This window comes from Prionailurus bengalensis, chromosome B2 (genome assembly GCF_016509475.1).
Source record: "Prionailurus bengalensis isolate Pbe53 chromosome B2, Fcat_Pben_1.1_paternal_pri, whole genome shotgun sequence".
NCBI classification, from domain to species: domain Eukaryota; kingdom Metazoa; phylum Chordata; class Mammalia; order Carnivora; family Felidae; genus Prionailurus; species Prionailurus bengalensis.
In genome coordinates, this window is record NC_057349.1 from 50017785 (window position 1) to 50161963 (window position 144179).

The 144179-nt window shown below is 40.9% G+C and overlaps 2 protein-coding genes and 1 long non-coding RNA gene across 4 annotated transcripts; 2 read left to right on the forward strand and 1 right to left on the reverse strand.

Annotated features, from left to right (window-relative positions):
• Positions 1-6128: 6128 nt before the first annotated feature.
• Positions 6129-65774, reverse strand: CILK1 (ciliogenesis associated kinase 1). 2 transcript variants are annotated; one of them, XM_043591655.1, is made up of 14 exons: positions 65523-65774; positions 42819-43091; positions 39106-39160; positions 34134-34255; positions 33051-33130; positions 23433-23565; positions 22153-22324; positions 19996-20163; positions 17430-17750; positions 15556-15746; positions 15290-15438; positions 13227-13355; positions 10881-11003; positions 6129-9708 (listed from the first exon to the last, which is right to left on the reverse strand). In XM_043591655.1, the coding sequence occupies exons 2-14, from the start codon at positions 42917-42919 to the stop codon at positions 9554-9556; spliced, it is 1899 nt and encodes a 632-aa protein (XP_043447590.1). In that variant the 5' UTR covers positions 42920-43091; positions 65523-65774; the 3' UTR covers positions 6129-9553. The 2 variants fall into 2 exon arrangements, with proteins under 2 accessions (XP_043447590.1, XP_043447591.1); XM_043591656.1 differs by lacking the exons at positions 39106-39160; positions 65523-65774 and having other exon boundaries at positions 42819-42929.
• Positions 34269-60308, forward strand: LOC122489630. The gene is made up of 3 exons (XR_006298954.1): positions 34269-34982; positions 58718-58934; positions 59084-60308. It is a non-coding gene; the product is annotated as an uncharacterized LOC122489630 (long non-coding RNA).
• A 3022-nt stretch (positions 65775-68796) lies between the features above and the next one.
• On the forward strand, positions 68797-113450 carry FBXO9 (F-box protein 9). Its single transcript, XM_043591657.1, has 13 exons — positions 68797-69158; positions 72984-73067; positions 86561-86716; positions 90152-90209; positions 91576-91675; positions 94838-94968; positions 95710-95824; positions 98489-98607; positions 98818-98908; positions 100006-100101; positions 100423-100516; positions 102500-102651; positions 112837-113450. The coding sequence occupies exons 1-13, from the start codon at positions 69156-69158 to the stop codon at positions 112943-112945; spliced, it is 1308 nt and encodes a 435-aa protein (XP_043447592.1). The 5' UTR covers positions 68797-69155; the 3' UTR covers positions 112946-113450.
• The last annotated feature ends 30729 nt before the right edge of the window (positions 113451-144179 follow it).

The window sequence follows — 144179 nt, forward strand, 5'->3', positions numbered from 1 at the left end:
CAACTTCATAAGTCCAACCTAATACAATAGAGATAACAGTATCCTAACAGTCTTATTTGCCTGAATGAGAAACTAAAGCAGTATCATAAGACTCTATGATGACACAGGCTGGTGGAGAAATAAAGAGTCCTGTTATAGTAATTCTGCCACTCTACGACAGGTGACTTTAAGTCATTTTATTACTTGGAAGCCTCTGAAATTGTTCTATTCTTAGAGACCCTTGGAGTCGCTCTCATTCTGGGATAGTCTAAAACATAGTAGATAGTGTGGTGGTACATAGTAGAATCTACCTACCTGATTTGTTTTCAGTGCCCAGAGAAATCCTCAGCCCTCAACCTTTGCCCACCCACTCAGTTGTAGGTTAAAAAAAGTGCCTCAACAAAAATCCCTGAGCTTTAAAATAATAGAGCTTTAAGTCTCAGTTTAAGAGAAGGTTTATATGTAAAACACTCCAAGAGGAGGGAAACAATTGGCTTACATTCAGCCTTAGTTGTAAATGACTGATACCAAGACCCAGTCCTGACAGCAAGGTAGTTTGTCAATTTTGTTCATCTTTTCAAACAACCAACTCCTAGTTTGGTTAATATTTTCTATCGTTTTTTATTTTATTTCATTTATTTCTGCCCTACTCTTTATTATCTCCTTTCTTCTGCTAACTTTGGGCTCAGTTTGCTTTTGCTCTTCTTTTTCTAGTTCCTGATGGCATAAAGTTAAGTTGTTAGGGATTTTCTTGCATCTTAATATGGGCATTAATTGCTGTGAACTCCTCTCTTAGAACCGTTAATACTGCATCCCACAGGTTCTAATATGCTGGTTTTCATTTGCATTTGTCTCAAGAATCTTTTTTATCTCTCCTTTAATTTCTCCTTTGATCCATTAGTTGTTCAGGAGAGTGTTGTTTATTTTTCATGTGTTCTTGAATTTTCCAGTTTTGCTCTTGTTGTCGGTTTCTAGTTTCATGTCACTGTGGTCAGAGAAGATACTTGGTGTGATTTCAGTCTGCTTAAATTTGCTAAGACTTCTTGTTTGGTGGCCTCACATATGGTCTATCCTAGAAAATGTTCCATGTGCACTTGAGAAGAATGTGTATTCTGCTGTTGTTGGATAGAACATTCTGTATATGACTATTTGGTCTATAGTAGTATTCAAATCCACTGTTTCCTTATTGATTCTCTGTCTGGATAATCTACTCATTGTTGAGAGTGGTGTATTAAAGTCCCCAACTATTATTGTATACTGTTTATTTCTCTTTTTATCTTTGTTAGTGATAGGAAAAGATAGGATAAAATAGGCAGAGAGGGAAAGGATAGGGCCTGAGGTCCCTGGGTGGGGAAAAAAACCTATTTTGGAACAATGTTGGGAGTGTCTGACCACAGCAAACCCCCTCAGATATAAGGTTCCTCTTTTTTTTTTTTTTTTAAATTTTTTTTTCAACGTTTATTTATTTTTTGGGACAGAGAGAGACAGAGCATGAACGGGCGAGGGGCAGAGAGAGAGGGAGACACAGAATCAGAAACAGGCTCCAGGCTCTGAGCCATCAGCCCAGAGCCCGACGTGGGGCTCGAACTCACGGACCGCGAGATCGTGACCTGGCTGAAGTCGGACGCTTAACCGACTGCGCCACCCAGGTGCCCCATAAGGTTCCTCTTTTGAATGTAACAGACCCCACCTACTTCCCCTCAGGTTTCCCTCAGGAATTTGACAAAAGACCTAAGTATGGCATAGACCACCAATGGAAATGAGCCAATCAGGAATGGACAACCCAGCACCTAGAACTATAAGGTCAATAAGGGTGGAACCTGAGAAGGAACAAGGGGGAGGCATGGGGGGGTGGGGCACGACCAGAACCTTATAAAACAAGGACCCTAGCTTATTGTCAACAGGCATTCACTTTCTAGTGTCCCCTCTCTGTAAAGAGAACTTTCCTACTATTCTTACTTTCTAATTTATACTTTAGTAAACTTTTGCCTGCTGCTCATTTTGTGTCCACCTCTTCATTCTTTGAAGTGGCAAGACAATGAATCCAGGGTATTGTGGTAAAGAATCCTGCAACATTAGTTTTTGCCTTATATATTTAGGTGTTCCTATGCTGGGTGCATAAATATTTACATTTGTTATATCTTCTTGATGTATTGACCCCTTTAGTATTATATAATGACCTTTTTTCTCTGTTTACCATTTTTAGTTCAAGGTCCATTTTGTCTGATACAAGTGTAGCTACCTCTGATTTTTGTCGTTTATTGTTGTTACCATTCACTTGGAATGTCTTTTTCCATCCCTTCACTCTCAGCCTCTGTGTGTCTTTAAGGCTGAAGTAAGTCTATTGCAGGCAGCGTATTATTGAATTGGGGTGTGTGTGTGTGTGTGTGTGTGTACCCATTCAGTCATGCTATGTCTCCTTTAACTGGAGAATTTATCCCCTCTACAGTAAAGTAGCTATTGATAGTTAAGGACTTACTAATTGCCATTTTGTTCATTGTTTTCAGATTGTTTTATAGATCCATTATTCCTTGTTTCTTATCCTGCTGTCTGTTTTTGTGCTTTGATGTCTTTGGTATCAGTATGTTTTGACTTCTTTATCTTTTCCTTTTGTGGAATGACAGCAGGATTTTCCCTTGTGGTTGGTTACCAGGAAGCTTACACAAACTGGTAACTTACATATCTTAAGCTGATAACATCTAACCAACAGAATTCTTTTTTTCCTGAGTTTATTTATTTATTTGGAGAGAGAAAGAGGAGAGAGAATCCCAAGCCAATTCTGTGAGGTCAGCCCAGAGCCTGACGCAGAGCTCAACCTCACAGTTCGAACTGTGAGATCATAACCTTAGCTGAAATCAAGAGTTGGGTGTTTATCTGACTGAGCTACCCCATGACCAATAGAATCTTTAAGCTTTACACTAGTACTTTTCTCCCCCCTTCACATTTTAGGTTATTGTTGTTACAATTTACATGTTTTTTATATTGTGCGACTAATAGCAGATTATTGTAGTTACGGTTATTTTGATTACATTTATTTTTGTTTTTAACTTTTAAACTAGAGATTTATGTGAATTATGCATCACTATGATTATATAGCAGAATCTAACTATGACTACATATTTATCATTACCAGTGAGATTTATGCTATCTTTTCATGTTTTTATGATGTTAATTAGGGTTCTTTTACTTTCACTCAAAGAAATCTTAGCTTCCTTCATAAGGCAGGTCTGATGATAATGAATCCCTCTGCTTTACTTTGTTCGGCGAAGTCTTTATCCCCTCCTTCATTTCCAAAGGACAGCTTCTCTAAGTAGAGAATTTGGGGCTGACAGTTATTTTCTTCCAATATTTTGGATATGTCATCTCATTCTCTCCTAGCCTGAAGAATTTCTATTGAGAAATCCACCAGTAGTCTTATCAGGGTTCTCTCATATGTAACCTCTCTTTAATTCTTTCTTTGTCTTTAACTTTTGACAATTTAATTATAATGTGTCTTGGTGTAGCCCTTTTTGGGTTTAACCTATTTAGAGTCTTTTGGTCCTAATGGATCTGGATGTCTACTTCTCTCCCCAGGTTTGGGAAGTTTCCAGCATTATTGCTTTAAATATACTTTCTGTCCCTTTCTCTTTCTCTTCTCCTTCTAGAATTCCCATAGTATGAATACTGTTTCATAGTGTGTCCCATAACTCATGATGTCCCATAATCCTGGTAGGCTTTCTTCACTCTTTCATTCTTTTTTTCCTTTTGCTCCTCTGACTGGGTTATTTCCAGCATTTCATCCTCCAGGTTGCTGATTCTTCTACATGGTCAAGTCTACTTTTGAAACTGATGAATTCTTCGGTTCAGTTATTGTATTTTTTGACTCTAGGATTTCTAGGGTTTGGTGGGGTTTTTTTGTGGGTTTTCTTTTCTTTTCTTTTTTTTTTTTTTTTTGATGGTTGCTATTTCCTTGTTGAACTTCTCATTATTTTTCATGTATTGTTTTCCTAATTTCGTTTAGTTGCCTGTGTTTTCTTAGAGTTCACTAAAATTTCTTAAGAGTATTATTCTGAATTCTTCATCAGACAGTTCATAGTTTTCCATTTCCTTAGGGTCAGTACTCGAAGCTTTATTAGTTTCCTTTGGTGGTTTCATATTTACTTGACTTTTTTGGGACCCTTGATTCCTTACATTGGTATCTGTGTATTTGAGTAATGGGGCTCCTCTTCCAGACTTTACAGATTTTCCTTGGGAGAGATAGTTCTTCAACCAGTCAGCTCAGTTTGGGTTTCTGGGTGTGTCTGCTGGTAATGTCTTTGGACAGAAGAGGCCTACTATTATGGTCTATTTTTGGGTGAGGCAACTGTTCAAGCTCTGAGGATGGGGATGGGAGAATGTGCCACTGGCTGCGAACAGTTGGCTAGGACTGCTGGCTTGGTTCCCTCCCTAAGTGAGGCTGTTGGATGGGCTCCGCAGTTGCCTGACTTCTCTGGTGAGGCTTGCTAGACGGTCAGGACTGGGGGCTATATTCAGTAATAGATGTTTCTATGAATTAACTTCCTTGCCTTAGCAGGATAGCAGGACAGAACCAGGATCTATATCTCATTTTTTGCGGACCCAAATCAAGCCAGAATGTGCCCTGAATTTTGTGGTTAAGTAAGGCCATTGGTTTTGTTCTGCAGATGCAGAAAGTCATGGGCTGTGCTCTGTGCTCAAGTGTCACCATACGTGGGACTGTTGAATGGGCAACACAGTTCTCCATGTGTGCTCTGGTTAGGTTCCCTCAATGGATACCCTGAAGCCTGTATTCAGTGATGAGCAGAACTACGAATCAGATTCCCTGCCCGGGTACAGCAAGGAGAAGCACATCTAAAGCTGGTAAAGCTCTTTTTTGTCGTCTTAATTCAAGCCCACCCACACCCCAGTTCCCTGACCAAACAGGTCCACTGGCTTTGCTCTGCAAACTGTAGGCTCTGTCTGCTTCTAGGCTTGTGTACTGCTGGCCTACATAGCTTCCAGGTGTTTTTGCCAGCCCTTATGGTCAGATGGGGCCAGAAGACACTCTCTACAGCTAGTGGGGCCAGGTCTCAGCTCTCTTGCCTGGGTGGGAGGGGGAGGGACTGCTCCAGGCTACAATTTCCCCAAACTGGCTCTCAGGTTAGGAGGAGCCAGGAGCTACCCTCAGCCTTGGCTGTGAGTCAATCCCCCTGCCTGTGCTAGCATAATACTCTACACCTGATACTGGCTTTGCTCTTGTAGGGGATCAGCTCTATTCAGCCACCTCTTAACTTGGATGCTGCTGGGCCACACAGCCTCCAAGAGTCATTGCCAGCCCTCCTGGGCAGATGGCACTGGGAGATGGTCCACAGCAGATAGGGCTGTGATTCAGCTTCTTGCCTGGGCATGGACCAGCTGAGCTCAGTGTCAGTTGAGCTCCACTGGTGAGCAGTGTTCTGATGGGAGGGGCACGCTTTGGGATTCAGCAGTTCATGTTTTGTAAACCACGTTCTTAAAAAATTCTTTCAAGGATTCAAAGAGTGTTCGGGAAATGAATTCCCAGTGGAATCTGGTACGTAATTCACAAAGTGATGAGTTTCTTTGGAAGGTTTATATTGTACATAGGAGTATGCTGTGAAAAGCTAAAATCATACAAGGTAAATATTAATCATGATGAATGATAAAATCGGCAACAAGAAATTGTTTCCACCTTTTTTAAAATATATATTCCTACTCACCTAACTTGCTAAATGCTAAATTTAAAAAAAGCCTCCAAAAAAATAAATACAAAAATGAAAGTCTCCAGATTGCAGGATAACTCTGCACACTGCTGCTCTAAACGTATGCTTCCAATTCCATGGCAGGAACACTGCGCTAAGCATTAAGGAGAAGTTCTAAAATGTCAAAATTCCACATTAGGAAACACTTATCTTTTTTTTTTTTTTTTCAATTTTAGAAGCAGGGGAGGGGTAGAGAGAGAGTAAGAGAGAGAATCCCAAGCAGGCTCCAAGCTCCGTGCAGAGCCCGATTTGGGGCTCAATCTCCTGACCCTAGGATCATGACCTGAGCCAAAATCAAGAGTGGGACGCTCAAATGACTGAGCCACCCAGGCGCCCCCTAATGTTATCCTTTGATGGAAGAATAACGAAAATAAAAACAGAACATTCAATCATTTTTTTTTCTTAAACTGTAACTTTATTTGGAGAATTTTCCTTACATAAAGTTAACATTTTTAACCACTTTAGGACAAACTATTCAAAAAGCAACATTTTATTTCAGAAGGGGCTTGTTTCAGTGGTTTTCTGTCCTTCTATCTTCTCATCATTATGAATATTTGCTTTATAAATAAATATATTCTCAGTGATTCCCTTGTAATCAAATTAGGTGACTAAACTGCTATCAGTACTAAGATATCTGAGATCAGAAGACTGTTTGGGTGATCTCAAATTCACATTAGCACAGTGTCCATAAGAAACTGATAATACAGATTAATGCGATGCTTGCCTCCAGTTTGTCTTCTGAATGGTTTCCATGAGAAGGTCCTCACAATAAGTTATATAAAATACAGTACTTTGGTTGGATATTGTAAAAATCTTTCTAAAAATTAACCACATATATTAAACAAACAATTTGCTACAGTATGCTTTAAATGATATAAAATAATTAGCATGTCAAACATTTTCTTATAAACATATTGCTTTTGGTCATACACTGAGCTGGAACATACAGGCTGCACTCTTTTTCTCTCCTAAATGGCACAAAACAATGGCTTGATGGTAGGGAAATGCTACTTCATGAGAAAAGGTGGTGCCCATGAACTCTAGTGGTACTGGTGCTTGTACTTAGGTATTACCTTGATTTTATTCAATTTTTGATAACGTCGGAAGATGACACAGTGTTAATTTGTTAGAAGTATATAGTCCTTTAGGCTTTATATATGAGATGTGTCTAAAAAACTGTTTGAAAATCAATTTTCTTCCTACTTAAACCCTATCATACATAAGCTGGGTGAGTGCTTAGTAATTAATGGAATTTTATTGTCAGATGAACAATCATACCAAGAGTAGTTTTTATGCCCAGGAAGCTTGCCTTGCAGTTTACACATGTACCCCTTGGCATACCACCATCACTGGACCTTTGGGCTTGGAGTGAGAGCTGTCCTTGTACCATTTCCTAACATCCCAAAAAGCTTTCTGACTGGAAATGAGGTATAGTCACGAATAGGTACAGTGAAAAAAATAGATGTACCAGGTAGCATGTGATTTTCACTTACCAAAAAATGGTCACTATTCCCTTTTATAGTAAACAGCTTGTATACACATGTGCCCTTTATCCATTTCAGGGGGAAAAAAAGAGAACTTCCTAGGATTTTGCTAGTTCTTTAGAATTCACATTGCTTTTTCAGTCTTCTGTTTTTCTAAACCGCACATCTGCTGCTCAACTTTCGCGTGGATAAACATGTTCAGCTTCCTAAGGGGAGTTGTTTACTCACAAATAAAGGAAAACATAAGAGGATGAAAACGGAGATATTTTCTGAGTTTGGGCCCACAAAAGTATTAGAAAAACAAGTTTATAATGTATAACAACCAGGTAACTAGGTTTTTTAATTTAAAAAATGTAATGACCTTAACATAAGCTAGAGGGCCACACATATGATATTCACAATCCATTAGCTTCTCTAAGAGGTATGTACAATTTAAAACCAGCTTTCCAGCAAGCTGGGTAAGGTTACAGATTCACTTACTTTTTATACATAATACAGAAAGGGAAAATAAATATTAATCGCAGTAAAGGACTCATCTCTGAAAACACACTTTCTGTTGTTTTAGATAATGAGTTGAGCATATAATACAGAAGTGAATTCAGCTTCAAGTTGTGCTTACATATACATATTTGTTTTCTGAAGCTTTGCTGCCAGTTTGTTAACAGAAAATATTACCCACCAAATCCACATCTATCATGTGCTTTTCTTGTGCCCCTAGGGATCATAGTGCTTGGTCAAGTACATTTTTGAGCCAGATTCTCCAAAGCAAAAATTACTCCGTGATTTAGATTAGGGCTCTTAGGGAGCCATGGCAATTTGTTCAGGCTGCAACATGTTACTAATACGTCAAAGCAGTCATTTACCAACTTATTGGGTTGAATCAAATCAAAGTGCCAATATTCACTGCAATGTATCTTTTTAACCTACAGAAATGACAACTTCATGTGGCTCAATTTGCTATACGTTGGAACCTGGAACCAAATAAGAGTAGCTTGGCAGAATGTGAGTCAATGTGCTATTGAGTTTGTATCTTGTTCACCGGCGGAGACCTTCCCTCCTGCCTTTCAGGTAACCATGGGTGGAGGCACAATGCCCTACAGAGATGGATGAAGAGTGGACCTTTTGTCTTTTTCTGTCTCCAAACTAGCTTTGTCGTTTTCAAAATTGCTGTAAACATTCCTCTCAATGGAACAGCCTCTGCCCAACAAATAGAGTTCCCACTGTGTGAAGAAGCTACACAAGGGTTAAGAGTTCAAATGTGGCACGCTATGGACACTAACATCATGGTAACCGTGACTTCCCAGGTAAGTTCCTGCTCCCCAACGTGCCCTGAGAGTTTAGCTAGGACAGAAGATTATTCATTGTTTGTTCCTAGCCAGGCCTGGAGAACTAAGCTGAATGCAAAATCTGATCACTTATTATAATAAAAAACCCTTCTGCTGCTTTGAAACTTAGCTTTTTGGTCATGCATCCTGGCAGGGATCTAAGTTTAACTGACTGTGTTAACCTTTATGTTAAAAACCTGTTGGCCTGAAAAGCTTCCCTTCTGTAGGAACTTACACAGTTTGATTTCAAAAATAGAAGAAAAATAGAATATGACGGCCTAGCGTGGTAAAGCTCGGTTTCATTCGCTTATCTCCAACCACCATAAAGCGTTGTTGTAAACATTTCAAAAAATATTTACTTAAGAGTTCTTTCATTTGGGAAACAAAATGAAATGAACTGCATAATGGTACTTTCAGAACAGCACAGTGGTATCAAAAAAGTCAAACGAATAACATGATATTGAGAAAAGCAGAAGATCATTTCTCTAGGGCTGACACTGGTCCAAGAGAGCCTGAAGTGCCAATGTGCCACATTTAAAATTTAACCACTTCACAAATATCTGCACGCATTGAGTAAATAACCCTCTATCATGTAGCCTTAAATTGCACCCCTGTTGCAATACTGCATCAATATTATTAAATTTTTAAAAATCTGTATAAAATATTATCTGGAACCCCAAAGGAAAGTCAATTAATTTTTAAAAAGTTCATTACAAAGTTGACTGTATAAAATGCTAAAACATAATCCATATATACAAAATGCCGCTGTTTAAGAAAATAATGGGACCCAGTTTTAGAATAAAATAATTTTGTACAAAAAAAGGGTACTGCGTTCAAATCAATATTTAAAAAAAATTTTTTTAAAGAATATTGAAATGTCTTCGTTCAGAAGAACAACTATAAAGTGTTGGTTTGCTTTTACACCATCCGCAAGCTTCTTGCCAGCAGAACACCAGTTGGTGGAGGGACCGTGTCCTGCTTTCCTGCACCCCCAGAAGCTTCAGCACAGTCATCGCCGAGATGCGTACTTAGAAGCCCAGTCCGTCCGGCCATGCACTGGCTGGGCAGCCGGAGGCCGGGGCATCAACCCGGGAGTGCTTCTAGGCTGGGTGTGGAAAAAAGGTCGCCCAGGATGAGGTCTCACGGCTTTCAGGGAAGAATAGCCTGCAATTAGAGAGGAAGGCAGGTCTGACTCATGTGGGGACTCATGCAAACAAAGCAAGTAAGTGCATCTTGGCGACAAAATATCGGAAATATCAGTCAAGGACGACAACACTCTATAGTTGTCAGGCCAAAAATACTGGTGTCAATCCTGACCCCTCCCTTTTTTTCACATCCCACTTGTCACTGGTCAGCAAATGCTCCTGGCTCTACCTTCCATATGTACTCCGAGCCAGACCAGCTCAGCTCCTAGCACTCTGGCCCATCATTCCTTGCCTGGATCACGGCAGCAGCCGGTTTGCTTCCCTGCTTCCAACCTTGTTTCCCACTTTCAGTCTAGTGACAGCCAGCACTGCAGTGAGGCTGGAAGATGGAAGTCCGATCACCCCATGCCTCTGCTCGAGACCCTCCAGTGGCTCTCCCATGTCATTCACGGTGAATGACAGAACGCTTACGGTAGCCTGCAGGGCTTCATACCACCCGGTCTCCTGTCACCCCTCTCTCTTGCCCACTCCCCTCCATCATTCACGTCATCCCTGTCCTCTGCCTCCTTGCTCTTGCTTGAACAGGCCTGGGCTCTCCTGCCTCCAGGCCCGTGCACTAGGAACCCCGTGCTGGGGACAGTCTCACCCTCACTGACTGGGTGGCTCACTCACCTCTTTCACACCTTCACTCAACATCTCCTTTGCGGTGAGGTCTTCTTTGGGCTACACTCTTTAAAAAGTACAGACTCCAGAGGTGCCAGGGTGGCTCAGCTGGTTGAGAGTCTGACTCTTGATTTTGCCTCGGGTCCTGATCCCAGGGTTGTGGGATTGAGCCCCTGAGTATGGAGTCTGCTTAAGATTCTCTCTCTCTCCTTCTCTGTCTCTGTCTCTCTCCCCGCCTCTGCCCCTCTCCCCGGCTCATGTTCTCTCTCAAAAAAAAAAAAAAAAAAAAAATGCATACTCCAACCTCCACATTCCCTATACCCTGCCTAACTTTATTTTTCTCCCTAGCATTGGTGAGCATCTGATTCGGTTGTCTGTAGAGTACAAGTTCATGGGACAGGGCATCCTGTCTGTCTCCTTCACTGGTGGATCCTGGCACCATGGCAGCAGACACTGGGCCTGGCACAAAGCAGCTACTCCATAACCACCTGCTGCATTCATTCATGAATGATCTGAAATAGAACTTACCAGGGGAAGGGTCTGGGATAGGTGCCAAGTGTACCCTCTGCATAGCAGAACCAACTTCTTTTTTTAGAAAGGAGGGGATATAGTTTCCAGTCAGTCCACTAGAACTTGTAGAGCCGGAACCAACTGATACACAAAAGCAAAAGCTCATTACTACACAAAGACACGTGCATGTAACATCAACAGAGTTAAACAGGTGTGGAACAATACAGAACTGGGACCTTACTTTTATAGGGGAAGTATGATAAGAACAGTGAATTCCGAGCAGAGCACTCCTCCACAGCACACTGTTGGAAAGACTGGGGAGAGGGACAGCAAAGATAGTGCCTCTCCTATAGCCTGCACCCACACCAAGTCCAGTTGGTTGGCTGGTCGGTTAAAAAAAGGAAATGCGCAGTTTTCTTTCTTTTTTGGGATAATAGGTTTAGCCTGTTCTGAAATCTGTGTTTTTTTCATTCCATAACACAGAACAGTTATCCTTCCTCAGTATATACAAATTCTAGAATACAGCTAAGCGATAATTAATTTAGCCAGCCTCTAACTGATCGGCACACAGATTGTCTTAATTATTTAGCAATTACAAGTAATTCTACACTAAACGTTATTGTCTGTAATCAGAAAAGTTAATGATTATTACATTATATTAAATATATTCACTTCTTATGGTGCTTTTCTATTGAGACTGCTTTAAGGGCTGGAACTGTATGCTACTCATCTTATTTATTCTAGGAGCTCAACAGGATGCTTTATAGATAGCCAGTAATCAATACACATCAGATGGATGAATGGATATCTAGAAGCCTTATCACTAAGACTTAAGGTACACACAGAACAATGACAAATGTTATTATGGGCCATTATACAAATGGGAGTTACAGCCAGTAGGAAAAGAGGGAATTTGTGGTAGAGTTGCCGTGTGTCTTCACAACTCAGTGTTCCTAGCAACTGCTTAGTTAAGGCAGAGTGGCAATGCAGGTGTGAGGAGTTGTACTATGCTAGAGCACATTTTGCATTTTTGGTGAATAGATATGGAAAAAAAAAAAAAGTGGGAAGAGAATTTGAACAGGTCCCAAAAGGGAAAAAGCGTATAGCCAATAAACACAAGAGAAGATGCTCAACCTCATTAGTACACGAGGCATGCAAGTTTACGCCACAATAAGATGCCATTTCACGCCCATCACATCAGCACACATTTTGCAATCTTGACAGTACCAAGTGGCATCAAGGATACAGCACAACTCCCAGACCCTGCTGGAGAGCAATTTGGCAACATCTGTAAAGTCAAAGATGAGCACACCCTTTAACTGAACATGTTTACATTTATACCCAGAGGAACCTTCACACAGGTGCACAACAATGGGGTCTAACAAGGTTCCTTCGGTGCTCTAATAGCAAAGATTGTTCACAGTTTACACATTCATCAAGAAGAAAAGAGTAAATAAATTATGATCCAGTAAAGGTAATAAAATTATGGTGTGGCATAGTTATATATATTATATATGTTATACAGTATATAATGTGATGTATCTTACATATATGTGTGATTGCTACATCACAATATACATCCAGAATTATGTTCACATTAATTTTTGAACATGCAAAAACATACTATGTATTTCATGTATCTTTTAAAAATGCATAGAAACAATTAACACCCAAATCAGGAGAGGGGAAGAGAGAAAGGGTAAGGCCTAGAGAGTGGGCTTCGTGTGTATTTGCCAACTTTGATTCCTTGAGTTGGAGGGGAGTATGTGGAGGTTGATGCATCATTTTGTTCTTTTTTGGGTTTCTCAAAATAAATGAACACATAACGGATAAAGCCAGGAGAAGTGATGCCAGATGTTTACCTGACAATGTGGAAAGGGAAGCAGCATGTGGCAGGGTTGCCTGAGTGAGAGAAAATGAGATGGTGGACTGGTCTGCTGGGAACGGGGTTAGCCAGCCTGGAAGGCTTATGAAATTCACTTACTCATTTAAAAAAAAGTAACGATGGCCTTCTGAGCTGTCCACCTTCCAACCAGAAGGGGTTGGGGGGCTCTGGGTCATCAGAGGGAGGGGATGAGCTGGAGCAAGGTGGATGGGGCTGAGGTGGATGGCCCGCAGGGCAGGGCCTCGAGAAGTCAGGCGAGCCCCACCCCCCACCCCCCCTCCTGAAGGCAGACCCTGAAGCAGCTGGCTGGGTCCCCAGAGCCTGCTGCCAAGAAAGAGACAGGATTAAAGGCCTGGAAAAGGGGCCCTGGGTTTCCACACCAGAAAACTTTCGTTTCCACAGCTTGTCTCTCTGTACCCGCCCTGCCACATTCAGAGAATTTGCCTCTTGTCATTTAGGAAGTAATAATCACTACTCACCTGAATTTATTTTGCTGATTACCGATACTGTCCCTGAAGATTTTCCAGACAAACCAGAACTAGACCATGGGTTAGATGGAATGAAATCCTTGCCTGGATTTGGAAGTATGCCATTTCTTATATTTATTCCTAGTGGGGAAGAAATGATTTTCAAATGCAAAAAAAGTACATCTTAAATCTTGCACCAGATTTTGTGACGAAGTTCTCATAGAACCTAATTTGTCCAAATTTCCTGTGGTTCAACAATTGGAGCAAGAACCGACCAGGCTGTTTTCTGATAGATGGCAGAGGAAAGATGCCATCCTTGGGTTTAGCATCCTGTCTCACTGGTGGGCAGCCTGAGAGAGGTCTCCTAAGCTTCTCCCGACAGGTATGTCTCATGTCTCCTGTCCTGGCTCGTCTCGTGCTGTCCTGACATCCCTACCTGTACCCCTTCAAGGGCCACTGCCTTTCTGTCACCTTCCCAAGGTTTTTTTTCCACCCCCTTCCACCCCACCAGCTTTGCAGCCCCTGCTGTCCTCTCTGCATCCAGTCCCCCAGATCCATCTTCTCCCCTGACCTGGACCATTAGCGCCATCAAGTGCTGGTGACTCGGGTCTGCACCGGTGACCTTCACTCACTCCCTCGTTCCCAAGGCTGCCTTGACCTTAATCAATCACCTCAACTTTAAGCCAAACCACCCACTAGACTGCCCACTTTCCCATTTATGTCAAGCACTGCAGCTATTTTTCAGAACTGAAAGACTGAATTCATCTTTTATCCTCTTTCTTCTCCTAGAGCCAAAAAGAAATAACTCTCTAATTCCCTCCCTGCTCCCTTGGGCCTGCGGTCACTGTAGCTTGAGTCTTTGCACCTGACACCTGGACCACTGCTGGACCCTGCCACCTGCTCTCTCTTCTTCCAGGTCATCCTGGGAGGCCAATCAAGAATGAGGAGTCAACACATCAGCAGGGCCTGCCGTTCCCACCTCTTGTCCCTGGGACCCACAGCCCCAGCTCTGAGTCACCATGCCCCTCACCTGCATGAGAGCTATGGCCTGCCCTCATCCACTCAGCACACAGATAGACATAAACCCAGCATGCTCCCCAACTAAAACCCTTCGACAGCTTCTTGCTGCTTATGAAATAAATTCCAAGTGTCTTGCAAGACTCCCAAAGATGCCTCATGCCTCACACTATCACCCCCTTACAATGCTCTGGCCACACTGGCCTCTCTGTCCTTCCCCTCACAAGCCACACCCTTTCTTGCCTCCCCGGCCTTTGCACTTGCTGCTTCCTCTGCCTGGATTGTTCTGCTCATTTTTTCTTCCCCCTTCTTTGGGGCCCAATTGCTCAGAGAAGCCCTTCCTGAGCCCTCTATCTACAGTTGTGCCTCCTCCCTGCCTTATATCACTCTTAATGTGACTTATCACCACCTGAACTACTGGTTGTCTACTTGTTTAGGGTCTGTCTCCCTCCCACTAGGATACAACCTACATGGGGGCGAAAGTATTGTCTGCAGGGCTGCTGTACGCAGTTACTGCATGGACTGTGACACCACTGCAGACTGCGGTCCCCGTAATTTCCTGAGTGCCTAGCACACATCAGGTGCTCAGCACATATTTACTGACAGAATGAACTTATGAATGAACAGTAGGATGTAAGCTTGGAATCTAGAGAATCTGGAGAGGCTTGGGCACCCATCAAACTATAGCATTTATGCTTACCCCCTGTAATACCACCAGAGAGTGTGACTGAGCTCTTACTCTGGTCTCCTGAGAGCACACAGGGCTGCTAATGTTTCCTAAACCTGGTCTGCTGCTGGGGCCTCGGGCATGCCGCCTGGCTCTCGCCAGTTCCTTGCTCCCAGGGGCTGGACCCAGTTTCCACTACATTTTTCTATCTTAGGCGACTCTAGAACATAAAAACGTGAGGCCTCAGCAAGTATTTTTATGATGTTCCCACCAGTTCTGACGTTCTAGAAGCCCCTAAGCACTTGCCTTCCAAAACAGAATCTTTGTGAATATGACTCCAGGGAAATGGTTTCTTATCAATGACAAGAGCAAAGGCAAGTATTTCCGTTACCGGGCAAGTATCGGGAGTGCTTCAAGTAGTGCTGCTTGGCCGCGGACCTCAGGGTCGGGGTGTCTCGCCTCTGATAAGAGGTCTGGGTGGGGGCGCTATTTCCTGTACCGATGGGCTCAGAGGGCTTCAGGTCCAAAACACTCTCAAATCTGAAGCAAGGGAAGGTGACTTAGGTCAGCATGAGATCGACAGCATCATCAGAAAGGCACAGATCATTTCACAAGTCCCAGATCTGATCTGTTTACAGACGTCAGGTGTACACTTGCCTGCAGAGGGTCTCTTCGCTCTGTCTCTTCTTGTTTTTCAGGTCCATCCTGCTGAGGGATGGACTGAAATCCAAGTCATCCAAGTCAGCCCAGTCATCGGAATCCTTTGTGGACCGGGACACAAGACCCCACCTTCTCCTACTCTTTGGCTTGATCTCCCCATTTTTGTGTTCCAGGCCAGCCAGCATTTTCTGCGTATCCAAGCATTGGGGGGACAAAGTAATACTTGGCATTAATGGAGCTCACCCATAAGGAATGCCTATTCCAAACTTCTTCGCTTATGAAAAGGAGGATCCGGGGGGCATATCATTCCCAACATGCACTGCTTATCTGAAAAGGTAACCACAGAAAGCATGTTCCCAGACCTCTGTCTCTCACATATCCTGCACAGGTCACATCAGTTTGCATCCTATGGGGACAACTGTTGTACAAGATAAGGATTTTAGAAAAGAATATAAGGTACTCCTCACACACGGGGAAGATGGCTGGGTTGTCATCTGGGCCTCATCCCTGAAAGCATTAACATGCTTTAGTCTGTCCTAGAGATGCAGAAGAATTACAGCTCAGCTCAGACGTCAGTCATCCTGCTCTTTAACAGAAAACACTGCAAATAGGCCTTCTTTGCCTTTTAGTAGACCTGGATACTATTTAATCACAGAATTAGCTACAACAAGAAATTTCTAAATACATGCTGCTTCCAAAGTTGTGGGCTGGGGTAAAGCGAACAGTCTCACACAGTATCTCACAGCGTTGGTTGGGAGCCAGCACTCAGTGAATGAACACTAGTTAACAGAAAAAAATACTACTTTTGCATAAAGGGTTAGAAAATTAGACTCGCAGGGGTGCCTGGGGAGCCCAGTCAGTTAAGTGTCTGACTTCGGCCCAGGTCATGATCTCACAGTTTGTGAGTTTGAGCCCCGAGTCAGGCTCTGTGCTGACAGCTCGGAGCCTGGAGCCTGCTTCGGATTCTGTGTCTCCCTCTCTCTCTGTCCCTCTCCTGCTCATGCTCTGTCTCTCATTCTCAAAAATAAATACACATTAAAAAAAAAAAAAAGAAAGAAAGAAAGAAAGAAAGAAAATCAGACTGGCAGACAGCATTATAAAGCTAACCAGTCACCTGATGCCCTGGGTTATTATTGAATCTAACCCAAACTGTTTTCTTTTGAGCACCAGCCCAAGAGGAGATGAAAGACCTGGGCTCAATTAACAGCCCAGCATTAACAGCATTACTTGATGGCATTAATAGGAATAATAGTATACAAATTTTATTATAGCACTTTGTGGTTTTTCAAAACATCTTCACAAGCAGCAGGACCTTTGATCCTCATGCCTGGTCTGGTGGGCAAGATAGGCATGATGACCTTCCTTTTCCAGACGAGGAAACTGAGTCCTCAGGGATTAATAATAACAGTGACTAACATTTATCAAGTTCTAACAAAGTGCTAGCTACGATTTTAAATTCTTTCAAGTATTAACTCATTTAGTCCCCAAAAGAATTGTTATCAGGTAGACAGCAATTGTTATCTTTGTTTCACAGGCAAGGAACTGAGGAGCAGGAAGGCCAAGGAAACTGCGCAGGGTCACAGAGCTAGGAAACAGCAGAGCGGAGACTGGAGCCTCTGGCAGTGTGAGTGCTGTGCGGCTCTCAACCCCGACACCACGGTTGCCTACCACGCGCACTGCTATTGACAGGCACAGCCAGAACCTGAATTTAGAACTTCAACTCCAAGGCCAAAGCTCTTTTCACTATCCCATGGTATTACAAAGATACATTTATTATAATTAGACTCTATGCTGAAAAAGAAAACCTTCCACACAATAAATGGGGTCAGAGGAGGAACAGGCCAGACAAGGCTCACTAGCAAATCGCTCACCGACTGAGGATTCTTGGTATGGAGGGACGGGAAGAGCAACGGGCTTGGCTTGTCCTCTGGAAGATGGTTCAGGTGGTCTGTCCTGGAAGCCTCTGTTTTGTAGGGGTACATGAGATGCTGAGGGGGCTGGCTGGCCTGATGCTGTCTCGAAGAAATCCGTGTGTGTGGCTTGGTTGGGGGCTGGGCAGGTGGGATCGGCTTAATGTGAGGAGGTGGGCCCGCCTTTTCCAGGACATCCTTCTGTGGTTTTCCTGAATCCTGAAGGCTCTGCGTGGTGCTGCCCAGCGGATGCCCAATCTGGAAGTAAGGATATCGAAGCGCCTGGAATAACACATAGGGCTGCTTTAGGAGGAAAGTCTAGCCAGGAGGACTGACAGCATCAGGCTCACTGAGCTACATTTCATGGGACCATTTTACTACAGTTTCTTAGCCTAACCCAACCAGAAAACAGCATCTCGAATGTGTGACATTCTTTATGATTTTCCTTATCTAAAATATAAAATGTATACACTTAAAATTATTTGGATAAAGCAGCCAGTTATACTGCCGTTACCTTTGCTACTTCTGAAAAGTATTCTTGCTCAACACAGATACTGGCTTGGTAACTTATTTACTATGTGCCTTAAATATAATGTTTCACCTTTCTGAGCCAATTTGCTCAGCTCACAAAAAGAAAAAAATAATATAAAACAGAGAGAGCCAATAATCCTGGAAGACTGAAGAATCAAGTGTAAAATAAGCAGGTACATTACCCCAGGAATGCCAAAAATGTAATACAGATATAGTTAAAACTTGCCTCTCAAGAATCACGGACAAACCTTGTTCTTCTGAACAATCCAGTTTTCTAGATAGTCAAGGGATAAATCTTAAAGTGCTGGGGTTGATAATTCTTTCTGAAACATTCCCTGTATGCCCTAGTGTTTTTGAATGGAAATCACTGAACATAACATAACCCTTCTTGATGACTCTGGGACATAGTTATAAACATTTGCAACTATTATATGTAAGTGTAGATACAGAGGCCAATAATACAGATACTCTGGTACTGATCTTAAACCCTGGCATCTAACTTGAAAACAAGCTCAACCAACTGAGCCACCCAGGTGCCAATGACACTATTCTTAAAAGTACACATTGTTCTCTTGGTTCCTTGTTACAGAATTTCTTCTTTTCTTTTTTCTTTTAAGGTTATTTATTTTGAGAGAAAGAGAGAGAGAGAGTGAGCACAAGCGACCTGGAAAGAGAAGGGGCGGGGGGGGGAGAGAATCCCAAAAAGGCTCTGCTCTGTTAGCGCAGAGAGCCTGATGTGGGGCTGGATCTCACGAACCATGAGATCATGACCTCAGCTGAAATCAAGGGTCAGATTCTTAACAAATGAGCCACCCAGGCACTCCAGAATTTTTTGATCTCTTGGATACAACTTTAAAAAACTGGGTTCATCAGAAAGCTTTTCTTCTGCCCTCAGAATATTTGTGAATTTTATCCCCTGAAGTACACTTCTGAGAGCTTTCCAACCCCAGCCACCCAAAGTTTTATGGTACCAAATTATGCCTCTTTCTTTTCTGAGCCTTTGGAAACGTGCTTTTCTATAATTCTTTAACCCCCAACTATCATCTCTCCAGTGAATTCTACTGTCACATTGGTCCTATCTTCACATGTCCCTGTCACTTTTGTTTGGCCAAATCATCCTCTCTGTTAGAACTGGTCACCTTCGTCCTTCTGAGCAATGTAACTCGCCAATGAGACAATTAGCAAACTTAAGCCTTGCAAGAGGCACGGGAGTGGTTGAAGCCACAGCATTACCATGCCCCTCTGGATGCATTGTACAATCTAAGACAAAGTGGCCTGGGGGAAGGCAGATTGAGAAAACAGGAGGTATGAGGCCAAGACCTACCATCTGCATGAAGGAACTGCAGTTGGTTGTACTATCTGTACTAGTTACTGGATGAGTGACTAGGGCAAACTGCTTATACTTTCTGAGACTCAGTTTTCTCACTTACACAGTGAAAACAATAACACTTATTTCATGGAATCTTCATAGGGTTAGAATCACGTAAAAATTGAGGCATCCACAAACTCTAAAGTGCTATAAAACGCTCATGGTGGTTATCATTCCAGCTCTATCTCATCTGTTGTTCTGTGTCATCTGTAAAAGGAGCAAGTTGGATTTTACAAGATATTTTCAAATTCCCTTTCAACGACCAGTACTGCCTTAGAAGCAAAGCGCTACATAATCTTAACTGAGAGAGAATATATTTGAAAACATTCTCCAAAGAAAGGTAAATATATCTGTTTGTTTTCATTTCCATGTATGTGGTGAAAATGAATGTATGTGGCATAGAGCTATGCCAATTTTCAAGGCCACTATATTGCTTAAACCATTAACTATATACAGTGAGTTTCAAACTGTTTTATGTTTTTATGTATTATACACCATTAATGACATTCAATATTATTTTTCACCCATAATACCAAATAAAATACTTCCTATGAGATTGATAAGAATTATTCAGAGTCAGATACGAACTTAATACGAAATGCATCAAACAAGGAAATGGAAGAAAACCTGACTAGCTGTTGGCCGTTTCTTGGGATCCCACTGAAGCATGTCTCTCAGGAGTTGAATGGCTTCGCTGCTAGCATTTGGAATCAGGGTCTTTAAGTTATTGGGTACGCACTGGGGCCAGCGGAAGTTCATTGCACTTGAAAGTTGGTAGCCTTCAGGCCAGTCAGTCTGAAACAAGGAAGAGAAAGAAAATGTTGCTTAGCTGATGTGTTGTGATAGTTTACATTCCGGTACACGTAGCCATGATGGAAAAGCAATCATATCATTATCATGTTCATACAGTGCGGCACTGTGTGTGATGAAACTCAGGGGGATGCTAATGGAGAGACTACAAAGAACATGAAGTCTGGGCAACAGTGGAGAAGACACTGAATTTGCCACCAACTTGTTTTATAACCTTAACACGAGATGGTTCAAATTAGTATTTTCCTAATTGTGTTCCATGAAACAGAGGTTTTAGAAACTGCTAATGAGAAATTTTGCAAGGGGGGGGGATAATAAAACAAAACACCTTGTCTCCAATTAAATAAATTTGTGATACCCTACATATTACAATATCCCCATCTTGAGGATCCAATATAAATATGCTAAGAAGTCCAACAGTAAAAAAAGCTGTTTCACCCAGTCTAAAGGTCTCCACTGCATCATGCATAATTCCCATGGGACACTAAATTTTGGAGGATATGACAGAAAGTGATGAACAAATAATCTTCAAGGTCCCTTCTAGTTCAAACACTCTACTATTTTAGAAAACACATTCTGGTATAATTGCTTTTATTTTTTGTAAGGTAAAGTGGCACTAAGGCTAGATTATATGATTTATTCACTTAGATAGTTACTGGGTGCTTACTACATGCTTAGCCCTTGTTGGGTATCCAAAAATAATCCAATATAAATCCTGCCCTTAAGGATGCCACTGTCCAAAAAGAGAAAATGAAACATTTATTTAAAAACACAATAATTCAGAGAAAAAAGTGATCATGGTCACAAGCGAGGTACAGGCATCCAGAAAAGGGAGAGATTCTAGCAGGAGACTCTGGAAATCTTGAAGACGTGGCACTGAAGATTCATTCAAACGATCAAAAAATTTTTGAGGGTCTGGTTTGTACCAGTAATGGTGCTAGGACCTGGGAAAATAAACACAAGGCAAAGCCTAGCCCTGGGTAAGCCTATGGTCCAGGGCACAGAGATGTACACAGACAATGATATTACAACATGGAATACAGCTGAAATGGAGAGGAGACTACAGCAGGACGTAAGCAGTAACTTACAGGACGTAAGTTACTGAGGAGCCTGGAAAAAAGAGTGAAATTAGGTCAGGTGAGACATTCACGCCCGTGTGCAGAGCGCGCCTGCGCAGAGCTCGGAAGTGGGGCGCCACAAGAGCAGAGCCCGGAGGGCGCAGGTACCACATGGGAGAGAGGCCATAAGAGTGAAGAAGGCTGTGAGGTGGGGACTCAGCAGATATTTTTAGCAGGGAGGCCGGGACCAGAGCTGACGTTTAGCTAGGGGAATCTAGCTGCAAGATAAACTGGGGGCAGGGCTTGCAGCGAAGATGCCCCAAACACAGGCCGTGGGGCAGTCACGGCTGGCCTGCGCTGGCAGTAGTGGGGCTCCCAGGTGAGAGCTGGGCATGATGCGGCGGCTGCTTGCATGAGGGGAAGAGGAGTGTAAGAGAGAGAGAGAGAGAAACTCAGACCGAAGGCCGGGGTGCTGGGATTACGTGGGACCGCGGGCACAAACGGGCAACGGGGGAAGGAAGATAGCCGGGAGTAGGCAAAACACAATCTGTGTCCGATGTGTTGAGTCCAAGGTGACGGCGAAGGCGGGAGGAAATCTCACAGTCAGGTAAATACGTGAATGCAGTTAAAAGGAGGGATTTCACTCAGGAGACTTCAGAACAGATGCAGGAGTCGTAGCCATGATGATAAGAGATGGCGGAGAGAAGAGCAGAGGGAACCATAACACATACACTGAAGAGCAGAAGGGAGGGAGGCAGCTGCTTCTGCAAACAAGGGCAGGGAAGGATCACTGAGGTGGAGGGAAAGACTGCAAGACCAGCAGGTGATCCACGGGGCCAGAGCTCTCCCGGGTGCAGGAGAAGGAGCAGGAAAAGCTGCTGGCTTTAGCCAACAGGCCTTTGATCCCTAGCATTACCTTTTTTGGTGTCCCCAACAGTTGGCAAATTTTGAAGATGGTGTCAATTTCACTGGCCCCAGGGAAGAGTGGCCTGAGGGTGTACACTTCTGCCATGATGCAGCCCACTGCCCAGATGTCAATGGGGGAGCTGTAGTTGGTAGACCTCAGGAGCACTTCTGGAGCCCTGTACCTGGAGGGACAAAGGAACTGCTGGTTATTGCTTCTCCAGGTCAGAAGTTCGATGACACACTACAATCAATTCTCAGTGAAAAGCATTCTATATTTCCTTTTTTAAGTCTTTATTTATTTATTTTGAGAGAGACAGTGCAAGCAGGGGAGGGGCGGAGAAAGATGAGAGAGCGAGAATTCCAAGCAGGCTCTGCATTCTCAGTGCAGAGCCCGATGTGGGGCTCCAACTCAGGAACCAAGCGATCATGACCTGAACTGAAGTTGGACACTTAACAGACTGAGCCACCCAGGCGCCCCGACCTTGTTTCTAATTTCTGTCTAGCTCAGTGTGGTAGGTGGACTCAGGAAGACTTGGTGGCTGCTGTGGATGCTGTCATATACTAGGGCTTCTCTGTTTCATGGTATTTTCACTGAGCATTTCTCTCCATGACTCTTCTGTACAGCATCCTTGAGAAACAGTAAGAGTGAGGAAGAGAGAAGAGATAACATAAAACTTGTTGTCTGTAGGCCACTTCTTGGTCATGGCCAGCTGCTTAAATTCTTGGGGTCTGAAAGTTTTAGCAATAGCAATTAGCTGCTTTTTTCGGACAGGTCTTTGGAGAATCTTCTACACAACTCTTCTAGGAAATAGTCTTTCGCGAGGGCTATATATAAAATATTATTTATATCAGGGGGAATTATTTACAGCACAAGCTTTTAAACCTGGTACAACACCAATATACCTACAAATATGTGTTTCAAATTGTACTGTTTTTGTTAGTGAAGATTTAATATTTGTGACATTCAAATTATCCTCAGCATAATAGTATATATTTTTTAAATTTTTAAAAAATGTTTTATTTTTTATTTTTGAGAGGGGGGGGGGAGAGGGAGAGAGAGAGAATGAGCAGGGGAGGGGCAGAGAGAGAGGGAGACACGGAATCTGAGGCAGGCTCCAGGCTCTGAGCTGTCACTGCAAAGCCTGACATGGGGCTTAAACTCACAAACTGTGAAATCATGACCTGAGCCAAACAAGGTCTGATGCTTAACCAAATGAGCCACCCAGGTGCCCTATAATGGTATATTTTTAAAGAAGTGCAATTAAATAATTTTGAGGAAAGAGTATTTACCATCTGGTGGATACATAGTCTGTGTATGGGGGTCTTGATCGGATCTCTCGGGCCAACCCGAAGTCTGCAATTTTCACAAGTTCTGGGCCCATGCAGAGGAGGTTCTCAGGCTTTAAGTCCCTATGAAAGAAGCCTGTGGAGACAGTGGAGAAGGAATCCAAATGCACGTTTGCTCCCACATTGCTCTTTGCAGCTGTATTTCTCTTTTTGTAATAGCTGTAACTTGAAAAGTAGCCTGGAATGACACTGAAGGCTCTATGCACAGGACTTCTTTCATTTCCCACTGATGAATTCAAAATGTAAAACAGTTCAAAAGCTGATCTTCATAATTTCTTTTTTTTTTTTTTCCAAGAGAGAAAACAGCTTTTAAGTGATCAAAACTCAGTTGTGGGCTGAGAGAACTTTGCAAAAAGAAATTGTCACTCAAGGAAAAAAAAAAATCATGCCTACCCTGGCCAAGTCAGCCAGAAAGAATTTGAGATTAAAACCGTTTCAAAAGACAAAAGTCTTACGAGTTCTGAGAGTTTATGTCACAAGAAAACCACAAATGCAATTTTTGATTAAGGAACAAGAGATCTGAGAATATGACCTACTCATATCTGAGATTCTGGTGTGTTGCAACAAATGTTTAAGTGTTAAATGCTTATTATTTGCCTAACGAAGGAGAAAAGGTGTATCTGCAGCATACATTGTGAAAGGCAAAGACAGCTCATCAAATGGGAATCCTGTCTCAGTTGCAGCAGAGTTTTGGGGGTGTGTGCAGGTCATTCAACACGCGAACCTCCAACTGTTGCACTCCAACACCCACTGATCGGTGATAAATGCCTCTGAATAAATGCCTCTGAAAGCCTAAAACCTTCCACTTGTACAGAGCATCCATTGACAGAGACATCATTCTATGTGACTCTAAATCTCACTGGAACACAAAAACTGGAAATACAACTCTGTGAATGCTGCTGATGGTGTTATTTGTCCTGTGCTGTCATTATCAATGTTGTGAAAGGTGGATCCCAACTAGCACTTTATGGGAGTAATCACCAGCCAGCACAGAAGAGCCACACTATTCCTTGACAACCTCTATGCTAAAAACACTCAGATCTACATCTCTGATGTGCCTTTCCTACCCTTCTCTGGACCTGCGTCTCCAACAGGATATGTCACTGTCTCCCCCCATTAACCTGTTCCAAACCACTTTTCTCCTCTCCCAAATCATCTCTCCTTCCCAAACCTTTCGATAAGATATCCCAGTTTCTTGTAGTTATATTGGATCCTTTCCAAACAGCCATGGAAATATGTTCTGTTTCTCACCCAAATATCTCCATCTGACCCCTCCTGCCCTTTTATACTCCTTCCTCCTAAATCTTTGCTTTCCTCATCCATCCCTACACTGCCACTTTCTGGTAGGCCTTTCTCACCCCAGCTTCTCTGGATTACTACACTTCCTGATAATTTAAACACTGTCTTTCCCTTGTCACTGACACACACACACACACACACAAGCATCCATGACTCCTTTAAGTTATTTAAGAAGCTTCAACTCCTTTCAGTCTACCTACAGAGATAGACTTCTTTTCTAATACTTATCACCAGTATGTGTAAAGTTCCAATCACATAAAATCCCTCATTTCCTTCAGGTTCACTGCGTCTATTCCCATTAACAATGTTGTACCCTTGTTCCTTTTTATCTGTGTCAATCCCAATCTTTGCCATCCTTTGAGACCTGTTTTGAGTTTCCCTTCTTCCAGGAAGCCATTCAAACTATGCTAGCCTTCTTCATTCATTCATCCTACCAATAAATATTCACTGAGGGCCCACTCCAGCCCAGGTACTATGTGAGGCTCTGTGGATTCAGAAGCAACTTCAATGGGCATAGTTCTTGCCCTGGTGGACATGACAGGCTCTCCCTTCTGAGCTTGAGCAGACTCTACCATTTTCAAGTATATTGACTATCTCTCTATAATTAGATGGAGCACTTTAAGGGTAGAGGCTACAGATCTATTTCTTCTGAATGCCTAGCACTGTGGCAGGAGCATGATGGTTTCATAAGGTAGTCTTATTGACAGAACAAAGGACTTCAGTAGGTTTGTAGGGAACACGAAAGAGCTTAACGGAGACAAATCTATCTTGGTCAAGTAGACAGGGACAACAGAGGGAAGACTAGGAGGCAGGAAGTCTCACAAGATAGCAACTGAGAACTGAGAAGAGCAGTGACCCTGAAGTAGTGTGGGAGACATTGAGGGCTCAGAGCAGGAAGTCCTCAGCATGGGGGGAGTTCCAGCAGGACTAAATCTACGAGTCAAGGCTATTTCCCCAAAACCCTCTCTGCTCTAGAGGAAGGGGAGGGTAACTGTGATGTAGTCATACTTGAACATGCACTAGATGTCATGCACTATGGAAAGCAACAGTGTTTTTTAATCAAAAGACACTCCTCTCTGTTCACCTGGTGAAGACACCAGAGCTTGGTATCAGGTCACACTCCAAATGGATGGTATTATGGCATAATGATGCATCTGCAGGCAAATGGCTAAGATGCACAAAATAAATATAAGTACAGAGCACACAGAAGAGGCTGAAAGTGCAGAAGGGATCATATATATTCAAGAGGGCCACAAGTGAGAAGAGGAAGTACCTCTTTTGTACCAAACGACTGCTTCTGTTTTCCATTATCCAAGGCATAGAGAAGATCAAAGGAGTCCTACCTGGGTTAGACCAGAGATAGGCACAGGGAGTTGGCTATTTGCATATGTGTATGCATATGCATATGTGCCTTGTTTGTATGGGAAGAAAAAAAATACATGTATATATTCCATTGCTTCATTCTTTATCCCGCCATTATACCAATGTATGCCTTATGGCCTTCTTCACACCAATTCCTTAAGTGTCCTAACCAAAGTAATAGTAAATTAAACCTAATTTATAGTAAGAACCAAACTTGAGGCTATCAGTATATTCAAAGGGTAATGCAGTATTTGTCAAGGATGGCCTTTAAAATGGAAGAAAACAATTTTTTTAAATGTTTATTTATTTTTGAGAGAGAGAGAGTGCAAGCAGGGGAGGGGCAGAAAGAAAGAGAGACACAGAATCTGAAGAAGGCTCCAGGCTCTGAGCTGGCGGCACAGAGCCTGATGCGGGGCTCAAACCCACGAACTGTGAGGTCATGACCTGAGCCGAAGTCAGATGCTTAACTGAGTCACCCAGACGCCCCAAAAACAATTTTTGATGTGGATAAGTTTGGATGGCTTATTATCAGGCAAATTAAAATAAAGATTGTTAACGCACACTAGAGTGGGCAGTTTCTAAGACTCAGCATAACTGAGTCATCGTGTTCGGACCCTCTGTTCTTCAGAGCACGCTCCAGCTCCCAGAAGGCCTGATTGTATGCTCCCATCTTGGAACCGGGTTAAGAATGTGCAAAGGCACAAGCAGTTATCAGAGAGTGACCTTTCGTCAGTGCACGCAGGAAGACTTATGTCACCCTGAAAATATATGAACTGTGGGTCCTCTCTTCCTAAACACTCAGAGCCTTAAAAACACACCAGTGAAAAAAAGAAATAACAAACATCATTTTCTTACTGAACAGATGGGAAAAGTGAGTCACCGGAGCTGGTGAAGGTGGGGCGGTGGTTAATTATTCACAATCTTATAAGAATGTACTAGAGCTAATGTACTACTCTGCTCTACTCTGTCCCTCTCAATCCACACAGTTAAATCTTGGTTTGTGGTTCTAGTCCTTTCAAGTCCAGATGCACGCGGTTTCTCTTCTTAGACTCCCTGTTTCTCCTCTATTTGGGTGAAATTATTATTTCCAAACTTATGTGGCATTTCCCTTATAGTGAGTCATTTGTCCTCCAGCCTCCAAGCCCCATGGCAAGCTCCCTCTGCACCCACGTGTAACACCCACCTCAACAAAGTTGCACCTTATCCTTGCTCAGTTCATCCCATTACATCAACTTGTACCGGGATACACCTAACCTCTTGCACTCTGGACCTTGTACCTTGCTTCCACTCTATAGGTCATGCTCCTGTGAGCACTAACTACCTCCTCCCATCAGTCAAGCTTTATCTGGTCCCTCACTGCTAACTGCTCTTTAATCCTACTAGAACAGATGCACTAATAAAATGAGGAGCATGAAGATTCTGGTCCCCCATGTATCTGTCTAAGCAGCTTCACGTTCTGTAGATCATACTTCAGGCCTGAAACAATCAGAGGAACAACGGCTAGGAAAAAAATTAACTGCAAACAGACTTTTAAAAATGACTAACGAAATTGTATTTGTCAGCTGACATATGCTGTTTGTTAGACTGTATTTGAGTATAAGCCTTTTATAACTAGAAAGCATTTGTGAATATATCTGTAGAAGACCTAGCCTCCTGTTCTTTCCATTACTAAATTAGCTATTATTAGCCTTATACCGATGAGTTCTATTCCTTGGTAACTAAAATTGTAAGACCCTCGTGTCATGTACATTTATTATTCATCTCTATTTTGACAAAACATTATAATTTCCATATGAGAGGCAATACAGCATAGTGGTTAAGTGTGGAGACCAATCGGGTTGCCCAGTTTCAAATCCCAATTCTGTTCACTGTCTGGCAGATCATTTAGGCTCTCTGTGCCTCATTTTCCTAATCTGTAAAATAGGAAAAAATAGCCTCTACCTTAAGGGCTTGTTTTGCAGGACCAAATTCGTTAATTTTGCAAAGCTCATAGAGCTGTGCTTGGCATGCTGGCACCTTGCAAGACCTTGTCATTATTAGTAGTATGAATCCTTTCATTTTACCCCCCAACAGGGGGGTGGGCAGACACAGCTGCATTTTTTGCACAGAAGAATGAAGGCTTATGAAGCTAGTCATGCACTTCACCTGTGAGGAGCTAGTGCTAAGCTCTGATCCAGTTCTTAGCCAGGTACGTGTTCTGCTGATGTGTGCACTGGAGCTTGCAACAATAAGCCCACTTCTTCCTCTGGGCTTCTGATTCACAATGGAAATGCTTACAGCTGGGTCATTCAGACATCATGCAAAGGCCAAGTGCTATCAAGATAAGAATCTTCCTGTTCAAAACTGCTTGGCTTCCAGAAGACAGGAACAGACCTTCGATTTAATTTCAGGGTACCCCATGCCAGTCAAATAAAAGAGGGATTTTTCCCTTTCATCCTGGCAGAAACTGTGTTGTGCTTACTTTTCATTAACAACCCTTGGGCAAGGGAAAACATCCAGCCACAATGAAGGCTTTCTCTCCTCTGCCACATTCTGTTAATGATGAACCTGATATGAATATATGGAAATAACCAGTGAATACCTAAGCAATCTGAATTTATGCAGTGCGCCTTCCTGCTGTGGAAGCTGTAGCTTCACAGATATTACTGATTTACACCTACAATGTTTTCCTCAAGAAGGCCATTAGGACAGCAACACACAGAAAGGCCAAGGGCTGACTCAAGGTCATGCAATGCAAGGCAGCAGTGAAACACAGAAGCAGAGAACCACTTCTTAGGGCAAAACACTGTCGTCCAAGCCAGCTAAGGCATTCTTGATTGCTTGCACAGGTAAGTGTGAGCTGGATATTTGTAAGGGCAGGTCAAGGATGAAGCAAGGCTTGCATTAATTATTTAATTCTGACAAAGTACATATGCTTTGGCATTGCTCAATCAGTACCAAGTGGAGTCATGTTTTCATTCCCTGGGGCGGGGTGTGGGGGAGAAGTACTCAGTGACATGAACTATGGCCATAGCAACTACCTGCAGTGCTCTTCTCCCCTCTCAAAGGAGTCTACTCTCTAGGGGCAGAATGCACCTTCTCACAGTGAGAGAACAAGCTAACAAGACAAATCTTACAGCTGATTTAGATGATTTTTTTTTCCCATTACTGGAGGAAAGGGATAGATACTACGGAGTTACATGTGCACTTAACCAGAGTCAAGTCAATACCACATAAAAACCATTATACAGTTTCTGAAAATCATGTATCAATAAAAATGAAATAAGACCTGTAAAATTAGTATCCATCCCACCTACAATTATTATTGCTATTTTTTTTCACCTCTTATTCCTTTGTTTTCCTTGAGAGAAGATGGGTTTTTCTAGTGAAGCATGGCAAATAGGCACAGATATCTGAGCTAATCTCCTCCCTGCTTTGTTGCAGTGGAGTCTTTGACAGGGCTTCAAACCTCTCTGAACCTCAGTTTCTTCTTCTTTGGAAGGAATAGCTACCATCTGTCCTTTCTAACTAGGAAGTTGGCAAGGAAATAAGAAAGGTGACAGATGAAATGTTATTAAGCTCAAACTAGAACTGGGCACTCAACAGCTGGGGAGAAGTGTCCATAAGAATATTTGGTAGCAGCAGTGGTGCTAAGAGCAAAGGTATTCTGACTTGCTGCATGAACTGAGCCTTCCCTTGCACTGTCTTCATACGCAATCCAAGTGTCCAAGGAGTGTGAGAGAAACTGAGAGTGCAGAGCTTCAAAGAGCTGTTGTGTCACAATAGTATCTGGATGCTAAATTACAGGATACAAATATGTATTGCATGTGCACACATTCATGGGCATTTGTGGGTATGGATGTGTGCATGTGTGAGTGTGTGTGTGTGTGTTCATTTGATGGGATTAGATAGAGACCCAGGTAGAAGGCTACAAGTTCTTTCTGGCAACAAATACCTGAATCTCATGAAAAGCAACCAAAAGGGAAAGAAGGGAAAGCCAATGAATATTAACTTTCTTTTAGGTCCACTTCTCAGTTTCCAGTACTGAGCAAACAGCCCAGTAACTCAGATGCTATGACTGTCCCTGTGTGAAAACATTCTGGTTGACCTTTCTCTTTTGAGAATCTAATTTATAGTAAGAACCAAAGTAAGAACTTTGATCTCTCATCATATCTTTTTCCCAGGCTCTTAAACCTAGTAAGTTAGCCTTCTCCCCCTATCTGTCCCTCAGACACCATACCAGAAGTTTTTCATGTTTTGCAAATTCATGCCATCCTTCATGAATCCTGGTAACTGAAGGTTCTATCAATGCCAGCAGATCAGGCTGAACTTCCCCCCCGCCACACACACATAATTATTTCTCTATTGTAGTAAGAATATTTAAGGTTTACTCTCTTAGCAACTTTCAAGTATATACCACAGTAATATTAGTTATAATCACAACACCATACACTATATCCTTATTCATCTTCTAACTGAAAGTTTGTACTTTTTGACCAACATCTCCCTACTCTCCCTACCCCCCAGCCCCTGTTAACTACCATTCTATTCTCTGTCTCTGCAAATTTGGCTTTTTTAGATTTCACACATAAGTGATATCATGCTGTATTTGTCTTTCTCTGACTTGTTTCATTTGAACATGATGTCCTTGGGTCCATCCAAGTATTATCAATTATAATTAACCTATAACATTGTGTGGGAAATTCTCAGTCATTATTGTTTCAAATATTTGTTCCGTTCTTTTCTCTCTTCTCCTTCTGGTATTCCCATTACATGTATGTTTCACCTATGTAGTTGCCCCACAGGTCTTGAGTATTCTGTTCTGGGTTTTTTTTCCCCCATATTTTTTCTCCTTGTTTTTCAGTTTTGGAGGTGTTTACTGAGATAGCCTCAAGCTCAGAGATTCTTTTCCTCATCTGTATCCTGTCTACCAAAAAGCCCATCAATGACATTCTTCATATCTATTACAATGTGTTAGATCTCTAGCATTTTTTAAATCCTTTCTAAGAATTTCCATCTCTCTGCTCAAATTGCCTGTGTGTTCTTGCATGCTGTCTACTCTATCCATTAGAGCCCTGAGTATTTTAATCATAGGTGTTTTAAATTCCTGGTCTGACAGTTTCAACAACACTGTCATACTGAGACTGGTTCTGATGCTTGCCTGTCTCTTCAACCTTAATTTTTTGCCTTTTAGTATGCCTTCTGTTTTTTTCTTCAGAGCCAGACATGTTGTGCTGGGTAGATGGAAGTGCTCTAAATGGGCCTTTATTAATGTGTTGGTGAGGTTTGAGGAGAATGAAGAAGCTCTGGGGTCCTATGATTAGGTCTCAGTCTTTTGGTGAGCCTGTGGAGGCTGACCTTTTACTAAAAACTTTTTACTGGAATTGGTTCTCAAGTGGACTCAGTCTTGCATATTACTCGATTATTCAGTATGTGCCGAGGCTGACATGGATTTGCACAGATAGCCTCTCTGTGTGTTTCATTTAGTCTCTAACCAAAGGACTACTTAGAGGGGAAGAGGGAGGCTGGGAAGGATCCCAGGTGACCTATGCCACCAGCTGTGACACAATGTCTTTTCTACTCACTGCCAATTTGTGTCAAATCTGTACCGACTGTATTATCAAAGGGCTTCCACCCAGGTTCCTTATTGGGTAATGAAACTCATCTGCTGGCGCAATATTTGCAATGGCAACAATATCCTTAGGCTGGGGGTGAATGGCTTTCTGCCTACGCAAGATCAAACGCTTGGCGCATCTGTCTATAAAGTTAAAGTGACTTCAGATGACCCCCTACAGAACTCTTGGCTACAACAATGGACACGTCCATCCCATGGCTCTGTGTTTATAAGAAGGTGGGTCTGCATCCAGTTAGTGGCAGAGATGTAGTAATACCCCAGGTATTTGCTAGAAAATATAGCTTCAAAGTCATTGCTACTCAATACCTTTCAAAAGCTCAACCAAGAACAATAGTATTTATTGGAGAATTTCCTGAAGGGTATGTGGCCATCCATTCCTCTAGATATTCTAAATCTCTCCTTAAACTATCCAGACCATCCCAACAATGAATCATACTGGGCCTCATTAGAACTGTTTTTTCTGATCAGGTGATGTAACTGGCCTAGAAAGAGGGATACAACATGAAATGCTCTATGTAACTCTTCACTTCATTTTTGCCATGAAGTCACATTACATACTGTCACGTCTATAAGGATCCACGAGAGAAACCTCTCTGGTCTTAGTTCTAAGAACAGTTCCACTTCTCTTGGGCAACTGGACTGTTTTTACCGGATTGGGGCGGGGGGAATGGGTAACTATGTTGGATGCAGTTGGTCATGTTTCCCATTTTGCTCAGAATGCTCAGAACTAAATCTGTAGCCTGCTTCTTTTACTAATCAGAACTTGCTGACATGCATTTTGCTGATTAACTCCCCCGCTCCCCCCAGCTATATCTATACCTTGTTTTGTCTTTGTCTTTCTTTGCTCATTTTTAATTGATTTTATTTTCCTGTGTGAATAAATTTTGTTAGACCATTTTTTAATGCTTTTGAACAAACTGAAATATATTAGGAAAATGAGAAGCCACAGCAAAGCAGCAGATTAAACATAACATGTGAAATTTCTCTGAATTCTAATCTTAGGTTTCTCATTAATACACCAGATAATGAGCAGGAATAAATTTTAGATCTATGACAAGCTTAATGTTAAAGCCTAAAGAATAAGAACACACAGACATGATAAATAATGAGAGAAATTCAGAAATCAAGTTATGAAAGATAATGTATTCCAAAACCCACTGTCAGCCTCTCAACTCTTTCAGTCTTTTCTGGGAGTCCATTACAAAAGGCCCTGATGCTTCCTGTATCTTCTACCTGATGACAACATTTCACTGCTATTAAAAAACACAGTACTCCAAATCACTTACCGTGTTTGTGAATAAATGCAAGTCCTTGTAATATCTGATACATGATATTCCTTATAGCAGATTCAGGAAACAACTTATTTCTGTATGGGGCAGAGGAGGAAAAAAGTCGTAAGTCTAGATTTACATATGAATCTGAATACCCTGTGTTCATGTTCTTTTGGTTATATAGTAAGATTTTAAGAAAACATTTGTTCAGACACTAATCTGACCAGATCCTCTGATAATAAAGACCAAAGAGAAACAACCATTTGTCCACACAAGATGGCTGCCTTGTAAACACTGGTGTATTGGTATATTGGTAATTAGTATATTCAGTTATGTTACAAAGAAGATTAAAAATCATAGTAACCACCCCCCCCCCAAATCCCTCCAATCTATCATATAAAAATCTTCTCTCTTCATAATATAAAACAAAACTTCAAAAATTTTAATGGGGACAATCTGAGGTCTTCCAGATAAAGTCCTTATGAAACATAGTGGATCCTGCCATATTCCCTTGGTTGGGCAAACCTTACAGCTTCAGTGTTGCTAGTGACAATGAGGATGGCATTTGTTCACCGAATCCACGCAGAGAAGCTGTGAACGGCACTCACTTGCCACTAGAAAAATATACCCCCAGGGTTCTACATGGTTCACTTTCAGAGTTAAAAATGACCATAGCAGGTGAGTTTTTTATTAGTGTCCTCTTCCCAACACACAAGCCCCTGAGCACTATAGCAAGAAAGGAAGTGCAGTCAACCTACAAGTTTTCAGTGGAGGTCTCAAAATAAACAAAGCTGTCACACCCTGACCTGTAATTTTTCTGCCCATGTTTCCTTGTGGGAACGAGGGCTGCAGAGGACCTGTTCAATCTGAACTTCTCTGCGTGAATAACCCACCGAAACATGAAAACGGCTGCATTGAAAGTAGCTTCTGTGATACTATCATGAGGCCTCCAAAGCAGGAATGTGGGTTGGGCCCCTCATCTAACGGGCAGCTTTAAACAGTGAAGCCTAAGTAGCACGACTGCAACAAACAAAAACAAAAAGAAAACCCATCCACTTTGCAATATTTATTTCTAAAGTCATGATGACCAGACTGTACCTTTCTTTAATGAGCTGGTAAAGATTTTCCTTCATGTACTCGAAGATAAAATAAAGATGATCATTTTCCCTGATAACTTCTTTTAATTTTACAACATTGGCGTGGTTGAGCTTCTTTAAAGACTGAAAGGCAAGGGGGAAAACACAAAAAATTGGAGGAAATCTGCTGTTGAGAAAGAAAAGTAATCCCACATATACTTAGGAAGAAACATCTAATTCCAGAACCTCAGAAATGCCGCAATTCCTATTTTATTGACAATTTAACAAATGGTATTTCTCTGAAGTCAATAACAACTTTATGTAGAAAACTGTTTTGATCAGCTGACTAGAAAGTAAGCACTTGATTATTACTGGTATTTCTGGCTGCATCCTGCACCAGGCAAGGGGCCAGAACTATTTTAGGTGCAGTCCCTCCAGATGATGGAATTCATGCCATGAAAATGGCCAGAAGGGAACCAACTGGAAGCTGAAGCTTTGGTTGTTCATATTAGAGAAGGCAGCTGCTCTGGGCTGAGATGACCAGCCAACAGTCTGCAGACCCTTTGGACAGGAAATTGTTCAAATAGACAAGAGGCTCATAGCCCAAGGCTCTTAATTTCCCTCTGACTCATGTGTGTCCATGAGGCACACAGCACTCCTTACGATGTGAGTTTTAAAGGAGAAAGGAGGAGGAGAAATCTCACTGCAAAGACCCTGAAGTGAGATGGGAGAAATAGCTCTGCTTCTAAGAACAGCAAAGGCGAAAACGTCAGGCAGGGGATGAGAAGCAAGAGGGTGGCTCAGAAAACGGGGCGTGACCTGATTCTTCATCTTGGCGCACATGCAGTTTTCCTGTTCCTGGCACATCCATGTGAGTACAGCCACGCGTAAACTATTTTCTGTTTGCATTATTAATTTTGTTGATGGGGAAAGAGTACACTTTTGTATTTGTGAGCAGCAATCCTGTTCATGTATGACAGCTAGAGAAACTGCTGGTTTGCTCACCAGATGGTCAGAACCTGATTGACAGTCTCCTTCAAGGGAGCCTCAAAGGGCTGCTGGACAGTGGGATGAGCTGTTCAATTCCAAAAGGCTTTTCCTCACAGAAGTGACTCCAATAAGAATACACTGTAAAGCCCTCCTTATGTTTGACATAGCATGAATAGGGGTCCAGCAGAGAGAGAGGGAGACACAGAATCTGATGCAGGCTCCAGGCTCTGAGCTGTCAGCACAGAGCCCGATGGGGGGCTCAAACTCACAAATCACGAGATCATGACCAGAGCCAAAGTTGGACGCTCAACCAACTGAGTCACCCAGGTGCCCCTGCGAATATCCAAATCTAGAAAGACAGTAATAACGCACCCAAAGAATCAGAGCTTGGGAGTGCTATAATATGATAGAGTAACTTCAAGCAGCTGGGAAGGGAGAGGAAATGTGGCCAGTGAATGAGAACAAAATAAAACTCTTCAGGAGGTTCTTCCCTGAAAGACAAGCTCCCACCAAGGAGCCCCTCTGGCAGGAAATCCTCAACCAAAGGACAGATCCTTCTAGAATCACCCAACGTGGCTGATTACCTGTTTCAGTTAAGTTGGCTTCCAGGTTCTCCAAAAGTAACAAGCACAAACATTGCTTGGCTTGTAAGTATTCACCCTGTGGCCTTCTTTTCTACCTATTTGCTTAAAACGCATCACTGCAATGGCTGAGATGCCCAGTGGATAAGCAGAATGAATGGGGCAAATTAATTCAGGGGAAAATGAAGTAGGTTTTTAAGCTTTTCGAGAAGGGGATTCTAGGCAAGGAGTAGGGTACCTTCCAGGCTTGGCCTGATGTATGTTTTGAGCACAAATTGCTGGCTAAGAAGTCTAAGAAGGGCTAGCAGTTCTTGTTTGTTTGTTTGTTTGTTTGTTTCTTCTTCTTCTTCTTTTAATGTTTATTTTGAGAGAGAAAGAGAGCTTGATAGGTCGAGTGGAGGAGGGGCAGAGAGAGAGGGAGAATGAGAGAATCCTGAGCAGGCTCCATGCTGTCAGCATAGAGCCCAATGCAGGGTTCAAGCCCACGAACTGTGAGATTATGACCTGAGCCGAAACCAAGAGTCAGACACTTAACCGACTGAGCCACCCCCGTGCCCCTTGCAGTTTTTTTCTGAGCAAGGATCACGGGCAAGTTAAAGTCTACATTAGTTTAATATAAAAGGGATTAATTGTGTGGGGGGAATTTCATGTGACTCATTTTACAGATAGAAGGCATCTTATTTTGGCCCAGGAAGAGTTTATAAGGAGAGGAAAAAGCAGGACAATTAGAGCAGAGAAGCAGAAATAGCAAATTAAACCCAGGTCAGCAGTCCTAATAGAGATTATTTATCCCCATTTGGGTGACGGTTCTTAACTATTAACAAAACTGCAATGTATTGCTCCCCAAAGGTACCCTGGGGCAGAAGACACATTCCTTGCCTAGATGAGGCAAACAGCCTAATAGGGAAGAGAGGACACAAATACAAAATCCATAAAACAGAATAAGGGAGATCTTCTTAGGGTCAAGAGAATGAGAGAGACAAGGAACATCAGAAACATTTCAAGAAGGAGTAATCAGCAAACCCTGAGTGGTCAGTGAGTATGTCATCTGAAATGTGACTTGAAGGAAGAGTAGCATCCAGATAAAGAAGTCAGTGGAAGGGAAAGAGTGAGTCCTGAAAGAAGCCCTTCTTAGGTATGGGCGTGGGAGTGGAGGGGAAGTCGGCTATGCCTGAGGGATGAGAACTACCCCAGTTAGGTTCTGAAGGAGGCTCGCCCAGAAGACTTCAACTGGGGAAGTGGGCAGGGAAGGCACTGTTTGGATGCCAGGTATACACCCACTGAAGCTAACAAACGTGGGTTTGAAACAAAGCTCTGTGGCTTAGAGTTGTATTTACCTCAAGCCAAGTTACTGAGTCTCTGGGCCTGAGCTATTCTCAGCAGCAAACTCAAGATACTAAAATTTTCCTCATGGGGTAGTTGTGACGATAAAATAAGACAGTGCATGTAAAGCACCTAAGGTGCTTCCTGGCTCATAATAGCTTCTCAGTAAACGGTACGTAGTGTGTGAACAGCTGAATGTAATGGAGATCTTTCTGGGAGCAGCACACAGGAGGGGTGAGATATGGAGGGAGTGAGGTCACACAGGCACCTGCAATGAGCTGCAGTTTGTGGGTGAAGGAGTAAATGATAATTAACAGAAGAGGGGAAAAACAGGATGACTGGGGAAGCAGACATTCTAGAAAATTTAGGCACTGATGTCCACTAAGCAGCTGGATATATGGGCCTGAAACAGGTGTCAGCAAGCTTTTCTTAAAGGGACTGAGAATAAATATTTTAGGCTTTCGAGGCTATGTAGTCCCTGCTGCAACTACTCAACCTTGCCATCAAAGCGTGAAATCAGCCATAGGCACTACAGAAACAAGTGGGCATGGCTGTGTTCCAATAAAATTGTATTTACAGGAACAGGACGTGGCCACTCATCAACCCCTGGTCTAATGCATACACAGGATAAGAGATTTGGTGAGACCACTGAAGCAAGGCAAAGATATGAAATTACTCAGGAGGAGGTTCAGAGCAAAGAAGAAAATTGCTAAGGATGGAATGTAAGAAATCATCACTATTTAAAGGGTGAACCACGGAGCACTTGCTGAGGCAAGAAAGAGGTGGGACAGCTGGACAAAAGGAGAGTTACACAGTCCTGGGAGAGGACAGCATCCAACACCACAGGCATAAAAATGTCTGAAAAAATGAACTGGATTTGGCAACAGGTGACTTTTAGGACAGCAGCTTCAGTAGAGGTACAGGGGCAGATGCCTGATTCAATTACATGGAAAGTCCATGGCAGGTGGGGAAATGATGGCAAAGGGAGAAGTCTGGAAGACTAAACAAGGAAAGGGAAGGGGTGGAAGCTCCCGGAGAGAGAAGGCTGAGGCTGATTAGGGAGAATGGCAGGCACGTATATTTATTTATAGGCTGAAGAGAAGGAGCCAGTGGAAAGGAAGAGCTTAAAGAAATGGGAAGGTCCAGGGGCGCTTGGGTGGCTCAGTCGGTTAGGCAGCAGGCTCTTGATTTCAGCTCATGTCATGATCTCATGGTCGTGGGATTGAGTCCGATGTCAGGATCCGTGCTGAGTTTGGAGTCTGCTTGAGATTCTCTCTCTCTCTCTCTCTCTCTCTCTCTCTCTCTCTCTTTCTCAAAACAGACAAACTTAAAAAAAATAAAAGAAATGGGATGATTCACAATAGCCAGAAGGTGGGGAGCAACCCAAGTGTCCACCAACGGATGAATGGATAAACAAAATGTGGTCTGTACCTACAGTGGAATATGATTCTGCCTTAAAAAGGAAGGAAATTCTGACACACACTAAGACACGAACCTTGAAGAATCTTGAAGACTTTATGCTAAGTGAAATAAGCCAGTCACAAAAAGACAAATGTTGTAATGATTCCACTTACATGAGGTACCCAGAGTGGTCAAAGTCATAGAGACAGAGAGTAGAACGGCAGTTGCCAAGGGTTGGGGGATTGGTCACGAGGAGTTACTGTTTTGTAGGTAGAGTTTCAGGTTTACAAGATGAAGGGAGTTTTAGAGGTGCCTGGAGGTGAAGGCTGCATAGCAGTATGAACGTATGTGATACCAGCAAATGTACACTTACAAACTGGTAATAGGGTACATTTTACATATGTGTGTTTCATCACAATTTGAAAGAAAAAGGACATTAGTGGGAAACTAGTGAGATCAAAATAAATCCGTGGTTTATCTAATACCAAAGTTTAAAAAAGTATATTCACCAATATAATGGCATGGCAACCTTCTCCCTTGAGCTATTAGCTGTATAATGTTGTCATTTGCCCCCTTTTGTTGGCATCAATGAAACAATTCAAACAGCATGACTCACTCCAATCAATCACAAATCTAAGCATGTATAAAGCTATTTTAATCAACCATACATAAATTATCCCCTGGTGTATTAATAAATACCTTAACCTCCCGAAGGTTCATGCATTCCTCCCAGGAATAAAACTTTCTTTTCATTCTAAAAGAGAACAAAGAAACAAATAGCATGCTTATTCCCAGTAACAGGCTAAACTTTCTTGTTCAAAAATGTTTCCATTCTAAACCCAGTGAATAGTGCTTAGAGTTGGTTTCAATTTCTACCAAATATTACACTATCCAAAACAGCATTCTATTTGACAATCTGGCAGTGCGATTGATGCCACATCACAAAGCTGCCCCAAAGGGATGGTACAGTGCAGTCCAAGGAGGCTTTGCCTGCTGTCTTGTTCTATCACTAATTGGCTAACCTTGCCCTGGAGGCAAATCCCTCAGGCTTATTTGATCTATTCTAGAGCTCTCCAATAGAACTTTCTGTACTGATGGGAATGCTCTGTACTATCCAGTATGGTAGCCACTGGACTAGACACATATGGGTACTGTGTAGTGGAATATGGCTAGCACACTACAGGAACTTCATTTTTAATAAAATTTAAATTTAAATGCCATTTGGTTACTTGCCACCCTGTTGGACAACACAGTTCTAGACTCTCTGGTATAGGGGTTGGCAAATGATGGCCCATGAGCCAACTGCACCCCACCATCTGTTTTCATGCAGCCTGTGAGCTAAGAATGATTTATCGTATTTTTATTAAAAAAAATTTTTTTTATTAAAATTTATTTATTTTTTGAGAGCCAGAGAGAGACAGAGCATGAGCAGGGGAGGTGCAGAGAGAGGGAGACACAGAATCGGAAGCAGGCTCCAGGCTCTGAGCTGTCAGCAAAGAGCCCTCTGTGGGGCTCGAACCCACGAACCGTGAGATCGTGACCTGAGCCGAAGTCAGTTGCCCGACCAAATGAGCCACCCAGGTGCCTCAATTTATCATATTTTTAAATGGGAGGGGAAAAAAAATTAAAAGAAAAAGAAGATCTCATGATAGGTAATAATTTTATGAAATTCAAATTTCAGCTTCCATAAAGAGTTTTATTGGAATACGACCACACTCATTCATTTATACATAGCCTATGGCTGCTTTTACACGATAGCAGAACTGAGTTGTGATAGAGACCATATGGCCTACAAAGCCTGAAATATTTACTGCATAGCCGTGTACAGAAAAAGTTTGCCAACCTCGGCCTACAGCCTGAGGGGAGAGAGAGAGAACTCTATGGGCCAACCAGAAATCCAAGTTTCAAGGTTATATCTTTCATTGCACTACAATCACATGGTCTCCTTTGGCTCTTCCAGCAGCCCCAGGAAATAGATGGGGCAAGTGAGGAAACGAAGAAACAGAAAAGTCATGTCATTTTTCCCAAGGTCTCACTGTTGGCCAATAAGAGACCAACTTCCATCTCTCCACCTCACTCTCATACTCTGTCCCCAGCGTCATACCGTCTGCTAGCAGAGTAACCAGTCAGTTCCTTTGTTCATGCCCCAAATATTATTTAGCCCCCAACCACGTGGCAGGGGCTTTGTCTGCACTGGAGATACAATGAGAGGGGCATCCCTCATGGAACTGACATTGCAGTGGGAAGGCAGGCATTTAATCACTTTCTGTGCTGAGTGCTAGGAAGGAAAGGCACAGGGCATGGTGAGAGTGAACCCCAAAGTGGCCTAATTTAGCCTGGGGTATCAGGAAGCACTTGTGGAATGAGGTGATGTTTCAATTAAGACCTGAAGGATCAATTGGCCTATGAAGGTGGGAGGTAGGGAATATCATGTGAAGACTGGGGCAGAAAGATATTTGGTGAGTTCAAGAAGCTGAAAGGCCAGAGTGGCTAGAACAAAATCGACAGTGGGGTAGTGACAGGAGAGAAGGCTGAAGAAATCAGGCAGTGGCCAAGTGATACGGCAAGTTTTAGGTCCCATTAAAAACCGGGAGCTTGATCCTAAAATTGATAGGAAGATACTGCAAACTGCTGTAGTTTGGGTTCCTCTGAAAGCAGAGCCTGAGGCAAGGACTTGGGTGCAGGTAGTTTATTTGGGACGAGATTCCAGAAAGCCAGGGCAAGGAACAGAGAAACTGGGAACAGAGGGGTGGGAAACCCACTAAAGGGTGCGTTACTGAGCTGATACCAAGGTGGGCAACTGGGGCTCAGTCCTGCTGGGGACCTTCTAAAGACCTGTGTGGAAGGTGCCCTGGTTGAGAGTCTCTCAAGTGCACTTGGGGAGGGGGTGCTGGTAGTAGGCACAGAACTGTACACATAGCACGCTGAATTCAGGTAGGACAAGGCAACTTGACGGGGCAGAGGGGACACAGCGTTTGGCACAAATGGTTTTAGACAATTAGATTCATGTGTTTAAAGTAATTCTTTCAGACTGGAATAGAGAGGGGGTAGAATGGAAGCCAGGATCCCTACAGGGGAAATTCCTCTAGTGGCAGAGGTGGTAAATGATAATGGGTTGAATGGGAGGTTAGCAGGGAGAATACAGAGAAGTAGGTGGATCAGATAAATATATGGTAGTTGGAATCTATGGGTCTAGACGGCCAATGCTGGGCCTATGGAGGGAAGTCAGGAGGACATGCAGGTTTTGAGGGGATGGCAGTGTCATTTATCAAGATAGGAAACACTGACGGAGAAACAGGTTTGGGGCGAGAGAGGGAAAACGTCGGATATAAGCTCAGTTTGGGATATAACGAGTCTGATGTGTCTGCAGGTATCCAAAATGGAGATGTTGAGAAAGTGACTGGATATAGAGATGGGTGTAGCAGGAAGGCCTTAAAATGGTCCCCGAAGCCTCCCACCTCCTGGTATTCAGAGCCTTGCATAACACCTCTCCTTTACTGACTTGCTTCTAACCAATGGAATCAGCAATCTGTGAGAGGATGTCACTTCTGTGATTAGTTTACAAAAGCAAAAGATGTAACTTCCATCTTGGTAGAAGCCTCTCTCATTGCCTTTGTGGCCCCCATGTCTTGAAGCAAGGTATCATGGTGGAAGCTGCTCTCTGGGGAGGCCCACATGGTAAAGGACAGAGAACAGCCTCTAGCCAATAGCCAGCAGGGAACTGAGGCCCTCGGTGCAACCACCCAGTAGGTATTGAATGCTGCCCGTAATCACGTGAGTGAGTAAGCCTAGAAGTGGATCCATTCCCAGCCCAGCCTTCAGATAAGACCTCAGCACTGGCCAACACCTTGATTGCAGCTTCATGAGAGACTCTAAAGAACTCACCTAAACCATGCCAAGACTCCTGACTCACAGAAACTGAGATAATAAATGTGTATAGTTTTAAACCACGAATCCTTGGGGTAAACTGTTATGCATCAACAGATAACTAAGACAGTGAGACTGGACTCAGATTGCAAAAGGCAAGTGGGGTGGGGAGGTGAAGACAGTAGTCCCCAGACTGCTACCTGTGTAAATGATCCAAATTAAGTCCTTCTCAGGGTTTCAGTTTCCTTTCCAATAAAATATTTCTTACACTCTCATTACTATGTCACAATATAAGACACTCTGGAAAAGTACTCGCATCATATGCAAATCTAAAGTAGGAATGTGTTTAAGACCTCTGACATGAGCATTCCAGGGCCAACAGTCATCAAGCCCACAGAAATCAATGTCTAAGACTTTCCTCCATGCCTCCCATCCACACACCTTTAGAAAATTTGCAATGATGAGAAATGCAGAAGGTGGAGTTAAAACAATGTTGACAATGTATAGTTGAGGATGAATTGATGCAAGTGAAGAATAAAACTTACTTTTTAATAGCAATCAGCTCCCCAGACTCAATGCTTCGTCCCAGTAGGACGGAACCATAGGTTCCATCCCCAAGTTGCTTGATCGTTGTGTATCTATTCATGGTGTGCCCGCTCAGGCCGGACACTCATCTCAGGGCCGAGGCGGTGCAGTCCTGCAGAGGTAGCAGGCCTCCCCGGAGTGTAACCAGATTTTTCGATGGCAGCACCAGCACAAGGTATTCAACAGAACGTGACTATCTCCCAAATACATATTTTCAAAGATCAGTCTTCTGCCTGGAGAGAAAAATGAGAGACAAGGGTAATTGCCAAGGTACATTTTAAGTTTGGGTATTTTTATCATCTAAATCAGGAGTCAGCAAACTATAACCCCCCAGGCTGCCACCTGTTGTTGTAAATAAAGTTTTATAGGAACACAGTTATGGCCAGCTACTTGCATACTGTCGACAGTTGCATTCACACTACAAGAACAGAGGTGAGTGGTTGTGACAAAGACTATATGGCCTACAAAACCTAAAGTATTTATCATCTGGCCTTTACAGAAAAAGTTTGCCAACCTCTGGCCTAAATAATGCTCTTTTCCAATTTTTACAAAATGAGAGATACCATTCTTGGAAAGTGAATTCGTCACTGACTCAGAAATGAATCAGTTCCAATTCAATGCTTTTCTGCTGACCAGCCACTGTGGGCAAACACTGCATGAAAACTATGGTCGACAAAAATTGCCGAGCTACAAGAATCTGTATATTTAGTCCAGATTTAGTACTAAATATACTGTGTTCTGTGTAATTCTGCTACGATTTCCAATGTAACAAAGCCAAGAAATGCTAAAATTAAAGCTCTCCTGATACGGAACTTACATGTGCTCCACGAACTATTTGTGGCTAGGCATCAACAGTATTATTTTTACTACTAGACGTACAGAAGCTAAACAAAGAACAACTAATTTCTTAAGGTCTATATGTAGGGTATGCCCTTTTTAATTTTTTTTTTTTCAACGTTTATTTATTTTGGGGACAGAGAGAGACAGAGCATGAACGGGGGAGGGGCAGAGAGAGAGGGAGACACAGAATCGGAAACAGGCTCCAGGCTCCGAGCCATCAGCCCAGAGCCCGACGCGGGGCTCGAACTCCCGGACCGCGAGATCGTGACCTGGCTGAAGTCGGACGCTCAACCGACTGCGCCACCCAGGCGCCCCAGGGTATGCCCTTTTAAAGTCATTCAGTTGTGGGGCACCTGGGTGGCTCAGTCAGTTAAGCATTTGATTCTTGATCTCAGCTCAGGTCATGATCTCAGTCTGTGAGATAGAGCCCTACACAGGGCTCTGTGCTGACAGCATGGAGCCTGTTTGGGATTCTCTCCCTTCCTCTCTCTCTGTCCCTCCTTTGCTCATGCTGGCTCACTCTCTCTCTCTCAAAATAAATAAACTTAAAGAAAAAAGTCATTCAGTTGTGTTTTCTTTAAAATTTTTTTTTCAACATTTTATTTATTTTTGGGACAGAGAGAGACAGAGCATGAACAGGGGAGGGGCAGAGAGAGAGGGAGACACAGAATCGGAAACAGGCTCCAGGCTCTGAGCCATCAGCCCAGAGCCTGACGTGGGGCTCGAACTCACGGACTGCAAGATCGTGACCTGGCTGAAGTCGGACGCTTAACCGACTGCGCCACCCAGGCGCCCCAGTTGTGTTTTCTTTAATAAATCACTGATTTTTCAATTTATAAAATTGAGTCATTCAGTCTGCCTGGTAATAGAGAATATGTAGTAATAACTTAAGTGATTGCAATGCTTTTACGTAAACATTAATAAAATATAAAAGCTAAAATAAAAATAAGTTTTGTTTTGTTTTGTTTTGTTTTTTATTTTTTTTTTTAAATTTTTTTTTTTTCAACGTTTATTTATTTTTGGGACAGAGAGAGACAGAGCATGAACGGGGGAGGGGCAGAGAGAGAGGGAGACACAGAATCGGAAACAGGCTCCAGGCTCTGAGCCATCAGCCCAGAGCCCGACGCGGGGCTCGAACTCCCGGACTGCGAGATCGTGACCTGGCTGAAGTCCGACGCTTAACCGACTGCGCCACCCAGGCGCCCCAAGTTTTTTTTTTTTAAATATAAGCTCTACACCCAACATGGGGCTTGAACTTATGACCCTGAGATCAAGAGTCACATGCTCTACCAACTGAGCCAGGCACCTTGAAAATAAAGGTATTAAAAAACAAACAAACAAACAAAAACCCCTATCGCTGTCAAACTACTGAGAAGCCAAAAGATCAGAGAATACTGATTAGAAGTATGTGACATTCTGCACCTAAATCCAGTCTATGCAGCTTCTCCTTCCAGAAGAATTCCAGTGAATAAATGTTGATGGAAAGAGGAAAATAAAAAATTCACTATTAGGTAAATACCACAGTAAGATTTGTTACAGACAACATTCACTGATGGATGCAACTATTAGTGAATGAAAGGTGGAGGAGAAACTGGATATTTGCATAGTTTCAAAGTATCTCTTAAGACACTTACTAACTCCAAAAGGAAAGATGATTAACTCCATAGGGAAAAATCCAGCAAAAACTTCCTTACCCAAGTGATCAAATTCAATGTAACCATTAATAAAACTTATGACATCATGAACTCTGGATATGATGCTTTGAGAAGGGCATATCCCTTCCGTGGCATTCTTATCAAAAATGCAGAACTTCAATCTATTCATAGGAAAACTTCAGACAAACCCAAAATGAGGGACATTCTACAAACAAATGACGAATAGTCTTCAAAAGTGTCAAGATCATAAAAGGCAGGGATAGGCTGAAGAACTGTCACAGATTGGAGGCAGAGACATGACACCTAAATGCAATATGGGATCCTGAATTGGATCCTAGAAGAGAAAAAAGACATTAGTGGAAAAGTTGGTGAAATTTGAATAAGGTCTGTAGTTTAGTTAATAGCATAGTGCCAATGCTAATTTCCTAGTTTTGATCATTGTTTTATGGTTATGGAAGATATTAATATCAGGGGAAGATGAGTGAAGGATTTCTAGGAATGCTCTGCACTATTTTTTGCAATTCTTCTGGAAATCTAAAATTAGTTCAGAATTAAAAATAAATCCAGGGGCACTTGGGTGGCTCAGCTGGTAGAGCATGTGACACGTGATCTGAGGATTGTGAGTTTGAGCCCTATGTTGGGAGTAGAGATTACATTAAAACATTTTTAATAAAATAAAATATTAAAAAAATAAATCCAGTTACAACCTACTGAATGGGAGGAGATATTTGCAAATGATATATCTGATAAGGGGTTAATGTTCAAAATATATAAAGAACTGATACAACTGAACACCAAAGAAACAAATAATTCAATTAAAAATGTGCAGGGGCCTGAATAGACATTTTTCCAAAAAAGACCTACAGATGGCCAACAGACACATGAAAAGATACTCAGTATCACTCATCATCAGGGACCTGTAAGTCAAAAATACAAGATATCACCTCACACCTGTCAGGATGGCTAAAATAAACAAACAACAAGTGTTAGTGAGGATGTGGAGAAAAAGAAACCCCTGTGCACTATTAGTGAGAATGCAAACTGGTGTAGCCACTGTGGCATGGAGGTTCCTCAAGACATTAAAAATAGAATTACCATGTGATCCAGTAACTGCACTACTGGGTATTTACCCAAAGAAAAAGAAAACACTAATTCAAAAACATATATGCACCCCTATGTTTATTGCAGCATTATTTAGAATAGTCAAGATATGGAAGCAACCCAAGTGTCCATTGACAGATTGATGGATAAAGAAGATGTCACACACACACACACACACACACACACACACACACACACACACGAATAGTACTCAGCCATAAAAAAGAATGAACCTTGCCATTTGCAACAACATAGATGAACCGAGAGAGTATGTTAAGTGAAGTAAGTCAGTCAGGGAAAGACAAATATCATATGATTTCACTCACATGGGGAGTTTAAGAAACAAAACAAAACAAAGGAGACAAACAAAAAAGACTGTTAAATATAGAGAATAAACTGTGGTTGCCAGAGGGGAGGTAGATGAAGGGATGGGTTAAAAAAACAAAAAACCAAAAATACCAGTCTATGTTCTAGTGAAGGTTGTGCAAGACCTCAGGAAGCTTTACATGTAAAGGTTATGTCTGATTTCACCACACTCTATCATATAACTGGAGAGCTTTCTGAGATTAAGCTTCCCCCATTGCAAACTCATTTCCCTCTCTCTAGAGCCATTTTAAGGCCGCTGGTTAAAGGGGAATTTTCCTTCATCTTGAAGCGCTACAGGATCAAACTCCCTGCAACTTCCTGCAGCAGCTCTTTATAGTGATGTATTCCATTGCTGATTGATAAATATTTATAAAGCACCTTCTGTATGATAGACCCTATGTTAAAGCCTGGGGATACAAAGAATATACAATATCGTTCCTTTTTTCAAAGATCCTAGTCTCATGGCAGGGGATGAGGCTGGTGGGTGGGCCCAGATATGTACTCATGAATATGCACTAAGGTATTTCAAAAACACTTAGGTTTGAGGTACAGGACGTGGGAGGGGTTAAAGAGAACGCCTGCCCTCGGCTTCCAGCTAGGTCAATTCCATCTGGGCTGAGGAGGGCATAAGCAAAGTCTTCATAAAAGATGGAGCTTGAAAAAAACAAGAAAAGTAGGTGTTCTGTTAGGTAAGACATTCTAGCAGTCCAAGGAGCTGAAACAAAGGCATAGGGGCTTCAACCTGGGAGGGAGGGGGTGGGGAGCTTGGAACTGGAGAGACAGAACCCCAGAGTTTTATTTGTGGAGGGCCTCAGATGCCATTTTGAAAAACAGAGGCTTCGACTGGATTCTGTACTAGGGGAGAAGGAAGCACTACAAAGGACGTCATTGGATCAGTGGAAGCGACTGGAATACAGATGACAGATTAGGTAAAAGTACTGCATCTGTATTACATTTCCTGAAGTTGATGCTTGTCCTGTGGTTCTATAAGAACATAGTGTTAGTTTTAGAAAATACATCCTGAAGGATATACAAGTAAAGGACCATGATGTATGCAATTTCTTCTCCACTGGGTAGAACAAAAATATCATGTGTGTGAGGGGGAAGGGTGTGAGTATAGAGAGGGAACAAATGGGGTAAAATGTGAATAATAGGTATATTGGGGTAAAGGTATATGGGTTTTCTTTGTACGATTCTTGCAAGTTTCTTCCTGTATGTTTTAAATTACTCTACATTAGGAGTTTAAAAGTGCTCTTCAAAATGGTAGAGGAAGGGAATCATTTTATTTCAGCTTAAAACATACAAATGTAGATTTATTCAATAAAACTTACTATTAGAGGGGCGCCTGGGTGGCTCAGTCGGTTAAGCATCCAACTTTGGCTCAGGGCATGATCTCACGGTCCGTGAGTTCAAGCCCCGTGCTGGGCTCTCTGCTGACAGCCTGGAGCCTGGAGCCTGCTTCAGATTCTATGTCTCCCTCTCTCTGACCCTCCCCCGTTCACACTTTGTCTTTCTCTGTCTCAAAAATAAATAAACACTAAAAAAATTAAAAACAAAACCCCTACTATTAGAACACTATCATATACCATGGCTGTGTCTCAACATAACACAGAAAGAGTACTTGAACCACAACATAGGCAATTTTTGACTCTGCATTTGTTTTCCCCTTTTTCATATTTATCTCCATCTATTTTTGATGACATATATGATTTCTACATCATTCATACTTTCATTTCCAACAAATAAAAATTCCTAAACCATTGTTGTATGTCATCTTCCTAAAAATCACTGGTACCTTGATTTGTCACATATCAGCTAATAAATCACATGCTCTATTAAAAAAAAGAAAGAAAGAAAAAAGGAGGCTTTGAGTTAGAGGCAGTGGGACGTTAGTTATGTTTTTTTTTTTAACTTGAGAATAACATGATCAGATTCGTATTTTGTAATCCCATTAAATAGAATATTTTTCTTAATGTCCAACTAAAACTTGCCTATTCTAACTTAAGCTAATTTCTTCATGCTTTGTTTTTTTTTGCAGATATAAAGAAACTCACAAAAATATGTGTGGACATGAAATTAGTAATCCAATGTGTGTCTCTCAGCCTTCTTGTGCTTTAATCATGCAACCTTTCCTCATAGGACCTTTTTCCACTCCTTTAATTATCTTTGGCATTCATCTCTGAATCCTCACACATTTCTCCATCCCCTTGATGAGTTGTGGTGACCAATCTTAATAATGATGTACGTGCCAGTACCACGTGGGCTCTCCCCCACTTTTTTTTTTTTTTGCAATGGCGTCATACTACTGATTCATATCTATAAATTATTAATCATAGAAGCCCTTCTTTGGTAGTTAGTGTCCTACTACTTACTCATCCAATTAAATTGTATAATTGGGATAGTGCTTTCCTAGATTATCGTTGAGAAAGCTGTTTGTGAAAGAATTAAGAACTTTAGTGAATGGGGCGCCTGGGTGGCGCAGTCGTTAAGCGTCCGACTTCAGCCAGGTCACGATCTCACGGTCCCTGAGTTCGAGCCCCGTGTCAGGCTCTAGGCTGATGGCTCAGAGCCTGGAGCCTGTTTCCGATTCTGTGTCTCCCTCTCTCTCTGCCCCTCCCCCGTTCATGCTCTGTCTCTCTCTGTCCCCAAAATAAATAATAAACGTTGAAAAAAAAATTAAAAAAAAAAAAAGAACTTTAGTGAAGATAGAGTCATTTATTTAACACGGCCACCCCAACAATTTCTCTTTGTTATAGTTTGTCATATTATCATAGAACAAAATTCAATTACTCTAGCAAAATTTGACTCTCACCATGCCATGATAGCTGCTTTTTAATCTTACATTATTTCAGGTAATTACATAAATGATTGTACAATGGGTCAAACTAGTGTCTCTTCAGGCACTGATGTCAGGTTGACAGTGTACAATTTTACTGAACCTTTACTAAGATGCTAAGCATTATGCAAGGCCTTAGGGGCACATTATGGATAAGATAAGGGTCCTTCCTTAAATAACAACAAACACGATCCAAAAAAGTGTAGAAAGTACTATGAGAATATGGTACAGAGAGCAACCAACTCCTGGGTGGAGGGAGGGATCTGACAACCCTTTGGAGAAGAGGTAGTTATGGAGATATTGAAGAATGAGCAAAGTTTTATTATACAGAAAAGGGAGAGAAAGGAATTACAGATGGAGGAAGCTATGTGTGAAATGTCGGTGGTACAGGACCTTGGTGTGTTCACAGGAGGGCAAATGCCTAGTGGTTCCATCCCTGGCTGAACATTAGAATCGCCTTTAAAAAATTGTTTTTAATTAATGTTTATTTTTGAGAGAGAGAATGTGAGCAGGGCAGGGGCAGAGAGAGAGGGAGACACAGAATCCGAAGCAGGCTCCAGGCTCTGAGCTGTCACCACAGAGCTTGACACGGGGCTCAAAATCACGAACCACAAGATCATGACCTGAGCCAAAGTCAGACGCTCAATTGACTGAGCCACCCAGGCGCCCCTAGAATCACCTTTTAACAAATAACTGATGCCCAGGCCCCACCTCTAAGGAATGAGGTCGGGGGCCGGGGGGGGGGGGGTGCTGAGTTTCAGTAGTTAAGAAAGCTCTCCAGGTGATTCTAATGTGGAACTAGGCTGTGAAGTATAGGGTTAGGACATAAAGACCATGGAGGGCAGTAAAGGAAATGGCAGGAAATGCCTAGAAACTCAGGGTAGGACCCAGCAGAGAAGGGGTATATTTGTCATGCAGGAATTTGGTCTTTGCTCTGCAGCGGGGAGCTCTCCAGGGCTTTCAAGCAGGGAAATGATTGGAGAAAGATCCGTCTGGAGAACAAACAGATGTTAGGATAGAGACACTAGAAGCATAGAGACTAGTTTGGAGGGTCTGCAATAGTCCAGGTGATACCTGCTGAAGGCCTGAACGAAGGTCCCTGACTGGATGAATCTCAGATACAGGATTAGGGATAGGGAATGTGTGTTTGTGTTACTCGGACAAGGTGCAGAAATAATGGGTCTGTTTTCTAAGGTGTTGAATTTGACGTATGTACAAAACCTCTCACTGGAGATGCTCCATAGATAGCTACAAGAGGTTTTATTTTTTCCAAAGACAATGCATTATTGGAGCTCTTATTAGGAGCACAGCATTCAGACAAGGTTGATACATTGCACAACTCTGGATGCCAAACTTTGAGAGATATTGAAGAACACAGCCAAGGGCCTAAATAAACACACAAGAAGAGTAGTTGAAGAAAGAATACTTGAAGTGAAAGAGACTTAGGAAGCCATGATCATAGTTTCAAGTGTACAAAGGGGTATAAGAGAGAAGGATTAGTTACGCTATATCTGGATCCATAGAACAGACCATGGCTATTCTCTTGGCCTTCTAGTCTCTACTCTAGTGGATTATTTCCCATACTAAAAAAATGCAGTGGTATTATTCAAATTAGCATTACACAAGAAGCATCAGTCAACCCAAAGTCTATTCTGAGCACACTCCAGCAGGAACTGGTTAAATACATTTGAGATCAGTATTTTCAGTTCACCATTTTTGTGGTGGCCCAAATATGATGACTCATGTCATAATCTGAAACCGAACAAAACCCCACTGCTGCTCTGGGAAAACAACAGGGCAATGGACAATGCAGCAGAAAAAAGAAGGGAGAGACAGCAGATGCCATTGCTGATCTACCCAATAGTAATGTTCCCCTTCTTGCTTAATTTACAAAACCCTGATTTTATTCAGGATCCAACATAATCAGGGATGGCAGCCACCTACCACAGCCCCAGGGCATGAACTCTGATCAGTCTAAGCCAAGCAAAGCAGTTCTACTTCTCACTAAAATTTGTTTAGGAATGGAACTACGGCTCCCACTTAGAAGATGGAAAGGAAAGTGAGCTGGTAAGGGAAAGAGAAAGGCTTCTGAGAAGGAAAGATAAAGACAATTGACAAAGTGGCTGGTCTATGTTTCTGCCTTTAACATGGTTGCATAAAACTGTAATGTTTAGGGCTGAGACAGCCTTCTAGTGACTATGAGAAATCAGCTCTAAAGATGAGAATCCAATCTGCTGAGAATGGATAAAAAGAAAGAGGAGGCTGAGTCCATGATGATATGATCTCTGAAAATATCAGCTTTAGATTTCTTGTTATATGACCTAATTAAAGGTCTTTATTGCTGAAGCCAATGTTAGATATTCTATTGAGTACAGCCGAAAGCATTGTGGATACAGTAGACTAAGGCTACCCTGACTTAAGAGGCCAAATACAAAATTCTATCTATACAGAAGGTGGTAGATTAATCAATCAACAGTTTGAACTTCTGTGGCTAGCATGGTTTTGAAGACTAAAAGAGGAATATAGCTGGAGACAAATTAGAAGAAGTAATTCTCTGCTAGCCTAAGGTTTATTTTCCATCGACCATGATCTGCTTCCAATCTGGAAGAACAAATGACTACAAATCTTGTGGTGAAACAAACATGACTGTCCAAATATGGCCCTGGGTGTCACTCAGAGTTGCCTGCACAACTAGCCAGCTGGGACTGGGGATTCTTCTCCCCAGGATTTATCCAAACCCAACTTCTCTTGGACATTGAAGGTCCCTCCAAGTTAGGCAGACGGCACTCCCAGATAAATATTCTCTATAGCTGGCAACTAAACCTAGATTCTGTAAATCCTCTAATAAGGGCCCAATGGACAACACCATTCTGATGCCCACGTGGGACCCACTCTGGATGTTACCAATAGTGAAACTTACCGCATGGAACAACAGAGCTTAAGTGAAAGGCAACCAAGGAAATCCTAGAACTCTCAGTCTGAGTCTTAACAGGAAAGAAGTTTCAACATACTAATGACTGTTTGTATTGTACACTCCTCTTTGATGCTTAAGAGACAGCTACATCTACAGAGTCAGTTCTTGACAAAAATTAAGTGACAAAAAGAAGACAACCATCAAATGTGTAAAATGCATATGTGAAATAAAAAGTTTGGTATGTCAGTGTATTTTATTAACTGAGTGTTTCGGAATGCTCATTTAGAACAAAAGCCACTATGCACTACTCTATGTTTTTAAACTGTAGCTAACTCAAGATGACTCAACTCAGTATGAAAATAAATCATGGTCGTATCATTCTGGTTCCCCTCAAGCCCATCATGTCTTCTCCTCTCCACGACATTGTGTCTGTAAGTCATTCCATTGAGATCTCAGTACATAAGGAGAAGACAGTTTCTACTTTTGAGTTCTTTACAACTGGAAAAATTTTACAATTTTTTACAACTTGATAAAAAGACAAAGTACTGTCTTTTCCATGGTTGTGAGGTTTACTCACATTTATGTTGCACAACATAGAAATATATGAAATATATATTTTTATATAAGTATACACATATTGGGCCCCCTGGGTGGCTCAGTTGGTTGAATGTCCACCTCTTGGTTTCAGCTCAGGTCATGACCTCAGTGTTTGTGGGATTGAGCCCCACATTGGGGTCTGTGCTGGCAGCGTGCAGCCTGCTTGGGATTCTCTCTCTGCCTCTCTCTCTCTCAAATAAATAAATGAAATAAAAAAAATAAACTATTTATCAAAATAAACTTAAGAAATAAAGAAGTATACAAATATTTCAGATATACAGGAATATCTGAAATATGCTCAAAAAGTTAAAGTAGCAACAAAATACTACACATGTGAAAAATTATGTACAAGGGACTATGCTCAGTTCTGAGACATAAGATCCAAAGAGCTGTGGGAGGAGGATCTGGCCTGTAGGACCTTCCCATGTAACTAGGAGGTGGAACATACACAATGACCAGGAGACATGGAGGTTGGGGTAGGTTCCCAGGAGGAGTGTGGAGACAACAAGAATGCTATAGGTGCACAAGAAGAAGTCACTTTGAGAACCACAGGTAAGGAATCTTAAGGCTTTGGGCGACTGATCTCTAAATAATGGCTAATTTCTCTTGTTGAGGACATGCCATTTACCCATATGCTGACAAAAAATAACCTTTAAAAAAAATATATATATATATATAAAACTCTTCCTTATCAACTGAATTAGTTTCCCATGGCTGTTGTAACAAACTACTATAATAGTACCCTGGTGGCTTAAAGCAACAGAAATTTATTCTCTTACAGTTCTGGATGTCAGAGTCTGAAACCAGTACTGGGCTTCTCAGTGGGCTGAGATCAAGGTATAGGCACTTCCTTCAGAAGCTCTAGGGGAAATCCCTTCCTGGTTTGTTCCAGCTTCTGGTGGCCGCTGGCCTTCCTTGGCTGTGGATGCATCACTCCAGTCTGTGGTCACGTTGCCTTCTCATCTGGGTGGTGTCAAATCTCCCTCTGCTTAAGAATTTGTATTTGCATTTACGCCCACCCAGATCATTGAGGGTACCCCCCTCACCTCAAATTCCTTAATTTAATACACATCTGCAGTCTATTTTGCCATATAAGGTAACATTCACAGACCTGATATCTTTGGGGGATCTTATTTAGTCTACTACTCTCCAACAAAAGTCTCCAAGCCTTTCAAACAATCATCTGAATTATGGAGCAGTGCTTTTCATTCATTCAAAGTTGAGTGTTTTAGGAATGGAATCAGAAATCTGTGCTTACTTACCCAACGAGTTCCTTTTTGAAATACAGAGAGGATTTCTCTTTAATTTTGCACAGTGGACAAGACTTGACAATTCTGACTGAAATCCCTGAATATATAACATTAGCATATGGTGATTCCCAAGTGTGGACCAGGGGTTGCCAACTAGCAGCCTGAGAACTGAATTCAGAGGTATGCTTTGAGGCTACATTTAAAAATGAGGTGGGGGGGCGGCCCTGGGCCGCTCAGTTGGTTAAGCGTCTGATTCTTGATTTTGGCTCAGGTCAGGAACTTGTGGTTGGTGGGTTTGAGCTCTGAGTCAGGCTCAGTGCTGACAGTAGTCTCTTTCTCTCTCTCTCCCCCTACCCTGTACTTTCTCTTTCTCTGTCTCTCTCAAAGTAAATAAACTTTGAAAATAAAAATAAAAATAGGAACTCTACGGGCGCCTGGGGGCTCAATCGGTTAACGTCTGACCCTTGATTTTGGTTCAGATCTTGGATCCCAGGGTTGTGAGATTAAGCCCCACGTGGAGCTCCATGCTGGGGCTGGAGCCTGCTTGGGACTCTCCTCCCCCCTTCTCTGCCCCTCCACAGCTCACGTGCATGCACTCTCTCTCTCTCTCTCTCAAAATAAATAAACATTAAAAAAATAATAATAATAATAGGAATTCTAACATAAAAATGAGATTTGGGGTTTCTCTGGAAAAACTGAAGAGCTAATAACACGGGATCCTTAGCCTTCTATGGTAATAAGAAGCTAGAGAAATGTCACCATCCTTTTAGACTTGACAAGAGTCCCCATGCTCATCACAGTCCTCATTTTGCCTGTTGTCCCTAAAATGGATACCACATAGGTTGCCAATATTTTTAGTTGTCATTTATTTTTGTACCTTCACACCACTTGGTTACTGGTAGAAAAATATTTCTCTGTTCCTGTACCTCTATTGAAAGAGACAAAGTAAAAACCAGCCTGGACCACGCGCGCCCCACCCCCCCCACCGCTCCCCAAACTGCCACGTTTGAAGAAAAACTGGAGAAGACAAAAATGTTTTTTTTTTTTTTTTAAAAGAGAAGAGCAATTCCTTTCCTGTTTAACAAGCACATACCCAGCTTTCCTGAGTCTTCTACATTTCTTCCTCTGCCTCTGACAGAATTTGAATTCACAGCTCCCAGTACTGACTGCCGTAGTAGTGGAAGGAATGCAGCCACACATCTTTAACGTGGGAATCGGCTAACCTGGTGATGAGCAGTGCTCTAAATACTGTTTGGACTCCAAGAATTAACTTGGATAAAGCACTCGTAACTAAGCCACACTTAGCTTCCTAATATATCAATTAAGCCAAAAGGGCAGTAATAATAATAATTTAAATACTTAGCATGTGTATAGTACTATTATGAGTGCTTTACATATATTAATGCATTCAAATCTCACACCTCTATCCATAGACACTATTATTATTATCCCTATTTTACAGATAAGGAAACTGAGGCACAAGCAACTTGTCCATAGTACTATTACCATCATCCTCTCTCCCCCCAATTTTCTAGATCAGGAAACTGAGACATAAGTGACTTGTCCAAGGTTATGTAACTAGTAAGTGATAGGAACCCAGGCTGACTGTACCAAACTCAAAAGTAAGGTGAAGATCTAAAGATCATGAAACCTTTTGAGGATCTGAGAATGGGAGGAATTAGAAGTACTTTGTAGCTCAAAGTCCAAATACGGAAACCAGTGATGTCGCCATGCTCTAGGTGGCCTCATTCTGCAATCAAACATCAGCGAACCCAGCAGGGACCTCCCCAGCACCAACTGTCTACAATGGAGGCAAAGTGGATGCAGATAAAGAGGAACTGGATCCCACTTTCAACTCAAATGCATCCTCACGTAGACTCTGGGCTCACAGGCTTGTTGAATGCTTTTAAATAGCAAATGATATAATAATGTTTGAATGTCTTCACCTGTCCTGCAGAATAATCACTTTCTCCTTGGGGTTTTGTGTCTTGTTTTTGTTTTTTTTTTTTAAGGAAAGGTTTTTATTATTATTATTATTGAATGTATGTGTAGCTGTACGTATGTAATCTTTACAGCAAACATGGGGCTTGAACTCATGACCCCCAAATGAAGAGTTAGATGCTCCACTAAGCCAGCCAGGCACTCCCTCCTTGGGTTTTTAAACCTGGTATCAGGAGTCATCCTTTGCTTTTATCATGGGACCCACCTGGGATAAGAAACCCTGACCACTTAACCATGCTCACACCACTTAGTCAAAGTCACTGTTGTTGGGATCATTTAGTGCTCTATTTAAAAATCCTCTTTTGGGGCGCCTGGGTGGCTCAGTCGGTTGAGCGTCCGACTTCACTCAGGTCACGATCTCACGGTCCGTGAGTTCGAGCCCCGCATCGGGCTCTGTGCCGACAGCTCAGAGCCTGGAGCCTGCTTCAGATTCTGTGTCTCCCTCTCTCTCTGGCCCTCCCCCCATTCATGCTCTGTCTCTCTCTGTCTCAAAAATAAATAAATGTTAAAAAAAAATCCTCTTTTTAATTCAAACAGAATAATTTTTCTGTGACTATGTCACATATTGTAGATTGCCCCAAACCATTATTCTGGCTAAAGCTGAGATGCCCTTGACACCCTCATTTTTTTGCAACACATCCAGTCTTTTAATGAACACTATAGTAACAGAAGTCTTTTTCCCATAACACTATTTGATGCAGGCCCAGTATCTTCTGAGTCTGATTTCTTGGTTTTCTTTTACAGAATACATAATAAAGGAGAAGAGTATACAAAGAGAATGATGTATGAAGTATACATCATCTGTAAGACAGCAGTTTAATCACTTAGATTAGTGCTCTCAGGATTTCCTCCACCTCGTCCAGATCACATGGGTAGGGTCACAGGCACCAACCCTGTGACTTGGAGTACCTCTTGATCCTTGGGTTTACTTTCTGTGAAATCGGGATGTTGAACTGACTCATGATGAAATGAGGTGGTTTTCCCTCTCTAATGATCAGTAATTCTGTGACTCTCTGTGTAAGGATTCAAGTTAGTTTTTGTCTTAGAAAAAAAAGGACTGGGGTGCCTGAGTGGCTCAGTTGGTTGAGCGTCTGACTTTGGCTTAGGTCCTAACCTCACCTCTCGTGAGTTTGAGCCTCACATCGGGAGAGCCCTGTGTCAGGCTCTTTGCTGTCAGCATGGAGCCCGCTTCGGATCCTCTGTCTCCCTCGCTCTCTTTACCCTCCCCCACTTGTGGTCTCTCTCTCTCTCTCTCTCTCTCTCTCAAAAATAAATAAACTTAAAAAAAATGACCAATGTTTCCACATTTCCTGTCACCCACATAAAAGCTAGAAAAGGGAAGGTAGTAGACCAGAGGGACCCTGCATGCTACATGACCTCTCTTTCAGAAGACAGTACTCTACTGACTCAGCCAGGCCCCCCAAATCAGAATCTACTCCTTTCCTTCCCTCTCAGTCCAGCTCAAACAGCACCTCAAGAGCCTCCTGTCCCAACCTGCAACAAGAGACACAGCTAATGGCTCTTTCCCCCAGCTACAACAGCATCCTGTCCCCACCTCACTGCTAGCCTCTCCCTGGGATCTGTGACATGCAAGCCTGCCCTGTGTGCATCAGCTGGGACACTCACCATGCTTCCTTCATCTCTGTGGCCTCACACCTCACATTCCACTTGCATATAGTAGGTACTCATTGTTTGACTGGTCAAAAGTTTAATTTTAGTCTTTGCTATTTATTTCCTGTACCACCCTTGGTAAGTATCTCCAAACATAGTGCTATTTCTTCATGTGCAAATTAATGATAATCAAATTGACCTGACCACAAATGCTGTGAAATTCTGAAATGGAGAATAGTAAATACCATGGAAAGGCTAAGGCAGGGCTTTCCCACCACAATGCTGGAATCACTGCTTCTCAGAGAATCACAGAAAGGCCCCCTCAGTGTCATCAGATCAGGCCTTCGGCCTTTGGGAAAGGCTGTACTCCACTAACACAGACATGCAGCCTTATTTTGCTTTCAGAGTTCCAGCAAATCTCTGAAACAAATGTTATGGTTTCTCTGGTTAGGTGACATTGGGGAAAACCTTCCTGCAATCTGCCCCAATTCCCTCCCTCCCTCCAGCTTCAATCCTCAGCAGAGGCCAAGAACATCTGCTTGTGGCCAGCAGCTCATACCATGTACCCTGCTCATTCACAGCCTGGAAAACAGGCTAGGTGCAGGGACAATAGTAGTCCATTCTTTATTCTTAAACTTTGAGAGTCATTGAATTGATGTAACAATTACTATTTTTTTTTTCTTTTAAGAAAGAAGACAGAAAACGGTACACAAACTTGGCCTTGTCTGGCAGTTGTGGTTTACCAGCCATGTTAAATTCAGACCCCTCCGAGCAGCTTTTCTCCCTCAGCCTTAATCGTTTTACACCGAAACTTTCTATCCTCAGAGGAAAACAGAATTACGTGCAAAATCATTAAATGGCCCTTCTCATGGCACTTTGGAGTTCCATTTTACCTCATCCTACAGGTAATTACACATTGTATTGATATTCAAACGTGTCATAACTTTATAAGAGTTAATGTTGTCAATTTACTTTAAAAGGGTACTAAAAATAGTACATTTGTGTTTATATTTTTCTTTCTGGGGCCTAATCTTTCTGCTCATATTCATTTTAGCAAAAACGTCTTCTAAGTACTTTGCCTCTTGGAATAGTGCTTTTTTCTGCATTGGGGACAGCAGCCAGAAGACCAAAAGAGCATTCTTTACGTGGAATCCGCCTTGCCTTTACCTTGACAAAGGAATGCATTAAAGATGCTTTTGGCTACTGCATCACCTGAAGTGAAGGGAGAAGAAAATCAGCTACCTGGTGTATCTCTGCTATTCCCCAGAAACTGTTCCAGTCTCGCCCTCCGTCTCCTCCTTCAATCCCACTTCTGAGCAAAAAACTTCTCACACACCAGGGTCCTTAACACCACGAGTAGGATCCATGACTTCCCATTGCTTCTCCTAGGGTACCAAAGGGCGCCGCTGCCCTGAACCAAAAAAAGTCTTCAGTCACTTGTAGGTTACTTTCAAACTGGGACAAGTCGTTGTATGTGGCTCATGCAGACCGTGAAGAACTGAAGGAAGAGTGAAATGTTGAAGAGCTGGAGGAAGAATCACTGTACCCTGACTCGTGTGACACTGTGGATGAGCTGGGGGATGGTCCCCAAAGCTTAATCAAGAAGGCCATCGAGGGTGGCGACAGTCGGGCCCCAGCTGCCTGCCTGATTGCCACCTCAGGATGGAAGGGTGGGCGAGGTAGGGTGAGGAGCAGATGGGGGCAGTGAACGAGAACAAGTCACATATGTCAGGTATTGTGCAGATATTACAGCACCTTTAACTCAGGAGCTGACCTCACTCCATAGAAGATGCTATGCTGTCATACACAACAAACCAATCAGTAACACAGATGAAAGAGGTAAAGGCTTAATATAAAAATAAAATAGAGCAGGGGTCAGCAAACGTTTTCTGTGAAGGGCTGGTAAATATTTTAGGCGTTGAGGGCTACCCGGGCCACTCAACTCTGCCCGGGTAGCACCAAAGCGGTCATAGACAATATGTAAACGAATGGGCTGTGTTCTAGTAAAGTCTATTTAAAAAACATAGGCAACAGACAGACTATGACTACAAGGCACAGCTTCTCTACCCCTGAAACAGGAAATCTGCACATAAACATTTTAAGTACTCTCCCCAATTACCCCTCGAGTACCCTCGGGTTACAGGGTGGCTCACACAAATTGTGTTCATCCTGAGAATATAAGCGCTTTTTTTTTTAATTAAAAATTTTTTTTAAATATAATTTATTGTCAGATTGGTTTCCATACAATACCCAGTGCTCATCCCAACAAGTGCCCTCCTCAAGGCCCATCACCCACTTTCCCCTCTCCCCCACACCCCATTAACCCTGTTTGTTCTTTGTATTTAAGAGTCTCTTATGGTTTGCCTCCCTCCCTCTCTGTTCGTAACTTTATTTTTCCCCTTCCCCTCCCCCATGGTCTTCTGTTAAGTTTCTCAAGATCCACATATCCAAGAATATAAGCACTTTGTGGGCAGAAGTTTTATTATGTTCATAACTACATGCCCAGCACCTAGATGTGTACCTGGCATGCAGCTGGCACAAACAGCTGCTCACAACAAACATTTGTTGAATGAATAAATTAATGAAATGAGCACATGATGGGTCTGTAAAGGGTAATTGTGACTATTGGTGATTTTCCTGTACCACCAACCCCACGTCCACGGCTGTCCCATCCCCTTGTGCCCCTCCTTCTTTGCAAAATTGGACGATAATATGGGGGCCAGGGCATGAAAATTATGAATCCTCCTAAAAATTTTTACACAAATTTGAGAAAACATTTGCTTTTTAACAGCTAAGATAACACGTAGAAATATGTATCTTTATTTTCTCAGTTTTGCCTGTTAAATCAAAATTTAATAAATTGACTTTCAGAGCAAAGGCAGTGTCCAAGAGGCCAAAATCATTAATTATTACTTATTATTATTATTACTCATGCAGTGAGTAACTTTCACGATATTGTCAAATAGTAGTGGGACGTTATACCATAATACTTTACCTTCTGGCTCTGGGCCATTATCTTTCATAGTAACCATGAGGGCAGTCACATGTTATCAGCACTTCCTCACAGGTCGTATTACACCTACAAGGTAAAATATGACTCACATTGATCTTTCCTCAGAAATATGGGGCTCTCACAAGTTCCCGGCCATCACTGCACATTTATCAAGTGGCTACTCACAGCCTCAGGTGTGGGGGAAAACATACCAAAGGAAATGTGAGGTACTTTCACTTGGTCCTTTCACTTAAAAAAATTGAGTTAAGGTGACAAACTTAAAATTCAGGAAAAATTTAAAGTAAGATAATATATAACCCAATACTAATTACTATAGATTGAATGCTAAGATCAATAGGACCTAAATTCAACATAGACACAGCTTAAGGTTGAGGGAACTTTAGACTACAGAATTAGATTTTCTTTTTCCTATATGGGACCTTAATGATTATGCAATACTCTCACTTTACCAATGAGATCTTGAGACCTCATTACTACGAATAGAATCTTGGAAAAATATAACTTTTTTTTCCACCTTTATTTTAGAGAGAGAGAGAGTGAGCAGGGGACAGGGGCAAAGGGAAAGAGAGAGAATCTACAGCAGGCTCCATGCTCACTGCAGAGCCCGATGTGGGGCTTGATCCCACAACCATGGGATCATGACATAAGCCAAAATCGAGTCGGATGCTCAACTGACTGACTCATCCAGGTGCTCCAGAGTAGCATACTTTTTACTGTGTGAATATAAGAAGTGTTTTAAGAATTTATTAATGATATATCAAATGCTCCCCATTTCCCCTTTTGTAGAAAGTATATATTGTTAATCCTGAACCACGTACTTAAAAAAAGGAGGCAGACTTCCAAAGATGTGCTTTCTTCAAACTCTGAGACAACTTCACAGGTCAACACACATAGGGTTTGATTCCACCTGCACAGGTGAGCCCCACCACAAGCACTCTTTCTATGAAGGTTCCCGACTTACAAAGCAGCGAGTCAGGCACTTATTCACTGTGCAAGGACATTTCAGTTTCCCTGCAAGGAAATCAGGAATGGAAGCTTTCCGCTTGGACTGAGTACTTCCCTAGGATCAGCTGAATAGTAGTATTTTCCCAGCATCACACAGCACCTCACCAGGAGCAGAGGGATTGAGTGTGAATGCCCACATCAACTTTCCTTACCATCTTGAGAAGACCTGTGTTTCTTCTTTCATTTCTTTGGCTGCAAGTAAAGACATTTCTGATTTCTTCCTGCCATAAACACACAGCATTTGAATGCAATTTGCCCCACAAAATGGTTTGCTTTACCCAACTGTTTTTATAAGGTAACTTTCTAGAACACCTGTGTATTGATAAGAAAGTCAGAACTGTTTCAAGGTGAGCACAGTCACAACCTATGATACAGTTGCACCGTAACCCCCAAACAACACGTGTGTGTGTGTCAGTCATCCCGTGCACACCTCTGTGCACAATCCCAGCCAACCACATCAACCACATCTGAGGTCCTTCTAATTCTCTACTCATAGGGCCCGTCTCAGGATGCTGTGGTTGGCAAAGCCTGCCAATGAGAGAATTTACAGTTCAGTGAGACCCTACTCACAGGCTGACGGGTCAACATCCACAGAAGGGTCACTGTACCCAGAATTCTGCCAAGAAAGCACCATGCAAGCAGTCCTGCCGTAAATAGAGACACTCATACATACCCCACATGCAGGAAAAAAAGAAGGGCTAGATACACTCCAACTCAGCAAGGTCCTGCAAAATGAAACGGAGGCCCTTTCCGCAAGAGACGCTGTGAGAGAAAAACAAACAAACAAACAAACGAGAAGGCAGTAGTGTTCCTGGCAAGGTTCAGATGGAAAAACAGCAACAGATCCCAGAAGCAGAGCTGCAGCCAGGGATAACCTCAGCTCAAGCCATGTTAAGTAAGGGCAGGCTAACACTCACGGAGGATTCACCGCGTGGTCTCCGTGTCCTCTGAGCCATGACTTGTAGTCTACTACAAGCCAGTCAACAGATACCTACCAAATAGGTGCTACATGTTCAGGACCCTTTGAGTCACTGTGAGGGATGGGCAGATTTTAGTTAGGTGTATGTCAGGCACTGTTGAGGCGCCATAGGGCATCTTTGCACCACCACATGCTGGGGAAGGCATTTCCCCTTTCAAATGCTAGGAGTATCCCACAAGGCCACGTGAGTAATAAGTGGAGTCAGGCCCTGACCTCAATTCTGCCTGACTCCAAAGCTCAGGACACCACATCACCACACGTAAACTATGGCTTCTGCCCTAAAGAGGCTTAAAATAACCTAAACCAATTAGAGATCAATACAGCCAATATAATGAAGAATTAACAAACAAGAATCTTAAGACTTTAAAGAAAGAGAAGAGGAGTGAGTAGCTAGAGAAGACATTAGGTAAGAAGGAGAGCTGGTCTCCTCCTCAGAGGATGGGTAAGATTTGCATGGGAGAGTGGGGAGGAGGGAGGGAGTTCCTAGGAGAGCAGTGTGAGCCTTGACACTGCAGTGGGAATGAGCCTGGCCCCCTTAGCAGGACAGCAAGACCAAACTGCACAGAGCACACGGATCTACAGTGAACTGAAAATAGGATTTAGATAGGAGGGGTGAGGCCTGATTATGAAAGTCTTGAAAAATCAGGCAAATTATTTGAGATAGCAAATGGAGAGGAACTGAAGGTTGCAAGGCAAGGAGAGAGTCGAAGTGATAGTTAAAAAAAATTAGATGGACTGCAAATGCTGAAGAGACCAGAAAGGGGAGCATCTCATTCATTCATTCATTGGTTTATTCAGCAAACATTTACTGAGGACTTACTAAGAGCCAGGCTTGCTTGGACTGCCAGCTAAGTGACTGCTCCAGTCTTCAGGAGAGGAAGGGTGAGGTTCTGGATAACAACATGGAGGGAGGGATCTGAACAAATCACATTTCAAAGGTCTTGGTGACTCACTGATACAGAGGCTGAAGGAAATGAAGGAAAAGATAAAGATAATTCCAAAGGTTCAAGACTGACATGATTTTCACCTTTACTGGGAACCTCAAAAAGTGCTACGAATAAAACAATGAAAGTATAAAAAGAGCTTTGATGATGTTGAACAGTCAACAAAACCCCAAAGGACCTGTTCTTTATCCTGGCAACTCGTTTATGCATTGTCTGTAGGTAAGAAATATCAGTGAGAAAAACCACTTCTCTGGCTAAATGCTGAGTTCCCCTGGCAAGGAGCATAGACCTCTGCCTCCTCAGACAGGCTCCATCAACCCTCCAACACATCCCTCCATCATCTAAAACGAAACTGATCTCATTAAGAAATGTGGCTGCCCACTCCTGACTTTGGAGGAGGGCAAGGCAAAGTGGACAGAGGAAAACAAAAAGTGGGCAAGGTCACTGTAGTGGGCCATATATCTTACGGAGGGGGCAGTGGTACAGGATATCATTTTAAATAGAGGATCACAGCAATGCTTTCATTTCTATACCCACTTCCTAGTATTTTACAATTAGTGATCCTCAAATAGATAGGAAGGCATTAAAGATTCTTTACCAAATCACAGCGCTTTGTCCAGAAACTATTTCAAATGTGCATATTTATGCATACATTAACTCCTAGTACAGCTAGCATATGGTTCAGACACAAATTCTTCTTAATAATTTACATGTTGACTACACAAATTTCAAGCTCATTTTAATTTTACATTCAGCAAGAGTACAATTCACTGTTGGGGCACATCCTGAAAGCCTACTCACTGGAAAATGAGACATGAAAACTGTAGCTATCAAACTTCTATTGCTACAAAGAGTGTTACAGGCCAAAATAAAAAAACAATACCTTGGAGAAATCTAGACTTGCATGCAAAATTCAAGGCAGTATTCTCTCAGCCTGGCCCAGCTTTAGCAAAAGCAGATCTTTACTTAATTATAAGTAGAAATGAGTACTCTTTTCTGCAGAATGACGTTTTCAACTACTTTAAAGTAAAAGCCCTCTATGTTAGTGTCAAAGTCAGCCTTTAAAAGGTGTATTACAAAAGAAACGGTTGCTCTGGAAAATCCTTCAACATCCTTCTCCTAATATCTACTCAGGTTAGTAAGAAGAAATCAGAGCAGAAAGAAACCCAGTGAAAAATGGTTGCACATAAATGTGTGAAGATTCTGGCTCAGACCCCCTTGTGGGACAGCCATAGGCCTAGTCAGGAAAATTCCAACAGCAAGTCCCCCACATCCTACTAAAGAGGCTTAAAATCGGGCAAGGTCTTTTCTCTCTTTAACACCGAAAGGTAAACACCCATCAAAATCTTCCAGAGTCGGAACAACCCGGAGTTTCCATGCCAAGAGGGAAAGAGCCACATGACCGCGGAGAGAAACTACAGCCCATTAGCCTCTCCCTCTCCTTCCAGCCCCTCGCTGAGGCCCCGGCGCCGGGGTCCCTCCGCAGTTCCACTCCTTCATCCCCAGTGACAGGTCGCCTAGCAGAAGCCCCTAAATCCCCGGCCCCACTTACTGGCGCCGCGAACACAGGCGGGGGCCCGCCCCTGCGGTGAGCGCAGTTCCTCGGCGACTGGGGCGCAGCAGCCGGATCGGGAACTGGGGGTAGGGGCGATCCCTGCTAGGACAGCCCGAGCGGTCCGTATAGGGACGCCCGGGAGGTCCGGCGAGTCGCACGGGCCGCGCGGCGCATGGTGGAGCAGCAGGAACCCGGCCGCTCTCCAGCCTCCGGCTGGAAAACAAACAAAAGGCAGGGAGGCTTCTAGTGGGGACGACCGGCCGCTTTCCCTGGGAAAAGTTACCCTGCAGCTCCCCTCGCTGGCCCTGCGCGTCCCTGCACCGCCGCGTCCAGGCAGCCCGGGGGCGCCGAGGTGCCGCGCCGCGCTCCTCGCCGGGGCGGACCAAGCCCAGGGATCCCTGCGGTCCGCTGACCACCCGTGAGCATCCCCCCCCCCCCCCCCCCCCCAGCTCCACACGCTCTCCTTGTTGCACGTCTGTGCATCAGGGGTCAAGATTTAAAAACGAAGGCCGTGGACACAGGTTCTGAGAACACTTCATTACAGGTAATCATGGTGAAAACGTTTACCCGGTTTAAAAGAACATAACCGGGGATGCACGACATTGTGAATGAAATCAGTGCCACTGAAATGTACACTCCAAAATGGTTAAGATGGCAGATTGTGTTATACTTTACAGCAATAAAAAATATTTTGAAATAAAAACGCAACGGGTTGCTTGTTAGCGTTCATTTGAACTTGAAGAGTTTTTATACGGTTAGCAACTTTACTTTGAAAGGCTGGATTGTTATCCAGGTGGGAAACACTAGATATGATTCATACAACAATTGTATTCTGCATGTAACTAGTTATATGTAATCTAACACACTTGTGTGTTAAACACAGTCACTTGTGTCATAAATTATATTGTAGACATTACCTTAAATCATCCACATAAAGGCTGGTTCTGAAGCGACTTGAAAAAAGAAACTGCTTCAAGCCTTCTCCTCCCCCCTTCCCAATTTAAAGTTACATAATTGCCCCAAGACTACATTTTTCAGAACTAGTCGACTGCAGGAGGGAGCAACTTTAGTTGGAGGCATCAGAATCACCTGGCAGGCTTGTGAAAACAGATTGCTGGGCTCATCCCCAGAATTCTGGTGCTGATGCTGCTGGTCCAGGGAACCATACTGCCCTGAACAACACAATTTTAATCAATACAGCAACTGATCCACATTGTGGATCTTTCTGAGTTTTAAATTCTCCAGCTCATCTTCATATCAATTTTCTCTTTTTATGTTTGAATTCTAAGAACTCAAGGCATTGTTTTTTCCTAATAGAATCTATAACAAAGGTCTGAATCCCTCTCTCTTCTTCCTCCTATTGAAGAAACCCACAAGATACAAGACTTCCTATCCCAACTGGGAAAGGATCATCTGGCCACTTGGAAAACGTGTAACATTTATCTATCTTTGTGTTTACCTATATAATACCCAAACCATATGGCAAATGAAAATTGAAAGTCATTATCAATGAAAAGATAGGGGGATAAGAAGGGTAGCCTAACAAATTGTATGCTGCTCCCATGAAAAGTGATTTTTAAAATACCTAAAATTACCAGTTTTAGTCAAGTTCAGTTGTCCAAGCAAGTCTACCCAGCAAAAAAGAGAGACAGTCTTGATCTACCTTTAACAAGGGTCCACTGAGCTAGTAAATGGTTTGGGTCAGGAAAATTATAACCCTGTAAGTATAATATAAGATAATACAAATCTGAGGTCTAATGGATACAGTGGATACTGATATAAAATAGAAAATTTAGTAACTGAAACAACAGCATTTTAATAAAATAGCTGCTTAATTTATCGTTACAAATGGTATATTTTATTAAGCTTTATTTATTAGCTAGAATAGAAATCTGAATTAATTGACCAAGAGATCTTAAATTAGCATTCAACATGTTTGATGAAATAGATTAGTTCTGAAAATATTTCAATGCCTCATTTTTCATTTGTGAAACTAATCTTTTGCATTCATGAGTCACATATATCACTTTCTCTGATTACAAATCCTTACATCTGATCTCCCCCCTTCCTATTTAAACTGCAAAATCAATTTAAAGAAGTCATTGAGAAGAAAGTCATCTTTAAAAGATTTAAGTTTCCTTTAAAAATTAAAAACTATTAAAAATTTTGGCCTTCGTTAAACATGAAGGTACTTTTTCTAGGTAGCTGATTTAGGGTGGAAATAAAAACTTACACATCCAAAGGATGGTAGGTCCTAATATTAAAAGATAGCCGTTGGTCTTCCTTATTGTAGCTCACCATTCTGCCACCCCCCTTTTTTTGCCCCTATTTTTCTGCCAAAGATGTACTGCATGTCTAAGATCTCCAGAATAAAATAATGGATAAGAGATTTAAACTGTGGGTTCGTTGAACTAGCTTCTTGGAAACCTGATAACTGTCAGTTATCTAACTAGTAGAAACTAGACATTTGCCAAATGAAGGTAAGGGGCTGTAAGAGTGTAGGTTTTTACAAAGCATGCAAACTTCCGTATTTAAAACAATGTAAAGTGCGGCAAAATAACAAATCGCCCGATAAAGGAGTGTCTTGTGAGAAAACAAAGTCAGGTGTTTGGGCTTTAAGAGGTGGGGCTCGTATTGCGGATAAGTTCCGACGCTCTACGCGGCACAGCGGACTACAAACCCCAGAGTACATTGCGGGCTCCGTCTCCTCTGGACTCGGGTTTCAGGGCCTTAGGAGTCTCAATGTCTTTCTCCCCTCTTGCATGATGGGATGCAAACGGAGACACTTGTAGTAAGGCAAGTCTTGCCGTGGCATTCTTTCGCCCTGCTTCAATACTAAGCTTATCTTTTCCTGAACTTCCAAGTACGTACTTGCAAAAAGTTTAGCCATTATTACAGCCTGTGACTGCAGTGGGGTTTCTCCGTTTCCCTGAAATCCTGGCGTAGGACTCGAACCAGAGTCCCCAAAAAGCGTGTAGCGACTTTCCTGAGCACCAAGTTCGATGCTCCTGAAGGGATGTTTACCTTAAGGTCTCAACCCTAGATTTGAGTTATAAACATTTTTGATATAATGCTTGTTCAAGTTTGCATAAGTGGTCACTGAGACGAATACATAGGTTGAATTCGAAGTCGGCAAATTGGTGATCTGACTGCCAAGGCGACCTCGCGCACACCTCCTACCCCTCCACTAGGGAGCGCGCTCGAGGCCAGGGAGTCGTGAGGCGCACGCAAGCGGCAGCGGCACTGCGCATGCTCGGTGCGTCCGCACAGGTTTCCGCAGTAGAGGGGGCAGCTCCTCCGCGGCGTCCGGGGTTTTCAGCAGCGTCGACGCTCTGGTGCTCGCTCGGTCCTCGGCCTCCGCTGGCAGCGGGCGTCCCTCCGCTCCGCGAGTTCCCGGCCGTCGCTCTAGCGCGCCCGGATCTGGCCCCCTGCCCTGCGAAGATGGCTGCCGTACGCCGGGCCCGCAGTTACTGCCGCTGCCTGGTGCGCTTCTCCGACCGAGAACTCTGCTAAGCCCTGTTGAAGCGGACGGACAGGAGTAGACACCCGGACACCCAGCACACCTCCTCGGGGGAGCGGTGCAGAGGGGGTGCGGAGAGCCCCTCGACGGCGGCCGGCCGCCTCGCCAGCATGGTAACCCGGGAGGGGGCTCACAGGGACACTGCGAGGTGGGAGTGCGGTGTGAAGGAGGGGCGAGGCCTGGGAGGAGCCCCGAGAGAGCGGGAAGTGGAGACTGGGAGGAGTAGGAGCTGCTCGGCCGCCACCCATTGTGGGGCCTTTGGCCTGAGAGGGAGTGGAGCGGGTACCATCCTCGACCGCTCCCTTGGGTTCCCTCCTGCTTGAACCCCCCGCAGCGGGGATCCGGTGTGAGAAAGAGCGGGTTTGCAGGACAACAGAAAGGAATGCCTCTTTTTGGTTTGCTCAGGATGTGCCCCTCGAGGGATTTTATCAAAAGCAGTGAGGGTAGGTTCAGGTGAGCCGTTGCAGCATCTGAAATTGGCTGGGGGAACCTTGGCAAACGGAGACAACTTGTTGATTGTTACCCCTCCGGCAAGCAGTACCCCCGGAGAAGCCGTTCAGGTCCTTTAAGGAGTCCTGGGTTTAGGACGCACCTGCCCCGTGACGCATCAAGTGCCATGGGTAGGATGTTGGCAGGCGGTCCTGGCGGTGTGGGATCAGAGAGATTATGTCTCTCTTCGTAGCGGTGAGGGCCTGAGCAGCGTCAGTGCGGTCCAAATGGAGAGACTGGCTTAAGCTCCAGAAATTGACAACGCAAATTCCATGGGACTGTTGCATGCTGGAATGTGTAGTCTCTACCCTGAACTGCCTTTCTTTGGCTTTGAGTACATTTTCCATCTGAGAGACTAACTAGGATTGAATGAATCAGGTGTGAAATGATACCAAACTAATGAGCTGACACTCAGATGTTTTATTAAATAAATGGATGGGTGAATTTATTTTGTTAAATTAACCAGAATGATAGAAAAAGCAGTAATTGATTATGCCCTTAAGCTTTCAGAATAGTTCTCTGACCGACCAGGATTAAGCACTTAACTTTTTTTTTTTTTTTAATGTTTATTTATTTTTGAGAGAGAGACAGTGTGAGCAGGGGAGGGATAGAGAGAGGGGGAGACACAGAATCTGAAGCAGGCTCCAGGCTCTGAACTGTCAGCACAGAGCCCGACACAGGGCTCAAACTCACGGACCATGAGATCAAGCCCTGAGCGCGGAAGTCGGACACCCAACCAACTGAGCCCCTAGGCACCCCAAGCACTTAACTTTTTATATTTCATTAATCCCATCTGCAAAACAGGAGTAAAATGATGAAGACATAAGCAACTCAAGTGAAAGGTGATGTTTAGCTTGACTCAATTAGGAAAAATAAAATGAAAATCTCTGGGTGACAGCTGGGGACCTACTTATTTCAAGTAGTATTTGAGTTGACAAAATGTAGTAAAACCCCAAATTTGATAGTCATCATACTGCCAATATCAAAGTAATAAAGGACCGGAATTCAAGAACAACGCAGGAACTCAGGGGAGAAGATGCTTTCTGCATTAAAGATTTCCCGTTTCTTTTCCTCATTCTTTAGACATGCTCTGTATGTCCACATGACATTTTTTGTTAATTCAAACAATTTTTTTTGAGCTCCTATTGGTGCTAGACCCCAACGGATACTAGATCTCCAATATAACCAGACCTGTAAGGTGATTTATGGTAAAAATTTTTATTTATTTATTTTTAATGTTTATTCATTTTTAGAGAGACCGAGCACTAGTGAGAGAAGGGCAGAGCAAGAGAGGGACACAGAATCTGAAGCAGGCTCCAGGCTCTGAGGTGTCAGCACAGAGCCTGATGTGGGGCTCGAACTCATGGACTGTGAGATCATGACCTGAGCCAAAGTCGGACGCCCAACCAACTGAGCCACCCAGGTGCCCCGATTTATGGTAAACTGTTAATCATAAAATGTCACATATGAAAAAGTACCTCGGAGGTTATCAAATCCAACAACCCTCTCTTCACAGATGTGAAAGGTGAAGCCTGGACAGGCTTTTTCTACAACTTAAGCAATGTGTTTGGCCCTCTAAGGTTACTAATATGACTGATCCTGTTCCCAATGCACTGACTGTAGCAAAGAGACAAAAATAATCTCAATACAGTTGTTAAATGCTATGATACAAGCATGAATGTTGTAGGGAAACAAAGGCAGTTCAAATGATTAGACTTACTGGGATGATCCCTGAACTGAACCTTGAAGGATGAGAAGTTACCAAGTGAGGAAGAAGTTATTCCATATGGAGAGAGCAAGCAGCATGTGCAAGAGCATGGAGCTGGAGAGAGCAGGGGAAGCTCTGGAATGAAGTCACTTTAGTAAGACTGCTAGGCCAGAGTTAGAAGGCTGAGTTACTAAGAGAATGTCAGAGGGAGCTCAGGTCCCCTCCCATTAGCTGCACTTAGTGTTTACAGTGATAAAGCAGCCTCTTATTTAAGGATAGAAAGATGCTCCTCAATGGGGTCTATAAATTCAAAGTCCTGGGGTACCTGGGTAGCTCAATCAGTTAAGTGTCTGACTCTTGGTTCTCCTCAGGTCATGATCTCACAGTTTCTTCAGTTTAAGCCCTGCATTTGGCTCTGTATTGGCAGCACAGAGCCTGCCTGGGATCCTTGCTGTCTCCTTCTCTGTCCCTTCCCACTTGCACTGTCTCTCTCAAAATAAGTAAATTTAAAAAATAAATAAAAAAAATTTTTTTAATTCAAAAAAAAAATTCAAAGTCCTTCATTATGGGTTTTCCTATCAGTACAAAAGCTCCCAGCTTAAAGAGACCAAAAAATATATTTGACAATACATTAATGCTTCCATTTTCCATTTTTCTGGAAATTAATTCAGAATCTTGGCCTCTTTCATTGATATCTTCATTAATTTATCCTTTGCGGTGTGCCCAGCACTTTCCAATATACTAACTAGTTCAAGTCTTAAAGTCACCTCTGCTTTGAGTCTGGTTGCCACAGATAAGATATGAAATGAGGCTTATTTATGTTGTGATGTAAAGTAGTACAAGTCTGTCTGGTTGCCAAGTTCAAAAATTTGTGTTAATGTGTTTTGTCCTAGAAACAAATTACAGTGAAAATTTACAATTATAAAGCTTGCATCTTGGAAACAAGTGAAATTAAGTAGGTTTTATTCTAATTTCTAACCCTCTGGTCATTTCCCCTATTACTACATTGTGGGACTGAACACATGAAGTGTTAAGCAAGTCCCATTTGCTACTGAGCCTGTTAGCTAACAGACTGAACTGAGGAAGCATTTCATTTTCACTGGAAAGTAGGATTCAGTTTAACTTAGCAAACATATATTGAGAATAAAAGGATAAAATGCAAGGAAACTGACCTGAGACCTCTGTTAAGCCCCAAACCATTGCACAGTAATTCCAGCCCATTTTTTTTTCCACTTAAATCAATCCAGTATATATAAATCTGGGTTTATAAGACAGAACAGGCTTCTTTACAGAAACATTCACTATTACATGTCTTTAATTAATGACCTTTCCCAGGACATTTAAAATAATAAGAGAAAAGTCGCATTCACATATTAGTAACATGCCAGTGGTGTAAAAGGAAGGGCATCTACCTATGGACTAAAAATGGTCTTTTAAGTGCTGGATGAAAAGAAAACTATTTGCTGAACTCTATGCTACAACTAAATGTTATTTTCTGAAGCAGAGCTGTTTTAAATCATCTACCATAACATTTTAACTGGAGCCCAGTAAAGTTGTTTATTCTGCACTGTTAAAAAGAAGTATGGAATTTTATTCTACTGGAATCATTAAACTTAACTGTGAAGGAGATGAGAGAGAAGCAACTAAATATTTCACTGGGCAAGTAACTCAAGGAGATGTGGATTACAAAGGGAAACTGATGTTTGCATATTCCTGATGATTATTTTGTTTTCCCCTTCAGGCAGAAGCTGAGGAAGATTGTCATTCTGATACTGTCAGAGCAGGAGATGATGAAAATGAAAGCCCTGCTGAAACAGATCTGCAGGCATGTTTCTTCAAGTGTATATTTAATTCTTATTCCATTACTTTCCATACATGAGCAAAAATTGGTCATACTTACAAAGATATATCGGTTTTTATTTGCATTGAATTTAACTATACCTTCGTACTGGTTTACAGAATAAGCAAATTAAAGCTATCTTACAGATTTTTTTTTTAAATGATTTATCACCATATGTTGGTTGCAGTATTATTGGCTGTATTCCCTATACTGTACTTTTCATCTCTGTGTCTTATTTTTTTTAACTGTAAGTTTGTACTTCTGTTTTTTCTTTTTTTAAGATTTTATTTTTAAGTAATCTCCATACCCAGTGTGGGGCATGAATTTACGACCCCCAGGTCAGGGTCTCATTCTCTACCAACAAAGCCAGTCAGGCAACCCTGGAAGTTTGTACTAAATCCCCATTTCACCCATTGTCCCATGTCCCCTCTGCCAACCACCAGTTTCTTTTCTGCATTTATAAATCTGTTTCTGTGTTCTGTTTGCTTGTCTTTTCATTTGTTTTGTTTTTAGATTCTACATATAAGTGAAATCATATAGTATTTATCTTTCTGTGATTTCTTTTAGCATTATACTCCCTAGGTCCATTTCATGTTGTCAGAAATAGCAAGATCGCGGGGCACCTGGGTGGCTCAGTCGGTTAAGCGTCCGACTTCGGCTCAGGTCATGATCTCACGGTCCATGAGTTTGAGCCCCGCGTCGGGCTCTGTGCAGACAGCTCAGAGCCTGGAGCCTGCTTCAGATTCTGTGTCTCCCTCTCTCTCTGGCCCTCCCCCGTTCATGCTCTGTCTCTCTCTGTCTCAAAAATAAATAAACGTTAAAAAAAAATTTAAAGAGTATAGCTCTTTCACCTCCTTGATTAAATTTATTCCTAGTATTCTGTCAAGTGCAATTAATAATAATAATAATCCCATTTAGGATTATTTTCTTAATTTCTCTTTCTACTACTTTGTTCTCAGTGTACAGAAATGTGACAGATTTCTGTATATTCGTTTTGTGTCCTGCAGCTTTACTGAATTCATTTTTCAAAAAAAAATTTTTGTGGAGTCTTAGGATTTTCTATATGTATCTGGAAATAGTGACAGTTTTTACTTCCTTACCAGTCCGGATGCCTTTTATTTCTTGTCTGATTGCTGCCACTAGCACTTCCAGGATTATGTTGAGTAAAAGTGGTGAGTGGGTGTCCTTGTCCTGTTCCTGATTTTCCTTTAAAAGAAAATCTTTCAGTTTTTCACCGTTGAGTATGATATTAGCTGTGGGTTTGTCATATATGACCTTTTTTATGTTGAGGTATGTTCCTTCTAAACCCACTTGAGTTTTTATCATGAATGGGTATTGAATTTAGTCAAATGTTTTTTCTGCATCTGTTGAAATGATCATATGGTTTTTATACCTGTTAGGGTAAAGTTTCACATTGATTGATTGGCATATATTGAACCACGCTTGCATTCCTGGAATAAATTCCGCTTGATTGTGGTGAATGATCCTTTCAATGTATTTGTTGAGGATTTGTACATCTGTGGTCATCAGAGATGGTGTCTTTGTCTGGTTTTGGTATCAGGGTAATGTTGGCCTTGTAGAATAAATTTGAAAGTTTTCCTTCCTCTTTGTTTTTTGAAATGGTTTGAGAAGACTAAATATTAACTCTTCTTTAAATGTTTGATAGAACTCACCTGTGAAGTCATCTAGTCCTGGACTTTTGTTCATTGGAGTGTTTTGATTACCAGTTCAATTTTGTTAAGGTATTTGATCTGTTCAAATTTTCTATTCTTGATTCAGTTTTGGAGGATTATATGTTTCTAGGACTTTATCCATTTCTTCTATGTTGTCCATTTGTTGGCATATGCCTTTTCAAATATTGTCTTGGAATTCTTTGTATTTCTGTGGTGTCAGTTGTAATATCTTCTCCTCCTTTTCTGCATTTACTTGATGACTCTTTGTGTCTTTTTGGGTTTGGCTAAATGTTTATCCCTCTCTTGCTCGCTCTCTTTTTTTTTTTCCAAAGGACCAGCTCTTGGTTTCATTGATCATGTCTATTGTTTTTTAAGTCTCTATTTCATTTATATCTGCTCTGATCTTTATTATATCCTCCTTTGTACTGGCTTTGGGCTTTGTTCTCCTAGTTCCTTTACGTGTAAGGTTAGATTGTTTGAGATTTTTCTTGTTTCTTTTTTTTTTTTTAATTTTTTTTTTCAATGTTTATTTATTTTTGGGACAGAGAGAGACAGAGCATGAACGGGGGAGGGGCAGAGAGAGAGAGAGAGACAGAATTGGAAACAGGCTCCAGGCTCTGAGCCATCAGCCCAGAGCCTGACGCGGGGCTCGAACTCACGGACCGCGAGATCGTGACCTGGCTGAAGTCGGACGCTTAACCGACTGCGCCACCCAGGCGCCCCGATTTTTCTTGTTTCTTGAAGTAAGCCTGTATCACTGTGAATTTTCCTCTTAGAACTACTTTCACTGCATCCCAAAGAATTTGGACCATTGTGTTTTCTATTTGCATTTGTCTCCATGTATTTTTTTTATTTCCTCTTTGATTTCTTTGTTGATTTATTGGTTGTCTAGTAAGGTGTTATTTAGCCGTTTTGTGTGTTTGTCGTTTGCCCAGTGTTTTTCTTTTAATGGATTTCTAGTTTCATAGTGTTGTGATCAGAGAAGATGCTTGATATCTCAAACTTTTTAGTTTTTTAATTCTAACATACAGTAATAGTTTTCCGGTGTATAATATAGTGATTTAATTCTATACATTACCGGATGCTCATTATAGCAGGTGCACTCCTTAATCCCCATCACCTGTTTCACCCATCCTCTCACTCACCTCCTCTCTGGTAACCATCTCAAACTTTTAAAATTGGGACTTGTTTTGTGGCCTAACATGTCCTCTGTCCTGGGGAATGTTTCATTTACACTTGAAAAACGTGTATTCTGTTGATTTTGGTTGGAACGTTCTGTGTATATTTGTTACGTCCATCTGGTCTAGTGTGTTGATAGATTTTTGTTGGTTTTCTTATTGATTTTCTGTCTGGATGATTTGTCCATTGATGTAAATGAATTGTTCATGTCCCCTACTATTGTGTTACCATCCATTTTTTTCTTTGTTAATATTTGCTTTATGTATTTAAGTTCTCCTGTATTGGGTGCATAGGTATTTATAATTGTTACATCCTCCTTTTAGAGTGATTCTTTTATCCCTTTTACACTATTATGTAGTGTCTTTGTCTCTTGCTGCGATCTTTATTTCAAAGTCTATTTTGTCTGATACAGGCATTGCTTTTTTTTCTGCTTCTGTTTACATGGTATATATTTTTCTGTCTTCACTTTCAGTCTGTATGTGTTGTTAGATTTGAAGCGAGTCTTTTTTTTTTTTCTGACTAAAACTACATTTGATTGGTTTATCTCTAAATATTTCTGTCACACAAATTACAAAAAATATTTACTGTGCATTAAATACTGTATGCAAAAGTTAAAACCTGATAATGCTCTCGGACCTTGGCTGCTGTTTTGTTACCATTTTCATAGCTGAATAAATTTTTTTTTATGGTTTAGTCCCATAAAAAGTCTCAGTTTAGTCCCATTACATAAAGTAAACTTTGGAAAATACAAATAGGTTTTTTTTTTTTTTTTCCAGTTTTTATTTTAATTCCAGTAAGGTAACATACAGTGTTATATTAGTTTCGGGTGTACGATTCCATACATCACCCTTTGCTCACCATATGACAATTGTACTCAAGACCTATGCCCCACCCATCTCCCTTCTGGTAACCATCAGTTTGTTCTCTATAGTTAACAGTTAACCATCAGTTTATTTTGTATAGTTCAGAGTTCTCTATGGGTTTGTCTCCCTCTCTTTTATCCCCCCTTGCTCATTTGTTTCTTAAATTCCACTTATGAGTGAAGTTATATGGCATTTGTCTTTCTCTGACTGACTTATTTTGCTTGGCATTATACTCTCCAGCTCTACCCATGTCATTGCAAATGGCAAGATTTCATTCTTTTTATGACTGAATAACATTCCATTGTATATATATGGCACTTCTTCCTTATCCATTCATCTATCTATAGACACTTGGGCTACTTCCATATCTTTGCTGTTGTAAATAATGCTTCTATAAACATAGGGGTGCATGTGTCCCTTTGAATTAGTACTTTTGTATTCTTTGGTTAAATAACCAGTAGTGCAATTACTGGATCATAGGGTAGTTCTATTTTTAATTTTTTGAGAAACCTGCATACTGTGTTCCGTATTGGCTATACTAATTTGTATTCCCACCAGAAGTGCAGGAGGATTCCTTTTTCTCCACATCCTTGCCAACACCTTGTGTTGTTGATTTGTGCCATTCTGACAGGTATGAGGTGATATCTCATCGTGGTTTTGATTTGCATTTCCCTGATGATGAGTGATATTGAACATCTTTTCATGTGTCTGTTGGCCATTTGTGTGTCTTTGGAAAAATGTCTGTTCATGTCTTCTGCCTATTTTTAGTTAGATTAGTTTTTAGATGTTGAATTGTATCAGTTCTTTGTAGATTTTGGATACTTGCCCTTAATCAAACATGTCATTTGCAGATATCTTCTCTATTCAGTAGGTTGCCTTTTAGTTTGATTGTTTCCTTTGCTGTGCAGGTTTTTATTTTGACAGAGTCTTCCAATAGTTTATTTTTGCTTTTGTTTCCCTTGCCTCAGGAGACCTATCTAGAAAAGTTGCTATGGCCAGTGTCAGAGAAATTACTGTCTGTGCTCTTTTCTAGGGTTTTTATGGTTTCAGGTCTCACATTAGGTCTTTATTCTGAATTTATTTTTGTGTATGATGTAAGAAAGTGGTCCATTTTCATTCTTTTGCATGTTGCTGTCTGTTTTCCCAAAACCATTTATTGAAGAGTCTGTCTTTTTCCCATTGGCTATTCTTTCCTGCTTTGTCAGAGATCAGTTGACCATATATATATATAGCTGTGCGTTTTTAATATATGGCCTTTATTATGTTGATGTATGTTCCCTCTATACCTATTTTGTTGGGGTTTTTATCATGAATGGGTGTGGTACTTTGTCAAATGCTTTTTCTGCATCAATTGAAATGATTACATGGTTCTTATTGATATTATGTATTATGTTGATTGACTTGCAAGTATTAAACCACCCTTGCAACCCAGAATTAAATGCTACTTGATCATGGTGAATTATTTTTTTTAAATGTATTGTTGGATTCAGTTTGCTAGTATTTTGTTGAGGATTTTTGCATCTATGTTAATCAGGGATATTGGCCTGTACTTCTCTTTTTTAGTGGTGGTGTTATCAGGGTAATGCTGGCCTCATAGAATGAATTTGGAAGTTTTCCTTCCTCTTCTATTTTTTGGAACAGTTTGAGAAGGATGGATATTAACTCTTTAAATGTTTGGTAGAATTTGCCTATGAAGCCATCTGCTCTGGGACTTTTGTTGAAAGGTTTTCATTACTGATTAAATTTCTTTCAGCTTTCCTTCAATTTGCAGTTGTATTTATTTGAGTCCTTTCTCTCTCTCTCTCTCTCTCTCTCTTTCTCTTTCTCTCTTTGATAAGTCTGGCTACAGGTTTATCAGTTGTATGGATTTTGTTTTCAAAGAAGCAGCTCTTGGTTTCATCGATCTGTTCTATTATTTTTTTAGTTTCTATAACATTTATTTCTGCTCTAATCTTTATTATTTCCTTCCTTCTGGTTTTAGGTTTTGTTTGTTCTTTTTCTAGCTCCTTTATAAGGTTGGGTTGTTTATTTGAGATCTTGAGGTGACCTGTATTGCTATAAACTTCCCTCTTAGAACTGCTTTTGCTGTATTCCAAAGGTTTTGGACTGTTGTGTTTTAATTTTCATTTGTTTCCATGTACTTTTTAATTTCTTCTTTTATTTCCAGGTTGATTCATTCATTGTTTGGTATTATGTTATTTAACCTCCCTGTATTTTGGTCTTTCCAGATTTTTTCTTGTGGTTGACTTCTAGTTTCATAGTGTTATGGTCAGAAACAGTATGGCTTCACTCTTCTTGCATTTGTTGAGTCTTGTTTTGTGGGGTAATATGTGATCTTCCCAGAAGATCTTGTGCACTTGAAAAGAATCTGTATTCTGCTGTTTTAGGATAGAATATTAGTGTATATCTGTTAAGTCTATCTGTTCCAGTGTGTCATTCAAAACCATCTTTTTCTTTTTGATTTTCTGTTTAAATCTGTCCATTGGTGTAAATGGGGTGTTAAAGTCCCCTCCTAGTATTCTATTATTGATTCGTTCCTTTATGTTTATTATCTGTTTTATGTATTTGGGTGCTTCTGTGTTGGGTGCATAGATATTTACAATTGTTATATCTTCTTTTTGGATTCTCCATTTAATATTATGCACTGTCCTTCTTTTGCTTTTGTGATAGTCTTTGTTTTAATGTCTAGTTTGTCCTACAGAAGTATTGCTACTCCAGCTTACTTTTGACATCTGTTAGCATGATAGATGTTTCTCCATCCCCTCGCTTTCAATCTGCAGGTGTCTTTAGGTGTCAAATGAATCTCTTGTAGGCAGCATATCGATGGGTCTAGTTTTTTTATCCATTCTGTCACCCTGTGCATTTTGATTGGAGTGTTTATGACATTCAAAGTAATTATTGATAAGTATTTATTGCCATTTTATATTTTCTTTGGTGGTTTCTGAAGATTTTTTTCAGATCCTTTTTTGTCTGTCTGATGGTTTGTGGGTTTTCTTAATGATATATTAGATTTCTTTCTCTTTATTCTTTATATATTTATTAGTGGTTTTTGATCTTTGATTACCATTAGGTTTATTTATAACCTCTTCTGCATATAGCAGTCTATATTAAGTTGATGGCCATTTGATTTTGAACCCATTTCTCTGGAGCATGGGGTGCTGGGGTTTGGTATAAGCAAGTTAGGTAGTAGGTGTCCACTCTGTGCTCTCCCCTGTTTGTTAGTCTGCCTCTTGCCCTTCTCCACAACCGGGGGTCCCTCCCCACTGCAGTGGTCACCATCTGTTTATCTTCCACACTGTGTCTGTAGCACTTCCTACTTTCTCCTGTGTGGCTTCTTCTTTATAGTTGTGGAGCTTGTTCTGTCAGTCTTAGGCTCAATTTCTGGAGTATTTAGGATGATTTGATAGTTATCTAGTTGTATTTGTGGGATGAGGTGATCCTAGGGCCCTCCCACTCTGCTGCCATCTTCCAGACTCTGAAGTGAGTCTCTTGTAAGTCAGTCTCTTGTAGGCAGCATATAGGTGGTGGGCCTTTTATCCATTCACCACCCTGTATTTTCGGTAGAGCATTTAGTCCATTTACATTTAAAGTACTTGTTGTTAGGTATATTCTTATTGCCATTTTGTTAATTGTTTTAGGGTTTTTGTATTTTCTCTCTTTTTTCCTGTTTTCTTGCTCTCTTGTGATTGATGGCTTTCTTTAATGTTATGTTTGGATTCCTTACTCTTTATTTTTTGTGTGTCTATTATGGTTTTTTCATTTGTGGTTACCAGGGGGTTCGTATATCATATCCTATGTTTGTGCCAGTCTATATTAAATTGATAGTTATATAAGTTCAAATACTTAAAAAATTATTTTTATTTTTTTTAACATTTATTTATTATTGAGAGACAGAGCATAAGCATGGGAGGGGTAGAGAGAGGGAGAGACACAGCATCTGAAGCAGGCTGCAGGCTCTGACTGTCAGCAAAGAGCCTGACGTTGGGCTCGAATTCACAAACCGCAAGATCATGACCTGAGCCGAAGTCAGATCCTTAACCGACTGAGCCACCCAGGCCCCCCAAGTTCAAATACTTTTAAAAGCACTAAATCTTCATTCCCTGTCCCCTGCTTTTTGCATATGATGCCATATTTTACATCTTTTTAGTTTGTGTATCCCATGACTAATTTTTTTTATAGGTACGATTGATTTTATCACTTTTATTGTTTAACCTCCATTCTGGCTTCATAAGTGATTCATCTACTGCCTTAACTATATGTTTGCTTTTACTGGTGCATTTTTTTTCTATCAATATCTTCTAGTTATGGCCTTTCCTTTTTCACTTAAAGGATTCTCTTTAACATTTGTTGTAAGGCTGGTTTAGTGGCGATGAATTTCTTTAACTCTTTTTTGGTCTGGAAAACTCTTTATCTCTTCTATTCTGAGTAATAGCCTTGCTGAGTAGAGTATTCTTGGTTGTAGGTTTTTCCCTTCAGCACTTTTTTTTTTAATTTTTAATTTTTTAATGCTTTTTTTTTTTTTTTTTTTTTTGAGAGAGAGCACGAGTGCAGGAGGGGCAAAGGACAAGTTAGAGAGAGAGAATCTCGAGAAGACTCTACACCCAGTGCAGAGCCTGATAAGAGGCTCAATCTCATGACCACAAGATCATGACTTGAGCCAAAATCAAGAGCTGGAGGCTTCATTGACTGAGCCACCCAGGCCCCCCTGCTTTCAGCACTTTGAATAGAGCATGCCACTCCCTTCTAGCCTCTAGTAAAGTTTCTGCTGAAAAATCAGTTGATAACCTTACGGGGTTTCTCTTGTATGTAACTGTTTTGTTTTGATGTTTTTAAGATTCTCTCTTCATCATTACTTTTTGCCATTTTTAATATGTGTCTTTGTGTGGACCTCCTTGGGTTCATCTTGTTGGGGCAATATGTGCTTTCTCGACCTGGATATCTGTTTGCCATTCCAGATTCGGGAACTTTCAGCTATTATTCTTCAAGTAAGTTTTATGTCTCTCTGTCTCCTTCTGGGACCCCTATAATGCAAATAATGTTACACTTGATGATGTTACAAAGGTCCCTTAACTATTCTCATTTTTTAATATTTTTCTTTTTTTCTGTTTGGCTTGGTTGCTTTTCATTACATCACTGACCCATTCTTCTGTGTCCTCTGATCTGCTATTGATTCCCTCTAATGTATTTTGCATTTCAGTTACTGAGTTTTTCAGCTCTTTTTGGTCCTTTTTTTTTTTTTTTAATGTTTATTTTTGAGAGAGTGCACGCAAGCAGTGGAGGCTACAGAGAGAGAGGAAGACAGAGGATCCGAAGTAGGCTCTGCACTGACAGCAGAGAGCCCACTGCAGGGCTCAAACCCATGAACCATGAAATCATGTCCTGAGCTGAAGTCGGACGCTTAACCGACTGAGCCATCCAGGCACCCCTGATTCATTCTTTTTTATATTTTATATTTTCTATCTCTTGGTTGAAGTTCTCACTGAGTTCATCCACTTATAAGTCTGTTGAGTATCTTTATTTATTTTCTAAGTATTTATGTGAGAGACAGATAAATGGTGCATGGGCAGGGGAGGGACAGAGAGAGACAGAGACGGAATCCAAAGCAGGCTCTAGGCTCTGAGCTGTCAGCACAGAGCCCGACGCGAGGCTTGAACTCACAAGCTGTGAGATCATGACCTGAGTTGAAGTCAGACGCTTAGTTGAGGTGCCCCTGTTGAGTATCTTTATGACCATTACTTTGAACTCTTTATTAGGCATATTGCTTACCTTGGTTTCATTTAGCTCTTTTTTTTCGTGATTTTTGTCTTGTTCTCTCATTTGGGACATTTTTCTCTGTCTCCTCATTTTGTCTCTGTTTCTCTGTGTTAGGTAGGTCAGCTACATGTCCTAGTCTTGAAGTAGTGGCCTTGGGGAGCCTGAGTGGCTCAGTCGGTTGAGCATCCAACTTTGCCTCAGGTCATGATCTCGCAATTCGCGGGCTTGAACCCCTGTGTCTGGCTCTGTGCTGACAGCTCAGAGCCTGCTTTGGATCCTCTGTCTCCCTCTCTCTGCCCGTCCCCTGCTTGTGTGTGTGTGTACGCATGCGCTCTCTCTCTCGCTGTCGCTCTCGCTCTCTCTCTCTGAAAAAAAAAAACATTAAAAAAAAAGTAGTGACCTTGTATAGAAGAGGTTCTGCGATGCTCTGTAGCTCAATCCCCTGGTCACCAGAACCAGGCAGTCCCATGAATGTCCTCTTTGTGGGCTGTTTGTGCCCTCCTGTTGTGGCTGAGCTGTGATTGATATGGGCATGCTGATAGGTTGGACTGTTCCAGGTCCATCTGGTTTCAGTAATCTGCTGTTTGCTATAGGTGCACTGGACGGGTTTTGCTCTTGGTGCTGTTAGATGCCCGACTGTAGCTGCTATAGACTTTACAGTTGGTGGAGTCAGTCCTCATGTTGGCTGTCTGCAATTAACTGCTACTGACAGCTACAGGCACACCAAAGGGCACGGCTTCTCCCAGCACAGCCAGCTAAGATCCTGGCTGCAGGAATTGATGTGTTATTTTTGTGGGGTATCTCCCTCCATTCCCACGATAGGAGTCACTTTGGAGGGGTGCTGGTCCTGCCCAGGGCTGCCTGCTGGCTGTAGCTATTTTCGACGAGAGAAAATGTAACTATTTTCGTCGGGAGGTCTACAGGGAAATGGAGCTGCGGGGCACACAAGTGTTAACAAGGGAGACGGATAGTGTTAGAATTTGCTTCTTGCATGTCTCTAGCTCTTCAGACTGGGGGAGGGAAAAAAAATGGCACCCATTAGCACTTTTGTTCCAGGAGAACTCTCCTGCAGGTACCTGCACCTTTGGCACATGTCCTGGCCATGTTAATAATTAATAATAATTAATAATAATAAATACTTTCATGCATACCCTAGGCACTTTCAAAGTGCTGCTTCTGTGCGATTTGCTGATAAGGTTTTTAGTGTGCTGGCCCTTTAAGGGTGGAGACTCATCCAGTAGCTCTCTAACTCTCCAGGAGTTAGGCCTCAGGATTTTTTTTTTTAATTTTTTTTTTTCCAACGTTTATTTATTTTTGGGACAGAGAGAGACAGAGCATGAACGGGGGAGGGGCAGAGAGAGAGGGAGACACAGAATCGGAAACAAGGCCTCAGGATTTTTAAAGCCAGATGTTATGAGGACTCATCTTCCCAGAGCTGGAAGTGCTTGCTGTGGGGTGATCCCCTTGCTCCTCTGTGCTTGCAATATCCCTCCTGTTAGAGGTTAATTATCCTGGGGATTTGGTTTCCAGCTATGTCTCTGTTCTTCCTACCCTTTTCAATGTGGCCTTCTCTCTCCAACTAGCTGTGGAAGATCTGTTCTGCATCTTCAGGTCATTTTTAGAATTAATTGCAGTAGATATACTTGTTGTCTTGGTGTGTCCATTAGAGGAGGTGAGCTCAGGATCCTCTCACCATCTTCCACAAACAGCAGAACCAGTTTATCCATCCCTTACTGCTACTTCTAGGTACTTTGGATGATACCCCCACTCCTCATGGGCTTCTTTCCTATAGGTACACTATCTTCATGAAACTCTTGTTGGTAACTTATGGACCCTGGAGTTTCACTTGGCCTCTCAGTTTATTAACAGAAACCCAAAAGAGGAAAACTTGTTCAAATGTTAACATTTGCAAAGATCTTAATGCAGTATTTTATAATACTCTGCATTGAACAAAATATATAATACATTAATTGTTTCCTTCTGGAAAATTCTGAGTACTCATGTTGAAAATGACAATAATTGCTGTTATATAGTTTGATTTATGAGTTTAAAGTGTTCAAAACAAGGCATAACTCATGGTGCCTGGGTGGCTCAGTCAGTTAAGCGTCTGACTCTTGATCTCAGCTCAGGTCTTGATCTCAAGGTTGTGAGTTCCAGCCCTGCATTGGGCTCCATGCTGGGTGTGGAGCCTACTTAAAAATAGAAACAAAAAAACAGAACAAAATATAAGGCATAACTCAAAACCCATCACCTTATAAAGATTGATGGATTTGACCACCTAAAAGTTAAAACCTATATGTAGAAGAGACATATATTCAAGAGAAATGATCAGCTAGAAAAACTATTTACCACATATAGGCAGATGATTGATACCCACTCTCAGTATATGGAACATCCTTATAAATTAGTAAGAGGGACACAAGATAGATATGAATGGATAGCTAATGGAAAAATAATACAAATAGCTATTAAATATTTGAAGAGATTATTGGTCTCATAGTTTTTAAAATACAAATTGGATCTACACTGGTGTTTTCTTAAAACAATCAGATTGGTGAACAATGCCCATTGTTGTTCAGTCTTGGAGAACACTTAACCAGTGCACATGACGTATAAACTTCTACAACTTTTTGGGGGGACAGACTAGCAAGATGGAACAAAATGAAAAACATACATTGCAGAAAATTAATCTTAAGAAAATAGTGAGTAAACTGAGTACATACATACGTACAAAAATGTTTTTTACAGCAGTTTTATGAAAAAATTGAATAAAACCCTAAATATCCATCACTTGTGTTAAGTAATGGTGAATTCAAACAGCGAAATACACTGTAGTCATTGAAAAGGATGGGGTAAATCCTTGTGCACTGAAATAGAAAAACGTTCATTGTAATTAGGTAAATATATCTTACTGAATTTAAAACTTTAATAACTTATATGAAATGTGTCATCTAATAGACATTCAGTGCTACTAAAGACTCTATAGGTCAGAGGTATATGTGTTTTGGGTTAGAAGTAGGAGGGTGGGAACTAAAACAGAATGGCAAGAAAAATTATTTTAAAAACATGTATTTTTTATATATGCCTCTTCAAAAAAAAACTAGGAATAATATACACAGTCCTGTTGATAATGGTCTTCTTTGGGATGAGGGACTTTGCCAGTTGGGTTCCCAGAGAGCAGACTTGAAGGTGGAGATTATGATGAGGGAGGTTTACTAGGGGGTGCTTTTGGGATCAACACCTATGGAAGGGAGAGGGAGGGAAGAATTGGCCTTAGTCAATTCTGTAGTTCTCAGAATGGAGGAACCAGAGCCTTAACAGCCATTGGTAGTCATTGGGTAGGGATTGCCTGGGAAGGGGTGTGATCTTGCTGAGGCAATACCTGAAAGGGCTGACAGCTAGCTGGGGGCTGTTTCTGTATTAGTCCCAGCAGGTGGGCTCATCAGTGCCTTCATTCCTAAAGGGATCTGGGCAGCACAGCAGTCTACCACTTCTTCACTTTTTTTCTGTGTTTAAACATTCCTATTACATATATAAGAGAAAATAGTTCCTTTTTAAAAAAGAGAATGGCTATTGAAAGAAAGGTTTTAGGTTCAACTAGAGAATTTTTAACAGCACTTTTCACATCTAGTAGATGATGTATTCCAGGTAAACAGATGTTTGAAAGCTTCTAGCCCCTAGGTGCTAGAAATGTTTGAAATGTTCAGTGTTTGAAAGTTCAGCCCCTAGGTGATGGCCTCTATTTTCAGCTCAACAGAATTTGGTTTTCTGGTACCATTAGATTTTTCCTATATAGACAAACTTGGGTGACTCTTCATAATTTTTTTAAAGATTTAAGCAGAACATTATTTTAGAAGATAACGTGTCGAATGGATATTAGTAACTTAAAAGACCATGTTTTCTAGTCTTCTATTATTTATATGGAAATTGATGTTGGACCTGTTGATAAATTGTTCAGAGCTAAGCTACTCTTCCTTAATGAATCCTAAAGTACTTTTTCCTTCCTTAGGCACAACTCCAGATGTTTCGAGCTCAGTGGATGTTTGAACTTGCTCCAGGTGTAGGCTCTAGCAATTTAGAAACTCGGCCTTGTAGAGCAGCAGCAAAAGGCTCTTTACTGAAAGCAGACACCAAAGGAAAGCAAGAACTGGCAAAGGAAGAAAAGTTAAGTATTATGGACATTGTGACAAAGTAACTTTTTTATCCAGTTGCACATGAGAATTTGCGTGGTCTTAAGCAAGTGATCATTATAGTTGTATTCTGGTGAAATAAGCACATAACTTATAATTATAACAAAACTTTTCCTCATGTGTGAAAGTATACCAGTATGTCCATCCTTCACTTCTGCTGCTAGGTACTTTGGATGATACCACCATTCATGGACTTCTTTCTGGAGGTACACTATGTTCATGGAACTGTCGTTGGCAATTTATAGATCCCTGAGATCCATTTGGTCTCTAAAAGATTGATGCCTCTGAATTTATTAGCAGAAGCACTAAAAGAGAAAAAACTTGTTCAAATGTTAATACCTTTGCAAAGGTCTCAATGCAGTATTTTTTTTTTTTTTTTTAATTTTTTTTTCAACGTTTATTTATTTATTTGGGACAGAGAGAGACAGAGCATGAACGGGGAAGGGGCAGAGAGAGAGGGAGACACAGAATTGGAAACAGGCTCCAGGCTCTGAGCCATCAGCCCAGAGCCTGACGCGGGGCTCGAACTCCCGGACCGCGAGATCGTGACCTGGCTGAAGTCGGATGCTTAACCGACTGCGCCACCCAGGCGCCCCTCAATGCAGTATTTTGTTAAGATTTGCGTTGAACAGATGTATAATGATGCATTAATTATTTCCTTATTCTGGAAAATTTTGAAAGTGCTCACACTGAAAAAATTTTGAATGCTGCTACTTATGTGAACTAGGCACAGCACGCTTTCCATTTTTCCTATTCCATAGAGGCTATCATCTTTACATCAATTTTTCTTACAAGTGATTTGCCAGTAAATAATTGAAATTACCATGATAACTAAAAACTTCCATATTTGTTTTGTTTTTTTATTTTGAAACAGTTACAGAAACAGGTATAGGGAGGTCTCATGTTGGTTACATCTTACATAGCTATAGTACAATATCAAAAACTAGGAAATAGACGTTGGTTCAATGCACAGAGCTTATTCAGACCTCTCAAATTGATAAGCACTTCTTTGTATGTATGTATGTAAATAGTTCTATGCAGTTTTATAACATGTGTGGCTTCCTTTAACCACCACCATGATCAAGATAAAGAACTGTTGGCACCACAGGGCTCTCTCTGTCAACACCTTTACAGTTGTACCCTTCCGTCCCCCCCTCCCTGACCATTCATAACCCCTGGCAATCACTAATCTCCATTCCTATCATTTTGATACTCAAAAAATATTGTATAAATGGAATCATCTAGTATATAACCTTCTGAGGTGGGCTTTTTTCACTCAGCATAATTCCCCTGAGATCCACGTTTGTGTGTAACTGTAGTTTGTTCCCTTTTTTTGCTCAGTAGTATTGCATGGTATGGTATACCCCAATTTGATTATTCATCGGCTGAAGGACATTTGGGTTGTTTCTAGTTTTTGGCTATTAATAGAGCAGCTATGAATATTCATGTACAGGTTTTTGCATGAATGTAAGTTTTCATTTTTCTGGCCTAACAGTTCAATTGCTGGGTTGTATGGTAAGTGCCTGTTTGATTAAAAGAAACTGCCCAGTTGTTTTCTAGGGTGTCTGTACCATTTTATGTTCCCTGCAGCAATGTATGAGTGGCCCACGGTCTCCACATCCTTGTCAGCCCTTGGTGTTGTCGTTACTTTTTAGTTTTAGCTATTCTGAGAAGTATGTAGTGATACTTCATTGTGATCTTAATTTGTATTTCCCTGATGGCTAATGATGTTGAATACCTTTTCATATGCTGTTTGCCATCTTTATATCCTATCTGTACAATATGTTGTCTTTTCTAATTGTATTGTTTGTGTTTTGACTGTTAAGTTTTTGAGGGTTCTTTATGCATTCTAAATACAGTCCTTTGTTGAATACGTGGCTTTTAAATGCTTTCTCTCAGCTTGTAGCTTGTATTTGCATCCTCAGGGTATTTCACAGAGCAAAAGTTTTTAATTTTGATGAGATCCAGTTTATCAACCTTTCCTTTTATGGATTATGCTTTGGGAATTGAGTATAAGAACTCTCTGCCCAGCCATAAATCTCCAAGATTTTTTTTTTCCCTAAAAGTTAAAAGTTTTATATTTTACATTTAAGTCTGTGATCCATTTTTGAGTTAATTCTTTTTTTTTTCTTTTAATTAAAAAAATTTTTTTTTGAGACAGAGCATGAGCAGGGGAGGGGCAGACACAGAATCTGAAGTGGGCTCCAGGCTCTGAGCTATCAGCACAGAGCCCGACGCAGGGCTTGAACTCACAGAGCGTGAGATCATGACCTGAGCTGAAGTCGGACGCTCAACTGACTGAGCCACCCAGGCACCCCTTGAGTTAATTCTTATGTAAGATGTGAGGTTTAAGTCACAGTTCATTACTTTGCCTGTGGATGTCCAGTTGTTCTGGCACTATTTGTTGGAAAGACTGCCCTTCTGCCATGCATACTCATTTTTTTATTATTAAATAAAGTGGCTTTAATTAATTTATTTGTTATCTTTAAACTTGTTTTATTTTTTATTTTTTTTAGATTTACATCCAGATTAGTTAGCATCTGGTGCAACAAAGATTTCAGGAGTAGATTCCTTAGTGCCCCTTACCCGTTTAGCCCATCCCTCCTCCCACAAGCCCTCCCATAACCCTGTTTGTTCTCCATATTTATGAATCTCTTCTGTTTTGTCCCCCTCCCTGTTTTTTTTTTTTAATTTTTTTTTTTAACGTTTATTTATTTTTGAGACAGAGAGAGACAGAGCATGAACAGGGGAGGGGCAGAGAGAGAGACACAGAATCCAAAACAGGCTCCAGGCTCTGAGCTGTCAGCACAGAGCCCGACGCGGGGCTCGAACTCACGGACCGTGAGATCATGACCTGAGCCGAAGTCGGACGCTTAACCGACCGAGCCACCCAGGCGCCCCAACCCTCCCTGTTTTTATATTATTTTTGTTTCCCTTCCCTTATGTTCATCTGTTTTGTCTCTTAAAGTCCTCATATGAGTGAAGTCGTAGGATATTTGTCTTTCTCTGACTAATTTTGCTTAGCATAATACCCTCCAGTTCCATCCATGTATTTGCAAATGGCAAGATTTCCTTCTTTTTGATTGCCGAGTAATACTGCATTGTATATATATACCACATCTTCTTTACCCATTCATCCACTGAAGGACATTTGGGCTCTTTCCATTCTTTGGCTGTTGTTGATAGTGCTGCTATAAACATGGGTGTGCATCTGTCCCTTTGAAACAGCACACCTGTATCCCTTGGATAAGTACCTAGTAGTGCCATTGCTGGGTTCTGGGTAGTTCTATTTTTAGTTTTTGGAGGAACCTCCATACTGTTTTCCAGAGTGGCTGCATCAGCTTGCATTCCCACATGCATACTCATTTTTAATACAGACTTTCAAAATTTGCATTTCACTATTTTTATAGGCTCGAGAACTCTTCCTAAAAGCAGTAGAAGAAGAACAGAATGGAGCTCTCTATGAAGGTAAAACTCAGGGCCCAGGATCATATGGTCATGACATTTCTGAATAACAGCTCTTATTGACCAATTCTTTTTTTAACTAGACTATATTTGTATATAAACATCCGTCACCTTATATTTGAAATTGTTTTTTAACAAATCAAAACTAAAAATTATATTTCTGTGTAACCTTTTTCCAGAATATTGCTGTGACACATCATCATATTGGCCTACATTTAGGTTTTACTATTTATTAATTCTTCATTATTAAAGTCTTAAAAATAATTGTTTCTCATTTAAAAACAGGGTATTCTTTTATGGATGAAAATGATTTCAGAGGAGGAGAATATAAAGGATAGTTTCAAGAACCTATCTTCTAATTTACGTTTACACAAAGGAATAATTGTCAGCTTTAATTGTCTCTTATTAATCCATTAGAAATGCATAAATAAAGTGATGGGGCATTTTACTGTATTAGGCATGTAAATAGGCTTCCATTTTGTGAAAGTAAAGCTGATAATTGGGGTGTGGGAAAGATGCTTTGCTTTAATCATTTGAAAATGCCCCAAAAATAACATTTTCAGGATTACTGCATTTTTATTTGCACATTTCTTCTAGCGATATTTTTACCCTGAGATATTAAAAGAGCCCAAATGGTGAAAGCCCTCTACAGTCTTCATTAGTTTGTGAGAGTCCCATTTCCACTTAGTGTATAGTAATTCACCCCCAGTGATAGAACACAGCAGAATATATTGAACTGAATAGACTCCATCTAAGGGAAAAAGAGCTGGTAGGCTTTTGAAGTCTCAAGTTCTGTTGGTATAGCTTTGTGGGAGAGATTACTAAGTATTACAGCTCTAAACCACCTGGCCAGGAACTTCATAAAAAAGTAGCTTTTAAAGGTTATTTAGCTAAATAATAGCTTGATTAAAGGAAGTTGGATTTGAAGGTTAAATTCAAAAAAACCTCTTTATTCTACCTAGTAGGAAGCATTTGATTATCCTCAACTCTGCAACCTAGAAAGAAAAGGTTGCTTAAAAGTGTTTTTCTTGGGGCTACAACAATTGCTTTTTCAAAGCCCAAGAAAGACAACCACTTAAGATCACTTCTAACAATGCTTAAGAGGCTGAGGGAAAAGGTGGGAAGGGCTAAAAGCAAAGAGTGAAATACAGCATCCTTAAGCCTGTATAATGTGTTAGCTTTAGAAAAAGGAAAGGTTACTTCTGAGTAGTGAGGTTTGGAAATAAGTTTGTTCACTGAACTATTGCATACAGAAAAAAAGGAATTTGGCTCTTTGTAAAGAAAGTTACCAAATTAAACCACAGTTACAGGTAAAGGAAATGACAAAAATGTGCGGTCATAGCTAATTTAGCTTTATTTCTTCTTTTAGCCATCAAGTTTTATCGTAGGGCTATGCAACTTGTACCTGATATAGAGTTCAAGATTACTTATACCCGGTCTCCAGATGGTGATGGCGTTGGAAACAGCTAGTGCGTATATAATTCGATAGACAGTAATACATAGAGTTTGTTAAAGTTAAGCATCTTTGCCCTGTTGACTCTTAACGTGATAAGAAGATGGTGGTAATTCTGTTGAATTATATAGTCTTTAGTATAAAGACTTGTTTATACAGTTGTAGAATTTTTTTTAGTTAGGGAAATACTAAGATTAAAATATAGAAATGCACCTTTTAAGCAGATAGAACGAAGACAAGGTAACAAGAGTTTTTGTTTTGTTTTTTAAGTAAAACCAGTGATTATCGAAAGTAAAAGACACATTTCAGCTTTCTGAAACCTGTCTTAAAAAGTCAAACCTATTAAAATGTAATAGGCCAAAGTTGACAAAATGTTAATCGTCGAAATTGGGTGATTTGTACACGGGGTTTCATCAAACTAGTCTTTCTCATTTTTTATATGTTGGAAGCTATACATTTTTTTAAAAAAAGGTTTTTCATTTTATTAAGAAAATGCTGAATTATAATAGGACTTTATTCTTTTAAGGTGTGTAGGAGGACATTGAGACTGTAACATTTGCTTAAAAGCACAGGTACAGGAAAGAAACTCTTTGGACAGATGCCACTTGCAGGAAAGTCATGAAGTGGCATTGATAGTTTTATATGGACAGAGCTCAAGAGAATTTTAAACCAGTACTTTTGAAGCTATTTGCAAAACAATTCTATAAAACTGTTTTGGCTTAATCCATCTCTAAAAGCTTAATTTGCTGAAATGAGAAGGGAGGAGTGTCTGTACCCATGAGAGAATGTCAGGTTTTTGTTTTTGTTTTTTTTAACTTGTTTTATTTTTTTATTTTTTTAAATTTACATCCAAATTAGCATCTAGTGCAACAATGATTTCAGGAGTAGATTCTTTAGTGCCCCTTACCCATTTAGCCCATCCACCCACGCACAACCCCTCCAGTAACCCTCTGTTTGTTCTCCATATTTATAAATCTCTTCTGTTTTGTTCCCCTCCCTGTTTTTATATTCTTTTTGTTTTCCTTCCCTTATGTTCATCTGTTTTACCTCTTAAAGTCCTCATATGAGTGAAGTCATATGATTTTTGGCATTCTCTGACTAATTTCACTTAGCATAATACCTTCCAGTTCCATCCATGTAGTTGCATATGGCAAGATGTCATTCTTTTCGATTGCCGAGTAATGCTCCATTGTATATATATATCACATCTTCTTTATCCATTCATCCATCGATGGACATTTGGGCTCTTTCCATACTTTGGCTATTGTTGATAGTGCTGCTATAAACATGGGGGTGCACGTGTCCCTTCGAAACAGCACACCTGTATCCCTTGGATAAATGCCTAGTAGTGCCATTGCTGGGTCCTGGGTAGTTCTATTTTTAGTTAGTTTTTTTTTTTTTTTTAACGTTTATTTATTTTTGAGACAGAGAAAGAGCACGAATGGGGGAGGGTCAGAGAGACAGGGAGACGCAGAATCTGAAACAGGCTCCAGGCTCTGAACAGTCAGCACAGAGCCCGACACAGGGCTTGAACTCATGGACTGCGAGATCATGACCTGAGCCGAAGTCGGACGCTTAACCGACTGAGCCACCCAGGTGCCCCTATTTTTAGTTTTATGAGGAACGTCCATACTATTTTCCAGAGTGGCTGCACCAGCTTGCATTTCCAGGGAATGTCAGGTTTTTAAAATGAGCAATACACAGGAAAATTATGTTTTGGTAATGATTATTATATTACTTCTGTCATGAAATAATTAAGTTCCCCTTATGGATGATGTACTTATTGCCACTGTTTTTTTAACTGCTGACAGTATTAACACACAGGCTTTGGATATTAAAAACATCCGAATGAAGTTAGTCTTAATTGTGTGTTTGAACTTTGAAGCTAATAGTATATTGTTCACCAAGTGAGAGTTACCAGTGTGAAATAGTTCATATTCAAAATGAGTCATTTGGACTTTTTTAAACCGTCTTTAAACTCAGGTGGTCATTTAGACCTAGCTCTTAGCCAGTTTTATGAATAGATATAGGTGCTGTTAAGAAAGGTTGCCTTAAAACATGAAAGAAGCATTTCTTTTCTTTCCCATCCCTTTCTGCAAGCCCATATGCAATGAAGGTTTTTTAAAGATACAGTTGTTTTTTTGTTTTTTTGTTTTCTTACTGATCTAGTAATCCCTGAAAGTCTCTTTCCTGGCTTTGTTTTGGTTTCTTGCCTTCCCTGAAATGTCAGTAGAGAAGCCTTTGAGTCCATCTGGCCTCAACCACACATGCCTTTGTTGTATTATAATAAACCTTTCCTGGTCTTTTGACTTCACTCTTCCTCTAGGCCTTTTTGTAGTCTGATCACTTAAGGTTAATTTCAGCAAAAATGGAAAGCTAGAGGTTTTTTTTTTCTTTTCCCAGAACTCTAAACTGCACATTTGTTTATGTTGGTAGATGATTTATGGACCCTGCTAAGATTTTTTTAAATTACATATTTTCCTCTCTTAAGGTAGGGTGATAAGGCACATCTGTTACAAAACCCTTGGTAAGTAAGTACCACAGATGACATCTGTATGTTTGATTTTTATCCAGTTAGAATGGAGTATAGTCATACTAGTACGGAATATATTTACACAAGTTTTTTTTAATCATTTGAAATGATCTTTTTCACTAATTCAAGAAATCTCTACAATAAAATGTACTAACTAAATGTCAGTAATTGTATCCCAAATTCTAGTTCTTTTTTTTTTTTTTTTTTTTTTTTATTTATTTTGAGAGAGAGATGGAGACAGCATGAGTTGGGGAGGGGCAGAGAGAGAGGGAGACAGAGAATCTCAAGCAGCCTCTGCACTGTCAGAGCAGAGGCCATCATGGGCTCGAACTCACGAAACTGTGAGACCATGACTTGAGCTGAAACCAAGCAGACGTTTAACCGACTGAGCCACCCATGCGTGCCCCCTCCCCTCTGAATTCTAGTTCTTCCTGGGTGAGAATGAAAATTGCTTTTTCCTTCAAAAGACTGGGTATGATACTCCTTTGCAAGGCAGAATAAACTTTTTTCAAATCAAAAAAGTAGTTAAGATAGTTTGCTTTTAGATGACTTTTTCTGAAGCAGATTTTAAAACTATGAAAACTCAGTTTCTGAGCTCTGTTATGGACTGAGGCACTTAGTTTATTCACCTCCCTCCTTTTTCAGCATGGAAGATAATGATGACGACAGCAAGATGGCAGACCTCTTGTCCTGCTTCCAGCAGCAGCTCACGTTTCAGGAGTCTGTGCTCAAACTGTGCCAGCCTGAGCTGGAGAGCAATCAGACTCACATATCAGGTATGAGTTCAAGGTTGTTAGAATTCGGCAAGGCACACGTTCACCAGAGATTTAAGGTTTCCAAACTAGGTCAGATAACTTGCCAGGTAATTGCTTTAGTTCAAGATATGTTGGGAGAGCTAGTTACAATTACTGTTTGCAAAACCTCAAGTAGAAAGCAGTTTGTAGCACAAATCAAGGAGGTCCAACTTGGTTCAATGAAGATCTAAGAGGGTGTTGAAGCAGTCCAAGAAAATTAGAGGAATATTGGTGTCACCAGGCATTTTAGCCTGAGATAGGCACGTGTTCAAAAATGAATGTTTTTCTTTTCATATGTTAAATGTTATTTAATTAGTTATGGGATTTTCCAGATTCCAGGAGATGAAAATAAGTTTTTAGTGTTAGCGAATGGAATATGGATTTTATGTGTGTGTGTGTGTGTGTGTGTGTGTGTGTGTGTATATGTGTATCAGACTATTTTTCTAACACTTGTATTTTAATATATCTTGGTGGTAAAATGATCCTTTGAGGGAAAGGGTGCTCCATAAAGGTGACTTCTGATTCGCTCCATAGTGAAAAAAACAAAGATTTGTGTCTTGATGTTAAAACCATTATTACTTTTGGATAATTAAATACACGCGTGCACAGCTCTGAGCAGTACTAAGGGTGTGATTCACAAATGTGTGGGAGTACGGAGAGCTACCTGCACCGAGAATGAGATGGTAAAGTAAGAGTCGCCGAACGGTTGGTTTTCTTTTGCAGTGCTGCCAATGGAGGTCCTGATGTACATCTTCCGATGGGTGGTGTCTAGTGACTTGGATCTCAGATCATTAGAGCAGTTGTCACAGGTGTGCAGAGGATTCTATATCTGTGCCAGGTACTTCACCTGTTTTAAAACAACTTGGGCAGTGGTGAAAAAAAATTATGGTCTTTTGCCGGTTTTAATAAAAAACTTGATTGATGTTCTGGGTAAAAATTTAGAATGAACAGTTTGGCCTAAGTTGTATTTGTGTGATTTTCTCAAACCACTTAGCATTTAAAGGTAGAAGGCACTAGGTTTCCAGAGTATAGACTATTACGTAGAACAGAGGTAGTCACACACATTACTTCTACAGGGTAGTTTGCATGCTAGTCTTGCTGATTTGGAAAAGAAATTGCACTAGAAAAATAAACTCAAGTCATTTTCAGAATAACTCTAAACCCATTAAGTGATAATGATTTAGGGGTACCTGGGTGGCTCAGTTGGTTGAATGTCTGACTTTGACTCAGGTCATGATCTTGTAGTTCACAGGTTCGAGTCCTGTGTCAGGCTCTGTTCTGACAGCTCAGTCTGGAGCCTGCTTTGGATTTTGTGTCTCCCTCTCTCTGCACCTCCCCTGCTGGCTCTCTCTCTCTCCCTCAAAAATAAATTAAAAAATTAAAAAAAAATTTTTTTTAAGTAATGATTTAAACTTAGATTGCACAGAACTTTCTTTTGGCCCATTAAAAGTTATTCTATACTTTTATTTTTTAATGTTTATTAATTTTGAGGTGGGGGAGGGGCAGACAGGGAGAGAGAGAATCCCAAGCAGGCTCCACTCTGTGATGCTATGTGGGACTCCATCTCATGACGTTGAGATCATGACCCAAGCCAATATTGAGAGTCTGATGCTCACCGGCTCCACCCTGAACATGGAGCCTGTTTGGAATTCTCTCTCTCCTTCTCTCCCTCTGCCACTCCCCTTCGCGCAGTCTCTCTTCTCAAAATAAATAATTAGCATTAAAAAAAAAAAAAAGAAGAATCAGACGCTCAATGTACTGAGCCACCAGGCACCCCCATCTTATACTTTTAAAATATTGCTACATAAAGAATAATCCTAGCTTAGTATAAAATTATTTGAGATTGGTCATCTTTCATGGATATCTTACATAAAAATACATACTTTGTCCTTAGCATCTAGAAGTTTTTTATAACTTCTTAAACTTCATTATTTTTTAACAGCCTAATTTCATTTGGAGTCTTGTATTTTGGGTAAAATGTTTGAATTGCCTGATGCCTTTGTTTTTTGGTGATTCTGTGTGCTATTACATTTAACAAATTCTTATTAAACAAGTAGATTTCAGTTTTGAAATGGGAGTCTCTAGAACTGTTAATCTATTAACTTTTTAAAAAATTATAGGGGCACCTGGTTGGCTCAGTCGGTTAAGCATCCAACTTCAGCTCAGGTCATGATCTCACAGTTCGTGGGTTCGAGCCCCATGTGGGGCCCTGTGCTGGCAGCTTGGAGCCTGGAGCCTGCCTTGGATTCTGTGTCTCCCTCTCTCCCTGCCTCTCCCACACTGTCGCGCTCTCTCTCTCAAAAATAAATAAACATTAAAAAAATTATAAAGGGAATTTTCAGGGATAAAACTTCTGTGTGTTTTCATAAAATAAAAATAATCATAAAAAGAAAAAATTGGGGAGGTAGTTAATCCTTTTTTGCAGCCCGGCTCAGATACAGGTAGTTTTTTACATCTTTAAAACTGAATATTTCAAGTTACAGATAGAGTTAAAGTATTTTGAGCTGTATCGGAATCCTGTTAATATTCAGTATATCTTTTGCTTAGTTTTTCTACACTAACCCCATAACAGTCTTGTTGGTGCTGCCTTAAAAGTAGACCTCCAGTCTGACCATTTCACCCTTCTCCAAGTACCCTTCTTGGTCAGCCAAGTTATACTTGGTCTGAGTTACGGCAGTGGCCTGCTTCCACTGTGATACCCCTAGAGCATATTTTCCAGACTACCAGAGTGATCTTTTAAAAGCATAAGTCTGGGCACCTGGGTGGCTCAGTTGATTAAGCCTCCAACTCTTGGTTTCAGCTAGGGTCATGATCTCACGGGTTGTGACTTTGAGCCCCACATCAGGCTCTGCACTGACAGTGTGGAGCCTGCTAGTGCTTCTCTCTCTCCCCCATCTCTCTGCCCCCTGCCCATGCTTTCTCTCTCTCAAAATAAATAAACTTAAATAGGAAAAAAAACCCCAAAAACCTGTAAAAGTATTAAATCATACTCAGAGCTCTTCAGTGGCATCTGTCTCACCTAAATAGCCTGCAAGCTGTTACCTCCCCTGCCCTTGACTGCCTCTCTAATCATGTAGTCTGTTAACCTTGCTTAGTTTGCTGCAACCTCATGGTCCTTGTTAAGTGTGCCTGTCACACTCCTACCCAAGGGCCTTGCACTTGCTATGGCTTCTGCCCAGGGTTCTTTCCCGGCCACTATATCTGAAATCGTCTCTATTTCCCCACTACATTTCTTGTCTGTTTACCCTGCTTCATTTTTTCTTACACTGGGCACACTACCTGAAACTTTTTGGTTTCTTAGTTTTGTTTGCTTTCCTACCAATAAACCAGCAGGGCCTTAGCCGTGTCTATCAGTCTATCTCCAGAACCCAGACAGTGACTTGTAGGAGCTCAACAAGTTCTTGCTGAATAGAAGATGATTGCTAGTAGCAGAGATATTTCTTGTATCTGCATAGATGGACTTAGCCTTTTTTATAAATTGATGTTATGTTTTATCACCTAGAGACCCTGAAATATGGCGTTTGGCCTGCTTGAAAGTTTGGGGCAGAAGCTGTGTTAAACTTGTTCCATACACATCCTGGAGAGAGATGTTTTTAGAAAGGCCCCGTGTCCGGTTTGATGGTAAGTTGAACTCATTAGAACTGAGAAGAAATAGTGGTCTGTCCTGCTGATTTTGATAAATACATAGTCTTCATTTTCTGTAACAGACGTTAAGTCCTCTGATCATATTTAAAGGAAACCACAAAATTAAAACTAGAAACATGTTATGTGCTTGTAACTATAAAATTTTTGTTTGTGTTCCTACTTAAAAAAAAACTTTCTTTTTTATAGGAGTGTATATCAGTAAAACGACATATATTCGTCAAGGGGAACAGTCTCTTGATGGTTTCTATAGAGCCTGGCACCAAGTGGAATATTACAGGTACAACTGTAGTAAACTGAGTGAGTGAAAAATTCTCTCTCTCCAAGTATTAGTTCATTAGTTAGTAGGAAGCTGTTCTCTGTGGCTTTTGCATTTATCTATAGAATGACCCTCAGTATTTTTATCCAGTATTATAATAGGACCTGCACTCGAAGAACTAATAGGTTAATGCACATGATTTAATTCCTCCTAGCTTCTAAATCTAAGAATCGTTTTATGTTTTTCTTTTCTTAAATTTTTTAAAGTTTATTTATTTATTTTGAGAGAGACAGAGACAGTGTTAGGAGAGAGAGAGAGACCATCTCAAGCAGACTCTACACAGCACAGAGCCCTATGTGGAGCTCGAACTCAAGAAACCATGAGATCATGACCTGAGCTGAAATCAAGAGTCAGACACTTAACCAACTGAGCTACCCAGGTGCCCCAGAATTGTTTTATGTTTTAGAGTTCTTGTTTTTTGCTTTTGGTGTACTCATTCATTTGCCTTTTCACATAGCTTTTGCTATTATTCAGCTTTACTATCCATCAGATGTTATCGTCATTGAGAAATAAGTAGACCTGGGGCACCTGGGTGACTCAGTTGGTTAACCGTCCGACTTTAGCCCAGGTCATGATCTCGTGGTTCATGAGTTCGAGCCTCACATCGAGTTCTCTGCTGTCAGTGCAGAGCCTGCTTTGGATCCTCTGTCCCCCTCTCTCTCTCTGTCCCCCACCTAGCACTCTCTCACTCTCTTAAAAATAAACATAAAAAAGAGAAATAAGTAGACTTGTTAACTACTGTGTATTATCATTAGAGCTCACTTTTGATATTAGTGCTTTAGGAAAAGTGCTTTAATAGAGGAATATTTTTATTCAAGAGTAAAACTGAAAGTTAAACAGTTCCCTCTGAGAAAGATAATAAAATGCCTTCACTTCTATTGTGCTGGCCTCACAGTTGTCAGTAGTGTTTGTTTTAATGATGTTTTGCCAGTTTTTGACCCATGGTATTCCTGTTTTGATTTCACAGCAGAGAACAGGTTTAGGGCTAGAAAACAAGGACATGTTTTATACTTTGTGTGTGTGTGGTGTTTTTTGGTGTTCTTTTTCTTTTTACACAGGTACATAAGGTTCTTCCCTGATGGCCACATGATGATGTTGACAACCCCTGAGGAGCCTCAGTCCATTGTTCCTCGTTTAAGAACTAGGAATACCAGGTAGTATTTTTCTGTAGTTCTCTATCCAGCCCATTTTATATGGATACCTGCAGGTTAATGTCATCCAGTGCTTCCTTAAGTTAGTACTGCATGATTAAAACAGCACTCTGCAAGAGCCCTTGTGAACAATACTAATTCCTGGGCATCGCTCTAGAGAGGACAGTTCAGTAGGTCTTTGGAACCTTACCAAACTAGGTTTATTCACATCCTAGTTGATTCTTCTAGGGCAAGTTGAGTAACTACTATTGTAATATATTACTTCCTAGGTTATTTAAATACATACAATAACTGATTAATGGACTTGTATTTTTTAATTTTTAGAACTGATGCAATTCTACTGGGTCATTACCGCTTGTCACAAGATACAGACAATCAGACCAAAGTATTTGCTGTGATAACTAAGAAAAAAGAAGAAGTGAGTATACAAGGTGGAATTGGCAGTTCTCTCTTCATTTCAGTACCCTACTCATTTAAGAATTCTTAATTAGAAAGGATAAGAAAATTGTGTTTTAGGGGCGCCTGGGTGGCTCAGTCAGTTAAGCCTCCGACTTCGGCTCAGGTCATGATCTCACGGTCTGTGAGTTCGAGCCCCGCGTCAGGCTCTGTGCTGACAGCTCAGAGCCTGGAGCCTGTTTTGGATTCTGTGTCTCCCTCTCTCTCTGCCCCTCCCCTGTTCATGCTCTGTCTCTCTCTGTCTCAAAAATAAATAAACGTTAAAAAAAAATTTAAACAAAAAGAAAATTGTGTTTTATAATTTATACGTTTCACAAAATGTATGTTGACTTATAGCATCTCTTTAAACAGAGCTGGAAGGTTTTCTAAAATGTGGGGTATTTTGAATTATGGATTCGCTTGTTTTTCTCTAAATGATTTCTTGTTCTAGTCCAGGCTTTTTACATATGAAAATGTAAACCCAAAATATCCTATGAAATAGCTAATAAAATCATACCTGAATATGTTTTTAGCTGTTCTCATTTTGAATCATAAGGGATTTTGTTCTTAAGTTAGCTCACACAGATGATTCTTTCTCAAGGATACTTTTACAGAGAATTTCAATTTTTTAAGTTTATTTTGAGAGACAGAGAACATGAGCAGGGGAGGGGCAGAGAGAGGGAGAGGAGGAGCATCCCAAGCAGGCTCCTCACTGTTGGCGCAGAGCCTGATGCGGTGCTCGAACTCATGAACCATAAGATTGTGACCAGAGCCAAAATCAAAAGTTGGATGCGAAACTATCTCAGCCACCCAGGAACCCCGAGAATCAATCAGTTTATACTGGAAATAAGCTAATTTCCTTCTTCCTGTGTTTATATAAGGAAAAAAATGCCAAGCAAATGTGACTATTGAATTATTACATTCCAGATTACTTTTAACTGTCTTTAATACATTGAGGGCCTAATTTTTTTTCACAACTTTTCTCCATATGCGTTTTTCAGTCCTGGTTTTAAAAATGTATACCCAAGGAGTCCATACACCTGAGTAGTCGGTTGTGACGTAGTTGGAATAAAGACTTGCCTAATGCTTTTATAATTAATGTAGTTTTTGAACGTTTTCCTCCCATCAGATCCTCCTCTCTTCCTTGGCATCATGTGTTGAGATAGTTAGGGCAGGGTTTCATCGGAGTCCCTTCACCTTGTGGCCATCTGTTGCCGGCTTCTCTGCCTGCCTCAGGTAGGCTACGGTCTGAGGGGCAGAGGTGGCTGCTATGGTTGTGATTTTGGCCATGAGCTTCCTAAGGTCAAAATGTGAGGCCCTTGTTATTTAGGTTTTATTTAATAAAAGAGTTTAGGAACTCCCTACATTGAGTTCCAATTTTCTCTTCAGAATATGATACACTGAAACCATGTATAGTGTTGGCATTCTTGTGTCATTAGCAATAGTATTTGCAAAAGTGTGATTCTAATGAACCTTGTCCACATCTATTTCTTCATTGACTTACCACAAAAGTTAAGTTCTACTCTATGCTTTTTCTACATCTTTCACCAGTTCATCCCTTTGCCTCCTTAAAAATTGTGTTTTCAGTAGAAAGAAGTACTGGGCTTACATGTAGAAGATAGCAGTTTTCATTTCCAGCTCTGCAACTGCTGTGTAATTTTGATTAACTTGTTTGACCTCCCTAGGTCTTCATTCTTTTAGCCATTAAGTAGCAATGTACAATCATATTTAACACTTGGGGTTACTGTGATGATTAACTAAGTCGATGATAGAAAACCTTACTTTAGAGTGCTTTAACATTTGTCAGAGCACTCATACACATTCTTATTTGATACTGAGGACACCTCTGCTCTATGCAGATGCCATGTTACTTTTAGCATCACTCTTGCATAATGTATTCCTATGATATTTCTACGTGTCAGTGAGTTGAGGTTTCATTATGGCTCACATACTTTTTCTTTTACAGAAACCACTTGACTATAAATACAGATACTTCCGTCGTGTCCCCGTACCAGAAGCAGATCAGAGTTTTCATGTGGGGCTACAGCTGTGTTCCAGTGGCCAACAGAGGTTCAACAAACTCATCTGGATACATCATTCTTGTCATGTTACATACAAGTAGGTGAATGTGATACAAATACTAGAGTTACACAATAAATGTGTACTTGATGTCAGGCTTAGAAAACCCTCACATAGCTTTCAAGTTCCTCCAGAGTTGACATTACATTGTAAAACAGCATTACATTACAGAGTGTTACGTGCTCCCGTAGATGCGCTCAAGTCTGTTGTACTTACCTAGAGAACTCTCAGTGTGGTAGTTAGTGCTGCCGGTTCAAGCCGGTCATGTTCCGTTTTCTGGGTGGGGGTCGCCTGCCCAGGAAGAGGGCCCGGGCCAATGACAGTCTTTTCTATGGCAGTGTTATTCTGTCAGGCATTCAAAAACCAAAACAACAACTGCAAACCAAGAAACTGGCCAAAAGGAGATAAACTGAGAGTGGACCAGGAGGCGGAGCTCTCCCCAGTGCCCCTGGGAGTGGGAACTGGTGCCGCCACTGTGGAAGTGAAAGTCGAGCTCCTCAAGCAGACTGGTACTCAGTCACTCAAAGCTGTCCGTGCATTACTTACTCGTTGACTTACTCAAGGCACTTTTAAAACACTAGATCTGTTTTCTTCCCCTGGGTTTCAGTCTTACCATTTTTTTTTACTTATTTCCATTGTGTTTATTCTCAGGGATTATACACTGATTTTAATAAAATGGTAGGTAGAAGAGTAATAAGTCTTCTAAAAAGATCTGTGTTAGAAAGCCAAATCTATCAGGTCGTTCCTAATTTAAAGCTCTTCATGTTAGGATTACCTGTGTGAAATAGTTAATGAGCAGAAGAATGTGTGTGAGAAAGGAGCAGGACAGAGATAAGAGAAAGAGCACTTTGTGTGGATGTTGAGGTTCACTGTTGCTAGGTTTAAAGGAGTATTGGTGTGTGGTCGAGGGTTCTCCGTTCCAAAATTGAATCCAAAATTCTCAGAGACAAGTTTTGAGGTCATCTCCTATTAACCTACCTCATAGCCTTGACCACAGGGTCGAAAACTTTCTGCGTCTTGTTTCCACCTTACAAGGAATTTTCCCCCCACTCATATGAAAGGTCCTGAGAACTGAGAAAGCATATTTCTTTCTTTTAATTCTTACCAGTCCTATACCTCCTCTTTTGCTTCACTTAGTAAAATTGTGCGTGGAATTTTTTTTTTCTTTTTAAAGAAGATACCAAACCCAGAGTAAAACCAAACAAATAGCATCACGTTTTAGGAGAAAAAGGACATTATGATAGGTGTCATCTATAACTGGTAATGATAACATCGATTTCCTTACAGTATTTATAAAGTCACTTGAATTTTTAGCCTTTATTTCTCACCTTTTTGGAGACAAATAAAAGGCTATAGTAGTTTAACTTGTCACCTGCTTCTCCCTCTGAACTGTGATCATGCTGTTGATGATGCAAATATTTAAGTCATTAAATTCTATTATAGGACTATAATTCTTTATAAATTACATTTTAACAAGATCCTTAAAATGCCTATAGTCTTTAACTTAGAATTTCTATTCTTAGAAATTTGTTCAAAGGATATAATAAAAAATATTAAATTATTTTTAATTACCAAACAGTGAAAACAGTCTAAATCTCCAAAATCTCCAGAAAAAGGGGATTGTTATTATTAAGTAAATTGTGATATAGGCAGACAGTGAAATATTACACAGGAACTAAAAATGACTTCTGAAGTGTATTTATTGATAGGAGGAAATGCATATGTCAGAATGTTAAATTAAAAGCAGGATTACTAACAGTATGATCTCAATAGAAAAGCTCAATAGACAGGTTAAGGTCCTTGGAAGGAAGTACAGTTGACCCTTGAACAACATGGGTTTGAGCTGCATGAATCCACTTATATGTGGATTTTTTTCAATAAATGGAGTACTTTAAATGTATTTTTCTTATGATTTTCTTAATAATTGCCTCTTCTCTAGCTTACTTTATTGTAAGATTATAGTATATGATGCATATAGCATACATAATATGTATTAATCGACTGTTTGTAACTGGAAAGGTTTCCAGTCAGCAGTAGGTCATTAATAGTTCTGTTTTGGGGGACTCAAAAGTTATATGCAGATTTTTGACTGTGTGGGAGGTTGGCGCCCTTAACCCTGCGTTGTTCAAGGGTCAACTGTAATTCATATGCTATGTCTAGGTGATGGAATTATGAGTGATTTTTCTTTGTACTTTTCTAAATTTGTCAGTTAAAAAAAATTTAATATTTATTTATTTTGGAGAGAGAAAGAGCAGGGGAGGGGCAGAGAGAGAAGGAGACACAGAATCTGAAGCAGGCTCCAGGCTCTAAGCTGTCAGCACAGAGCCCGACATGGGGCTTGAACTCACAAACCGTGAGATCATGACCTGAGCTGTGAAGTTGGCTGCTTAACTGAGCCACACAGGTGCCCCTAAATTTATCAATTTTTTGATAATATGCCTATTAAATAACCAAGTAAATTTTAAAGATTTAATTGGCTTTATTGAAAGATTCATGAATGGGGAGCTCTGAGGAGTTGTACAAAATGGAAGGTTTTATAGGAGAGCCAAGCAAGAAGGTTATTAACAAAAGAAAAGGATTGTTTCAAGCAAGGACACTTTCCCTTAGAGGGAAAAGCCAGGTATCTTATGCAGACTACCTCATCTTACTTTGGGGATTGCAGAGGGCCCATGTGGCAGACTCCTTGGTACCATCAGAAAATTCCTGACTGACCTGTTAAGACTACATTTCTGAGGGAGGTGGAAACTGCAGTTAAATTACATATTAAGCCCCAGTTTGGGAGCTCATTCTGATGATGCCATTTTGGACCTGTGGTTTTCTTTTTAAAAAAAAATTTTTTTTTAACGTTTATTTATTTTTGAGACAGAGAGAGAGCATGAATGGGGGAGGGTCAGAGAGAGGGAGACACAGAATCTGAAACAGGCTCCAGGCTCTGAGCGGTCAGCACAGAGCCTGACGCGGGGCTCGAACTCACGGACTGCGAGATCATGACCTGAGCCGAAGTCGGCCGCTTAACCGACTGAGCCACCCAGGCGCCCCAGGACCTGTGGTTTTCTTAATAGTTCCCCCTTTTGATCAGACTCTCAGCTTAACTGAGAGATGTGATAAAAATTTAAGGCATTAGCACCAACTGTCAATTACCATTCTGTACTTCTCACAGCTTTTGTAGATCCTTTGTGTGGTACCTATAGCTCCTGATTCTTTTCCTTAATCTCTATGATGTTGCTAGGTCACAGCTTCAGGTTCACATTCCAGTCTTAGGAGATCACTTGCTTGCTGATCAGTGGCTGTGAACATACATTCAAAGATTTTGAGAGAAGATAATGCATCAAAGGGATTATTACTATAAGGATAATACCCAATAGTGGGAGTATACTTTAGAGCCATGGTCTCCAAGACTCAAACCAAGAAAAAACAAGTCAAAGACCCTGCTGAAGGAGTCATCTTTTTAAGCCCAGGGGCTTGCTCAGTGATCTTATATAATTGAGTTTTAACTTCCCCCTAAGTGTTCTTAATCCAGTCACAGTGGGTGGTGGTGGCCACAACACAAGATGTTCAGCTAAAAGATAATCAAGGACAACTTTGGCTAGAGAGTCTAAGGATCTCTGTTGTGCTACTGCTTTAGCAGCAGATTTTGCAATACTTTTGAGAATTAAGTTCTTGATCATAGCCTCATTTATATTTATCCCTAACCAAGGAAATAGGGACCTGTGAAAAGGAGTGAATCTGAATCATGAATGTCTCCTCATAGGTCTTCTTTAATTCAACAGTGTAAATTTAGAGAAATTCCAGAGGTTATACACCCCATCTCCCTTAGCAATGGCCTGGGAGATATAGATGAGGGTGTTATCTTTCCAGGCCAATGCCAGAGTGAAGGAAAGGCGAAGAGGAAAAAGGGGTTTACGTTTAGTTAGCATATGAGGTGTTGATCCATCATCTGAGAAGGAAGGAATCTACCTTGATGTCAGCTACGTCTTTTCCTTGTCAATTTGATACAGAGGCCTCCAGCATCTGTACAGGACCAGGTGTCAGGTGGAGCCTTCTCTAATTGTGTGATGTGTACGTAGGGCTTAATACTTTTTAGTTTTGGAGCAGGGTCAGTGGTCAGGAGCACCTGGTACTCCTGGTAAGGTCCTTTTCCAGTGGGGCTGGAGGGTTGTTTTCCTCTGATGTTTATGTAGTCACCAAGCTCTAAACTGTGATCAACAGGTTTCTCTGAACTGGGATCCAGAAGCTTCTTGAACCTTTTGATGTCAGGCTTGAACACAAGACATTAGAGACTTGTAGTAGCTGGTTATATGAGCATGAGACAACAGGGGTTCAGCAGAAGGTTGTGTACTAATAGAATTCCAAGAAGTTTGTAGGGTTTTCATTAAGGCTTATATGATTAGTCCGGTGAAATGGCTGCTTTGATCACTGGAGATGAAGGTATACCCCAAATGGGAAACACATTTTTTAATGTTACTTATTTTTTCCTGTGAGGGCATCTGTCTTACAGCAGTCATGACCCATCTAGAAACCACCCATATAATAACAAAAACACATTTATTGATAACCCATACTAAGTGGCAACTGAATGAAGTCCAGCTGCAAGTATTCTGAGTCCAGAGGGTGGAGGTTTAAGGCTTCTGGGAACAAAAGTAGATTTTTGGGAAGAGGGGAGTGGTGGTGACCAGTCAGGTCAAATATTGCTGATAAACATCTATAAAATTACAAAACCAGTCTATCAATGTCTGTTTATAATTTGAGTCTTTTTAAATGTCCTGTGGTAGGAATGCAACAATTGAAAAATGGGATTTGTGGGGCACCTGGGTGGTGCAGTCAGGTAAGTGTCCAACTCTTGATGTCGGCTCAGGTCATGATCTCACAGTCTGTGGGTTTGAACCCTGCATCAGGCTCCGTGCTGACAGCGCAGAGCCTGCTTGGGATTCTGTTTCTTTCTCTCCGCTCCTCCTTCACTTTTGCTGTCTTGCTCTCAAAATAAATAGATAAACTTAAAAAAAAAAAAAATGGGATTTGCCAGGGAGCCAGAAAGAACCAGGCCATCTTGGGTTTCCCATAACCCAAGTGTTGGTTTCATTTGCAGTCATTGCTTACTTAGCTCCATTTCTCCAGTTTAGAAGCGGGCTGCTGCCATGTCCCAAGGACATCAGGATGACAAGAGTCTGGTGATGAGGGGCCATTTTTATGGAAGCAGAGTAGACTTTATCCATATGTGCCACAATTTTACAAACATAGAGAAGGCTTAGTGTTAACTCATTTGACAATGCTTTCCATGTAATTTACATACTAAGTAAGCCTCATTAGTTTAACAGGTCCTTTGGAAGTTTTTCAAAAATTTTTAAAAAGGGTTTTAAAGCACTTGCCTAAATAGGATTACAAATCATTATGAAACTTAATATTTAAAAGGTAAAGACACTTTTGCAATTTATCAAAAGCAGACCAAAGTCCAAGAAAACTTTGTTTTTCTTAACAGAAAGCCAGACTCTAATTTTGCACCATCTTATTTTGGTGTTAAAACTTATTTAGTTTTTATGTAAGGGAGAGAGCATGCGAACAGAGGAGAGGGGCAGAGGGGGAGAGAGACTCCCAAGCAGGCTCCACACTCAGAGTGGAGCCCGACAGGGGGCTTGATCCCACAAGCCTGGGATCATGACCTGAGCCGAAATCAAGTTGGACACTCAACTGACTGTGCCACCCAGGCACCCCTAAAACTCATTTTTTAAAATAAGTTTTAATCTTAACCAGCTTGACCACACATTAAAATTCCTTTTCAAAGATTCTTTCTGCATACCTTTTCAAACTTGTTTTTTTTTTAATGTTTTTTATTTATTTTTGAGAGAGAGAGAGACGTAGCAGGAGCAGGGGAGGGGCAGAGAGAGGAGGAGACACAGAATCAGAAGCAGGCTATAGGCTCTGAGCTGTCAGCACAGAGCCCGACGCGGGGCTTGAACCCATGAACTGTGAGATCATGACCTAAGCCCAAGTTGGACGCTTAACTGACTGAGCTACCCAAGGGCCCCACCACTTCTTTCTACACTTTTTGTCCTTTTTAAAATTTTTTTTTCCCTTTAAACAACCAGCTTCATTTTAGGATAAAACTTCTTTTTCCTCAACAAAAAACACATCTCCATTTCTCATACCTTTTGTTACTAAAAACACATCCTACTTTTCCTGGCATATACAGATGTTTCCCTAATTATTTTTAGTGGCTTTAATTATGTATATTAGAATTCTTAACCCTTAAGAAACCTTAATTTCTAGTGAAAACTAAGAAGTGAGCTTAGATTTTTTAAATTTGCATATTTATGAATACATTTTAGAATTTCTATAAGCATGTACCTTTTTAAATTTTTTAATGTAGCATTAGCTTGTTTAAATATCTTTTTGTTTCTCTGTAATAGGAAGCCAAAAGTAGATAAGCCTATGTTTACTAATTAATGTTTTAGAATTTTCTCTTATTTGGAAATGACCTACATATTTAATGACTTTAACTTATTTAACCTATCTCAGTAAAACTTCAAGGTTTTAGACTATCCAAATAAAAAATAAAAAACTTAGGGAAAATATTGCTGAAAAGCTCATTTGTAAACTTTTGTCTTTATTTTTGAAATATCCTGAATTATGTTTAGATTACCTACAAGAACTTTATTAAACATTAGACATTAAAGTCAGCCATTATCCTAAGCTATTATGTTTTGTGTGGCTACATCTTATAAGAGAGAACGTGAACTTAAATAGCTAGTAAACTCAGGTAGAGTAAGTTTTATATTTAATGTTGATAACTAAAAACATGTTTGTTTTAATTAAGCCATCAACCATAATCTAGTTTTTATATCAAATATTTTCCCAAAACCTGTGAACTTAAACATTTGGGTTTCTTTCTGAGTTTCAGACTGCCCATCCTTACAGGCACTTGCCTTGAAACCAACTATGTAGAGCTTTTTTAGAAATCCATTTTAGCAATACCATGCGGAGGTAGAAAGTAACACATAACACACTTGTAGACACATGTGAACAGACAGGCTCAGGGACTTAGAGCTGGTTTTGAAATTTCTGCTATGAAATCAGTACAGGATTTACTAGTTAATGAAAGTTGGATGTGAGTTTGTTTTTCTGGTAGATGATGAATAGGTTAAGGTTACCCGGTTAGGGGGTAAAGCTTTTTTTTTTTTAATATCCATCTTTGGATATTAAGTTTTGTGCTTCTCCTTGGTAATTAAAATTCCAAAAAATCTTTCTCTGTTTTATTTTTTTCTTGATAAGAATTATCTCCCTTAAATTTTCATTTTAACGAGATGGAGTAAAGAGCTCCTGGAGAAGACCAGGTAGAACATTGAACATTTAGATTTAAAAGGTACAGGGGAAAATACAAGCTCCTTTTAGAGGAACTTTGGTTTCCTAAGGCCAATAATGTACAAGCTGTTTGAGATAACCAGGGCAAGTTTGGGGATTGCTAGAGGCATAGGTGGACTCACGATTGCCTATAGAGCTACATTTCTGGTTTTGTAAACATTTGTAACATCAGGACCAGTTGCTTTCAGTTCTTCAAAGAATTGGATTGTAATTTAAATGAAATCATAGGTTGCTCCATCTATCCAACTACAGTGCCCTCAATTTGCTTTTTTTCTCCTCTCGGTACATAATTCTAAGTATTTTTGGCAATACTGAATAGCCTCCCTCGGGTATAAGATGGGTCACCAAAGAGAGTGCAGGGGGTATCAACTTTCCCAAATCTAGAACCACTCACAGTGATGGCCAGAAGAAAGAACCAACAACCTGTATGTTCCAGGCAGGCAGAAAACCAAGACCAGTTACACAAAACAAGACCAGCAAGGAGGCAATAGCTGTCCCTGGGAGAGAAGGGATCAATAACCAATGGGTCTGGATTTAGAAGGGAAGGGGCAGTGTGATTTTATTTTCTGTTTCATTGGGCAGACAGATTTGGAAGAGCTGGTTCCAGTAAGAATTTTCACCTTTTGCTGGCTTCTGCCAGTTTTTCCAGGATCACTTTGGCAAGATCTAAATCTGTATCTGCCAGTTTACCCTTGACTGTTTAAAGAATAATGTAGCAGCTTATGAGAAAAATCCCTCAGCTTCATCAACTCTGAGAGGGGTTCACATGAGGGCCCTTCTTTGAAGGTAGATATTGAAGGTAGGTAACAGGGAACCTGTAAGGCCATTAACTTGGCAGAATTTTGTCTATGGTTTTATTAGCCTTCTCAGAGTGGAAGAAAAAATTCAGACTAGAGTGAGTACCCAAAGGAAGACAGAGAGGAAGCAGTAGGAGTCATGTCAGTCTTAAAAGTCTTGTTTTAGGGGCGCCTGGGTGGCGCAGTCGGTTAAGCATCCGACTTCAGCCAGGTCATGATCTCGCGGTCCGTGAGTTCGAGCCCCATGTCAGGCTCTGGGCTGATGGCTCAGAGCCTGGAGCCTGTTTCCGATTCTGTGTCTCCCTCTCTCTCTGCCCCTCCCCCGTTCATGCTCTGTCTCTCTCTGTCCCAAAAATAAATAAACGTTGAAAAAAAAAAATTAAAAAAAAAAAAAAGTCTTGTTTTAGATAGTTACCTTTTCTGTGTTTAATTTTTCATTAACTTCCTGTGATAAAATCTTTCAGTGAAACTATTTTGGAATTTTAAAAACCTTTTGAAAGCCTCTGCATGCCAGAAAACAGGTCTCCCATCCTGTTTAATTTGGAAACCCTTGCTTGCAAGTGTACTTCTTAAATGATCTTATCTAATTGGCGTGTTCCCCATACTGGCCATTGTATTTCTAGGTTGTAATTCCTCTGAGGGCTGGCAGCAGTTTGGTAGGACCCTAGCCACGGAGTTAACCCACATTTCTGTTCAGCTGCCTTTTGGGGCACCCAACCTGATGGTTACCAAGCCAAGATCCTCAGATACAAAACAAGCTTAGGAGGATTTTGCCTTTTTTGCTGGATATCTAAAACTTCTGGGACTAGAGTTCTTAGACACGGAATAAGCAGGTGTGCTGGAACATGGCACGCTTGACTTATTAGGATTTAAGGATCCCATTAGCTAGGCCTTTGGGTTTCTCCAAGTTGAACCAACACCTAAAAGGGATGCACCATGGGGTTGGGAACTGTGTGTTTTACAGTCTACTTTGTTGCCTGGAAGGTTTCTTGAGGTTGGTAGGTGACCTAGTGCCTGTCTAACCTGTTCCATGACCAACTTCTATCCCAGGAGACTTCTTGAGGTGGGGAGCCCTCTAACAGCCTTTAAATGCTCCACCCATACCCACCAATTCGTGCGGCTTTTTGGCCTCCAAGATTCCCACTATTATTGATAGCCTTTTCTGCACAAAACCATCCTGGCAAACGTGCACCTCAGTGTTTCGGCCTGTACGAAGGCCCTGTGTACACCACCACCAATTCCTGAGGAACCTTGCTTTTCTACCAGGAAATTGTGGTCTGCAAGGCTAGGGGCTTGGCTCAGGCAGACCCTTCTGCCACCTCAAGCTGACCTGCCCTGTAAAGGAAAACCAGCTAGATAGGGAGCTTGAACATCAACAACAAAAAACTCATAACTGAGAGGAACTTACCCACAGCCCTGAAAATGGTGAGAAAGGCAGTGAACTCAAAGGGTCACAGGTACCATACCTGTTTCTCATTGTCCCCAAGTGCTGCTGGAAATTCACCTGGGATCCTGTTGCTGCCACCAAATGTGTTAAATGACAAAAATTCAACCAAGTACATTTTAAATGTCTAATTGGCTTTATTAAATAAGTTACGAATTGGGCAGCATCCTATCTAACAAGTAGAGGGGAGGTCGGAGGAGTTGCACAAAATGGAAGGTTTTTGTAGGAGGGTGGGGACAAGAAGGTTATTAACAAAGGAAAAGGTTTTTCCCAGGCGATGCTGCTTTCACTTAGAGGGAAAGAGCAGGGAATCTTCCCATGCAGATTACCTCCTCGTCCTCTGGGGGATGGGGAGGGCCCATGTGGCAGACGCATGGGCGCCCATCATAAAATTCCTGACTGATTTGAAATTGCATTTCGCTTATGTATTAGGCCCTGGTTTGGAAACTCGGTCTAAGTGACACCATTTGGGGCCTGCGGTTTTCTTGTATCATGCCTCTATCATGTAGAATTTACTGAGATGAATTAAAAATAAAGACTAAAATATAAGTCCTCCCCTATAAAGATGGAAGAATTTTAAATAAGTTGCAACTTCCTTGTAACTGGTCTTTTTGTGCTTTCTTGCAGATCAACTGGTGAGACTGCAGTCACTGCTTTTGAGATTGACAAGATGTACACCCCCTTGTTCTTCGCCAGAGTGAGGAGCTACACTGCTTTCTCGGAGAGGCCTCTCTAGGGCCTCCCGTCCAGTCCTCTGTCACTGTTGCATGAATCAAAGTATATAGAGCAAAAGAGCACCTAAGTTATAAATGTACATATATATATATATATATGGAATTGGAACTTATTTTACATTGTTAGAGTTCTTTTAAGAAGAGTATAAATTGATTATTTTTTTTATTTAAAGGGATAGTTGATACCTGGGGTATTTTGTTTTGAAATTAAGAAGTTGAGATTACAAGTTGTTTAAGCACATTTATGTTGTGACAAACCTTAAAATGAGCTTTAAATCCTGTTCTTTTTCAAGAGGATTTCTGAGCAGAGCTCTGTCACATAATTCTCTTTCTGCCTGATCATCCCAATATTAATTGCATCAGGGAAGGGCTCCACTGGACCAGCATTTCTTTCACGCATGACATAGTCTCTCTGCACTAAAGGCTCAAAATGTGAAAACTTGTTCTGGATTTGTTTGAAACTGTTTGACCAATAAACATAATAAACATTTCTTTCAAGAAAATGTATTTAGATGGCCTTTTTTAAATGTTGGAATAAAACATAGCCCTGGGGTAGCCAGCAAAGGTCTAGGAATCTGCCTCCTTGTATCTGTGGTCTCCGTATGTGGCCACAGATTGTCACTCTCCATACTCCAGCCTCATCTAGGCACCTTACAGATGTGTGACATTAAGAGAGAAAGACTGAACTCTGGCCTGGAGCCCTTCAACAAACTCAGCTGGGCACCTTTGTTCCTAAAAGAGCAGCAGATGATCATATCAACCCACGCCCAACTCTGTCCAGAATTAAAGTGGGGAGAGAGCCAGCCACTGAGTGTGCTGTGTTACCTCCCTGATGATGGTGCCATTGCTGTGTGGTCTCAGAGTTTGTGTGTGGCAGAACTCTCCTGGAATCAGCTTTGTTGTTGGACATTCAGACACAGCTGGGGTTGAAGACTCCCATCCTTTCAGAAATCAGCATCTGCAGCCAGTTGCTTTCAAGTTCATGTTGACATTAAGAGATGCTTCCCAAGTTCCTACAATTCGGTGTGGGAGAAAGTTACTACATGTTATGTTAAAGATGAAAACCAAGCATCCAGCGTGTGTGTGAGAAGAGACTTCTGCTTAGGTTGGCTTTGTGTAACAATCTGAGAAATGATGTTTTCCTCAAGGTAGAAAAGAGAGAGAGAAGCAAAATGCCTTAGAGAAGGCAGCTCTTTATGATGTGACTACTAGTTTTGACATACAGGTTAAGAGGACATCTGATTTGGACGTAATCAAATAGAGCTAGAAAAATAGATTCCTAAGGAGAGTGGGAGTCGATTCTGCTTTGCCACTCATGCCTGGATTAGAAGACCTGCTGCATATAGCCAGTGGATACCAAGTTTAAAGCTTCCCTCTGGTGACCACTAAAGCAACTTTTACGTATTTACCTTGAAGCTGAAAATACTATTTTTTCAAATTTTATGTACATAGGTTTTCAATACAAAAGCAATATACCTGTATTGTGAGAATATTAGAATGTACAAACAACGGGGCACCTGGGTGGCTCCATCAGTTGGGCGTTCAATTCTGGATTTTGGCTCAGGTCATGATCCCAGGGTTGTAGGAATCAGCCCCACGTCAGGCTCTGCACTGAGTGTGGAGCCTGCTTAAGATTCTCTCCCTCTGCCCCCTCTTCCCTGCTTCTGTGCTTTATTAAAACAAAAATTAAAATAAAAAAATATAGAGAGAGAATCAAAAAGCAATCCTAACCCAAAGAAAACTAACCAGGAGGAATTTTTGCTGTGTAACCTTTTCCTCCTATTCTCTGCAAGTCCTGTCGCAGAAGCCTTTCAACTTCAGGAATGTCCTTCCTTTGCTCTATTTGGACAAACCAATAACTACTATGGAAAGCTGACAGAGCAGTATGTCGACTCCTAAAAAATCAAAACATTTTCCAGAAATTGCATTTATATCCTGCTTGAACTGCTCAGATGTCCAGATGCCCTTCTAGGGAATCTGGCCTAAGAACTAACTGTGGAGACAACTTCTCTCCCTCTTGTGTTTCCTCCACAGCCCCCTTCTCACACCTTAGTGGAGGACAAGGTAGGAGTGCTTGGGGCCGCTGGGGGCTCTCCCTCCCCTAGACTAGATAGACACTGGTGGGAACCAGCACTAACTCCCCACCTACCTCGCTGGCCCCCTGTGTGCCACCCCTGAATTGAATTCCCCTGCAAACCTTGCATCATCTAACCCTCTTGCCTCCACAGGTGTGCACCGAAGCAGCTCTGGCAGGGACTGGAACCACTCCAAAGTGACTCTTGGCATGGGGAGAGGCAGAGAGAACCCCACATGCCGGTGTGCCTACAGTTCCATTAGCAGAGCCTTTTGGCTGGCTGTGCAAGGCAAAAGCACTGCTGCTTGGTGCACCCGTAACTGCAGCAGAGGGATGAACTGCAGACATTTATTCTGACGTCCGGCCCTGCCAGTGAATGAGAGCCTCCGTGGACCACAGGGAGAAAACCTGTCCTTCTGAGGGCCCGCAGCCGCAGCAGAAAGGCTGAATGCAGACACATGGTCTGATTACCGAGCGCATCACCTGCAAGTCCCAAACTGGTATTAGGCCCCTCAACAGTGCAAGAACCAAACTCTGCCGTGTGCCCACAGCAAAGTGGATCATTGCTGCTGACTAGGAGAAGGCAAACACCACTCAGTCACGACAGCACAGTGCACTCAGCCCCCACAAGGGGCACCCCTGGAGCACCTGGTTTTGGTGACTGGGGACACTGCTCCAGGACCCCACAGGATATCTTCTACACAAGGCCACTACTATGAAGACCAGGTGACACAGCTGACCTCCCTAATCCATAATATACACAAAGACTAAGATAAAATGGGGAGGCAGAGGAATATGGCTGAAAGGAATGAATACTAGAAAATCACAGCAAAAGCGCTAAATGACACAGATAAGCAATATGCCTGATAAAAAATTCCAAGTAATGGTCATAAAGATACTCATTAGGCTTGAGAAAAGAGCAGATAAACTCAGGAAGAACTTAAACAAAAAGAAGAAAAATATAAAAAAGAACCAGAGATGAAGAATTCAATAACCAAAATAAAAATTACACCAGTGGGAACTGACAGCAGATTAGAGAATACAGAACATATCAGTAATTGGAAGGTGGTAATGGAAAGCAACCAAGCTAAACAGAATCAATAAATTAAAAAAATAAAAAATGAGAATAGGTTAAGGGAACTCAACATCATCAAATTTAATAACATTTGCATTATAGGGATCCCAGAAGGAGAAGAAAGAGAAGGCAACAAAATTTACTTGAAGAAATAATAGCTGAAAACTTACCTAATCTGGAGAGGGAAACAGACTTCCAGGTCCAGGAAACACAGAGAGCCCCTTGCAAGATGAACCCAGGAGGGGCACCTGGGTGGCTCAGTCAGTTAAGTATCTGACTTCGGCTCAGGTCATGATCCTGTGGCTCATGGGTTCAAGCCCCGCATCAGACTCTGTGTTCCCAGTGCAGCGCTTCGGATCCTCTCTCTCCCTCTCTCTCTGCCCCTCCCTTGCTTGTGCTCCACTCTTTGTCTCTCAAAAACAAATGAATAAACATAAAAAAAAAAAAAAAAAGATGAACCAGGAGGTCCACACCAAGACACATAATAATTAAAATGGCAAAAAGTAATGATAAAGAGAGAATTTCAAAAGCAGCAAGAAAAAAAAAAAATTACGTACAAGAGAAACCCTGTAAGGTTATCAGCTGGTTTTCAGCAGCAACTTTGCAAGCCAGAAGGGAGTAGAATGATATATTCAAAGTGCTGAAAGGAAAAAAAACAAAACCCTGTAACTGAGAATATTCTATCTAGCAGGCCATCACTTAGAATAAAAGGAGAGAGAAAGAACTTCCCAAACAAAAGGTAAAGGAATACATCATCACTAGAATATCCTGACAAGAAACATTAAAGAGAATCCTTTGACTGGAAATAAAAGGCTATAGCTAGAAGGAAATGATGAAAGAAAAAAAAATTCACTGTTAAAGCATGCAGTAAAGGTAATAGATAAAATCACTTATAAAGTCAGTATGGAGTTTAAAACAAAAAGTAGTAAAATTGGTTATTTACACAAAATTCAGTTAGGTGATACACAAATAAAAATTTAGAATGTGCTTGAATTTAAGTGACCATTAATATAAATTGATGTACACATGAGACATTATATATGAATGAAATGGTAACCACGAATCAAACCATATCATAGATACACAAAAAAGAGAAAGGAACCCAAGCATAACACTAAAGTAAGCCATCAAACCACAAGGAAAGAGAGCAAGAATAAAGGAACAGAAAGTACCTGCAAATTAATAATAACTAATAATAATATTAAGTTCATACTTATCAATAATTCCATGGAAAAAGACTAAATGCTCCAATCAAAAGAAACAGGGTGACTAAATGGATTAAAAAAAAAGACCCATCTATATGTTGCCTACAAAAGATTCACTTTATAACTAAAGACACATACAGACTGAAAGTGAAAGCATGGAAAAAGATACGTAAATAGAAGTGGATGGGGAGGCAGGAATCAATGTAACAATACTTAGATCAGACAAAATTACTTTGTAACAAGAGACAAAGAAGGGCATTATTACATGATGATAAAGGGCTCTTCCAACAAGAAGATATAACAATTGTGAATAACTGTCCACCCCACATTGGAGCACCTAAGTACATAATGGAAATGTTAACAGAAATAAAGGGAGAAACTGACAGTAATATAATAAAAGTAGGGGGCTTTAACACTCCACTTACTTCAATGGCTAGAGCATCCAGCAGAAAATCAATAAGGAAACAGTGTCTTTGAATGACACATTAAACCAGAAGGCCTTAACAGAGATGTACATTCCATCCAATACCAATAGAATACATGTTCTTTTCAAGTGCACATGGATCATTCTCCAGGATAGGTCACATGTTGGGTCACAAAACAAGTCTTAATAAATTTAAGTAGACTGAAGTGCGTGGGTGGCTAAGTCTGTTGAATGACTCTTGATTTGGGCTCAGGTCATGATCCCAGGGTAGTGGAATAGAGCTCTGGGTTAAACTCTGTGCTGAGTGTGGACCCTGCTTAGGATTCATTCATTCTCTCTCTCTCTCTCTCTCTCTCTCTCTCTCTCTCTCTCTCCCTCTCCCTCATGTGCTCTAAAATAAAAATTTAATTAAGTAAATAAGTTTCAGAAGATTGAAACTGTATGCATCTTTTTAAAAAATTTTAATGTTAATTTCTGAGAGAGAGAGAGAGATGTGTGCACACAAGTAGGGGAGGGGCAGAGAGAGAAAGAGCTCTGAAGCAAGCTCCATGCTGACAGCAGAGAGAGCCCCTCATATACATCTTTTCATATAACATAATGAATTGCAGGAAATGAATCACAAGAAAAAAATTTAAAAAACATAAATACAGGGGTGCCTGGGTGGCTCAGTCGGTTAAGCATCTGACTTCAGCTCAGGTCATGATCTCATGGTTCGTGGGTTCGAGTCCCATGTTGGGCTCTGTGATGACAGCTCAGAGCCTGGAGCCTGCTTCAGATCCTGTGTCTCCCTCTCTCTCTGCCCCCCCCCCCCCCCCCCGGTCAGGCTCTGTCTCTGTCTCTCAAAAATGATAAACACAAAAAACCTTTTATTTTTATTTTTTAATATAATTTATTGTCAAATTGGCTTACATACAACACCCAGTGCTCATCCCAACAGGTACTCTCCTCAATGCCCATCACCCATTTTCTCCTCTCCCCACCATCCACCCTCAGTTTGTTCTCTGTATTTAAGAGTCTCTTGTGGTTTGCCTCCCTCCCTCTCTGTTTTTAACTATTTTTACCCCTTCCCTTCCCCCATGGTCTTCTGTTAAGATGCTCAAGATCCACGTATGAGGGAAAACATATGATACCTGTCCTTTTCTGACTTATTTCACTCAGCATAATACCTTCCAGTGCTATCCACGTTGCTGTAAATGGCATGATTTCATCCTTTCTCATTGCCAAGTAGTGTTCCATTGTATATATAAACCACATCTTCTTTATCCATTCATCATTTGATGGGCATTTAACTCTTTCCATAATTTGGCTATTGTTGAAAGTGCTACTATAAACATTGGGGTACAAGTGCCTCTATGCATCAGCACTCCTGTATCCCTTGGGTAAATTCCTAGGAGTGCTAATGCTGGGTCATGGGGTAGATCTATTTTTAATTTTTTGAGGAACCTCCACACCATTGCAGGCTGCACCAGGTTGCATTCTCACCAACAGTGCAAGAGGGTTCCCATTTCTCCACATCCTTGCCAGCATCTGTTGTTTCTTGAGTTGTTAATTTTAGCCACTCTGACTGGTGTGAGGTGGTATCTCATTGTGGTTTTGATTTGTATTTCCCTGATGATGAGTAACTTTGAGAATCTTTTCTTGTGTTTGTTGGCCATCTGGATGTCTTCTTTGGAAAAGTATCTATACATGTCTTCTGCCCATTTCTTCACTGGATTATTTGTTTTTTCGGGTATTGAGTTTGGTGAGTTCTTTATAGATTCTGGATACTAGCCCTTTATCTGATATGTCATTTGCAAATATCCTTTCCCATTCCATTGGTTGCCTTTTAGTTTTGTTGATTGTTTCCTCCACAGTGCAGAAGCTTTTTATCTTGATGAGGTCCCAATAATTCACTTTTGCTTTTAAATCCCTTGCCTTTGGATATGTGTCGAGTAAGAAATTGCTGCAGCTGAGGTCAAAGAGGTTGTTGCCCTGCTTTCTCCTCTAGGGTTTTGATGGTTTCCTGTCTCATATCTAGGTCTTTCATCCATTTTGAGTATATTTTTGTGTATGATGTAAGAAAGTGGTCTAGTTTCATTCTTCTGCACGTTGCTGTCCAGTTCTCCCAGCACCATTTGCTAAAGAGACTGTCTTAAAAAAAAAACTTAAAAAAAAAAAGGCACAAATACATGGAGACTGAACAACATGCTACTAAATAGCCAATAGCCAATGAAAATATCAAAGATGAAATTTTAAAAATATCCAGTGAAAAATGAAAATGAAAACACAACTCTCCAAAATCTTTGTTAAAGTGGTTATAAGAGAAAAATTTATAGTGATACAGGCTTACCTCAAGAAACAAGAAAAATCTGGGGCTCCTATGTGGCTCAGTTGGTTAAGCGTCTGACTTTAGCTCGGGTATGATCTTGCAGTTTGTGGGTTCGAGCCCCACATCAGGCTCTATGCTGTCAGCTCAGAGCCTAGAGCATGCTTCAGATTCTGTGTCTCCTACTCTTTCTGCCCCCCTCCCCCACTTGCACTCTGTCTTGCTCTCTTTCTCAAAAATAAACATAAAAAAATTTTAAAGGGCAAAAAGAAGAAAAATCTCAATCTAACTTCATACCTAAAGGAACTAGAAAAGGGAGAATAAACAAAACCCAGGGTTAGTAGAAGGAAGAGAATAATAAAGATCAGAGCAGAAGTACATGAAATAGAGACCAAAAAAACAAACAACAGAGGGGCATCTGGGTGGCTCAGTCAGTTGAACCTCCAACTCTTAATTTTGGCTCAGGTCATGATCTTGGGGTCATGGGGTTGAGCTCCGCATTGGGCGTGATGCTGGGTGTGGAGTCTGGTTAAGATTCTCTCTCTCTCTCCCTCTCTGTCCCTCTCCCCTGTTCACACATGCTCTCTCTCTAAAATTAAAAAAAACAGGGGCGCCTGGGTGGCTCAGTCAGTTAAGTGTCTGACTTCTGCTCAGGTCATGATCTCATGGTTCATGAGTTCCAGACCCATGATGGGCTCTGTGCTGCCAGCTCAGAGCCTGGAGCCTGTCTTCAAATTCTGTATCTCCCTCTCTCTCTGCCCCTCCCCTGCTCGTGCTGTCTGTCTTTTTCAATCTCTCTCTCAAAAATAAATAAAAAACATTAAAAATTTAAAAAATGAAAATTTATTAAAAAATAAAATTAAATTAACAAACAAACAAACAAACAAACAATAGAAAAGATCAATGAAACCAAGAGCTGGCTCTTTCAAAAGAAACAAAATGGAAAAACCTTTAGCTAGATTCATAAAGAAAAAAAAAGAGATACAAAAAAATGAATTCAGAAACAAAAGAGGGAAGGTAAAACTGACGCCACAGAAATACAAAGGATTGTGACACTACTATGAAAAATTATATGCCAACAAATTGGAAAACTTAGAAGAAATGGATAAATTCCTAGAAACATACAATCTCTCAAAATTGAATCCGGAAGAAATAGAAAATCTAAACAGGCTGGTTGGTTATCAGTAATGAAATTGAATTGGTTATCAAAAAGCTCTCAACAAACAAAAGTCCAGGACTAAATGGATCCACAAGTGAATTCTACCAAACATTTAAGGGAGAGTTAACATCTATTCTCCTCAAACTATTGAAAAAAAAAGAAGAAGAAGAAAGAAAAGCTTCCAAATGCATTCTATGAGGCCAGCATTACCCTAGAACCAAAACCAAAGACACTAAAAAAAAAAAAAAAAAAAATAGAAAATTAAAGCCAATATCCCTGATGAACATAGATGCAAAAATCCCCAGCAAAATATTAGCAAACCACATTCGACAATACGTTAAATGGATCTTTCACCATGATCAAATGGGATTTATTCTGGGGATGCAAAGATGGTTCAATATTCACAAATTAATCAATGTGATACACAACATCGACAAAACCAAGAATGAAACCACATGATCATCTCAGTGGATGCAGAAAAAGCATTTGACAAAATTCGACATCTGTTTATGATAAAAACTCTCACCAAAGTGGGTTTAGAGGTAACACATCTCAACATAATAAAGGCCACATGTAACAAACCCAAAGTTAACATCATGTTCAATAGTAAAAAATGAGAGCTTTTTCTCTAAGAACAGGAACAAGACAAGGACATTCACCCTTGGTACTTTTATCCAGCATAGTACTTAAAATCCTAGCATAGCAATCAGACAAGAAAAAGAAAAAAAGGAGTCATCCAAATTGACAAAGAAGAAGTGAAACTGTCACTATTTAAAATGACAACAACAAAAACTGTCACTATTTGCACATGATATGATACTATACATAAAAACAAAAGACTCTACCAAATAACTATTAGAGTTAATAAATGAATTCAGTAAAGTTGCAGGATACAAAATTAACACACAGAATTTGCTTGTGTTTCCATATACTAATAATGAAGTAGCAGAAAGAGAAATTAAGAAAACAATTTAATTCACAACTACACCCAAAATAATAAAATACCTAGGAATAAACTTAACCAAGGAGGTAAAAGTCCTGTACTCTGAAAACTGTAAAGCACTGATGAAAGAAATTAAAGATGACACAAATGGAAAGATATCCCATGCTCATGGATTAGAAGAATTAGTATTGTTGAAATGTTCATACTACCCAAAGAAATCTATAGATTCAATGAAATTCCTATCAAAATACCAACAGTATTTTTCACAGAACTAGAACAAATAATTCTAAAATTTGTATGGAACCAAAGAAGACTCCAAAGAGCCAAAGCAATCATGAAAAGAAGAACAAAGATGTAAGTATCACAACCCCAGATTTCAAGATCTACTACAAAGCTGTAATAATCAAAGCAATATTGTACTGGCACAAAAGTAGACACACAGACCAGTGGAACAGAATAAAGAGCCCAGAAATAAACCCATACTTTTATGTTCAATTAGTCTATGACAAAGGAGGCAAGAATATACAATGGGAAAAGACAGTCTTTTCAATAAATGGTGCTGGGACAACTGGACAGCCACATGCAAAAGAATGAAAGTAGACAACTTTCTCACACCACACACAAAAATAAACTCAACCTGGATTAAGGACCTAAATGTGAGACATGAAACTATAAAAATCCTAGAAGAAAACAGGCAGTAATTTCTTTGACATCAGTCTTGCAACATTTTTCTAAATATGTCTTCTCAGGCAAGGGGGTGAAAAGCAAAAAATAAACTGATGGAACTACATCAAACTAAAAAGCTTTTGCACAGCAAAGGGATCCATCAACAAAACAAAAAGGCAACCTATGGGATGGGAGAAGAGATTTGAAAATGATATATCAGGTAAAGGGTTCATATCCAAAATATATATAGAACTTTTAAAACTCAACACCAAAAAAACCCAAATAATCCAGTTAGACAATGGGCAGAGGATCTTCCTGAATAGACATTTCTCCAAAGAAGACATAGAGATGGCCACCAGACACATGAAAAGATGCTCAACATTACTCATCATCAGGGAAATACAAATCAAAACCACAATGAGATATCCCCTCACACCAGTCAGATGGCTACAATCCAAAAGACAAGAAACAACAAGTGTTGACAAGAATGTGAAGAAAAGGGAACCCGCATGAACCGTTGATGGAAATGCAAATTGGTGCAGCCCCTGTGGAAAACAGCATGGAGGTTTCTCAAAAAATTAAAAATAGAAATGTCATATAATCCAATGACTTTACCACTGGATATTTACCCAATGAAAACAAAAACACTAATTAGAAAAGATATATGCACCTCTAGGTTTACTGCAGCATTAAGTTTTTATTTATTTATTTTGAGAGAGAGCATGTGAGAGCATTAGAGTGGGGGAGGTTGAGGGGAAGAGAGAGAGAGAGTGGGAGAGAATCCCAAGCAGGCTTTATGCTGTCAGCACAGAGCCCAAGGTGGAGCTCAATCTCATGAACCGTGATACCATAACCCGAGCCGAAATCAAGACTCGGACACTTAATTGACTGAGCCACTCATTTGCCCCTGCAGCATTGTTTTTAATAGATAAGATGTGGAAGCAACTGGAGTCTGTCAATAGATTAATGGATAATGAAGAAGTGTTATAGACACATGATGGAATATTACTCAGCCATAAAAAAGAATGGCATCTAATCCTTTGCCACAACATGGATGAACATGAGGTTATTATGATACATGAAATAAGTCAGAGATAGACAAATACTATGTGATTTCACTCATATATGGAATCTAAAAAAACAAAACAGATAAACAACAACAACCAAAAAACCCAAACCAGCCAACAAACGAGAAATATTCTTAAATACAGAGAACTGGTGGATGCCACAGGGGAGGTAAGTGGGGGGAGGGGTTTGAATAAAATAGATAAAGGGGATTAAGAGGTACAAACTTCCAGTTATAAACCACTCATGGAGATGAAAAGTACAGCATAGGGAATATAGTCAATAGTATTGTAATAATATCAAAAGGTGACAGATGGTGAGGGACTACACTTACCACAGTGAGTGCTGAGTAATGTATAGAACTGTTGAGTCAATGCTGTATACCTGAAACTAATATATCATTGTATCTTAATTATACTTCAATAAAAAACTGGGATTGTATTGTACATAATGCTTTGTAGGCTTGCTTTCTTCACATAGTAATATCATGTACATTTCATTATATATTCTTTTTTTTTTTTTAATTTTTTTAACATTTATTTATTTTTGGGACAGAGAGAGACAGAGCATGAACAGGGGAGGGGCAGAGAGAGAGGGAGACACAGAATCGGAAACAGGCTCCAGGCTCTGAGCCATCAGCCCAGAGCCTGACGCGGGGCTCGAACTCACGGACAGCGAGATCGTGACCTGGCTGAAGTCGGACGCTTAACCAACTGCGCCACCCAGGCGCCCCACATTATATATTCTTAATGGCTATATAATCCAACTTTAATCTCCCCTTACACATTTCTGTTTTCTAACTTAATGCTGGTATAAATGTTTCTGGAATGAACATTCCTGTGGCTAAATCTTAACACACATCCTTAATTATTTCCTTAGGATACTTCCAAGAAGTAGAAATGCTAAATCAAAGGAAGAATGTTTTTAAATACCTTAATCATTTCTTGTTAAATAACACATGCAGTATAAAAATCTGGAAAATAGATGAACACAAAGCAAAAGTATAAATCACCTATAGTCACATCACCCAACAAAATCTACTATTTACCTTTTGGTGTCAATTGTTCTGGCCTCTAATATATATGTGTGATTTTTCACTCCCACAGTAAAATACTTCCAGTTCTGTCTTCTTTAGCTGATGGTCTCATGCTCTGAATCTTGCAACCTAGCAATCATTTCCTCAGTGGCGGATTCTGTCAGCAACAGTTCTAGATAACTTGACCATGATACCAAGATATATATGAGCCAGGGCTCCCTGAGGCGTCTGTGGCTACAAAGTCTAATTGGGGTCAGAAGCAGAAGCTGGGACAGCAGGTTTGGCCTTAGTCTCACACTGGCCATCCATCAGTCAGTGTGACCAATTGTGATAGCTGCCTATATCCAAAAAGGGATTTCCGTCTCTGGTTATATATGATGAATGAACCTGCACATTTGTCCCCACTCTTTTCTGAAACCCTCCTAAAGTGGCAGTAAGGAAATAAAGCATACATTTCAAAGACAAGGAGAACAGGAGAGGCACCATCAATGGACAAGAGAGGGTAGTATTTGGGAAATAGAAAGCAGGTGGACAAATGACATAGTGGCTTTGAGCATGGGCTCCGGGTAGAAGTGCTAGATCCATGGTTTTGTGACCTTGAGCAAGTCACTTAAACTCTCCATATCCGAACAAAAAATAGTACCTACCCAGAGAGTGGAGGGGAATAAATGATACACTCCATGTTAATCACTTAAGACAATGCCTGATGGAGTTGGTAATTAATAAGTGGCAGCCATTGTATGTACTAGTATTACTGCTGTTGTTCCATAGAGACTCGAGACCTTGGCTGGAAGTAGGGGAAGCTAAAAAGAGCAAACCAACTCAACTGACCTCCAATGGAAGGTAAAGCAGCACACTGAAATGGTTTGACCTGGCAGGAAGGATCCCTAGTTAGCCCCTAGAATTCAAATTACCAGGCTTACCCCCATCAAGCAGGAATGTGGAGGCTTCCTCTTTGATAAATATCCTCCATATGAAGACCTATAGATACTGACACTGAACTGCCTCAACAAGATCCCTCACTGCTCAGTCAACGCCACCCCCCACACCCCACCCAACACACAGAGATTCCAGTTAGCATTCAGTGTCTCATTCTCAAATATCAACGGACAAGCCGGGGAGACCAGACATGTGAAGGGAAAGTCTAACACAAAAGATAGAGAAGCAAACTTACTCAACAGAGAAAAGGAACACAGAGGAAACAGGAAAGTATGGGTAGTAGAAGAAAATTTTAAAAACAAACCAAAATTACACATCTTCGGGAGATGAAAGAAGAAATAGAACCAGGAAATAAGAACAAGCTGGAATTGATCTTAGAAATCATTTATTGATCATCCCAGTGTAGAGGCGAGGAAATGGGGATCTAGCAAGGTGACCTGGTTTGCCTAAGGTGGTAAAAGTAGAATTCGCACAAATTAGAGGGAATTCATACAAAGGGCTTAGCACTAGACAAAATTTTAGTCTTAATACTGTTCACTAAGAGTATTAAGAATATTATTTGTAAATGAAGCCTCAATAAAGCTGTTTAAAAATTTTTAGAGCTTAGGGGCACCTGGGTGGCTCAGTTGCTTAAGCATCTGACTTTGGCTTAGGTCATGATCTCATGGTTCGGGATTCAATCCCTGCATTGGGCTCTTTGCTGTCAGCACAGAGCCTACTTCTGATCCTCTGTCTCCCTCTCTCCCTCTACCCCTCCCCAACTCATGCTCTATCTCTCTCAAAAATAAACATTAAAAATTTTCTTAAGGGGCACCTGGGTGGCTCAGTCGGCTAAGTGTCCGACTTTGGCTCAGGTCATGATCTCACGGTCCGTGAGTTCAAGCCCCGCATTGGGCTCTGTGCTGACAGCTCAGAGCCTGGAGCCTGTTTCAGATTCTGTGTCTCTCTCTCTCTCTGCCTTTCTCCTGTTCATGCTCTCTCTCTGTCTCAAAAATAAATAAACGTTAAAAAAAAATTGAAAAAAAATTTTCTTAAGAACTTAAATATATTAGGTATGGAGCAAAAAGCTTTGGTTGATAGGGGTTATCGTGTTTATGCTCATAATTCATAGGTATTACTGTTCCCACTTTACAAATTTTAAGAACCCTGACATTAAAAGAGTTTATTTAAACTTCTTCAAGCTTACCCTAACTACTGAGTAGTGAAGCAAGCCTGACTCCAGAACACCTACTTGTAGCAGAGCCAGGAGCCCAGTTCTAAAGGACTCACATCAAAACTCAAACATGCTAGAATTCCCACTGGAGTTGAACCAATGACTTAGACTAGTATTGCCTAATTCAAGTATAATTTAAACTATATATATATATATATATATATATATATTATATACACAGTTATATATATATAAACTATATATATATAAACTATATATATAGTTTAATTATATATGGTTTATATATAGTTTAATTATATATATAGTTTAATTATATATATAGTTTAATTATATATATATTAATTATATATATATTTCTAGAGCAACAATAACAAAAAAAAATAAAAAGAAACAAGTAAAGTTAATTTCAATAGTATACTTTAATTCAATATATCCAAAGTAGTATCATTTCTACATGTAATACAAAAACATTAATGGAATTTTTTTACACTTCGTTTTTTATTAATTCCCGAAATCTGCAATATAATTTACATTTGCCACATATCTCAGTTCCAATTAGCTGTATTTCAAATGCTCAATACCTACCTGAGGCAGGGGGTGGGGGGGGGCTGCACTAACGGATAGGCACATGGTAAAACAATGACAGCAAGACGGTGATCTGGGCTGAGCTCAATCCCCACAGCTTCTCCACTTGAGCAACTGGCGGCAGAGGTCAATGAGCCCATCATGGAGCTGATGAATGCCCTCTTAACGTTGGGCTCAGCAACTCTGTGATAGATTCCGAGACTCTACCAGAACATACCCCTTCCTGCATTTCCTAAATCCCCCATAATGTCTCTATCCCAGCAGTTATTGAGGTGGGGCCATGGAGCGCAATGGTTAAGAAAGAATTCTTGAGACATCTTACGGTGCAAACATGTGCTTTTATTATGTCATGGGGACAGGACCCTATAGGCCGAAGGAGATGTTCTTCTGATTGTGAGGAGCGACTGATTACATACTTTTAAGTTTGGGGGGAGGGAGAATAGATATGTTAAAGAAGACTACTAGGAGCCTGTAGATCTGGCTATTATTGTCAAGGTAAGGTTGCTCATAGTCTGTAGGAAACCATTAAGGCAGCCAAGAATTCTCTGAGGAATATCAGCCCCTGCAGGTCTCAGGTATTTACCACTGGGCTGCAAGTTGTAAGGAAATTTAATTTTACTGCATTTGTCTTGCCTTGGTTCTCCTCATCTTTTCCCCCCTGAACAATTTTGACCCTTAAATCTTTAAGGTTGCTGAAGGTGGAAGGTCTTCTCTTCTGTAACTTCTTCCTGCTGAACAGGGGTGAAGAGATGTCCCTACCTATGGGTCAACATTGGTCAGTTGGGGAATTTTTATATAGGAGTTACAGAAGGCAGAGACAGCTGAATCCAAGGTAGACAACACGTATGAATCTCAAGTAGAAAGAACCATCTGTCGGCTTGAACTTATGGCACTGAAGGAGTCTCAGCACCAGGTGGAGAGACACCAGAGAAAACAACAAAATAAGATTATTATGATAAAAAGAAACCTGAGAAAAAGACCTTTGATAGTTGACCAAAATCCTTCTCCAGCCCAGGAGTTTAAACAATCATTGAAGGAGAGGGAGGGATAATGTAAAGTGCCAATTTGAGTATTCATCTTTTCACAATCCTGTTTCATAATGTGGAATATATTCACAACATCCCATTTTAATAATAGCATATGTACCACCCTGTGCAGCTGTTAAAACACCTAAGGCATTTGATTTTGTAGAACTGCTTTGAACATCTGTGTAACTTCAGCATTAGGTAAGGAAATAGTGTTTTTTGAGTCATTTTGTGTTTTTATAGTGTATTTGTTAAAGGATTCCATATGCCAGATGACATCCTTCAGACCCACTGATGGAACAAAGATGGACGCTAAATGATCATACCAGTGAAATACTGATTGTGTCAATCGTTGTCTTAAATTTAGAAGATTAGCAGAATAGTGATGGTTTTGGTAATGCACCCATGAATCCCAAACCAAAACCAAAACCCAAGCAAAACCCAAGGTGCAATGACCTATCTATCCTGGAGGAAGCCAGGGCCATATGTTGGACCCAAGTAACCATTGGGTTCCATTTGGAGTGAGCCATCTAATTCTGGGTTTCTCTGCCCAATCAGTAGCAAACCAATCAGTAACCTGGAGTACAATGGTTTGAGAATATACTTCTAGTGATAGCCATCCCAAATGTCATGTGCTATTTGTCCAGGTATCACATGTATGATTTCTTTGTTCCCAGCATAAACTCATCTGTTGATTGAGTTGTCCAATGTTTGGTGTGAGCCATAAATATTCATCCCAGATTTGGTATATTCCATCCTGGGAATATCGATATGTAGGGTTTTTAAGATTGCACTCATTGGCAGGCATTAAGCTGTAGGCTTATGAGTTCAGTTTAAAACCCTAATAGTTTGAAAAATGAAAAATTCTGGTTATGGCTTGGAAAGTTCCAAGTCATATGGATCATAGGACAAGAAGAAACATTTTGTCTAGTGACAGAATTACCACGATATATGCTAGTGTTAGAATTAGGTATCACATCTAAAATATAAGTACCTAAAGGATGTCAATCAGTGCTTTGTAAAGGAGAAACCCATCAGAGTAACCTGGAAGTACTTGACATGGTATGGAGCATGGGAAAAATTCTACATATCCAACAAGCTGTTTCATTTTGCAGTTCAGTATAATACTGTGTCCATTGTAGAAAGGAACTGTCAAAATGTGTGAACAGAGAGCAAAGAGAAAATATACAACCTTCATTGTCGTTTGAAGAGGAGTTTGAGGTCTTCCACAGGTTCACAAGAGTAAGAAGGCATATTAGTTTGTTCATTGGTTTCCTGTGAAAGAGGTGCAGGTTTTATTTTAGATATGAGTCCAGGAAGAATATCTCTCTAATTTTACTGCAGTAAGAGTACCTAATATGACCTGATGAGGTCCTTTACATTTTGAATTTAGGTACCCTCCCTCCCCCATATTTGACTTCCAACCTTTTAAATAAACCACGTCTCCAGGGCTTACATGGGGTGGACATTCAATTATAGTTCAATCAGGTTTTGGGAGCATGCGATCAGCATAGTCATTAAGTAACTTATGAATTAAACTGGCCTCGAGTGAATAATTTAATAAAGTATTATAATCTTTATCTAATAACATGTCCATTGTAAAAAATGGCTTTTCATATAATAACTCATAGCCTGTAGGTTCTTCTGGAGCAATTCTCATTCTGAGAAGTCTTCATGGTAAGACAGTAACCCAATTTTCTTGGGTCTCTAGACTAAGTTTAGGAAAGTGTCATTTTCAAGTATGATTAGCTTGCTCTACCTTTCTAGAGGATTGTGGATGCCAGGGTAAAGGTAGAAAATATTTCATTTTTAAAGCTTGTGCTATTTGTTGAGTTACTTGTGCAGTAAGAGAAGGTCCACTGTCAGTTTGAAGGGATCACGGAAAGCCTGATCTAGGCATAATTTCTCACAACAGGACCTTGGTTACTTCTGTGGCTCTTTCAAGTTTTACATGGAAAGGCTTCAGTCCATCCAGTGAAAGTATTACAGACACTAGTAGGAACTTAGAGCCTTTGCAAGGAGGTATTTGTGTGAAATCAAGCTGCCAGTCCTCTCCTGGATATGTTCCACCTCTTTGGACTGATTTCAAAAGTTGGGGGGGAGGGGGATGGATTGTACCTTCCAGATTTACTTGTACACAAACAATATAGGGTTGATATACCTGTTTTATAGTTGTTAAATGTATTACACCAAATATATTTTTAATCAAATGTTCTAAAGCATTTTGCTCAAATGCTTAGCTTAGTGTAAACCTGTGTTACCTTCCATTGGTTATTTTTGGGTGTGAAGATTTTTCCCTCATCATTAACAAGATAGTCCTGTGTATTTTTTGGACATCCCCATTTCTGGGCTGTGTAAATTTCTTGATCTCAATATACTGGAGATACGGACTTATTGGAGTTAAACTGGTATAAGACTTAATATTTATTTTGTGCTGCCTGTTTGGCTGCATGGTCGGCCAAATTGTTTCCTTTAGATTCCAAGGTCATGTTCTTTTGATGTCCTTTGAATGAGTTACAGCCATCTCCATAAGTAGATTTACAGCCTCAAGAAGGGCAATTATTTCAGGCCCATATTTGGAGAATTACGATTTGATAATAGTCACTCTTCCTTCCAAATTGCTCCATGGGCATGTAGCACCAGGAAAGTTTATTTGGAGTCAGTATAAATATAATTTTTAGGTCTTTGCTAATTGAAGAGCATGAGTAAGTGCTAGTAATTTAACCTTTCAGGCAGAAGTATTTACTGGAAGGGCTTTTACCTCAGTGGTCTTAAGTAGGCTAACTATGGCACATCCAGCTTTCCTTTCTCCCTTATCCATGAAGCTACTACCATCAGTAAACCCACTGTCATGTGCATTTTCAATATGGGAATCTTTTATGTTTGGTCTGCTAGAATAATCAAGATTGATCATTTCTGAGAGGTCATGTCCTAACATAGAAGTATGATGGTCAGGTCCAGGCATCAGGGTAACTGGGTTTAAAGTTTGACAGGTTTTAAGTATTATTTCAGGCATATCTAAAAGCATAGCCTGGTATTTAGAAAGTCAACCTCCTATCATCCAATGGTGGCCTTTGGTCTCTAGGACATGCTGGACCTGATGTGGAGTCATTACAGTCAAGGACCGTCCTGTGGTGAGTTTTTGAAGCTTCTTCTACCAGAAGGGTTATTCTGGCCACTGCTCAAAGACAAGCTGGCCACCTCTGAGCTACGTTATCAGGTGTCTTTGAAAAAGCAGCCCACCAGTCTTGTTTTGTTCCCTAATTTCCAGGTAAAAAACCCACAAGCTTCAACTGAATCATACAATGGTTTGGCTAACAGCCAAAATCCAGGAATCCATAGGCAGCAACATCCTACCATACTTAGGAAAGCACAGAGTTATTTCTTTGTAGTTGAGGGTCCAAGATCTAATATAGCCATTTTCTTGTTTGTAGACAGGGTACAGTGACTTGTTATTTTGTATCCCAGATATTGTACCTTTTGTGTGGAAATTTGTGCCTTCTTAAGAGAGATGCAATATCCCATTTCCCCAGATATTAAGGTTATAGAATTACTATCAGACGTTTCTTTTGTGGGACTACAGATTAAATATCATCCACATATTGGGGGCGCCTGAGTGGCTCAGTCAGTTGAACATCTGACTTCGGCTCAGGTCATGATCTCACTGTCCATGAGTTTGAGCCCTGCGTTGGTCTCTGTGCTGACAGCTCGGAACCTGGAGCCTGTTTCAGATTCCGTGTCCCCCCCTCTCTCTGCCCCTCCCCCACTCATGCTCTGTCTCTCTGTCAAAAATAAACATTAAAAATTTTTTTTAATATCATCCACATATTGGATTATAGTCCCTTAAGGCAAGGATATATCATAGATGTCTTTGCTAAATGCAGCTCCAAATTGGTAAGGACTCTTTCTAAATCCCCATGGCAAGAATGTCCAATTGAGCAGTCTGTGGGCTTGAAGGTGAGGCCCATCCAAAAAAAAGCAAATACTGGCTGTGTTTCTTCATATAGAAAGATGCAAAAGAAGGTGTCTTTTAAAATAAGTACTGTAAACCAGTTAGCATTGCCAGGGACCTGGGTGAGAATAGTATATAGATTTGGCACTATGGGATGAATTGGTACAACCACTTAATTTATTGCTCTTAAATCTTGTACCATTTGATATTCTCCCTTTGGCTTTTTTACTGGTGAAATTGGAGTATTATAAGGAGATTCATGAGGCCTTAAAATACCATGTTTGAGAAACTTATCAATAAGTGGTTGTAACCCAGATTTTGCCTCAGGTTTTAAGGGATGTATATTTCTTTATGAGGTATAGAGGTTGGGTCCTTTAAGGTCACTTTAACGGTTGGGTTTTAAGATGCATCCTGGGGGGCTCAGTTGGTTGGATATCTGACTCTTGATTTCGGCTCAGGTCATGATCCTAGGGTCGTGGAATTGAGCCCCACATTGGGCTGTGTGCTGAGCATGGATCCTGCTTAAGATATTCTCTCTCTCTTTTCTCTCTCTCTCTCTCTCCCTCCCTCCCTCTACCCCTCTCCTCCGTTCACACTTCCTCTCAAATTAAAAAAAAAAAAAAAAAAAAAAAAGGATCCAGTCCTGGGACACTGCAATCCTAGACCTGTGGATTCACTTCTTTCCAGATATTAGAAGGGATATCAAGGCAAGGTTTTAATTCTCCCCAAGTATTAAAGAGAATAAGCCATGCTCTTCTTTAGTAAGAACACACCTCCTGCTCTCTAGTTTATATGTTAAGCCTCATCCAAGTAATGGAGTGGGACAAGATGGAAGGACTAGAAGAACATGAATAACCAACTGACTTTTGTATTTGCAAGTTATAGGCATTATCTGACAGCACATTTTAGTTTCCCCTTCTATGCCAACAACTTTACAGTTAGAAAGACAAGGAAGGCCCAAGCGCTGAGTAAGAACAGACAAAGTGGCTCCTCTATCAATAAGGAAATGGACAAACTTACCTTCCATGTCCAGGGTAACCTGGGGCTCAGTCATCTTGATGTCAAAGGGAGCCGGACCAGCCTCAGGGCCCCATCATGCCATATCCTCTGTTTCCCACTATTGGGCAGCAAAGTGAGTTCCTGTCTTCCTCTCTCTTTGGAGACGAGGACAGTCTCTCTTCCAATGTCCTTCTTCTTTACAGACAGGACATGGCCCTGGTGGAGAGCTTTTGTTTGGACATTCCTTGCTCCAATGTCCGATCTGGCCATACCTACAGCATGGGGTTTTACCTGGTCCTTTGTCTGATGCCGGCTTTTTTTTTGGCCCCTGGTTAGTCTGGCATTGTGGTAAATCTGCAATAGCAGAAGCCAATATTTGAGCCTTTATTTTACCCTGCAATTTAGCTCTCTGGTCCTTTTCCTGTCTCAAAACTCTATCTCTCTTATTACAATTTCTAACAGCTACCTCTGGTAGGCGCTGGGTGGGGGGTTGAGGGCCTAAAGTCATTTTAGTCAATTTTCAGTGGATACCAGGTGCCAACTGACTTATAAAATGCATGCTTAATATAATTGTTCCCTCAGGTGAGGTTGGGTCCAGATTTGTATATTCACAGATGGTTTCTATCAAATCACCCTGAAATAGAGCTGGATTTTCATCTGCAATTTGAGTAACTTGCTGAATTTTATCAAAGTTTACAGGTTAAGAGGAGCCTTTTCCATTCCTTCCATGAAACAAGTGATCATATGATCTGTCTTTCCCTTCCTTATCCTCTTGATAATTCCAGTGTGGTTTGGTATGTGGGTTTGCAGGCCCCTGGTAGGACAATGATCTCAGATCTAGCTGATCAAATATATATATATTTGACTTGCCAGGTCAAGTCAAATATAACAGATAATTGTTGAAAACCCTCAATAAATCGAGAAGGGTTTTTGAGTATCATCCTAATTGTTGTTTTATCTGAGCCAAGTCTGCCATAGAGAATGGGACATGGACTCTAATAGTGCCCATTTCTCCATTAGCAGCCTCCCTACGGGGGTATTGTTCAGATTTAGGAGGAACTCCTGGAAGATAGGGAGTTCTGCTCCTGGTATGTCCATCTGGGCTGGGAGCAGAAGGGTCCCGAGTTTGTAAGGAGGAGGCATGGTAACAGAACCACTGTCTTATTTGTCCAAGCCGGCTGGTATTTCCTCCAGTAGTTCAGGTTTGTTACAAGGAGGCAGCCTTTTTAAACAATCATCATCCAATGTGTTGAGAAGAGGGTTATTAGCCTGCTTAGTGGCTAAACATATCCTGCAAGACACCCTTAGGTCAGTATCTTGATTCAAGGTCAAAAGGCCTGGACATAGGGCACTTTGGTCCATTTGCCTTATTTCCTGCAGAAGAGATTAAATTGGTATATAATACTGAAGTTTACTGTCCCATTAATAGGCCATTTTCCTCCTTTCCTAAGGAATACTGAGGCCATGCGTTATTGAAGGAGATAAATCTTTTCTTCTTTCAATCTTGCAATCAAAATTGGTTCCAGTTTGGGTTAAGAGACACCCCAAGGGGGAGTTCTTGGGGACTAAAGAAGAAGATCCCATGGTCTTATAAAAGCGGAAAAGTCCATTACCATACTCCCTCCTGGATTGCTGAGTGGTGTTCCACTCAGGATAATGTCAAAGGTTCTAAGTGTTCAAAGACCAGAGGCATCCCTCAAAAAGCCATTATGAATGCTGACTTGTTTACCAAAAGGATGTCAACATCCCTTCACTTCCCTATTGTTTTTCCCATGACACACTGAGAGCCTGTAGACAGACCAAGAGAGCCTGCTATTTTAATCCATGGAGATGTAAAGAATTTGCAGGGGGACATACCTAATGTTACAATTTAAACAGTCAGTACGGGACACTGATGAAGAATAGTAAAATGGAAATCCATCATGGTCTAAGCGACATTCCAACACACATAGTCTTTATAACTGACTTCTCCAGGAAATGGTCCCTGGTTGGGTTTTAATTCAACTGGGTACGAGTTTTGGCTGGCTCCAGGTGGAGGTCTCTTGGCCAGAAGTGGCTAGACCAGAGATGTGGAGGGGATCACATTAGACCAATGAGGAGCAAATCCTACATGGGAGTCTTAAGATTAGCAACAATCTGTTGGGGGGGGTGGGTAGGTCAGGGATGGGTATTAAGGAGGGCACTTGTTATGATGAGCACTGGGTATTATACGTAAATTATCAATCCCTGAATTCTATTCCTGACACCAATAGTGTACTGTATGTTAACTAATTAGAATTTAAATAAATATTTGAAAAATTTAAAAACATGTTTTAAAAAATTAAAAAAAAAAAAGATTAGCAACCATCCTAGTGACTAAAGTGGCCATCCCACGCCCAAGAAAGACAGCTTTGTGTAAGGACAGGAATAAAGAGAGGGCATCAAGTTTCTGGGTCCTGATTACCATTAGGGCCAAGGTACTAGCTTCCAGTCAAAAGGCAGGCTTTTTGTTCCTCTCCATAGAGCAGCCATGGCTGAGAGGATTGCAGCCTGAGCAAACAACATGAAACTGTCCCAATAAGACTGTACTCCTTGAATAAACTCTGAAATGAAAATAAAAGGAGAGGAGCATCTGGCTGATTCAATTTGAAGAGTATGTGACTCTTGATCTCGGGGTTGGGAGTTTGAGCACCATTTTATGTGTATGGATTACCTTAAAAGGTTTTAAAAATAATTTTAGGGGCGCCTGGGTAGTTCAGTCAGTTGAACATCTGAGTCTTCATTTCGGCTCAGGTCATGATCCAAGCCATGTTTGGCTCCAAGGATGGAGCAGGCAGAGCCTGCTTAAGATTCTTTCAGTCTCGGGGCACCTGAGTGGCTCAGTTGTTAAGCATCTGACTCTTGGTTTCGGCTCAGGTCATGATCTCACAGCTTGTGGGATTGAGACCCACATTGGGCTCAGTGCTGGCAGCATGGAGCCTACTTGGGATTCTCTCTCTCCTCCCTGCTCTCTCTGCCCCACCACCCCTGGTCTCTCTCTCTCAAAATAAACTAACCTTAAAAAAAAACAAAAACAAAAACAAAAACCTTAAATAGAAAACGATTCTCTCTCTCCCTCCCTCTGTCTCTCTCCCCCACTCGTGCTCACTTGCTGTCTCAAAATAAAAGTAAATAAAAAATAATTTTAAGGAGCACGTGGTTGGCTCAGTTGGAAGAGCATGTGACTCTTGGGGTCATGAATTTGAACTCCACATTGGGTGTAGATATCACTTGCTACATACATATATACACAAATGTAAAAGGAGAAGAGGGAATAACCTGCCAGGTTTGCACAAAGGCTCCAAGTCCAGTGAAAGAAGATGCAGAATCCCTGTACTTATGGGCCACCAAAAATGATGTGGGGCCATTGAATACAACGGTCAAGAAATAATTCTTGAGACATCTTATGGTGCAAAAAGGTGCTTTTATTACAGCATGGGGACAAGACCCGGGGGCCGCAGGAGCTGCACTTACGACTAACAAGCAACTCATTATATCCTTTTAAGTTTGGGGGGCTGGGTAGAGATCATCTAAGCCTCTTAAAGGGATATCCTCATGTTAAAGAATTATAAGATCTTAGAGGTCTAGAGGTCTAATTGTCAGGATAAGGTTGCTTTCAGTCTCTAGTAAAACATTAACATTAAGGCAGCCATGAGTTCCTTGAGGAAGTCACACTCTGCAGGTCTCAGGTATCATGAGTGGCCTGTAAGTTGTAAGGAAATTTAATTTTACTGCATTGTTCTTGCCTTTGTTCTCCTCATCAGTTATCACCTGCTATTCTAAAGTTTTTACATGTCAGTGTCCCTCTGTTAAAGCTGGTTTCTTTGAGGTCAGGGACTATTCCTTTAAAATTCCTGATTCTAAATTTTTTTTTTCAACGTTTATTTATTTTTGGGACAGAGAGAGACAGAGCATGAACGGGGGAGGGGCAGAGAGAGAGGGAGACACAGAATCGGAAACAGGCTCCAGGCTCTGAGCCATCAGCCCAGAGCCCGACGCGGGGCTCAAACTCACGGACCGCGAGATCGTGACCTGGCTGAAGTCGGACGCTTAACCGACTGCGCCACCCAGGCGCCCCTAAAATTCCTGATTCTAAAGCACCTCTGTGCTGTGTACATTAAATAATCCCTAGGTTCCAATCCAAGACAGCAACAAGGGCCAGCATTACCCTGATACCAAATCCACCCTAAGACACTAAAAAAATAAACAAATAAAACCACAGGCCAATATACCTGATGAACATAGATGCAAAAATCCTCAGCAAAATATTGGCAAACCACATTCAACAATACATTAAAAGGATCTTTTACCATGATCAAGTGGGATTTATTCCAGGGATGCAAAGATGGTTCACTATTCACAAATTAATCACTGTGATACACAATATCAACAAAACTAAGGATGAAAACTATATGATCATCTCAAGAGATGCAGAAAAAGCACTTGACAAAATTCAACATCTGTTTATGATAAAAACTCTCAACAAAGTGGGTTTTGAGGGAACATACCTCAACATAGTAAAGACCACATGTAACAAAACCACAGCTAACATCACATTCAATGGTGAAAACTGAGAGCTTTTCCTTTAAGACCAGGAATCAGAAAAGGATGTTCACTCCCCCTACTACTTTTATTCAAACTAGTCCTAAAAGTCCTAGCTACAGCAATCAGACAAGAAATAAGAGGCATCCAAACTGGCAAGGAAGAAGTAAATCTGTCACTATTTGACAAACACAAAAACAAAAACAAAAAAAGACTGTCACTATTTGCAGACGACATGATACTATACACAAAAAACTATTGGAAGTAATAAGTGAATTCAGTAAAGTTGCCGGTTACAAAAATAATCTGCAGAAATTGGTTGTGTTTCCAAACACTAATAATGAAGTAGCAGAAAGAGAAATTAAGAAAACAATCTCATTTATAATTGCACCCAAAAGAATAAAATACCTAGGAATAAACTTAACCAAAGAAGTGAAAGACCAGCACTCTGATGAGTATAAGACACTGCTGAAAGAAACAAAGACGACACAAATGGAAAGACATTCTATGCTCATGGACCGAAAGAGCAAATATTGTTAAAATGTCTACATCACCCAAAGCAATCCACACATTCAATGCAATCTCTATTAAAATACTAACAGCATTTTTCACAAAACTTGAGCAAATACTCCTACAATTTTTATGGAACCAAAGAAGAGCCTGAATAGCCAAAACAATCCTGAGAAAGAACAAAGCTGGAGTTATACAACCCCAGCTTTCAAGATATACTACAAAGGTGTAATACTCAAAATAGCATCATACTGGCACAAACCAGTGCAACAGAATGGAGAGCCCAGAAATCAACCCATGCATTTATGGTCAGTTAGTCTCTGACAAAGGTGGCAAGGAAATGCAATGAGGGAAAGACAGTCTTGTCAGGAAATGGTGCTGGGAAAACTGGACAGCCACTTGCAAAAAACGCAATTAGACTACTTTCTCACATCACACACAAAAATAAAGTCAACATGGGTTAAAGACCTACATGTGAGGGGCGCCTGGGTGGCTCAGTCGGTTAAGCGTCCGACTTCAGCTCAGGTCACGATCTCACTGCCCCTGAGTTCAAGCCCCGCGTCGGGCTCTGGGCTGATGGCTCAGAGCCTGGAGCCTGCTTCTGATTCTGTGTCTCCCTCTCTCTCTGCCCCTCCCCCGTTCATGCTCTGTCTCTGTCTCAAAAATAAACGTTAAAAAAAAATTAAAAAAAAAAAAGACCTACATGTGAGACATGAAACCATAAAAATCCTAGAAGAAAACATAGGCAGTAATTTCTTTGACATCAGACTTAGCAACATTTTTCTAGACATGTCTCCTCAGGCAAAGGAACCAAAAGCAAAAATAAACTGATAGAAATACATCGAGTTAAAAGGCTTTTGAACAACAAAGGAAATCATCAATAAAACAAAAAGGCAACCTATGCAATGAGAGAAGAGATTTGCAAATGATATATCTGATAAGGAATTCATATCCAAAATATATGAAGAACTTGTACAACTCAAAACCAAAAAAAAACCCCAAATATTCCAATTAGACAATGAGTAGAGGACATACCTGAATAGACATTTCTTTAAAGAAGACATACAGATGGCCAACAGACATAGGAAAAGTACTCAATATCACTCATCATCAGAGAAATGCAAATCAAAAACACAATGAGATATCACCTCACACCAGTGAGAGTGGCTAAAGTCAACAACACAAGAAACAACAGATGTTGGGGAGTTTTGGAGCAAAAGGAGCCCTTGTGCACTCTTGGTGGGAATGTAAATTGGTACAGCCACTGTAAAAAACAGCATGGAGTTTTCTCAAAAAGTTAGAAATAGAAATACCATATGACCCAGTAATTCCACTACTGGGGATTTCCCCAAAGAAAACAAAAACACTAATTCAACAAGATATATGCACCCATGTGTTTCCTGCAGCATTATTTACAATAATCAAGATATGGAAGCAATCCAAATGTCTGTTGATAGATGAATGCATAAAGAAATGGTATATATATACACACATATGTATATACATATACATACATACAATGGAATATTACTCAGTCATAAAAAAGATGAGATCATGCCATCTGAGACAGCATGGATGGACTTAGAGGGTATTATGCTAAGTGAAATAAGTCAACAGAGAAGGTTCCACATATGATTTCACTGATATGTGGAATCTAAAAAAATGAAACAAATATATAAACAACAAAATGTGGAAACAGACTCATAAATACAGAGAATAAACTGATGGTTGCCAGAGGAGAAGAGGTAGGGGGATGAGCAAAAAGGGTGAAGGGGAGTGGGAGATACAAGCTTCCAGTAATGGAATGAGTAAGTCACAGGGATAAAATGTACAGCATAGGAAATCGTATTCTAATTATATTGTATAGTGACAGATGGTAGCTATTCTTGTGGTGAGCATAGCATAACATATGGACTTGCAAAAATCACTATGTTGAGCACCTGAAACTAATATAACATTGTGTGCCAACTATACTTAATTAAAATAGTAACAATAATCCCCAGTAAGCACTGGTCACATTCTATGGGCTTTTGATACTAGCTTTATTGAAAGAAATAAATGAAGGCATGCCTTTGCCGCTAGGTGACACTCTTGTCCCATCATTTCTTTGTTACTTGTTTGTTGTAGTCAATGCTATGGAGGGCTGTTTTTCACATTCACAAGAAAACAGGAGTACCCCCAAATCCTTTTGATTGGCCTTCAAAGCTGCAAATGATAGGATCTAAGAATGTAGGTGTGTATCCAAAATGAAAAGCCATCTTGATGACAGAGCGGACTCTTGCCATGCTGAAGTCCTCAACAACTAGCCAAGGAATCTCCGTTGTCTTGGCCAGTTTTTATCTGGCCAGTTTATCTTGGCCGGTTGAGGAAATCGAATATCCTGTTTTGGAATGAATAGGAAAGGGATCCTGGGATGAGTCATCTGGGGCAGGGGTGGGGGTAGGAAAGATGGGAAGGGGTAGAAGAGAGGTCAATCTGTCCCCATATCACAAACAAACAGCTCTAATTGTGACTACTTTGCATCTGGAGGCCCCCCACCTCGCTTCCCATAGTCTTCCGCCCATTGCCAGATTTGGTACGTCATATCTAATCCACTCAATGTTTCCTTATTTGCACCTTCTTGTGACTCCAATAGACATTTGGCCATAGAACTGAGATTCACAAAAGCATTCAGGACTGTTCAAAGAATGCCGAATGACACTAGACACTGTGTGCGTGTATGCACTCGCACAATAGGTTGAAGACGGATAGGGTGGAAATTTCTTTAGTGGCACTGGCTTCTTTTTCACAAAATGGAAGTCTATGCAGATTAACTTTTCCTTAAGCATAGGAAATATATCCAGCCCATTTTATTGTGTGCAGGCCAGAGGAACAGGAAGTTGAAACCTCCTGTGTTAGCAAGGTGACCATATAGTCAATTTATGGTCAAAATCAGGACACTTGCTTGTAGAAAGAGGAGTGTTTTTTCTAATTATATGGAGACAACAAGCAAAAACTGCAAAACTGGTTGAACTGGGATAAATGGTCACTCTAGATACAAGGTATTGCCAATGCCCTACAAATAGCTTTTCATCAGATTAAATTGCAGTGAAGGTTATTTGTTCTAGTCTGGTTATTTTCCTTGCTCCTGACAGCAAAGAAGAAAATGGCTTTGCTGTTTCTTAGCGTGTGAAGAGTGACTGGCAGTGGACATTTCTAATTTTCCTCAGAGGGCTCACCAACTTCTGCCTTCGGCTAACAGAGACTAGTGCCAGGAATCACCAACAGCAGGAAAAAGCCGACATCCATATGTCAGTTCCTACTTCCCTCAAATCTGTTCTTGACTGCAGTCTGATTTATTTAATATCTGGCTAGTTGACTATAGGTCTGAACCTACAATCCCAGGTTAAGATGGACAGTTGCCGAGAGGTACCTTCCCCTTACCTCAGGACTCACATTCCCTTGAGGTCTAAGGCTAGAAGCAAAGTTCCCCCTGCTGCCTTGATCCTTCTTTATTCCCATCTGTGAGGCACCTCCTCTGTGTGATCACCTTAAGTGGAGCCCTGTGATGCAAGGAGCTAGCTGTGAGGTGTGGTGCAAAGACAACAAATTGGGTCAAAGGACATGAGCTGAGAGCCTAACGTATAATACCTGTTCAATACATGCAAGCTGATTCTCAGTCCGGCCATCATAGTAACAATTGCAGTAGAAGGGAGGCTTCTGTGATCCTCTCTACCATGAGTGTGTCAGAGAAGGAATTCCTTGCCTGGGTGTCCCCGATTCAAGCCTAGTGTAGTAGAGGCTCATACCATTTGTGTCAAGTGATAACACTGGAGCCTCTAGAGATCTAAGGTCTTTCAACATGCTTCAAACCTTAAACATGATTCCTTTGAATCCCTGGGAACTGGACAGGAAATAAAGGATCTTATTTCCCCACACATGAAGGCGTAATGCCTTTGCCTAGCTCAGAACTCTAAGGGAGGGGCACCTGGGTGGCTCAATCAGTTGAGCATCTGACTTCAGCTCAGGTCATGATCTCATGGTTCATGGGTTTGGGCCCCGCATCAGGCTCTGTGCTGACAGCTCAGAGCCTGAAGCCTGCTTCGGATTCTGTGTCTCCCTCTCTCTCAGTCCCTCCCCAGCTCTCACTCTGTCACTCTCTCTCTCTTTCTCTCTCTCTCTCTCTCAAATAAATAAACATTTAAAAAATTTAAAAAAAAAAAGAATTTGAATTGAGAAGAAAGTAGCGTAGAATAGTAAGAAGACCTGAACTTGAGAGTTGGATAGCCTTGGGTGTGAACTCCCATCCTTCCTAGCACTCATTATTTTAGTCAAACTCACTTAGTACCCGGAGCCTTATTTGCAAACTGAAGATCATCATAACTACCTGAAGGGTTGCTGTGACAACAAAATACTACAGATGTTAAGGCCCAGAACATAATAGGCCCTCTATATATGGAAACTATGATCACATAGGATTGTCTAAAAGAACAGTAATACTCAGGTGGGGGGAGAAGATAGCTGTGTAAACAGGAGTCCCCAGAAAGGAGATTCTAAAATCATAAATCTTAAAAGCCAACCAACCAAACCTAAGACTATACTTATGAGCTATCTCAACTGGGTAGTTTACACCAGAAAGCCCCTCTACCAGGGCAAATAAGCTTATATCAAATCAACGACAACTGATTTGATCAACTGGTAGTGGTTGCCTGAACTGCTGGTTGAGAAAGATTCTGGTGCGGAGTCTGAACTCAGCAGGTAAGAGTGCCATGACTGACTGATTTGTGATGCCTGCTCCAGGCACAGGATCGGGGAGTACACAGTTACCTTTTGTTTGTCCCTGACCAATGGTAAGACCGTCCTTAATGCAGGCAGAAATCTGGAGGACTAGAACAGTACTCAGGCTTTGGGCAGCTTTGGGGAAATAAATGGAAGGCAGCGATGCTCCAAAGGTTGATACAAAAGGAAAGGCATGGAGGATCATGGGAAACCCTTGATAGTGTGTTAGGCAAATTTCAATGATTTCCTAATCCCTTCCAGGAGTAGCCTTCCTAATTCTTCTCAGGAGACCCTGAGAAATTATATGGATGAGTCAAGAGAAGACTGGGAATATTGAAAAACCTTAAAAAGTACACAGAGCCAAGTTAAAGTGGAGACAGGAAGCACAAAAGAATATAAGGTCCAATGAAAGCAAATGCCCACACTTGTCCTCAGGAACATTAGTTTAAGGTGCACAAGTTTATAATCCATGAGCCCAAACAGTCAAGAGCAAGAAAGCCTCCAATGCCCCTAAATTGAATGTCCCCGTCCAGAACCCAATGGCCTTGCTGTGATTTGAATGATGTATCAATACATTTATTCTGAGGACTCTACTCTTGAGAAGAATTGAGTAAAAGAAAGTACAGCCTAGTTCTCCCTTAATGATAGAGTACAAAAGATGACCTTTATAAGCATGATGGAGACTATAAATAGCAAACCCCTGTTTTCCTGACCCTGTCCCAACTCAACAAGAAATAGAAGAATTGGAAGCAGAAATAATGGTCTCAAAGCATACCTGAGTT

Excerpts from the sequence above, each read along its gene's own strand:
- CILK1 (XM_043591655.1), bottom strand. The coding sequence starts at position 42,919 with ATGAATAGATACACAACGATCAAGCAACTTGGGGATGGAACCTATGGT. Across the intron at positions 39,161-42,818 it reads GAGCTGATTGCTATTAAAAA|AATGAAAAGAAAGTTTTATT; the intron begins GTAAGTTTTATT and ends GTTCTCTTTTAG. Across the intron at positions 15,747-17,429 it reads ATACCAAGAATCCTCAGTCG|AAAATGCTGGCTGGCCTGGA; the intron begins GTGAGCGATTTG and ends TTGGATACGCAG.
- FBXO9 (XM_043591657.1), top strand. Across the intron at positions 91,676-94,837 it reads GATGGCGTTGGAAACAGCTA|CATGGAAGATAATGATGACG; the intron begins GTGCGTATATAA and ends CTCCTTTTTCAG. Across the intron at positions 98,909-100,005 it reads CACCAAGTGGAATATTACAG|GTACATAAGGTTCTTCCCTG; the intron begins GTACAACTGTAG and ends CTTTTTACACAG.